This window comes from Echeneis naucrates, chromosome 5, assembly GCF_900963305.1.
Source record: "Echeneis naucrates chromosome 5, fEcheNa1.1, whole genome shotgun sequence".
Taxonomy (NCBI): domain Eukaryota; kingdom Metazoa; phylum Chordata; class Actinopteri; order Carangiformes; family Echeneidae; genus Echeneis; species Echeneis naucrates.
In genome coordinates, this window is record NC_042515.1 from 12,899,348 (window position 1) to 13,019,724 (window position 120,377).

Here is a 120,377-nt window from a genome sequence, read left to right on the forward strand (position 1 = left end):
GTAGTGCAAATTGTCGTTTGGGATGGAGAGGGCAGCAATGCCTCTCCATCCCAGGGTTTTCTCCTATTGGGCAGTACTTACAAAGGTCACAGAAGCTTTTATATGGCCTAATGTATACATGTGTAGATAGATTTTTATACCCTCGTGTTTCAGTGATAAACTCCAACTGGAGTAGTTTTTATTTGGAGAAACATTTCTGACCCCTACTGGTAAAAAGGAGTCAGAGTTGTCTCAATCAATGGGACAAATAGGACATTGAAAAATAATCACTGTGACATTTCAAAGATCTTGAGGAAGAAGTGTTCCTTCTTCCTAATAACATGTCTTGTAATTATGAATGATGAAATCCTGAGAAAGGTGTTAAAGCCTACAGTGTACAGAATACTGTTAGCATTTTAACCATTGTAGTTATACATCAGTCACTGTTGCCAAACATCATTATCTCTGTTTCTTAGCTGGATAATACAGCATGAAGGCATGTGATGGGGAACGGCTGACTAACTATCATTACTAAATACTGATTAAGTACTTACAGTTTACTGGGACAGGATATCTGTGTCATTTGTCTGACGTTTACTTTACTGATCTACACACATAGTTTTAAAGGTCCACAAAGAGAATACCACAATTATACCATCGTTATCCTCAACTGGAAATTTGAGGGAATATTCCATATTGAGTCCGGTGGGTTTTGGTAAATATACATATGTTTAGGACCAAAGTATTGATCCCCCCCCCGCCTTTAAATTATGTGTACAGATGTTTGTATGACTTCTTCAGGGGACAGTTACTTTGTTAATTGTGCCGTTGTCCCTCCTTCAGGGCTGAGAATCACATCATGGCCACGCCTTTCCCAGATGGTGTAATGAGGCTTTCTTGACCTTAATTTATCAAAAATGAAGGAACCAAATTTCAGGACAAGAGTTAGTGTTCATGTGGTGAGGATGTTTCTATTGTTTATGCATAAGTAGGCCTATGCTGTTGGAACAGTGCCAGTTTCACAGTCAACAACTGAGAAAGTACTTGGTGGTACTTTGGAGCTCCTTTCCTTTCATGCCTCTGATGCCAATTTGTGTAAATTTCACTGATCATTCATTAAAAGTCAAACCTTTTAATTTCTTTGCTTTGCTTCTTGGCCTTAAATGACAAGCGAGGGTAGTATCCAGTGAAGACAGTTGTGCATCTTTGACCTTTGGCCTCTGACATTCAGGATAACTCGTGGATCCTGAAGGTGTGTTTGGCCTGTGTGATTTGGCTAAAACGACCCTCTTCTGCTCTGTGTGTGTGTGTGTGTGTGTGTGTGTTTGTGTGTGTGTGTGTTGTGTGTTTGTGTGTTTGTGTGTTTGTGTGTGTGTGTGTGTGTGTGTGTGTGTGTGTGTGTGTGTGTGTGAATCAGCATCGTACTCTGACCCTCAGTGCAGCCGCACCCTTCTTTCTTATAGGCGGGTGTTGGGTCACTACTCATGATTGACAGCCCGCAGAGCCAATCAGCTTCTGCTGAAGCCCCGCGCGGGGCAGGACTTCCTCTACAGTAGAGTAAGTCATCCAACATGGCGGTTCAGTCTCTCGCCTGAGAGTGCAGTTTAAGCCGCGAAGAAGTTCAGATAGTTGAGGGCGGTTTCTCTGGCTGAGAGAACAATAAAATCGAATTACTGAGGGCAGATTTCGGCTTTTGGAAATGAAAGGAAAAGAGCGATCGCCGGTGAAGAAACGCTCGCGGGCGCCGGACGACAGCAGAGACCGAGGAGGGAGCCACCCCAACGGAAAGAGGACCGGAGCTCTGCCGACGGTCGGCAGCAACAACGGCAACGGATCTGTGCCGAGCAGCACCTCCTCCAGGAGAGCTCTACACGGAGACAAAAGGGACATGAGGGACTCGGAAGGACACACTTTGTCCAGTCGGACCGGAAGCAGCTTCGACTACGGAGTCGTTTCGGGGAACAAACCGCACGTTGGCGCTGACATCGCAGCGGAAACGTCCAGGTCCGGCTCACGGAGCGACCCGCGGCCTCAGTCAAACCCCGAAAGTGAGTACAAGACCCTCAAAATCAGCGAGCTGGGCTCCCAGCTCAACGACGAGGAGATCGAGGACGGCCTGTTTCACGAGTTCAGGAAGTTTGGCGAAGTGAGTGTGAAAATAAGTCGAGAAAACGACGAGAGGGTCGCGTTTGTGAACTTCAGGAGGCCCGACGACGCCCGGGCGGCCAAACACGCCCGCGGCAAACTGGTGCTGTACGACCGGCCTCTGAAGATAGAGACGGTGTACATGAGCAGGCGGAGGAGCCGCTCCCCTGTTTTGAAAGACACTTTCCCACCAGGACACCGACATCTTCACTCTCAAAGAGCCTTGTCTCCCACCGCCATGGGCTACAGAGACTACCGGCTGCAGCAGCTGGCCCTGGGCCGTCTCCCCCCTCCTCCCCCGCCGCCTCACCTCAGAGACCTGGAGAGAGAGAGGGAGTTCTCTATATATGAGGCCAGAAACAGGCCGCTGTTCATCCCTGAAAGCTCAATTTACCGCGACGAGGAACTGGTGACCCCTGAAGACGACCAGAGGGCCAACAGGACTTTGTTTCTGGGCAACTTGGATATCAGTGTGACAGAGAGTGACCTGAGGAGGGCGTTTGACAGATTCGGCCTGATAACTGAGGTGGACATAAAGCGGGCGGTGAGAGGCCAGAGCAGCACCTATGGATTCATCAAGTTTGAGAATCTGGACATGGCTCATCGTGCCAAAGTAGCAATGTCAGGGAAAGTGGTGGGCCACAACCCGATTAAAATCGGCTATGGGAAACCCACACCCACGACCAGGCTCTGGGTGGGGGGCCTTGGACCCTGGGTTCCACTTGCTGCACTCGCTAAGGAGTTTGACCGTTTTGGCACAATTAGGACTATAGACTACAGGAAAGGTGAGGTTTGGGCTTACATCCAGTATGAAAGTCTGGATGCTGCTCAGGCTGCATGTTCTCACATGAGAGGCTTCCCTCTGGGTGGCCCTGACAGGAGACTAAGGGTGGACTTTGCAGATACGGAGCACCGCTACCAGCAGCAACAATTCATGCAGCTCCCTCTCCCTCTGCCGCACTATGATCTAGTCGCTGAGCCCTTTGCACACCGTCTTACTGAATCAGTGAGGGTGAGGGAGAGGTCCCCCCCGCTTCCATCTCGTTTCAGAGAGAGGGAACTCTACTCCCCTGCTGAGTGGTCAGGTGTCAGTGTCCACGACAGGATCAGAGGAGCAGGATTTGACCCCATAGATCGTCTGGAGAGACGTTCTCGTGAGACCTGGTTGATAGATCATGAGCGGGAGTTGCAAAGCAGAGATCTAAGTCGCAAAAGGAGACATTTGGATGATGGCTGGCGGCTGGATCGATCCCCTGACAGCAGTGACTATGGCATGCGTCGGCATGGCAGCTCACTAGAGCGCAGTCCTGGGGGAAGCAGCCGAGATGGGGGACGCTATAGTGACCCTGAGCGTCTGCCTCGCTCTGGCAGACCTTCTCCTGTTAGAGAGTGGCAAAATAGCCAGGACACTAGCTTTGGGGACAAGAGAAGGAGAACGCTTAGCCCCACTGAACCAGGCTCATTCTCAGATAAGGACCACAAACGTAAAGCGATTGACTCTTCTAAGAGCCCAGTGAAGAAGGAGGATCGCTCAGAACGTCCTTCATCCTCCTCCTCTTCAAACTCCTGTTCCTCTAAGTCTAACCAGCAGTCCAAGACAGTTACTGGAGGACAGAAGCTGAGTCAGGTCTGGCAGGGAGTCCTCCTGCTAAAGAATAGCAGCTTTCCCACATCACTGCACATGTTGGAGGGTGACATGGATGTGGCGGCCAGTCTTCTGGTGAACGACTCTACAGGAGATCAAGTGGCTCAGCTGAAGATCAGCCAGCGCCTGCGTCTGGACCAGCCCAAGCTAGAAGAAGTTTCCCGCCGCATCAAGGCTGCAGGCTCCGGTGGTTACTCCGTTCTCCTGGCCGTGCCCGGAAAAGATGGCGATCCTGCCCAGGATGCAGGCAGCTCCACTGAGAGACCACTGAAGAACCTGGTGTCCTACCTGACGCAGAAAGAGGCGGCCGGCATTATCAGCCTCCCTGTCGGGGGCAGTCGTGACAAGGACAACGGAGGAGTCCTTCATGCTTTTCCCCCATGTGAGTTCTCACAGCAGTTCTTGGATGCCTCTTCCAAAGCCTTTGCCAAATCAGAGGACGAATACATGGTGATGGTCATTATCAAAGGAGCGTCGTAAAAAAAAAAGTGTTAATTCTAAATATGTCTTTTTATCCCCACGAATTGTTAAACTGTGAGTTATAAAAACAGGGAGAAACAATTGTAACAAAACAAAGTCAGAACAAATGACAGGGTTTTGATTTTGCGTTCCCTGACCTGCATGGTAGCCTGTAACTCATCCTGTTGAAGGTTTATACGAGTGAAAGTTGCATAGAATTAAATACACTCTGCTAAATTGATGGATTTGATTACATAGTACAGGTGACATGTTGCCTTCTGCTACTCAGCTACAGATAAATGTACTTGTACAATGTCAATGTACATTACTTGAAGGGTACTCTACTGAAAAAGTTAATTATTAGTATATGCTGCCTTATCTCATTGGGAAAAAAAAACCCCTCAAACAATTAATTCTCATTTCCCTGCAATGTCAACAAGAAAAAAAGGAACCAAAAACAGAGCCTTTAGTTTACAGGTAATCTGCATTTGGCATCCATTTAATCTTTGAATCTCAACATGTATGTGGTATCTCAGTGCTGCGTGACAAGAGTTAAATCCAATTTATGTACATTCACATTTTTTCCTGAGGCATTTTTAGGGGCATAAATCTATTAGGTTCAAAGGTTTACCCACTGGTCCTAATCAGACTTCCTCCAGATGTGTATCTGTTTTACATTTTGCTGACAACTGCAAATCTTGTGTCCTCAGTACTTCCTAATTCAAAGTTTCATTTTGAGAGCTTTGCAATTTTTGTCAGGTTTGTTCTTTGACCAAAGCTACAGTAAAACCTTTATACTAATAATTCAACTTTTATATTCGATGCCCTACTATCCGGCCTTCAGACTAGTTTGTTTTTAAATACTGTTATCAGCGTGAGGGCATTAAGGTTTAGCATAATAAATAACAGTTATGTCAGTGCCCCTTTTTGAAGTGTGGAGTTTTTGTGAGATAATAAGGTGAAATGGATGCAGTTTCTCTTGTCTTTGTTCTGAATTTTTACAAAGAACTCATATGGGGTGGACACAAGCATCAATTGAGCATTATAATCCAGTTCAATACATTGAATTTACTACAATTTCTGCCTTTGTAAAGCTGAGAGAGATTTTTTTCCCAACTATATTGCTCTCTTACTTCCATGTTTTAGGCTTGTAATATTGGACTGCATTATATTGTCAGATATCATGTAGGATTACATTATCAGTAAAGCCTCCCTTATTTTTTTTCTCTTAATTCATTGTTATTGTCTGTAAAACAGGTGAGATTTAACTTGTTCCCTGAAAATATTTTGCTTAAAATAGATAATCAAAATAATTTATAAATTGGGGGAAAAAAAGAAAAAATTGATTGATTTTCTTCTCAGTCAGCTGAGGAATACTATTTATCATTTCAGTTATTATATTTGTAGCATGGAGTTGAGGAAATTTCTCTTTGCTTTAACAAGACTGAATATCCCAGGCTTTGCTGTTCAAATATGTATTTAAGGCCCTTGTTTTGAATGGTACTACGTTTTACAGGGTTCATTTTTCTTGTGTCCCCCCATAATTGTGGTGTTTTATTAGCATCACATTCAATTTGTTTTAACAGCTAAAAGAAAAGTTAATTCTGTTCCTCCCCTTTTTTCTCAAGTTATAACTCATTAATGAGAAATACTACCCCAACAAAGCATGTACTGTTGAAAAAAAGAGATGATGTAACAGATAATTTAAGAGCTATATGTGGACCGTGCACATTTCTAATAGCTGATAAGGAGTCAGTAAGTAAAAAATACTGCTATACTACCAATGGACTTCTGTGATACACACCTCTGAATCTATCAGAGGAGAAGAGGCCATTCTGCAATGGCCTCACATGCCTTCCTCTCAGAGGACTGCTGATTTGTTCTTCATGCTTTGATTTGACTGTTGTGGTTCAAATGGAAAAAGAAATGATTTGTACTGTGTACTCAGGATATCTGGAGAGAGAAAATGGACAACATCAATGCTCATGGGCCTAAGAAGTATACCTAACTGTCAGAAAAAAAAAATCACAAAGTGCAGCATGCACTTGATAGATTTTGTCTCAATAAATTTACTCTTTCGTGGGAAACACAAGTGCCTTGGAAGACAGCTTTTGTGACCTTTTCTGTTCTTGGAGTTGTCTATCAAACTCTAAAGGCTTTATCACTTTGACAGCAGGAGTCGTCCCAGCAGAAAGGAGAGGAAGTGAGAGAGTCAAGTGAAGACATCCTCTCAGTTCTGTGTTTTCATATTCATTGAGTGACATCTTTGTGAAGAGCTTTTCATGTGAAATTTGGCCATACTAGAATACTTTGTTCAATGCATCTGCAAAGGCATATCTAGAGTCACAGTGTCTCTCCGGAGACGTGGCTTACTCCTCAGTCGCCTCTGGCCTGTGCAGATCTGGAGGTGTGGCTGAGAACCATCAGAGTGCTCGTCCTCCTGTTTTGCCACACTGCGCTTCGCCAAGTTCTGCCACGATCACCACGGTTGTCTCAACCAGACAGCCTCTCGGAGGAAGCACAGCAGGCCCCGGTCATCTTTCTGGCTGGCTCTGGCAGAGTATTGGTTCAGCATCTGCGCCAGCTTGAGGAGCAATGTTCACTTGTTAAGTTGCGTATTGTTCTTGCATTGGAGTTTTGAAGACAATCTCTGTGCTAGGGCCAGACGTCATGTTCGTCTCAGCCTGTGTCGGAGAGGAGGTTGAGACGGTGAGACAGCATCTGCTTTATTTTCCATAAAAAGGAAGTACAGGAAGCACAAGAAGAGAAAACAATTTCCAGACTCCTGTACAGGGAATCCAAATCTTAGCTGATATGTTGATCTGATGTACGTACTGTTTGTTAGAGATTCTGTGCCAAACTGCATATGACGCCAAAGTGAGTTAAAAGCTGCTGCAGGATTTATCTCATCGACACAGTGCTGCTACTCTTCATCACGGCTTTGTCTTCAGACTAAAGGGACCTCGGTAGCTTCACTGCAGCCCCACTCCACACAGTGCCATGGTTAGGATTCAAGGTTTCCTGGAGCTGTGAGGCCCAACAGGTTTGAGTCTCACCCCGACTGAGCTGGCTGATGTTCCACAGGTGAAGTATCAACATGGCCTAAACAACAGACCTAGGTATGTATTTAAATGTTGGAGACCGCTATGAGCATACAGTACTGAGTCCAAGTTGAAATCTGGTAGAAGAATGAACACAGCTCTAGTTAATATGGGTCAGTGGCTGAACATAGGAGTCCATTGTAGATCTGCAGATAACAATCTATTGTCTCTGTCAGTGACAGCTTAGCAGATTTGATTTTCCTAGTTGGTATCGTCATGGATTTTGCAAAATGAAAGATTTTACAGTGTTTGTCCTTATGACATCAGAAGTGTAAGCAGTATCGACTGGATCTCAACAAATAGCTGTGACTAGAGTCAGAGCTCACATTGTGAAAAATACTTTGTTGCAAGTGAGAAAATTGCAGAATTAATGTAACATGATTTTTAACATGTAAGAAAGAACAAGTTTTAGCTGTCTGTTTTATTTCTCACTTGTAAATGTCAACAACATTATTGTACCTTCAACAGTGATCACAGGTTTTCCATGAAAAATTCTAGTGGCTTAACTATTCCTATCAGATAAGGTAGTAGAGTAAAAAAGTAGAATATTATCCTCTAAACTTTATTGGAATATATAATATTCAAAAGCAAATAACATAAAATGAAATTTAGGTAAATTTGGGTGACTTGGCGATCTTAAAATGCCTGTTAATGTCAAAATTATTAGATCTCCAGGTCTCTCCAGCTCAGTATAATGCCATTGACTGGTATTTCCACTTTCAGAAGCTTGTTTCAGCTTTCAATTCTGATCTAATTAAATGTGTTTTAATGGGGATGTGGGCAAGAGGCCTGATGGTCTTCAGTTGGCACTGACACATTGCCAACACTGCAAAATTAATATTAGTATCCAATTCAGGTATCATTTGCATAACATTGGAAACTAAAAGTAACAGTGACAATGTGGGTAGACCTGCAGGCGTTTATTGTGATATTTCTCAGCATCATAAATTGGCCGGTATTCATTTCTAAGTTTTAGCTTATCTAGTTTATATAATTAAATTGATTAAAAAATAAATTAGCTACTAATGCACTGCAGACAGGAAAGGCGCAATGCTCATAGTTTGTCTCAGGGCAGAAAAGATTTATGTGACGAATAAATAATGATCAGTAGCAGCACTGAATAAACAATCGGCAGCGACGCTTCCTCAGAGTTGGCGGTCAGCTGTGCTCTCTCAGATGTGTCCAGTTTAGAACTGCATTGATGCCAATCCAAACAGGATGATCAGAGATGTTCAATAATGGTGCACATAAGTGCTGAGTGAGTTGTTTACCGAATAAAAGGTACGATCTTCACGCAGAACAACCAAAGTGCAGTGTAGTTTAAGGCAAAATGTAAGAATTTACATTATTGTTCACCTCAGGGAAGTTCAGAATGTGCAGCACTTCCATGTAAAAGTTGAAACTAAATTTAATTTATTTTAACCTCCAGTCCAGAATTTTCTTAGTTTGAGAGAGTGCTGCATGTGAGTCTGACAGGAAGTTGTTGAATATTTTTTTATTTATATCAATATTAATATTTGAGAAAAATCCAGATGATTGCAACACCTGCATTTAAGTATTGGTGCACTGAGTACATTTTTTTTAGGGTTTAAGAGGTTTAAAAGTATCATTTGATGTCATGTGATAATCTTATTCATAACAACCAGTTGTTGCAATAGTTAGGAAGTTTGTACAAAAAAAAAAAAAAAAGCTTCTTGTACCAAAGACTGTCAATAATGAAGTCCTACCAGTTGCATGTTTTTGATCATTTGATATTTGTATTATTATTGTTACAATTATATTGAGTTTTTCAGGTCATCTCCTGAACACGGAAATGAGGAAGAAAGAAAACTCGTGTATTGTGTTGAATGACTGAATGACCTTAAATGAATTCTGAAGTGATGAGTACATAGAACAAAGAAAATATGTTGCTCATTCAAGGAATTCATCAGACACGAGATACTTCGGTGAGTACAATTTAAGATTTGCACTGATCATATTTCTACCTGTGATAATTTCTATTGATCTTGTAAATTATATTAAATATGTACTTTAATAAAGGCAGCTGTTGCAGAAATAGCCCCTGTTGCTGTGTTTTTCACTCGGTCTTTATACTCCTGGTCCTGTAGAGGGCAGATTTGGGTGGAATGATGTGGGCTTGCTCAGAGGTAATGTGATGAGCTTATCCACTTGACTTATTTTTGACAGCTGAAAAATCCTTTAGACATTTAACACCAAAGTCAATACGATTAGGCCTGTGACTGAAAGCATTTTATAATTTGACTGTATCAAATAATTAGATCAAAGAGGTTCGTATGTGAATATCACTAAAATTGACGATGTGCTTGAAGTGCTATTTATCACCTTAAATATTTAATTCTTAATTTAAAGCTTGTGAAGAGACAAAGTTAGCAGAGCTGTCATTCATACTGTTAAATTATTAACAAAGTGCTTTTGTTAAAGTATCTCTTAAGTAGTTCCTTATTGATCCAGGTGCAAAGTGTCTCTGTAAACACTGAACCCCTCTACATGAGACTGTCACACCTCACCCACCCCTGTGTGAGAACTGTCTGCAGTCGCTTTGGGGAAAAAGTGAAGTTGGTCTTTGTGTTGCTGGTCTTTCTGACCATTTCACAGGAGGTTGTGAGGTTGTGTGTGTACAACAAACTTGCACCTCATTGGCCTTTGCCGAGGTGGAAATATGCTGTAATACTCTTTTTTCACAAGGTGTCAGTAGTTGGCTGTATTGTGAGATTTATTATACATTCTTCTATAAAGGATTAAATCCTGGTATGTTTAAAAGAACTTAAATGTAAGATTACACGGCAGAACAGTCTATAAACATCTATAAAGACATTGTTCCGCAGTCTGTGAAAAGAAAAGAGGCCTCCCAAACAATGCTGATGCTTTACTGATCCCACAGCACCAAAAACAACTTTTAAAAAATGAAATAAATCAAGCATCAAACATTGTGAAGTCATCAGATATTCGCTCTGGTTTGCCACAGAAGTCTGAACAGGGACTCAGTCAATCTGTGCATGAGCCCAAAAATAAATAAAATTATATTCAAAGCTGATACTAGTGAGGTTTTAATAATATCATCGTTGTTAGTATAGCTCGGGTTTACAACATATTTGCAGTGGAAGGTGTCACATATTTCAGCATAACTTTAAGACTGACACAACTCTGTGTGTGTGTGTTTGTGTGTGTGTGTGTGTGTGTGTGTGTGTGTCTCCAGACGAGACAAAAAAAGTTCTTCACATTGTCTGACTCGGAGCTCTGCCCAGGCTGAAACTCCTTTTTAGGATAAGTTATGAGGTCTGACATATTCTCAGAAATGTTTGTGAGTGTACTGTCTGTTGTTGGATAAACTGAACTGAAATGATGAATGTGAGGTGAGAATTATGTGCTACTAATGGATCCAGTCTGTCTTTACAGGATCCCCTTGATGAGAGGGAATTCAGCCGGGCAGCTGCTGGAGGAGAGAGAGGCCTGCTTTATGATAGCTGATCTGTGTGTTGAGGCATGTGTTTAAATTAGAAAAGGTGTTCTCTTATTTAACCATAAACAGAGACAGACATGTCCTCCAGTATTTGCTTTGTTGTATAAAGGAAGGGGTTGTCCACCTGTTGTGTATTTTGCCTGACAAAAACCCTGCATATCTCCAGTTCTGTAGAAGTCATTGTATTGGTCCTGGAGGAAGAGACCCCTCATCGCACACCAGAAGTATTAACTGAGTCCCACTATTTCATCCCTCTACGTTTTCCAACATCCAAATCCAAAGGTACTCTTATTTTTCCTTTTCTCTCTTGATGGTTATTGTGTGTTGTACCAAATTTCTACTTAATAAGCGACATTATTGGAATATTTGCTATAAGCTAATTCTTATTTTCACAGCTTCTTACTGATGCTTACTTTATAATTTAGCATCACCATTAATGGGAACACGGTTCCATGCTCAGACAGTTGTGGAATAGTTGGCCGGAGCCCTGGAGCCTTCGCAGGTCAGTATGTTGAGGTGAGTGATTTCACATTTTTTTCCAATAGTGAGCTTAACTTCAAATATGCTTAACTGGCTCTTCAAGTTTTAAAATATTAACACGTCTCAACTCTCCAAGGCCGCTCTCAAATGCAGTAGCATGAATCTCTCGCATAACATTGTCTTCAACATGAACTGCTACAGCTTCTGCTTTCCCCCATCAGCATATATCATTAAGATTTGTATTTCAACACAGCGATTTTGACACTGTTTTATATAGTTTATAGTTCTAATTAATGCCTCCATCTATTACTGCTCGTTAATACCATTGTTTTCTTAGTAATAGAAAATTATTAATAGCACAGCATTTGTGTTGTTGGCTTTTAGATATCTATCAATAACTTTTAACTTTGCAATGTTAAAGATAGCAATCTGTGCTCTTATGACATACTAAACAGATAAGTGAATTATAGTCTGGACGTCTGGCAGCTGTTTTCCAGTAAGTGGACGAGGGAGGGGTCATAAGGGTGAGTTAAAGACAGACAAAACATGACTCTTTCAACGAGGATGGGTACTGGCCAGATGGATTTAAAAAAAAAAAAAAAAACCAAAAAAACAACAACCTGGTAACCCAAATGTTATTTTAAAAACATTTCAACAATATATATTTCAATAAAGCTGAGCCTGAGAGTATGTTTAAATAAAGACGTGTACAAGGACTGAGGCCAGTGCTTGTTCAGTGCACCACGCAGAGCATGACACAGGTTAAGACAAACAAACTAAACAAATATAAGCACACTTAAGTATGCAGGACAATTATGTTAATGCACAGACAAGAGCTGGCCCATAATATATTTCATATATTTCAAGAGGGGTTGATACTATGGTATATACCTTCACTTCTCAGTGTAATAGGCAAAATTCAAAGTCCCATGAAGGTTATTTGTCTTCTGCATTTAATCAGGCCTGTAAAGTAGCCTGCGATCTTTAGGAGGTATTGACATAATTTTTGAGTATGTCTCTTAAAATTCAAATGCTTATAAAGTCTTCCGACAATATTTTGTGAGGGCAGCAAAGTGAATCTGATTCAGGCTTTTAGTGGCCACTAGATGGCAGAGGATTCACTAAACTGCACACTCAGTCACTTCGGCATTCAGGTGATTCTCCTGGGAGGAGCCTGGGGAGAGCATGAGTCATCTTACTTAGAATTCAGTCTTTAAAACACAGTCACAGTCAGCCACTCATTCATTCTCAGCGGGTGCTGATTTACATTCATACCATCTGTGTCTGTGATGTTTGGTGATCTGAGATTTTCTTAAGGCTGCTGCATTTGTTCTAATAATAATCTGTGATTTAATATCCAAGGGGATGTGTCATGCAGCTCCCTTCTATTTAAACATGTCCGTCAACACACAGGTCACCTATCATTGACGCTCCCTTACCTCCTACTCGCATTTTAGTCGAGCTATTACTTCTCCATTCCCTAAAAAAAAACAAAAAACTTTTCAATTATGAATTAATTACTATATTATTGTCCTGCTTTGTCCAAGTGCTTGATTCTAGCTACAGACATGTGACTGGTGTTGGGTAAACATGGTAATATGAGCCTGCAGCTACTGAAACGGGGGGAGTGTGGACTGCAGACCTCTTCAATCATTCATCCAGCAGAGGAGTTACAGGACAGCAGGTGAGGTTTCACTGCAGCATCTCCCACAAAGACAGACAAATGACAGCACAACTCATTTAAATAGTGATTCTGGACTAATCCTGCACCGCCCTGTGGTGAAATAAAGTGCACAATGCCTCTCATAATGTTAACAATGTCTCTGCTTTAATATGAAGATACACACACACCCTCTACATACATACAATTAATTACTGCTTCTGAACCGAAATGGCTGTACTTCTAACATCAAGTTATCTGAGACCTAATAATGAGATGACTGACTGCCTGTTCTGAAACATACAGACCCGAGTGCTCACTGTGCTAGGGAGATCCTGTGGTCAGCCATCCAAATAAGGTTGAAAAGCCTGCAACAATGAATGCTACTAGAAGAAAGTAAGTCTGAGGGCAATAAATATGACTCCCTGGATGAACAGTTTCTGCTCCAGCGATCTGTGTGGTCTCCCATTTCACCCCCAAGTGAACCAGATTGTGTCATTAGTGTAAAACAGAAACTGATGCCGGTGGACTTCCACTGAAACCTGATCTTAGCCTAAACTGATGTCAGGATTAGGATTTTCCACGTTTTATCTGGAACACCATAAGGTCAAAGAAATACGCATTTTGGGATAGACCCTTATTTGCTTTCTTGTCAACATCCAGATGCAAGGACTGATTCCAGTCTAAGGTCTGCATAACAGAAATAATAGATAAGAAGTAGCCTAAGTGAGCGCAAAGTATAAATAGCAAATATCACAATGGCAGTAACAGTTACCCTGTCTCTGTCCCTTGGTAATGCACCTACAATCTGTTTTAAAGCTGTTTTATCTGTTTATGGTAAAGCCACATAACAACCAAAGTAGAAAAATAACAATTAATCAATTTTAGAGAGGTGAAGTCCCATCACATTACATTTGGAAACCTTCAAATTACTCTAGTTTTTATTTATTCATTGCTTTGCAAAGATAGTTGTTTCCAGTCTCTACACTAATCTCAGCTAACTGACTGTAGCTTTATATTTAATATAAAGAAACAAGAATCAGACTCTTCAAAAAGTAGTTCTCTTGACCAGTTTCGTCTTGCAGGATATAGTGGACATCAAACATTGTTTTTCATAATTTTGCAGTTTATGAAATGCAGGAACGGCACATGAACAGACAAGATATAAGACAACAAATAATAAAATACAGTAAGTCTATATACAGGATTGCATATATTAAAATCTATGTTTGTAGCTTCACACAGAAATACAGTCAATGACCTTGACACACTAATGGCAATATAACTACTGTAAACACTGAGCATGTATATTAGATAACTGAATCTTTGGCTAGTAGAGTATTATGTACAACATTACCAACAGTAGACACGTACATTCCTTTAAAGAGGGATAATTTAATGTTCTTTACGATGCATCGCTACATGAATATGCCATCACACAACACTTACAATGTTAGGATGATTTTCAGGGTTTGATTTGTGACATTGAATTAAGATTCAGACTTTCCTAAATGATTTTGAAAAAGCACCATGAGAACTGAGAGGATAAAAAAAAAGAAAAAGTTATTTCAAACCAAAAGCACTGTTCATTACTACATCTATTCTCTGACACTGGTGTGTGTTGTTAAATTGCTTCACTGTTATGTTATTATGCATATATATAATCTGTGATGTGCAGCTTGAATTTAAGGAATAAACTTTCACTTACTTGCAAGTTAAAGAATTTTTTCTTGATTTTTTTTTTTTTAATATGTACATAATGAATGGAAAGCGCATTCAACTTATAATGTCAGTCTATGAATTCGACAATTTCAAGGATTTTAACACTGCAACTAAGATTAAGGCAAGTTTGAAACATTTATATTACTATATTTATAATTCAGCTGTGTTAGGCAGGCTGTGTGTGGCTCTGCTACAAGCTGCTATTTCTGACTGCGTTCATGAGACTTCTGGCCGGCTGCTTGGCATTTGTTGATTTGTTCTGGGTTGGGCACTAATGCCCAGAAGCAGTTAGTAGATGGTCCTCGCTCTGATGTTTCCCCTGGGCGATGCTTCCTGGCTACTATTAACTGTCCAATATGGGAGGGGCTGCATCTGTCACTGGTCTAAATCTAACTCTGTGAACATGACATTTGATTTTAACTGCATCATAAGTACCGATCCTTTTTGGAAAATTAGCTCAAAACCAAAAACTCTATGTGTCTTTAAGTGTCATCAAAGCATTTTTCAACACGATGAATCATTTTTCAAGATGTTTCAACTAGAGAGGGTCAGCAAGTGGGTGTTGGGACAAAACCTGCAGCATCTGCACAGACTGAAGGTGGTCATGCGACTTGAGGAATGTTGTTATTATGTTGCATTTGTGTTATTGAAATATGATTTATCTTATTATGATGCTTGTTTGATGCTTTGCAGTTCTGCAGTGCAGCCTGGTCATAAATGTCACAATGATATAACTGGCTCAACTTGAATCAATTTGTCTGTTAATAGTCAAAGATTATATTTATATTGATGTAAACAACTGGATATCAGTTTCAGTGCCAACTAAAGTGTGTGCGTGTGCATGAAAACCTTTAACTTTTCTTGTTGCAGTTTAAAGACTGTTGATGCTTCTGTAATTATAGCGATTTGAAAATGGCTTTTAAGTTAGATCTGCATAAAAGGATTATATATTTTGCATTAAATCACACTCAAATCGAGAATAACTGACAAAGTAATTACAACTGACAAAATTGCATAAGAGTAATCATTACAGTATTGTGTCCTATAACAGCCAACCAAACCAAAGGAATGTTAAATACAGCATAAATATTCCACAGCTTGCATCAGTATTTCAGCGAGCTCTGCATAAAGATTTCTCGTCTTGTCTTTGCAGTGCCAAGATTACCAACGCAAAAAAATAAAAAAATAAAATCACTTTTATTCAACATGCAGCCGCAGGACATTCAGAATAACATCAAAAACCTTTCTGTGCTGTTTGAATTTTGACTGCTGATGGTCAGCAGATTCATTCTTTTGGGGGGAATTTCCATCAAAAATGCTAAATAATATTTCAAATAAGAAAATGTACCTAATCATCTGGCTTTCCCTGATTTCATGCTAGTGAAAATACTAAAAGGAGAAATTAGTGATTTTTGCACCCAAAAATATAGTTATTTTGTGTGTCGCACAAATGCCCCAATCCATTTTAATTTCAGTCCCGTATGAGAGAAATCTGTACACTGGAACTGAGGCTTTAACTTTGTTTGGAACATGCTAATGTTTGAATCTCACTCCCTGTGACTCTCCGTCTTACACCACCATGGGGGTATCAGAGCACACAGAGCTGACAGACTCTGCATCTGACCTCCTCCTCTCCCTGCTGTCCCCCTGCCACCCCTCATCCTCCTCACCTATTGGATTCAACCTCCCGTTCTGCTCCAGCTGCTCCTTGATATCCAGGAAGCCCACGTGTCTGTAGGGGAAGCCTCCGCTCGCCACTCTTTCCTGCCCCATCTCCTCGTGTGCCTGCGAGATGCTGACAGTGGAAGAGTGCAGGCTGTCTTGGGGCTGGCTTTTCTCCAGGTCATGACCTGGACAACAGGGGCAGTGGCAGGGTGTGAAGTAGAGGTAGATGAGAACCATGACGAGACTGACCAGACATGCAACAAGGGTGGTGTAGGCTGTTTTCAGGTTCTCCAGACCACCGTTCATGGTGGAATTAAATACCACCACTGTTACATACAGCGTCTCATTGAAAGAATCACTTGTGGCGTAGCAGGTGTAGACCCCTGAGTCTTCTGCCTTCAGCGGCCCGATCTGGAGCCTGCTGTCAGACCGCATCACCGCGGTGTTGTTTGCTGAAGACAGTGGGATGTTTCCAGGCAGCACCCAACTCTTTATCACATTCTTCTGCCTGGTGTCACAGTCCAGCAGCAGGAACTGCTCCAGAAAGGCTTCTTCATTCGTAATCATGACCTCACTGCAGTTCAGATTCATCTTATTCAGATCCAGTATGGACATTGTCTCTTTCTGTGGCCCTGGCAACACACAAGTGTGGTTCCTCCCGAAGTCAGTGACAGAACTGAGTTCCTTGAGGAGCCAGCGCACCAACATATCATACAGCTCACAGCTACATGGTGGTGCATTGTTGTGGAAGTACAGACCATTCTTGATCCAGGCAGGCAAAGCCTGAAGCTCCTGCAGGGGGAAGACTTTGATTCGGTTGGAGGAAACATCCAGCAAGGTGAGAGTTTCCAGCCGACTACGCTCCTTCACCAACTCCAAAGGGAAGCGGGAGATCTGGTTGTGGCTCAGGTAGAGCTTCTGCAGACTGTTAAGGCCGGAGAAAGCGGAGCGATCTATCTGAGAGATGCAGTTGTTGTAAAGAAGCAGCACCTCCAGGTGCTCCAGCGGCTCAAAGATAAACTCGTCCAGCTGGTGGAGCCGATTGGAGGAAAGGTCCAGGTATTGAAGCCTTGTCACGTGCAAAAATGCCTCAGATGACAGGAAATCAAGGCCGTTGTTGCTGAGCAGCAGACTGCTCAGTTTGCTGAGCCTGACTGGGGTCCACTCAGCACGCAGCCTGGTGATGGAGTTGAAGCTGAGGTCAAGGACAGCCATGTATTTGGGAAGAGCACTGGGAACGTTGGTTAGATTCATCTTGGAGCAGCTGACGATGTTGCTGGCGCACACACACGTCTTGTGACAGTCCAGGGGGGCTCCCATCAGCTGCCCACCCCCCCTCACTGCTGGCAGCAGCAAAGCAAAAGGTAGCACTGTGATGAAGCCCCCTTTTCTGAGGAGCGACCCAGTGGCACGATGGGAGACGCAGAGTGAGCCCCCCATCATGTTGGGTTAGGAGCATAAACCACAGGATCCTGGATGTGTTCACCTCCTCCTGGAGCTGTAAGAGATCAACAAACCAGCTCTGGTTCACTGAAGATCATGTGAGATGATGAAGGTGCAGGATGAATGACATATACGTTCACAGCTCCCGGGGGGGGGGGGGGCTACTGCAGCAGCCGGGTCAGAATTAAAAAGTTCTGCTTGCTCAGCAAAATAAAAAAATAAAAAAAATCTCGATAATGGATTACGGCAATAATCGCGTCATCAAATGAATAAAGAAGCCTCTTCAGTACAGACTAACAGATCAGTAACATCCCTGTCAGATCTGCCCGCAGTCAGACGCGTCTGTCCGGGCAGGCTGAGCCGGACAGCCCGCTGGCTCTTTACCTTCTGTCGCCTTCTGCGGATCCGAAGAGAAAATGCGGAAAAACCAGATGAGTTGTGGTTTGTAGGTTGTAGGTTGTAGGTGAGCAGGTCTCCAACAGTCCGGTCTCAGTCTGATCCGCCTCCTTCATCAGCCGTCCCTCCTGTCCGTCATGGGGACCGATCCAAATGACCGGAAAACACTCTGCAGTCCTCTCCGATCAGGAAACCATGTGATAGATGAGCTGAGGGGCGCCAACAGCGGGGCAGGGGTTGTGTCACCCCCCAACAACAACAGCATAAAAATAATAATAATAATAATAATAATAATAATATTAATAAGAGCTCCTCTCCCTTCAGGAGAAGTTTTTCCTTTGGGATCAACATTAGGTGCGTTCTTGGCGCTGAGCTTGAACTCAGTCTGGATTCAATTGCTTCAGTTTTTTAAACCTTCTCTGCTCTGCTTGCTCTTTCTTTGAGTGTCTGTAATGCTATTTTTCAAATTTAGTGATTCAAGTAAAGTTTAAAGTTTTAAGTTTTGTGTGTTCAGTTAGATTGTTGTTAAAAAAAACATGTGCTTTCCTTTAAAAATCGGAATTTGGATTTTCTCAAAACTTGTATCCAAAGTCCAATTATGACAGAATTGCTGCAGGATGGTGTGGTTGCATTGGAGATTATCACCGTTTGGATCTCTGTCTCCGAGTGTGTGAGGACCACACCTGCTATAAATGGTCCAAATGGTCTGTGAGTCCATTTAAATGTTGGGAAGATGATGTAAGACTTAAACAGCAGTTTCCTTCGTACCGTCCTAATACTCTGTTCTGGGGTCATTCGGTTTTATAGCACACTGGTTGTACTTGCACTTGAATTTTTCACAATCACATACTTTGGAAGCTTATCTATGTTGAAGGAGAAGAATTCAAATGTAAACAATGTTTTTTTTTTTTTTTAATTTCTTGGCACAGTGTTGCTAACTAAAGAAAAGGCATTCGACTACAAATGTAGAAAAATTAAAGAAGACTTGAAAGTGTTTAGATAAAATAATTCAGACCTGGTCAAATACTCACTGAGCTGACAGCAGCAACAATGCAGATGTTTGTCTATGAAGTCAGTATAAAAACCATCTGTCCCCTTTGTTTAGCATGTTGATTGTAATGTAACGGTAAACATCTGGGAAATGATTTGCCTTTGAGAGGAGGACAGGGGTTTAAGGAAGCTGCTTGCCCCGTTTGTCTGTTCTTTTCTAGTTTTTCATAAAACAAAGGATGGGTGAGGGGTGTAGGGGGTGGGCTGTCCTCAGGGATGGTTTCATTTCTCTATCCTTTAAAGGCGCATTAATCAGCTTTGGCGCATTCAGTGCAATGATGTGTTTAATGATGAAGCCCTGGTAAAGGACAGGGCAAATGCTCACTCTGTGTGTGTGTGTGTGTGTGTGTGTGTGTGTTTGAGGGGATCAATACGGAGAGTTGAGAGCATTGCACTCAACATGCATTTAAGATAAACAGCTTGCTATGGATTCTGTCCTGAGCAAAAAAAAAATAAAATGATCGAAGTCATGATTAATCAGGACACTTTGCAGAATTCAGCCTTTAGCTGTGGCACCATGGCGACATCAGCCTAGTAGTTGAGAAAATATATGTGCTGCACTCTAAACCCCTGGTTCCTCCTCACACTGTGCGATGAGAAGACTTTTTTGTGCTGGGATGTTCACAGGCCACAGCTTTGTTGTGTGGTAATCCAATTAAGCACAATCCTTTGGTAAGATGCAACGTAAAAGAACAAAAACATGGTAATGTCTCTGACACTAATGCCCAGAAGCTCAAAGACTTTGTCTCAAGGACTCATACACAGAGCCGGTCTTTGAGACAAAGCATCGGGTCATCACAGTAACATTCACTTAACCTGGAGGGACAAGGTGACTCAAAGTCATCCCTGTGCTATTGGAGGCTCTGCAGTTCAGAGGTCCCATGCAGCTGCCAGCTTTGCGTCGTCGTCCATAATACGCTCATATTCACACCAGCAGCTTTAGGATATCTATAGTGGTAAATTTAGACATAATTCAAAGAATGCACATTAAACCAACTACTCTGGTTACACTCATTGTATTGTTGGCTGCCGTGCATAACTGGCAAGTAAAGACAGACACAGGGCACATCGGGCACTGCTATGGGTTGATTACTTGGAAAATGTTGAGTATTTTAAACGGCGCCAGCTGAAGAGTGAGAATCAAGTGGACAAAACAGGAAACGCAGAAGCTAGCACATAAATAGGTAACATGCGATCCGGCAGTTCAATCAAGAGAAGCCTCATTCTGAGTCAGTAAATACTTTTGTTTCCGAACACAGGAGGACAGATGAGAGGTATGAGTGCTGATGAGACCCCATTGTTATGTCATGGAATGTGAGAAGGGATGGGGATGTGTGAACTATGGGAGTCTACCCAACAGACACTGGTGGTGTTGGTAATGAGGAGAAGACGAAAATGCTGGAGATCTGAATGTGATGAGCGGTGGACTCCACTGACCTCAATCTGGCACTGAACAAGCAGACTATAGGTAGACGGTGCGGAGGAGGGATGCAGCAACATAACGCTTGAGAGTGGCAACATGACTGACTAGTGAAAACTTGAAATTCGACAGATTTCTTAAAACACACAAGTCAGCTCATCAAAACATTTGACGGGACAGAAACACAGAGAGTATCAGGGCTGGAAGAACAACAGGAAGACAAAGAGAGTTTGGCAAACTGGGCAGAGGAAGAACAAACGTAAAGAACGCACCTGTCCTGTAGAGATGACTGAATAGGTCACTTCATTGTGAATATTTTCTAATGACACAGAAGCTTAACACCTTACAAAAATATGACTAAAACAGAGCAGTCCTCCATTTTACTTTTTATAAGTAACATCTGCGATTTTCCAACTGTGACAAGTTGAAATTGGCCTGTGAGTTGGATGAGCGGGCGGGCAAATGTCTAAGGCGATATCCACCAAGACACCTCGAGAGAAGTATGACAGTGTAAAAACTGCCAAAATACACACACACAAACACAAACACACTGGGCCTGTGTTGGGAGTCTGAAGCTGAAGAAGGTGTGAAGGGCAAAGATACAGACGTCAACATGACAAATGATCATCCAGCTAATGTATAGCTGTACATGATGGATCTCGTTATCAACATGCTGGTCAGAAGGTCAGAGCACACTGTAACCTGTACATGAAATGAGATGTGAAGGTGGACTCTTGCACCGACCTCGTTGCTGTGGGCGCCACGTTCAAAAATTAGGCGAGAGTGGAGAAAACAAATAGTGTGAGGAGCATGTGCAGCAGAGAATGTAAGCTAACCGATGAAGGAAACATTTGGAAGGTGAGAGGGATGTTTCAGTTTGTGAACGAAAGACGTCAAATTTATATAATGCACATTTAACAGCAAGAGCAACTTCTTAAGCTGGTACAGGAAGCATAAAATTTTTACTTGTAATGTTTGTTTTTTTTTTTTTTTTTTGGCACATTGGGTGTGAGCACATGATCTCTTTTACCATAAACGATATATACGGACAATCAGGAATCAAATTTGCATCCATATGCTGATTAATAACTGTGGCAAGAGACAGGAAAATAAAACAGAGAGAATTTTGATGTCAGCTGAGGGAAAAGGGTCAGCATGCAGCAGCGGATGCTGCCGTGCGAGGCTTGGATTTAAAGTGTGACAAGAAATCGGGGGAAGGATCGAGTCACATAGTGAGGTCTCACTTACAGAATGATGTTATATTATCCAGATAGTTTACATCCCACACACTTTAAGACAAACAACCCCACTAACCTCATACTGAAAGAAGACCGTATGGTAACACAATTATTCTCTAGTCATGATAAGAATAAAGAAGTAAACGGTTAATGTTCTCAGGATGTGATGAATGTGTCAGGACTTGTATAAAGACAGTTCAATATTATAAATAGAATAAAGCTATTTTTCAGCTGAAGATTGTATTGATTAGTTCACATATTAGTGATATGTGTTGCTGGAACTTGAGAAATATTATCCATGATCATCAGTTCCCATCATGTAGTTAGAGTTGGACATGGCACATTTTTATTTTGAGCATAATAACGTTATCCTAAATGCTACCAAAATGGGTACTTACATAATGTTTGACACAAACATTGTTGTTTGCCTTGTAAGTGTTTACATGTTTGAGCCATTATGTGTATCTCATCATTTAAACAGTCAGAATCCAGTTTTTCTTGTCCTTTTTGAGATTTGAAGTTCTGTAAATTAATGCCAAATGCCAATCTCCCTCTCTGCAGTGTAGAGTTACACATCATTGCCTTTAAAACAACACATCAAATATAACATAAAAAAACTCTCTGAACATTATACTAAGCATTTGACTTCTAAGAGTTTATTTCATTACCTAAACATGACAAAATATGGAGCTACATCATGTTTACTTTTGGCCCAGTGACACATGGAGCCGTGTTGTTGAGACAGAACTGTGTTGGCATAATGCATCTGCAACCTCCACTCTATAATAATCTGACATGGATCACACTTGTCGTAATTACCCACCATTACCAGAGTGTTTTTAGTTTAGAAAGGCACACACACACACACACACACACACACACACACACCAGTACGCTAAACAAATGCACAGTTGATTGAACCCATTAAATAAAGAGCCTGCACAGACAAAGGCCAATATTTCTCGTGCCTCTGTGCCACCTGGGCCCAGTGTTGTGCAGAAACTCACTAGTTCACCAAATAATCCAAATAAATAGACTCAAACATATGCAATATTTTCTCCTGCTTTGGCAGATATGTCCCAAAAAAAAAAAAAAAAAACTCAGCTTATGGCTTAGAGCCATAACACAAACTCTAGCAGATACCAGCCCTGTCCTGTACACCCATTACAATGGTCATCACAAAGCACCAACAAAAGCTAGACGCACGGCAGAAAACTGGTAGATCAGCAACCTCCATCATTACTTTTAATTTACATCCCAGTTCATATACAGGTGCAATATTATATTATTTTGATATGATAAATATAACGATATTGATAGACATCTACTTTATTTATTCTGAGGGAAATTCACTTCAAGCATCACTCACACAACAGACAAACAATAAGACATACAGACATGCTGCCTCACCTTTACACTGCAATGTGCTTTACTTCACAACATGAAGACAAACAGCTCATTTTTGTAGAGATCAGATGATGAAAGGTTTACAGCAGTGGGGAACGATAATGAAATGTATGTTGATACTTGTGGCACATGAGATATTGTGCTAAAACAGCTGGTTAATATCCACACAGCTCCACTTTAGAGGATCACGAAAAGCGGCAGAAAACTGGAGTTTGAATTTTGTTCACGAACGGGTCTTTCTGCCGCATATCCTCTGTGTAGGAATGGCTGATTCGTCTCTCATTCACTTGTCACATGGCCGCCGCATTGCCAGCGTAGGTGCGACTGATTCGTTCACGACTCATAACTGCAGGTCTTCAGTGACCAGGTAGGCTAAAGTGAACAGTCATCATAGAATGAGGATTTTTGAATTTCAGACGGAGCGCTCTCCTACCAGCAAATGAAGTAATCAGTAATTTCAGCCCAAATGCCCAGCAGGCTTTGGCCCAAAAGCGCGCTCAAGAGTTTAACAAAGGCGAGCAAAAGTGTATTATGTGCCAAGTGAAGCAAACCATGTTGCTCTTCAGTGTTTGAAAGCCGTGCTTTTTCAGTCATTACTCAAATGACAGCTACAGCGCCACACTGGTCCCAATGACCAAATGAATTTTACTGAACAAGATTGATAGACCTGAGTCAGTAAAAAGTTCTGAATTTCCCATCACTAGTTTATTGTGCGGTAGTGACTCCAGAGTGAGTCAATGTTTGTCTGCGATGTATCAGATAGCAAGGTTGATTAAAGCAGCAGCCTGGCGGAGGGGCGCCTTGCTCTCCAGAGATTTACAATTCTCCTGTGAATTATAAATGTGCTGCCGCTCTGGAGCAGAGTTAGGGAAGGTTTGGGGAATAACCATCTCTGCCCTGAGCTCTCTATCAGCTAAATTAAACTGCGTCGTCAAAAGAGGTGCGCCGCTTGCTGCTCACAGCTGGAAAAATGAATGGGTTTAAGTGTTTTGCGGGAACTGATACTGAAAACAAGTGAGTGTGTCATGCAGTATGTTGTATATACACAGACAGATAGAAGCATCAAATGGCAGGCCCTGAATAAATATCTGGCTATTGTACAGGTCAGAGTTCAATACAGTGGAGCTTCAGCTTACTTTGCTCTTTGTTAGAAGCAGCAGGTTCAGCAAACATTCCTCAGGCAGTGTCATGCTTGTATTCATTAACCTCACAAGTTAATTTGGAGTGAAAGCACAATACACTCACCATGTACTCCAATTATTATATTTTTCATATGTAATTCATAAACACATGTATGAATTCACCTGTGATTTAAAATTCTTCAGCCACACAGAGGATGTATGAATCATATGTAATGCAACACTCAAAGCCAAAGGCAGGCCAAATCCCAGGGATGAAGTTCTCTCTGCAAAAATGTAACAAGAACAAACACTTTCTTCTTTGAATTTGAGAGGAACACTTCAGTGCTGTTTCATCCTACGCAAACACACAAAACACGATCATGTTACTGATTTAATAACTTGACCATCTCTGCCTCAAAGCCCCAAAAATAAGGATAACTCAGGAATGTGTTCCTGGATTGTCTATGGATTTATCTGTTTGAAGGTGAGTTTAAAACTCCATGAAAAACAAACAGATTCCTTATTTTGGGACATCCCACACATTTGCTTACCACACCTGATACCGTGCAGCTGTCACCAACTCTCATTATAAACCCGATGCTCACTTTAACCGGCCGCTGCTCCACTGCGTGTATATTACAGTGGACACACTGCCACCACCTGGCATACCAGCATGTTCAGTTGCCTGTACGGGGCAAAGGAGGTTCATTTGAGTTCTGTGGATAAATGCTTTTGAGCAAACCTAAGATCTCCGTTAAACTGTGGAGTGATGTGAAATGAAGTGGTTTTCAGATACATTGATAAGCGTGCTTTTTAAACCCACACATCAGCGACTGATAATATTTTCAGTGCACATCTGTTGAATTATTTTATAATATCCTCTTCTTGCATTCATTTCTGCAGTTAAAGAAAAAGAAGCTGTCTCAGATACATTTTGTCCGAAGCACTGGATCACAGCTTACATTTCTGTAGATCATTATTGCAATGCGCTCAAACAGCAGAAGTATTTCAGTCTTTTACTTAAACTACCAATAAGACAATGCAAGTAACGTTTCTGCATGTAAAATCACAGTAGTGTAAAATCACGTCACATATTGTTGGCTGGATGAACTTATAAAATGTGTCACATTCTATCATATGTTAATTTAAGACTTACGTGCTGGCATTACATTTGAAATTCAGTAGAACTGAATTACAAATTAGTAAATATATGGAGACAAAACTTGTCACCATCATCATCATACTAAAGGCATACGTTATTAATTATTATTAAGCAGCGAGAAGTAATTCAGTATTTACTGATTCTCATGGAAACTTGAACTTTTTAGCTTCTTTGTACCTTTTATTAATGGCATAACGATTCAAAGAAAAATTCATCCCAAAGATGAATCACCCGCAACGTCTGAGGATCCGCTAAAACCTTAACGCAAAGCCAACAGTTCATGAATCACTTTGTTTTTGCTGTAGCTCCATCCTCCGAGTATCTGCTGTGATATAAACGTTACTCCCCAAGTGTCTCCAAGGCAACATCCATCACTTTACCCTTGACCTCCGGTAACATCACTCCACACATTTTATGCTTTTTGCTCAAGATACCTGAAAAATGCAATGTGACAGATGCTTGTTAGTACAATATGTTAGATATCTGTAAAGAAGACCTCCTTCAGTCTTGACTGAAGAGCCTCTCTTTATGCCTCAGCTTTGATATTATTACACACAAAAGCTGGTTAATGTTCTCCTAAGTGTGAGTTTGAATGTGAGTTGATTGTTTGTGTAGGTTGCTGTAATTATGTTTTGGTAAATGTAATGGCATGATTTTATTCCTGAGTGCGGCTGATATTTGTGTGTCCATATCTATGGGTGGCTATTATTGGCAGTAGGGGTTAGTGCAGCGTCCTTTGCTATTTCTGAGTGTGAATGTGGAGTCTATTTTCAAGGTTGCCATGGAAACCATTGTATTTGTGGTGGTAGTGATTGGTGCTGCCGGCCGAGCAAGAATTTTCTATTTTTGTCATGAGTCAACACCTGACACACACATTAACTGTCTCTCGCTCACACGCACACACCAGTTGTACATACCTGGTTACAGATGCAAACAGACAGCTGCACTCAAATAACGTGGAAAACCACATCACATTCTTCCATTGCTGAGGAGATGTGTCAGTATGAGTGGAGTGCTTGACAAACAGTATGACTAAGACAAGCAAGCGTATATTTCCCATCTTTCCTTTGTGTTGCCAGACACCTTGATTCACTATTCACCATGACAACAGTAGTAATCGCTGCGCCTTAAATTTCTCTTCCCAACTTCATCATGCTATCTGCTGTCCAGGCATGTTTGGAGGATTGACAAGGAACAGATGAGGTCAGGCTGACAAGATTTTAGGGCATCACATCCTTGTGCAAGATTCAACAAAATCTAATTGCAAAAATTTTGTTTATCAGTGATGCTGATGCATGAATAAAGAAATACAAAAAATATCGTGAGTTTACTCTCACACAAGGTAAAGACACATTTCTCTTTAAAACCTGACAAATATAAACCAATCAATCAAATGATAGTTGTGGCTGGTAAAACGTTAATACGACATATCGTTATGAAACTCACCTATTGTCCAGCAGAAAGTGCCTTTCACTGTTATTTATTTGTAGTGGCATCTGTCAATCCTGATGCAGTTAGCACAGTCAGAAGTGGGCTGAAAGGAACAAACATTATGCTATTTAAATCAGATGATCTGAATCCTCGCAGTTTATCCAATGACATTTATTATAATGATGCCATTACCAAACAAGCTGAATCTATCAATTCATATGAGGTGTTGCAAATTAAAACATGGTTTTGTTTTGCTTTTGTTTTTTTGTTTTTTTTTTTTCAAATTATGTAAGCGGTGGAAAGCATGAAATGCAAATGCTATGTGTATTATCATGGGGGATCTTACAAATGCAAATGAAACACACCTTGGACTAAGCAGCTCCATCATTCAGTGGAGTTGCCTTACTCGTGATAGCCCATATTTCATTGTCCTTCACAGACAGAGCAATGAGATGGACTGTATATGGAAAAGATCACCGTGGCAACAGGAGTCCCAGTTTGAGGAGCTGGGATAGTGGAGGCTGAGGCCCGGCCTAATCAATGCCTCACTGTCTCAGTAAATCTTGTACTGGAGGGCAGTTTTATCCATGAAAATACTACCTGAATCATTTCTGACTGACATATTTAAATAAAATCGCACTAACTTAGAGATCATCTGTTAAGATTAACAATTTAAACCAAACAATAAATAAGATAGCGGCGTGTGCACATCACATTACAGAATAGATGAAACTTCGGAGTTCTTTGATTCTCGTGAAAAGTGGAGACTATGCTGCCAGTGTTATGGCTTAGGAGAGGCCATATTTTTACCTGATTCAAACATTTTAAGGTGTAAAGAATGTATCTTTTCAGCCTTAGTTCTGTAGTGCAAGATTTGGCCTGAACTCAAATCCTATCCTATGATATTCCCACTTAATGAAAATAACTGCAGAGGTGTCAATGATCTGCTGGCCACGTTGTTAACAAATGATTATTGCTGACAGTGACATCTAAATAAAATCCTATATTATTGAATTCAGCAACATGTCAAAACACAAATACTACCACATTATTTGGGACTTCAGGTGCTGATATCAGCAACCAAAATGTAATTCCCAATTTCCTTCCAATTCAATTCCTAATTTGTGAGGATAAAATTTGACTATACGGACGTGGCACTAGGACCCTGCAGAGAGAGAAGATCTGGTCCTATTTCCCACTGCCTCCTGCTCCATCTCTGCAGTCACTGTGTGTGAGTGGTGGGGGGAAGCATAGAGTGAGCTGGTGGCTTTGCAAGAATTTGCATCAGCATCATTTGAGAAAAATCTCTCCTGCCACAGCTGTACTCATCCATGGAGGATGGTGCGCAAGGCAGCTCAAGGGACGAGGAGAGAAACAGGCTCCTACAGTGGCAAGTACCTCAGCAGCATTCGTAAGGTACAGTGACTGATATCAAATGTGTACTTCAGCAGTGGGAGCTCAACCAGGTTTTCATCCTGAGAGACCAAAGCTGCAGACAGCTGTGTGAAGAAATACTCAGATTTAGATTCATTATTCTCTCTGCCTTGTTTCTCTGTTTCTTGCCAGTCATGCTGCCTGATTCTCACCACATTTTCCTACTTATTCTTCTCCTCTTCTTATAATCTGCTGATTACATACTGTTGAGCGCAACCCAAGGATCTAGTTCAATTGTGATCTGATGTATAGAATGCAGGCCTTGATTTAGTGGGTGTAATACATTAATGATGAATATACAAATGAGTAGGCGGCAAGACATGACTAAACCAGGCAGGAGGGTAAAGTGAATTGGGAGTAACCATATGTGTGATTTAGAAACACTGCTCACTGAGGACTATCATTCATAGGTGATGACAGAGGTTAGAGCTCACTTATTATCTTCATTTTCTACAGCTATGAATACAAGCAGGATCCAGAACATCTGGGGCTTTTCAAGCATCTGTGGAGGAGAGCATTCACAGCAGCAAGCAAATGGGCTTTCTTGATCTGACACATATATATAGCAGCAGCCACCCATCTCTGATGTCTGTAATAGCGAGACATGGTTAATATGCAGACAGCCTCTGCAACCTATGAATACCCTCAGGTTTTTCATTTCAAACACTTAGTTCACTCATACTTGGTCAGGACTTCCTCAGAGGCAGATATCCAGTTTTGGTTTATGCTACAAAAGCAAAATCCACACACACTGAACCTGCACCTGCGTACATGGGCTGCACGTTGAAAGAGCCTTCCTGCCATTGATGATTGCTGGAATAAGTAGCCATAGAGAATCAGTTTAGACGCTGGATGTACATAATCAAGAGGTGCCCTCTCAGGTTCAGATGTGATGGTAAAGATTACCTATTCAGTGACAGGTTTGGTTTTAAGGAATTAGCATTGACAGGACGTGTGCTTGAAAAGTATTAACAGCTGTTCTTTGGGAAGGAACAGGTTATAAATAAAACTGTAAAAACAAAAGATCAACTCCTGCAGTTGCTAAAAAGGTGCCAAATGTCCCTTCTTTGCATAATACATACTTAATTGAGTTAATTGGCTCGAGGGCTTGTCCTTGGATTACCTTATCACTCAAATCTTTTTAACAATCCTCTAAACAGATTTTAGAAGGTTTCAGCTGAGCGAACTAATAGTAGCTGGGACAGTAGTCAAACACTGCAGATTGGTAAGATTAGTATCAATAATATGAGTCAGAAGTGCAAATAAGAAAGGCCACCTATGAGAAGAAAAGGCATCTGAGTGAAGCAACAAATACACTTTGGTTTATCTTCCTCTGTCTCTCTCTGCTGTTTTCAGGGCGGGGTGTATCTAATTGACATCCAGATTTTCTAAATGGATAGAAATCATAACCTGAACCTCCTGACAATCACAGCGTCATCCTTGGGACTGTACGGTAGCTTTTGACCTTATTTTCAAACCTTTGTTTTCTGGCCGCACTTCCTGGCTTTGAAGGATGGGTGATGGGCCTGTGACTGATCCTGCCAGCCTGCCTTATTCCACCCTTCAATGGAGCCGATGTGGAACTCCTCCCACCCACCTCCACAGCTCATGTCCAATGTGTCTGCCTCCTCTCTGCCTGAGGGCTGGGCTCTCTCCCAGTCGTTAGCCCTGCTGGCCATGCTGCTCATGGATCTGCTGGCTGTGGTGGGTAATGTAGCTGTCATGGCAGTCATTGCCAAGGCCCCACAGCTCCACAAGTTTGCCTTCGTCTTCCACCTGTGTGTGGTGGACTTGCTGGCAGCCCTGGTGCTGATGCCCCTTGGCATGCTCTCGAGCCGAGCATTCTTCGGGGAGGCCCTGTGCCGGAGCTACCTCTTTCTCAGCGTGTGCCTGGTCAGCGCTGCCATCCTCTCCATCTCTGTCATCAATGTAGAGCGGTATTACTATATCATACACCCTATGCGATATGAAGTGAAGATGACTGTTGGCCTGGTTACGTCAGTGCTCGTGGGGATATGGGTCAAAGCCCTGGCCATGTCTGCTCTGCCACTGCTTGCTTGGTTCCTGCAAGGTGGAAAAACTCCTCTTCTGGAGAGCAGTGGGGTTGGAGGAGGAGGAAGTGGGGCTGTCCCATCTCCCCCTGCTCAGGGTCACCGGCGCTGCTCACTGCATTGGACAGGGGGCGGGTCAAACCGCTTGGCCTTTATGGTCCTCTTTACTCTGGTATATTTCCTGTGTCCACTACTAGTCATTCTTGTTGTGTACTGCAATGTGTTCAAAGTGGCTCGGGTAGCTGCCATGCACCACGGGCCTCTGCCCACCTGGATGGAAACGCCTCGTCGCCAGCGGTCCGAATCGCTCAGCAGCCGTTCCACCATGGTTACCAGCTCTGGGACTGGGACAGGGACAGGAAGAGTGACTCCACATCGGCCCTTTGGCGGAGGAAAGGCTGCGGCAGTGTTAGCAGCAGTAGGGGGGCAATTCCTCTGTTGCTGGCTGCCCTACTTCACTTTCCACCTGTATTCAGCTCTGGCTGCCAGCCCTCCAGCCACACTGGCCACTCTGGAGGAAGTGGTCACCTGGATTGGCTATTTCTGCTTCACCTCCAATCCCTTCTTCTATGGCTGTCTCAACAGACAGATCCGCGAGGAGCTGGGCAAGCATCTGCCGTGTCTATTTCGTCGAGCGGGGGTTGAGGTGGAGGACAGGCTGCCCAGCCGTGAAGGATCCATAGAGGAAAACTTCCTTCAGTTTCTCCAGGGCACCGGCTGCAACTTGGATCCTCAAAACTCTCACAGCACCTCCAGCCCTAAGGGAGAGGCCTGCTGCCCTGTGGCTCAGTGCCAAACAGCTGAGCCAGCACAGCCAATACCCATCGATTTCCGTATTCCTGGACAAATTGCAGAGGAGACTTCGGAGTTTATTGAGACTGAACAGGTGAAAAACAACCACATATATACAGAAAATTAAATTTGTAATGTCTTGATTTCCTTAAAATAACTATACTTTTGGTCATTCAGATATAAACTGTTTCAGGAAAAAAAAAGTTGCTTTATTTCTACTGACTTTAAATTGTATCTTTGAATCATTGCACTTCGCTCATCAAGTTCCATCCTAGTTTTTGGAAATGATCACAGTGATACAGGGAAATGCATTTATTTGAGATGCCTTTCTGTCATTTGCAGTTGACCAGAGAAATTACTGGTAGATTTTTCAAAACTGGCTGAATTTAGGCTTTCCACACAACCGCTGAACTCTGTACAGTAAATGACTAAGTAAATTAATAATAATGTAATATATTGAAGTGAAAATAACATTAAACATTTAGCATTAACATTAAACACATGAATACACATGTATTCAAAGATAAATGTTTCCAGTGTTTCCCTTTTGAGCTTTCATTGATCAATTTGTAGGTCATTTTGTGTTTATTTGGATTAAGTAGGCCAATTTTAAAGTCTCCATGGATAATGATTTCAATGAATACTTGGTGAAATGCACTGTCAATTACAATTAATTACATTAATTACAATTAATGATTTTGTTATTACACACTGATCTTCTGCGATTGCTTTTCAGAAGCAGTTTAAATGGCTCCATATGCCAACAGATCCTGTATTTGTAACTATCAACTGTCAATCATTTTGAGACTTTGGCAAGTTGATTCTTTTTTTTTTTTTATGTAATTACTGTAAGAATAATACTGTAAGTAAGTAATGTCAAAGAAGACAGCAATAAAACACAAAGTTATCTGAGTGGTGCATTAAAGGAAAAGCACTATTTTCACTTTTGATTGGAACGTGAGCTTTCATTATATCACTCTTACCCTTAAACCAATCTGATCATATTAGATTAGGAAGCAGACATAATGTGGCCTAACTCTCAAGGAAATGTGACAAGATTTTTATGGTTATATTTCAGATTTTTTTCTGCTTTCTTTGGTGCTTGTCCACACATTCCTGTTTAATTTCTCTAAAGAGCAAGCCAGATCTGTTGCGACTCAGTTAAAAATGTAGGCTGGCTTATTAACTTATCCCAAGAGTCACCCAGCTTTCTGCCATGTGATGTATTTATCAGCATATTTGGATATAGATCTTGAAAATCAATATTCTATTGATGCATTGCATTAAATTCAAATATGATGACAATTTTTGCATTTGTTAAATGTACTAAATTGTATGTTACGTTGAGTGAAGCTATATAAGTTTGGGTTGTGATGCCACTCAGCACACCTATTATTATTACTGCGTGTACGTATTTGTTAAGAACTTCATTACAAAGAGGTTGATGTATTTTGACATGGATGCAGTAACTGCCTCCTCCAGTTTCTTTCAGCTGTGGAAATTTTTAGCCCAGAAGGAGCATATGTGTGTTGATCTAGGAGGACCCTGCTGATCAGGGTTTTTACAGTACCTCAGATGCAGGAAAAGAAAAAATACAAAACAAAACATAATGAAACAGCCCTGCACAGTTCCATATGAAGCGTGACTCCTTTACACTATTTTAATGTTGTACAGAGCTTAAGGAGGACGTTACTGCTTGGTGAGATTTTATTAGAAATGAGGGTGCAGACTTTGCTAAGTTTTTAAGCTTGAGTTTGATGATAAGATGAAGTGGTATTTTCTAAGAAATAGTTAGCGATTAATATGATGAACTGTATATGAAAATGTATGATTGAAATATGAGATCTTTTCTTAATGTGCAAACAGGGTTTTTAAGATATTTTTTCAGTGACAAAACCAATCCAAAATCAAAAGCTTACAGAGCTCGATCTCTTCTTTTCACTAGTCTAAATATCCCAAACTGTGAATGACATTGAATGTTTGTGTTAGGATTTTCACTTGTTCAGAGTGTTTTTTTAATGCTGTGATTAAAACAAAAAATACTTCCACTTCCACTGTACTGCAATGAAATGAATGTGCTCACAAAAAAAAAAAAAACAACAAAAAACAACCCAAAAAAAAAAACCCCAACATGGCTAAAATTCGAGTGAGAGATGCCGTTGTAATAAAGAGTTTCTATGTTTGTAAAACATTTTTGATTCATTCTCATGATTCTATGAGCAGTTGTTGCGACTGCTTCTGTGGCTCTCGCAAGTATAATTACTCTCTGCTCTGCACTGGGAGTGCGTGTGTGTTGCACATCTCCCTGCTATGCTTTGATATTCTTTTGCAAAAAGTGCAGGTGGGAGGATACAGTTCAAACACTTTGACCTTAAGGTAACATTTAAACCTCAAAGCTTAGAGCCAGTGATATGACCTTTATCAGAGAGAATAAATAGCTGTCTTGATAGATAGCTAGATATACAGATAGATACTAAAACTGTACTCAATCATGCCCATTGAATGTTGTAAGATTTGGTGTGTGACAGGCCTCACACCTCAACGATGGGCATCAGTCAAACCGCCCCCAGCTTTACCAAGCTTTGCCATCCCCATGGCAATTATTACCTAGTGACATTTCTGAGCTGTAGTGGGCGATAGAAGCAGCTTGCTCTGTTGGGAATCCAACAAGACACCCTTATCTGTGACTTCTTAAAATATATATCCAGACTAAACCAGACCTGACACATGTTTAAGTTATTTGATCAAAATCTGGGGACTGCTTGCGTAAACTGTCAGCTGGAATAATTCTTCCTACTCTCATTTAGAAACGTCATGGTAGGACCTGATTCAAAAAGGTATTTTGGGGAAATTCTGAACAGCAGTCCTGAATCTATTCTGCTGCCTAGATTGCAGATGGAGGAATCAGCTGTTTGTTCTGTTGCTATTGTTGTACCGCCCGTATTATTCCCAAACAAACCCAAAAAGTTGTATGGTAGGTGAATTCTTATCTTTTGTTTTTCATAAGCAATGAAGGTTACATGTTAATAAATCTACCACTACTAATATTATGAGATAATAAACCTTTATTAGTTCCTCAGATGGTGAAATTTGCATCTTACAGCAGCAGTGTAACCATCAGACATATAAGAAAACAGAAACACAAAAACGAACAAGATAAAGGAAAAAATGGATGACAGAATATGTGTGTATACATGTATGTTGAAACAAAATTTAACCGACAAATATTTATAAAACAGGCTGTGGAATTGCACATTGTGACATTGTTATTGCACGCTGCTATTGAGCAGAGGGGGTTAGATAGTTGCGTGTGGTGTGGAGAGTACTGGGGGCATTGTGGCTGATGAAATCTCACCAATGAAGGTAGGGAAGACTTGCGATAGCACTTCCTTCACACACTTCAGGTGGAGCAGCCTCTCCCTGAAGGAGCTCCAGGTGCAGTCAGAAGGTCCCGCAGGGAGTGAGCGTTGTTCGTCATCATGGATGACAGCTCAGCTCTCGTGGCCTCATCAGCTTGATTATTTCCCACTGAATCCAGAACTCTACAGTGCTCTACAGCGAAAACTGTTCATTCATACATGCTGTGATGGAAAAACTTACATTCAGATGGTGTTCAGAGAATTAAAAACATTAGTGTGTTTACTAAATGTCTAAATGTTGGTTGCAGGAAAAATAAATGCATTGATAATTACCTGACATGAAGAAAATCTTAAGATGAGAATGATGTAAACTACAATTTCATTTTTTACAGTGTGAGGACACAAGGGCTTCTCAAAGTGACTAGAACACAACAGCGATGAAGAATTTATAGTTGATATTGCACGACATGGAATTGACATGAAAGCTGAGACTTTGCAAATCCCTTTCTTTTGTTATTTTGCCTTATTGATGATCCAAATTTAGCTGCTCGTTCCAAGCCATGAAAAACGAGAGAGAGAGTGAAAAAGAAATGTGGGCCGCAGTAGATCAAAATATTGTTTCAATTACAACAGGACAAAGTGCAAAGTCCAGATCTCAGCAGCCCTGTGATGCTACAGATGCCCTGACCTAAAAATCATGTTTTCCACACATCCATGCATTCATTTACATTAATGAAACTATCCGAACTATTATTTAATCCCCGTGAGAAGTAAACCTGAAGGTGTATGTCTCTATAAAATCCATGAAATACTCAAGACAGGATCTGATTTAGCCTGATCTAACGAGGACAACCCCCGGGCTGCTGTGAGGACATGTGCACTCTGTCTTTGGACTCAGTCCATGGACTTTGTCACCGGTCTCTTTCTGTCTCTGTCTCTAGAACCTGGAACCTGGTCTCTGTCCCTGACCCTGGACACTGTTCCTGTCCCTGTCCCTGTCTCTGGACTCGGTCTCTGTCCCTTGGACCTTGGTCCCTGTCTCTGGACTCTGTCCCTGTCCCTTGGTCTCTGTCCCTGGACTCTGTCCCTTGGACCCTGGACTCTGTCTCTGTCTCTGTCCCAGGACTTGGTCTCTGTCTCTGTCCCTGGACTCTGTCCCAGGACTTGGTCTCTGTCTCTGTCCCTGGACTCTGTCCCTGGACTTGGTCTCTGTCCCTGTCCCTGGACTCTGTCCCTTGGACCCTGGACTCTGTCTCTGTCTCTGTCCCTGGACTCTGTCCCAGGACTTGGTCTCTGTCCCTGTCCCTGGACTCTGTCCCTTGGACCCTGGACTCTGTTTCTGTCCCTGGACTCTGTCCCTGGACTTGGTCTCTGTCTCTGTCCCTGGACTCTGTCCCAGGACTTGGTCTCTGTCTCTGTCCCTGGACTCTGTCCCAGGACTTGGTCTCTGTCTCTGTCCCTAGACTCTGTCCCAGGACTTGGTCTCTGTCCCTGTCCCTGGACTCTGTCCCTTGGACCCTGGACTCTGTTTCTGTCCCTGGACTCTGTCCCAGGACTTGGTCTCAGCCCAAAGAGAGGCGGCGCCTTTACAAACCAAACTTTTCTCTTCGTCTACACAGAGCGGAGCTGGCCGAGCAGAGGAGACAACAGAGACAACAGAGGCTGGACTGTTCTCACATATTTAACAGCGGAAACTGGTCGGTTACAAAAAGTTGAACTAACGTCGTTTAGTTTCACATTTGACAGAGAAAACTCGGCGTAGGGGAAGCTAACGAGGTTAACTTGACGTTAGCTTTGCCGTAACGTCCAAAGAGCTAACTGTGAAACAGACTGTCTGCTGCTCGTAACTAAGAAAGCTAACAACGTTTGTTTGACTTTGTCATCCTGAGCTGTGTTGGACTGGACATTTCTTGTCCCCAGCATGTCCGACGGTAAGTCAGCAGAGACACAAGACAAACATCTGTCCACGGTCTGCTGTCGTTAGTGCTAAATACATTGATCAGCGCTGTTAGATTAGTTTTTACCGCTTTATTTCTTCATCACAGCGTAGTTCTGCAGTCCTCAGTCATTCATGTACACGTCTGATAAACCCTGCTAAAGCCAGAACCGGAGCAGTGTAAGGGAAACCCTCAACAGGCCTCACCTGATCAGCTGGTTCCAGAAAAACATGCTCCCCAACTTTTACTAAGTCAGTTCACCTGCACACTTCTAGTTTTCATGTTGTCATTGTTGTACTTTTGTGCATTTTTTTTGTGTGCAAAGAATCACCACCACTATATAACGTTGACTCAGATAAGGAAATGTTTGTCATTACTTGGAATAACTTTTACATAACATAATGTTTATTAATTAATTCATTTGCAATGGCACAGAAACTGTTAAAGTAGCTGTTGCAGTCACAAGGTCATTATAACGTGACCAAAATGGCAAGCTCATACTTGACTACATGTTTTCAGTTTAGAGATGTAGATGAGCCAAAACTTTGTCAGAAATTAGAGTCAACATGCCACTGGATTAGTTATTTGGATCTGGTGTTAAGAGTGAAGTGTGAGGTCAGTCAGCCTTTCTCCTCATAATGAATTATCCTCTTCCGTCCAAAACAGGCAAACTAACTTAGAAAGAGCTTAATACCGAACTAATTAAAAACTTGATTAATAGGAAATGCAGTGCAAACGGTCTCTTGTGAATCTTTTTTTTTTTTTTTAATACATAAATCTTGCCTTCACATGCAATATGTATATAATTTGATTTAATTCAATTATGTTATGTTCAGCTATTTTCTCTATGAAAACGCTAGGTTTTGTTGTGAAGGAGTGGAAAAAAAAAAAAAAAAAACCCCAAGCAAGCAGTTAGTGATTTTCAGCCAACCTAACCCATTTTTAGCAAAAGGGTGTGCAGACAGAAAGCGTGACTAAGCAGCAGGGGCAAAGACAAAACTAAAGAAGGAATAATAAGATATCAGAGTAAGGTAACTGCGCTCTGTTCTAGCTAAGGTGCTTTGAGAATGTAAGTGATTTAGTTTTAGCAAAATATGCAACATATTTTTGGGGATAGTTTATTTCTTTTTTTCTACCAGGCAAAAGTAGGCCTCTGTTTTTTAGCCTTTGCTGCTGTAGCTTCACCGAGTGAGCTTTCTCAAAAACTGAGTCAGTTCAGAAGAAGCTGAAGACACTCTAAAACGAGATTTTTTTTTTTATTTGTTTTTCTTTTTACTTTGTCAAAGGTAAACTTTGACATCTTCCACTTTTGTGCACTTTAAACCAAATTTATCTTTGGCAAATACTGCAAAACTTATTCATCAGAAAGTTAGAATTTGTGTGATTTGATTGTTGTGTGTGCAAGTTGTCTTTGGGACATAACTTGAATAGATTTGTGCGTATTTAGTTTCATCATGCGTATTTTAACCTAATTTCACAGTAATCCTAACAAAGAATGGCTTTTGTTTTACTTGATCAGTTTAGAGATCAGCATAAGAGATTTGAGTGTTCTTAAGGTCACAGACTGATTACACACTCAAATGTGTTAGATATCTGATTTACATATCAATGCCTGAATCTGGAATAAATTTGCTGTGAGAAGTTAAAATTTTTGTTGAGAGTTAATCACAGCTGCCAGTAAAAACTCAGACATCAGTCTTCTTACGCAATTCTTTAGGTCCAGATGTTGAGTTGTATTGTGAAATGTAGGTAGTGGGTGTTTGTACAGGAAATGGGTGAAGGGTAAGATCCGGAGGAACTCCTTAGTATGGCAGTTTATAGTATAAACGCTGTTTGTACAAAGTGCCTCCCCTCTTATTTTTGCTTTACTGTTGAAGCCCATATTATGTGTAAAAAGGATCACACGTTGCCACACTGTCATTATTCAGAGTGCACTGATTCCCCAGTAATGCAACATTTTGCATTACAGTGTGAGTTCAAATTTTCGTCCTCTATTTAGTCAACAGTGCAATTTTGAGCTTAAGAAAAGACAAGTGTTTCCATTTAACTGCATAATTTTTTTATACCACTAGATGGAGATCTTTACTGGTTTTTATACCTCCATTGCTTTGACGTGTTCTTGATAATCATGGAGTCCAAATGGAATAAAGTTTTACTCAAGACCAATCTGATATGTTCCCCAGACCATTTAATATACAGTAGATGTGATGTATTTTTTATTTTTGGACTGGTACTGTATGCCCAGGCAGTCTGTGTATAAAAAAAAAAGAAAAAAAAAATCTAGTAAAAACTTGCAACTGCTTTGTTGACTTGATCAGTCTCTTGGCTCTTGGTGGTTTGTGAGATTAAGCCTCCTTAAATAAAATGCATAGTGTTTATAATATGCATATTCCTGAACTATATGAACTCCATGAGAGAAAGCTGTGCGCATACTATACATGCTTGTAAGGGCTCCCTTTACTGGCCTCTTGCTGGGCATTGGTTTTGTTCCCTTTAATATAGCACTTCATGTCAGGTGGGCCTGTGCTGTGTTCAGGCTCTCTGTCTCTCAACAGAATTTTCCAGTAAAGAAGATTGGGAGCTCACTAGTCAGTTTCCACACTAACCTCCTGTCTCCGCTTATCCACACTGGTCGCTCTGTAATCTTTGCCTTTTTTGTCACTTGACATTCATCTGGAGCAACACTTTTTTCCCTCGGCTGGCTACACATTCCAGTGAATTAGCTTGCATCTGATTCCTATTTTTAGATGGAAAAAAACTTTCGTCCTTTGCTCACCCTGGCTGCAGCGAGTCTCCAGGCTTGCCTGTTGTCACGCTAGCTACAAACTTTGATCTGCAATGCCCTCCTCAGTGGCTGTTTTCCTCAGCATGGCATACAAGAAACTCATTCCCTGGTTACTAGGGCAACCAAGGAGGATGGCCCCCAGCAGGAGCGGGGGAAGCCTGATGCTGTCTTTCAGCTCGATGCTTTTCAGCGTGCCTGCTGACCTGCTGCTGGGTGGGAGGAGGAGCCATCTCTGCAGAGGAGCTTCTCCCAGCCCTGTATGGGTCCCACCACCCCGCTGCCCTGCCATGAGAGAGAGCTCCAGCGTTAGAGCTAGTGCTCCTCTCTCGCTCTACTGGCCGCTGCGCTGCTCTGACTTGCTCTCTTGTAGTACTAAGAATACAGAAGGCAAGATGTCATCCTCTTCCTCTACCGCTTCCTCCACCACTGATGGACAAGGGAAACCTAAAACCAAATCACCGTTTCACAAGAGGGGGAGTTTGCAGAGCACTACCAGCCCTGGTGAGTGGGTTAGAGGGGGTCCCATAGAAAGAGTGAGGGAGCTGTTTTACATGAATGCTGGGTCAGGAAAATTTTCAGATGCTTTGCAGTGGTGTTTCATAATGGATGCTGCCCCTGAAGGAGCAATAAGACACGGAACAGAGTTTACATCGATACTTCAGCGTGGTTGTTAGTTTTTTTAGACGTTGTTGAGTTTGTCTGATGCATTGACTGATGTATTTTGCTATTTTGCCATTATTTTGCTTTAACATGTTTTAACTAAATTAGTGCTGAACGATTGGCACTATCCTAAATGATCTTGACTCTGTTTAACAAACTAGAGCCACTTAGAGGACAAGGGCCATTTTGACAAACCCTCTTAATCCTCTTCTCCCTTCTATGAAAAGGTATACATTTCCCTGCAAGGCCCAAGCAAATAGGTACCTTTAAATCATTTGTCCCATCTGCCACTAGCTTTTAATGAGCTGTAGGCAAGCTTGTAGGGAATGATGCACCGGTAGAATTGTGATGACTTTGTGTATTTATTGTATTTATTTGTATTTATTCTTTAAGGGTTACTGTTGTTTCTCTATAGGAAGATTTCATTGTGCTTGTATGAGAGATGCAGGAATACTTGTTTTACTTATGTTGCATACCATATTGCCCTTTGGGAAATGTGAAAATTTTCAAAGTTAAAATCAAAGAAACTGAATTAATTTGATGATAATCGCCATTGTCATGTCAGTTGATATGCCAAATATGTCAATATATATTAGATAATATGATCTAAAACACTGCACGTGCTAGACCTAAAGCAGTTGTAAACTCTATTACTGGTGTGGCAAAAATTAAGTAAAATGTTTGCCATTTAATTTATGAAATTTCTCGTATATAGTCAATAACCTGTCAGTGTGATACACACAACTGACATTCAAAGAAAGACATCTATTTTTTAGTAAGATTAAATTTAAACTTCATAAAAACATTTATACTGTAACTTTACTATAATGCAGTCAAACTCAAAACACATGCATAACGACTGCATTTATTTATTTATTTATTTATTGTATTTGTTGTTTAAAAACATCCGTGTGCAAATACAGAAACATTAACTATAGAGAGAAACTTGGTGTAATGATACATTAGTGCTGGTTGATATAAATGCTGTTCTAACCAGTTATCTTTAAATATTCGTATTCCCCTTTTGCATGGTCACTTTTTCTGTTAATCAGTCAATGATAGTTGGATTGTATAGGGTTACTCATCCCCTTAGTGGGCTCATTTTAGGCTCATTTTACCTCCGTCTTGCGTTTGTACCGACAGCAGTTTATCAACAGTTTACTGGCTGTGGGCTTATCAGCTTCAGCTGGACAGAACATTGGGGTGGTGTTATCAATCTTCTTCGCTCACCTTATCTTGACACAAAAGTTCTGCCCATAATGTTTGACTAAAAGTGTAATTCATTTTGTTGAGTAGAATATGCAGTGACTTTGTAAAAACTATCACCATATGAGTTAAACGTGCATGATAGTCTTCCTATTTTGAGTCTTAAAAGCTAGGTACAGTAAAGGTTTTACTGCAGTTTTCAGTCTTTCGGTCTTCTGTTGACATCCCAGAATCGACAACCATACAAAAAACTGAGTCTCTGAGTATATTTTAGTCTGACTTAGTGATTGATCTGTGGACTGCTGTAGAAAGATTTAACATATTACATCGAAGTTCATGTAAATAAACTCTGCTGTAGCAAGAACATATTTATGTGCAAGTGGATACTGATAATAGCCATAACACATTTTAATACGATTAACACTGTGTAATACACACACTAGTTACAGTGATGGAAAAAAGGCCCACTGAACTAAAGTTGATGCAAGTTGAGCTCATCTGGGGACAGAAACTCAAAACGTGAAAAGGCAGTATATCAATCAAGCAATTAAATGTTCTTAATGATTAAATTTGAAGCTGGTTCATCATTGTGCCATCGCACAGCACCGATCTGTAGTGTTAGGAGAGATGCAGCAGTAGAGTGCAAGCAGTAACTTGTCTTGACGCACAATATATTGTATTTGCTGAGGAGGCCTGTCTTTGCTGCAGTAATAAATAACTTAGAGGTCGCTCCATCCATGCAGCCATTTAAGTCCTCTCAATTAGCCGCTTGGCTGAATCCTCTGCACTCCGGGTCTCCCACAACAGCTTCATGTAGCTTGCACACCACAGCACAGTATCTGTCTGACCACATCAGTCTATTAGCATTCTTGACGCCAAATTGCTGCTGTAAAAAAATCTACAGTAGCTTCAGCGTGAGCTGTTTTTTAACCAAGTCATGAATGGCAGGAGGCTTGTACATTTCCCATGTTAGCTCTTGTAGCATTACCAGAAATAACTCTGTGGCAAATTTCTCTTCAAGAACCTCTGATGTTGGATTTTTTTTTTAACCCCCTCTGAAGGCATTGATTACTCAGTCGTTTTTCCTCATCTGCAGGAATCTCTCTCTCTTTCTCACTAGACTCGGATTGCATCACATGAAGCAGAATACGTAATGCCCAAGCTTTTCAGCCGCACATATCTATAATCTGATACAAGCTTCACCTTATTTAACTTACAGGCCACTGACTTGACGCTACCTCTTCTGTTGTTTGGAGTCTGACTTGTCAGATGATTTTGCTGTATTGTCTTGCTTTCAATGAAATTCGCAAAACCCTGTGTACCCTGTTGAGATGTTCACGTTTACTTATTAAAATTGTAAACTAGCAGTAATGACAGAGCTATTAAAGTCACTTTTGGGTATAAGCACAATTACAATGTGTGCCAGTCATGAGTTTTATACCAAGCAGTCCTTAAAATCTTTGCGCAATCAATTATAACAGTGTTTTATCTATTTATTCATCCATGTATTTTCTGATGATGTGCTATTTACAGCGCATTACCAGATCAAGTATAAATCTGTGTTTCTTTATCTCATCACTAGAGGGAGTATTTGGGCCAAAAGTATGGAAAGCACAGAATCATAGTGTAAAGTTAGACCTTGAGGTTTTAATGAAGTGGCTCGTTGTCACTATCTCTGGTCTTTGCCTGCTCTGCCATCAGTCATGACCGAGGCCTAGTTTGTCCTGTGTTTGAGTGGAAAATTCCATCAGTTTCTTCTGCCAGGAAAGCTTACATGTAAAAAGGGAAATGTGTCATCTCCAGAAATGGTGGGACTTGTAACTAAGGCTGCGAAAGCTGTCACACTAACAGGTGTGTCTGTTGTTGCTAGAGTGGGCCAGATAGCCAGCTGTGCTGCCTTATCAGTCCTTTTAATCATCTCAACACTCCCACATGCACATTTACAAGGCAGCTATGTGTGTGAGGTTCAGCATCATGCCACATGGCACACTATGTCTCACTGGGGTGATTCGCAGGCAGAAATGGTTATCAGGGTTGTGTTTCATCACAGTGGCACAGTTAAGTATGTTGCTTTGAGCTGTCTCTGCTCTCATCATCGCTCCCAGGGAAGATCCATTTCCATTTAATCCATCTTATGTTATTGGCGATGAACCAGTGTTGCCGAATGTTTGGTGAATGGCTGTCTTTTTACTGTCCAATGACCCCAGTGACTGAGTGAATTACTCGCCTTCATTCGATAATCTCGCAGCTCATATTTTCCTTTAGAAATACGAGCACACCATAGTTGCAAACACACATACTGTCAACACATGGTACAGCTGACCATGAGAGTGCTTCAACAAACTTTTTGCTTTGAAGAGGGATGAGGTGTGGACTATAAATCAGTAGACAATATTGGTCACTCACCACCTTCTGCATACATTGAATGATGAAGTGCCTCATTGATACATGGGATAGTGCAAAGTGAATCACTAAAAGCTCCTAAGAGTGTATCTCAAGTGTCCAAAGTTTGAAAAAAAGTTTGATCTTTTATGGCATTCTGTCACGGCAGGCCAGTCAAACAAACAAATCACTAAATCAAAGTTAAAAAGCGTCAAAAGAGCTTCCCTTTGTCAAGACAGCACAGATGCACGTGTGAGTGTGTGTTGAAGGTCATAGAAACAACATGTTTTATCAGAAGGGTCCCACACTAACATTTTTTATGACCACCAGCCTTCATTCCTGACACACATTTGGCCACAGGAATTGGATATTAACCCGCTGATGTTCAAGTAGTATTAAGTACAGTGAGTTACATATTGAGTATCAAGTCACTCAGTGCTCCACTTTGCTATATTCAGATATGGTGAGAACTGCACTGACAGAGGTGGCAAGGTGTTTTGTGACCAGAATGGAGTCTGGATAATCGCAGAGGATCGGAGAGGGGGGAAGTGCATATGTGTGTATTTCTGTCTTTTTTTGGAGCGTGTGACTTCCAGTGTGTATATATGCCTTGGTTGTTTGTGTCTACAGATGTGTAGGTACACTATGTTTTTGTGTTTGTTCGTGATCTGCAGATAGGACTTGCTGTTTTGAGAACATTCCCTGGGGACATATTGCATAGAGACACAGCATCAATCTGAATGCTGAGAAACTTGAGTGTTTTGTTGAGCTGTTTTATACACATGGACATTTTTGTGCAGGGTTAGAATTAAGGTTTGCTTGAGGTGGCCTCAACAACACTGTCAGCTCTTGATTTTCTTAGGGAGAAAGGGAGTGTGCAGATCCTCCCTCCTGCTGTTGATTAATCTCTTGGGAAAGAAATGTGTTGAGCCTAACAGATGTGAAAGCAGAATAACACAAAAAGAAACCACACAAAGTAATTTTTAGAAACATGTACACACTCTAAATTCAAATTTGCACTAGAATGTGGTTGGTTTCCGCTGGCAACTTCACAGTTTGCTCTGATTTTAAAGTCAAGAATAATTGCCTACCCAGTATGTTTACCATTTCAGTCGTCAGCATGAAGTCATGGAAAGATACTACCTTCCACTAGCCTTAAGCTACTGGAAGTTCATGGAAATATAGTGAACAAAAACCCCCACAGGTACTGTAGGATATATATATCAGGTCTTATAAATCTTCCACATTTGAAGTTACTGTAACTGATAAAGACACAATAGAAGTGAAACAAGCTAAAAGTCAAGGGGCTCCTCTAAAGGTTTGTTAATAAGTGAATGATATGAAATACCATCCCATAGACGTAGTTTAACACCAATAAATTTGTTGGGTAAACTTTGCTTCTCAGCCGTATTGTTTACTCTCCTCTTGCTTGGGTTTATCTGTTCTCCCAGTGCAAGATTATTTCCAGGGAGACCAAATTTATTGCGACAGATTTTCATGAATTTGACGTTTATGGTTACTGTCCTGCATGGATAACATCATACAGGTAATTGCATGACATTCTATATTTGTGGACTTGGGTGCAGGAGTAGTCTGTGTTGATTGAACTGCTGAAGGGAAGACTACAGCCTCCAAAAACCTACAGCTAAAAAAAAAAAAAAAAAAATTCTCACTGTGTTTGAAATTGCACTAGGTTAATAATTCACTTTCACATGACCAGAATCTCCCAACCACCTTTAATCTTTGCACTGAAAAATCTAAATGCACAACTTAAGCTATTTTACCAATGTTAAGAATAGAGGGGAACATTTTTTTCCTTGTTTGCTTTGGGAGTCTTGAACACCAACGCATTGCGGTATTCATCTCAAATCATATATCTGAATTTGTAAGACTCTGAACTGTATGTCACATAGTTAGTAAAGAACAGTATGCTAGTGTTGATGAAAGTTGTATTTAAATGAAGTCTTTCTTAAAGCAAAAATCTTGAAAGAGATTTTTCATTTGCTCAACTGTTCTTAGACCTCAGCTGGTCTTCAAAAGCCCTGTTCCCTCAGGGTGCAGTGGTAAGGATATCAAAATATCACCGACTACCATATTTTATCCAGCAAACAGACCTTATTTATGCTATCCAGCAGTCAAGTGCGAGAGGAGGGAAAAAGCTTGCAAATGATCTTACTTGCATGTACACAATCATGTATACAAATATAGCGTACTATAGTATGAACTCACAAACAAAATTGGTCCATACTATAGTGAATAACAGGGGTCACACATTTAGTCTTAACATCTGATGACCACAAAAGGTGATTTGAAGCAGAAATTGAAGTTGTAGCATAGAAAAACAAACATCCTTGACTAAAAAAAAAAAAAAAAAAAGCAAAAAATAAAAAAATAAAATAAAATTAATATCCACCTAATGAGAGTTGAACCATAAAAGAACCCAATTTCAGCGTTCAAGACACAAATAAATTAATAATGCTTCAAATTAAGTAATGACATTAAATTTACTCAATGGTAATGTTTTAATCTATTTGCAGCGAAATATGTCTTAAATGGACGTGAAACAACTAATTTAACTCAACATGGTGGTTATAATCATGGATTTCAAGAATAGGAGGTAGGGAGGGGAGAGGAAGTGGGAGTGGCCAGAGATGCAGGGCCTCCTCCATTTTACAGCACAATGGAGTATGAAGTGGTTGACCCCTTGTGCCTCCCCTTTTTCTGCCACGTGGTATGTTCCAACCCAGTATTTAAATCCGGGAGCTTGAGGGCTGTGCTGTTCATGCTCTGAAAAACCGGTGAGATTCTAGGAAGCAGCTGAGACAGAGACAGAGAGAATCAGGGGAAAGAAATAGAAAAGGGGCAAAAAAAAAAACAAACAACCAAACAAACAACAGCAAAAAAAAAAAAAAAAAAAAACCTGCCTCAGCAGCGCACTGGGGATCACGACAGTTACAACAGCAGAAGCAAGAAAAGACAGAGGAGGGGCAGTTGTGTCATCCTAGTGTTAGAGCAGCTTGTGTTTATCCCGTCTCTCTTCTCTCTCTTTGCTGTCATTCTCTGTCTTCCACTGTGCCAGCGGGGGAGGGTACATTGGCTGTCCCAGGCCTAGTTATATGTCCCAGCATCCCGCAGGAGCTCTGACAAGGCCACTGCGACCGTAACGGATATTGTGAAAGCAAGACCAGGCAGGGAGATAGAGGTATTGTAACCGATTAATCACCAATTATTATGTGTAAATTAAACTGGACTTGGCATGACTTATATTTTAGAGCCTGTTTGTGCAATGTTGTTTTACAGGAAGTTTCACTATTTATGTGTTCGGCATGGTACTTATTGCTCCAAAAATACTGCACAAGCAAGCTTATAGTGACAGATGAGGTGCCAGTAAACAGTTGCTGTGCACTGTATAAACCTTACAGCATAGAAAAGACAGTGGGAGAAAAGGTAGAAATGGGTAGAGAAATTTTCTTTATGGGGAAGCAGATGAAAGAGAAAAATGTGTGATGCATGTATGCGAGGTTGGGATGTTGCTATGATGTTGCTATGATGCTGATCTTTGTAAGGCTTAATGTGGTCCACGGTTTATGACAAAGTCTAGCTCTTGCAGTGAGTGAACACTTGGGGCATCAATTCTGTGCTGTTTCCTGAAGTTTAGCCTGATGCAATATATTTTCCCAGTGGATTCATTACAGACATGTTTGCTGACAAACTATATTAAGTAGATGGCAAAGCTTTTTCAGTAGTGTGCAGTCAAGCAGGGATACAGTTGCAGCAGCCTGTCCAATGCCATGCAGGTGCTACTGTAAGTGGAACAAAAATACATAGCATCATCAGGATTACATCTTCATGAAGAGACTGTTGTGTAAACTGCTGGGTTTGAACATGTTGACCTTCTTGTAAAAGGGCAGTATTTTGTGGGAACAGCTGACATCTGGCTGTGTGTTGGAGTATGGGATGTCAGTGGCTTAACTGTCTCCTCTCAAAGGCTGTTTGTTTCCTAAAGCTGTGAACTAGCAGTTTAAGTAAGTTGCTCTTAAGTTTTTTTTTTTTTTTTTCCCTTTCATAGAGCCAGAACAATACGAGTTACAAATACTTTTGAGACACAGCCCCGAAGCAGAGGTTTACTCTCATCTCTGGTTGCTAAGGAACATCTTAACTGTGGGCTATCACTCTCCCTCTTAGGGGCTAAAATTAAAATCTGTTTGGAAAACTATGTCTCAATCCGGAGGTGCCTATAATGCATTACTGCATCTTATATCACATCACCAGCTATACACAATTTTTTCTATATCTTATATGGGTACAAGGTAAAATTTGTCATGGATGAAAGCAATAGATCCCCAGCCACAGTTAGAGATTCTTGTTTTTGTTTTTTCGCTAGTAGATGGGAGGGCTGTGGCCCAGACAGTTAAGCAAGTCCTCCACTAATCAGATGGGGTTCAATCCTGCATGTCTGCATGTCAGAAACAGACTGCTCTGGCTTTGTTTGTGTTGGAGGGACATGCTGCGTGTGTAGTAAACGCTGTAGAAATGTGTGAATGAATGAGAGAATGTGAGTTGTGTAAAGCGATGAGTGCGCTATTTGAATGCAGTCCATTTATCATTTATATTATAAAAACATTAACATAAGCATCTTTTTTTTTTTAATATGGTATTCGTGTACCCAGCACACCTGGAGATGACACGTTGAGATCCAGGCAGATGAGGTAGCGCAAGGCCAGATGTTTTTATCAACACCACAGTTACTTTGGATCCTGTTATTGTGGTGAAAGTAGTTTCCTTGCGTGCTGTGCTGAGAATAGTTGTGTCACAACAAGGTCTGTTTTTAGTATGCTTTCATGCAGTTTGTAATTTGGTGATTGAAACAAGTAAAGGTACTCTAATTACTTTGCAGAAAGATTACTTTACTCATAAGTTAGAGTTAAAGATACAATAAATGTTTAAATCAAACTTGGAGACTACTGGTGTGGGACTAAAAGTTGACGAATGTATATAGATTAGTTCAGTGTATGAAATATTTTCATGGATGCGTTGAAAGATGTTTTTCTTTACTGCGTAAGTACATAAACTTGAATGGCACCCTCAAAACTGATCTACTGTTGCTTTTGGCCCGAGGAACAGGAAAGACAAGACAGACTGGGAGGATCGTTTTGATCCTCAATGGGGCAATTCACAAAGACTACATGACTGTCTCAATGGCAGTGTTAAAAAAATGCAGGACCTGGGGATGTGAAAGTAGATAGATAGATAGATAGATACGTTATTTATCCCAGACTGGGAAATTGCAGTAAGCTGAGATGGAGTGTTTTGTCTATGTTCTTCATAGGTCTAAGGTTGAATCACTTCATTCAAAAATAGATCAGCAACACATTAAGTAATTATCGTGTTTGAGGTGAGGCTGGGGAGTGTGATGTGGTTGCAAGCTGGTGCGTTCTCATGCAACCTGGATCTGCAAAGTGGATTGAAACAAGATAAAAAAAAAAGTACTTTTATTGAAGCTTTATATTTGCTTCAAAGGTTTGAAGTGATTGCTATTGATTGATTAACTTTTTTTTTTTTAAACATATGACTTGTACAGACTAACTTTGACATTCCTTGGTAAATGCTGTTTGGTAAATTTCAGGTATAACAAGTTTGATTGATGGTCCATGATAAATTTTTTCTATGCCCTATTGAAAAATATATTTTAACTTTACAATGAACTGAAAAAAATCATACAAGCTTTTATGAAGGCTGACAACTCTTTGTCAGATAGTCACTGGGTAGGCTCTTGGCTATGTTTTGGTTGTTTTGGCGAAGGATAGTGCATTTCAGAGCCTTACCCAGCAAAAAAAAAAAAAAAAGGTCTGGTTAGTATTTCTGTCGTTGATTTTTCTTTGTTTCTAATTTTGGAGCCTGTGCACCCCACAACAATGATGTCACTGACAGAGTTTAGGGTGCTGGATTAAGAGTCATCTGTGGTGGAAAGGCCAGGGGATTACGTGGATGCTATACTGGGGCAGGCTATGTTTGTGTCTGCAAACTTGAAGTCGTCTGTTTCTCCATTTGAGAACACACTTCCTCCTTATGTCTACACTAGAATGTGCTCTGTATAATACCATGTATATAAAGATAAATGGATACATTTGCAAGGATGATATATAAACCGATATGACCTTTCTGTACATATATCAGCATCAGCGGAGGAACATGTCAGGGCAGAAAGGTTTGTCTGTTTATATAACAATAATATTGTCACAATGTAATTTTTTTTTTTCCGATCGCACCACTCATTTGACATATAATGGCCAATCAAAGACAGCTAATTACGTTGTGTGGAAAAAATATCATGTTGGCTGAGAAATCAGGTTTTAGGGTTTTAGCTGTTAGGATGGCCCATAATTATACACATAAATGTATAATTGCCCTTATATGTTATATGTATATATGATTGTCAGTTCACTGATAGTTACACCTCTTCATGTCTGTGCATTATTAAAATGTTTTACAGCGTGATGACACTATTGTCAGCCTTGGAGCTGGACCAGCAGATGGCAGAGACTACTTGTCATGAGAAAATGCAGCATCAATAATGACACCAATTACAAAGGAGAGTGAGCAAAGCACACTCAAAGATATAGACCTATGAGTGCGTAAATTGCTGTTTTGCATATACTATAGCTACAATGATCTTTAAATTATAGGTGTCTGTAACTTCATTCGTAAAGATTTCCCTAAGTGTAGCATAGTTTTAGGGGACTTTTGTTAGTTCTTGTCTGTTGTATTTGGCGTGGTGTGGAGTGGAGCTTCTGTCATCTGTTTACAGCAGGTCTAGAGTGGGGAAGGCCCCTTTATGTCACTCTCAGGTGTGTTTACGCACCTGCCAACGTGTACATGTGTGTCTAGGTGATTCTTGTCAAGTGTTTTCATGCCAGTCTGTCACTGAAGTATCTGCTGGTTCAGCTGTCCTCTCTTTCTGTTCTTGGACATTCAAAAAGGATTCTCCTGCTCTGTCACAGATTATAGCCACAGGCATTGTTTCCCAAGATTCCCAGATAATCTAAGTTATGCCCCGTTTATTTCGTTTAATTAAATTTTTTGCTGTTATTTGGTCAGACTATGAGTTTACAATCATGAAGGCGCAATCTTCAGTCTGGTCTGTTTCATCTGTATTTACATTTTTCCATCCATCAAGGAAATAAAAGTCTGGTGCATTATTTGATCTATTGAATAGTGCAGGTTAAAATGTAGTTTAATAGTTCTAAATTGACAGTTAATGGGTGGGCGTGCTCTCCACCACACACCTGTAGAAAGCTGCCATCACTGAAATATTGAGGGTGGCCTGCATTAGAAAAATAAAGGTATTGGCCGGCCTTCTTTAAGATGGCAGACATGTTTATGGTCCACCTCAAGTCCCTGTTTATGTTGTTTATGTAGTGTGAGAAGTCAACTGATGATGGCACTTTGTTTGTGAAGGCAGTGGAAGTTAAACTCAGATGACACTCAGAGTTTGTTAAACTTGCTTTCTTTAATAACCCCAGGCTTTACAAGCCCAGCAACTCTTTGCTCTGGCATGCTCAGTACATACTGGCACTGTGTGAAGCAACACCCATTTGATAATACTCCTGTAGTATAGTCTCATACAGTTGTGGACAGACCTCTAGACTTCGTCAAGTACATTTACTTTTCCAAATGTACTAATGATATACAGACATTTAAAAAAGTATAGGAAAAGTCGTCAAGTAAATATAAAATGTGATCTTTACAATGCACCACTAAAAGGATGAGTGATTGAGTTCAAATAGGTTGATTTACTTTATGCACCTTTAAATGCAGAAAAGTAAGCCAGATAACTACTTCTGGCAAAAGGAAATCTACTGAAAATGTAAATTATTAAGACATCACTCTTCAAAGTTCATGAAAAACATTCGGCAGAAGTGTGCCTAAAAGGAGTAAAACTAGTTGAAGTGACACACTATACATGGTTAACCTCTCTCTCAGGCTAGTTTCTGGCTCATTTATGTTTGAATGGTGGCATGTGTGTGGTTGTTGCTGCGATTGAATTCAAAAGGCACATTTTTTTGCAGGTTGTTACATGTTATTTTTAGAGCATTGACTCTGCCTTTGGACAGCCAATGAATGTTAATGTAAACTCTGTAATTTGTCATTTTGATTTTGATATCATGGGGACAACTCTGTGTCTGCTTACAGATCTGTGTGGTGTGTCTGGCTCCAAGCCTCTCAGGCCCCAGCGATCCCTACCAGGGACTCCTGTTTCTTTCTCACACCACCCCATTGACCTGAGAACATCCATGGAAGAAAAGTACAAAGAGATTGCTGAGGTAGGTTCCGAAAAACACTCAGACATTGCTTGTCTTGACACAGCTGGTTGAACTAAACTTAAACCAGGTGGAATATGGTATGTTCATATTATTCAAAAAAAGTCTGTATTAATAGCTTTTTCAGATATTTCAATGATCTGTTCCTGGTAGTAAGTATGCAGAATAGTGTTGGTGTCGTCCATATGCATGGATATATTTACCATTTTATGACACCATAAATGCTGTGACTTGTGTTTACACCAGGAGCTGTTCACACTCAGCATGGCAGAGAGCGAGATGCGAAGTGCTCCTTATGAGTTTCCAGAGGACAGCCCTATCGAACAGCTGGAGGAGCGCCGACACCGTCTAGAGAGGCAAATCAGCCAGGACATTAAGTGAGGAAATGCGAACACATCGCACAAACAATGACGAGCTCATGCAGACACACAGTAGCCCCCCTCTTCTCTTCACTGTTCACACACAGTCTTGCTTTTCCGCATGCACCCATGCTTCCCATGTGCCAGTGTGAGAGCTTACTAACCTTGGAAATCAGCTAACCAGGCTAGCTAGCAGGTAGCATCTGTCTTGATTTTTAGTTCTGTACACAAACTTTTATGAGGAGGAGTTCCTGTCTTGGTTGTCTGGGTCAGTCCTTTCTACACCACTACCCCAATCATTATCTGATGGGTGGTTACTTGACACTTCCTATGCAAACCTGTTTACCAATCAGGTTTTATCCCCATTAACTAATGATATTTTTCTTTTTGTGTCAGTCACCTTGCTCACTTAATAGCTAAGGCTTTAATGTTGATATATTGTTTTTTGGAGTGTGTGCGCGTTCATGTGTATGCTCTTGCATATATTTGGTTTCTCTCCCTTTCTGTGCCTAATTTCTTCTCACTACCTCTGGTGCCCATCTGCCCCCTGCCTTGCCCGCACTATGCTGCGCCGCTACATATCACCCCAAGGCTTGAGCCAGAGATCTTGATCCGCGCCAAACAGGACTTCATGAAAATCGACAGTGTGGCAGACCTAGAGTGAGTGTGCTCTGCCTCAGTCTGTGTGTTTTGTGCAGTGATTTTTTTCTTTGGTTCTTTATTTCCTTGGCATCCATCTACTTTACCTTCCTGTACTTATAGAAACATGTAATTTTATCAGTGCTTAGACTGAAATATTTAGTGACTCAGGACTCATGAGGGCTTTTCTTCTAGTCTACTAACAAAATGATATGGACTACATCTTCCCCCTGCTGGTCATTAAAAAAAAAATAGAATAGGTTTCTTGTTCTTTTGATTTTAACCTTTTCAAAATAAGTGTCTGATATCTGGAATTTTGTGACCGCTATTGAAGTCATTTTTAAATTTTACTTTTCGCCTTAACAAAGATCCAAAAACTGACCAAGTGAAATACTTATTTTTGTAGAGTATTGAGTATTGGGTTGCTTTAATTCACTTCTTTAGAAGATTGGTCAAGGTTCCACAGTATATGTACACATAAATCCAAAATGTCAGCATTAACCTGTTAATCCCAATCAATTAAAAGGTCAGGACCCTTAACTTGCTGTCTAGCTATCAGCTGACCCTGCTTCCTGATGCTGCATACATCATCAAGGTGAATGACTCATTATCAAAAGAGCAATGGCTCTTGATATAGATTTGTCTTACATAAAAATAATAATAAAAAAAATAATAAACCCATATATCCATCTCATATAATTAGTCTTTCTGTTCCTGAAAGAACCTGCAGGATTTGGTAGAAAACTGTTCAGCTTCATGTTAAATGCTGCTGTTTAGAATAATATTTCAAGCTGGAATCACAGCAGTAGTGCTCCTACAATATAGTGTAATGAATAAACACGAAGTGTTGATTGCATAGCTTGATAAGCTATAAGCTTGAATTGGTTTTCCTTCATTTGCTGCCAAACTTCCTCTTACCTCCTATTTTTCTGTGTCTTTGTGACCTTTTTCGCAATGTCTGCCACTTCCATTTCCCTGCGTGAATCTTCTCAGGTCAATGAAGGAGCAGAGTGTGGAGACAGTTGATGATGGCTTTAAGGAGAGGGATATGCCAATGGAGAGAGAGTACCAGCGGGTCTCAATATCTGGAGAGGAAAAGTGCGGGGTGATGAGCATTTATTAAATTGCCTTTACTTGACTTCTGTGTGATCTCACAAGGGGTCAAATCAACATCCTAATAAAGCTCATTCCACTTTCTCCTATTCGAATATTTATTTGTGATAACTCCCCAGGTGCCTTTCACCGACCTGGTAGATGCTGCGAAGTGTGTGGTGAAGGCGTTATTCATCAGGGAGAAGTACATTAACCGATCCATGCAGAGCTTTTGTAAGACCACAGCTCACGCCTTACAGGAACTCGGCATGAAGCCTCTGGATCTCAGAGTCTATGATGACATCCCAGAGACTCCTGTAGATGCTGGTATGTCGGAAGTCAAAGGATATGAAGCCACGTACACTCTGAACACTGGACAATAAAGTGAATAAGAAACTCCTAGTTGTTGTTTTAAAGTATTTTTTTCAATTAAAATTGTCTACTTCATCTGCAGAAGATGAACACGGGGAAAAATTCACACCTATCGTCGCTCACATGAGCAGTTTCTGAATCTTTGTTTTTGTTTTTTTTTTTCCTCCCTGTTTTCCAGATGCCCCGGTCCATCCACCTGTTTCTGAGACACACCCCTATGACAATCAAGACCCCAAGAATATGCCTTTAGACGCAGGATATGGTTGCAAGATGGTGGATGGAGTAGTCCATGTCTATACCAAGAAAAACAACATGGACAAGTATGTGTCAGTAACCAGAGAACGCCGGATTACTTTTTAAGAAGCGAGTCTGTTTTTAAAACTTAAATTTCCTTTTCAGGAGCACAGAACTGGATCTGCCCTATCCTGACCTGAAGGAGTATATTGCAGACATGAATGTTATGATGGCCCTCATTATCAACGGCCCTGTGTGAGTGTTTTTTTAACCACATTGATCCTCATATGTCACATCAGTGTATGTTTAAAATACTTTTTTTTTTTTTTTTCTGCATGTTTTTCATAGGAAGTCTTTCTGCTACCGCCGCCTACAGTACCTAAGCTCTAAATTTCAGATGCACATCCTCCTGAATGAGATGAAGGAGTTAGCAGCTCAGAAGAAGGTTCCTCATAGAGACTTCTACAATATACGAAAGGCAAGATCAAATGAAATAACAGCTTCCACAGCTACAAACATTTTAATTAATTTATTTAACCTATACGTAATGAACTGAATTAGTCATTAAAGTAATAACATCCAATGGTACTGAGCCCACTGACACAGATTTGATTTGGATTAGATACAGGATTATTTTTGACACACACATCTACAAAAATCTTGAGAAGGCTTTTCTACAACGCTGATATGAGTATCTTTGTTGCTCTCTGCCCACTCAAGGTTGACACACACATACATGCATCATCCTGCATGAACCAGAAGCATCTGCTGCGATTCATCAAGAAAGCCATGAAAAAATATCCAGAAGAGATCGTTCACATTGAACATGGCCGGGGTCAGACGCTCAAGGAGGTGTTTGAGAGCATGAACCTGACGGCCTTTGACCTGAGTGTCGACACTCTCGACGTGCATGCGGTGAGAAACAGGAGTTTAAGATATTATGTACAAACAAATTAATGTTCAATAAATGTGGTGCAAGTATTTATATTTAACTATTGTCTCTTGCTTATCAGGACCGTAACACATTTCATCGATTTGACAAGTTCAATTCCAAATACAATCCCATTGGCGAATCTATCCTCAGAGAGATTTTCATCAAGACTGACAACCACATTGAAGGAATATACTTTGCACACATAGTCAAGGTATATAAAAAGATGTCATTTTTTTTTAGTCATCTGTATCATTTTACAAACTGATACATCAGATTCTCCTGTCTTCATTTGTCCAGGAGGTGATGTATGACTTGGAGGAGAGCAAGTACCAGAACTCTGAGTTGCGTCTGTCCATCTATGGCCGTTCCCGAGATGAATGGGAGAAGCTGGCTCAGTGGGCCGTCAAACACAGAGTGTACTCTGACAACGTGCGCTGGCTTGTCCAGGTGCCACGTCTCTTGTAAGTACTCCCTAAACCTGCTTTACACCAGAAGATCCTCGTTCCGGTGTTACTGGTCAGTGTTACTTTTCACTAAATGTTACACACAAAGTTGTACCTACATAATAACCCCAGAGGAATTTGTTAGTTCCATGCAATAAACTAACGAATGATTCAGTGGATCTGTATAAGAAAACCTCTTCCCCGTACCCGATTGCAGGTTATTCAAGAGAATATTTATTTATTGTCTTCTTGAATAAGACAGCTGTATGGTTTTATTGCCCATTGTGTAAGAGGGGGACACTGGCACTAGACAATTCACTATTATTTTGCAACCATTTCTGTTATTGTGTAAATTCATTACTGGTTGTAAGCATCACAACCAGTAATGAGTATAGTATATTAAACATATGTATAAATATATCCTTAAATCAGACAAGTCAGACAAAATATTTACTGAGAAATGGAGGAAAATCTTGAAAACGTATCAAATATCACTGTTTAAAAAAGTGATTTAAAAATGGCCCCATCTCCTGCATATTTGATGAGCTTTGGTTCTTTACGCTTTGCTTAATGCTGCTGGTTGAAAAAACAAATAAAAGGGATGCGCTGTGAAGCCCCCAGTCTCTGCAATGAAATGTACACAAAAAATAAAATACTCCTTTTTAATGGCATTTTTTCAAAACAAATAATTGTTATCGGTAAGATGTTGGCTCATCATCTCCACAGTGATGTGTACCACACAAAGAAGCAGCTGGCTAATTTCCAGGAAATGTTGGAGAATATCTTCTTACCTCTATTTGAAGTCACCATCAATCCCCACAGTCATCCTGAGCTGCATCTCTTCCTGGAACATGTGAGTGTCCTGTCATAGGAAGTCCAGACCATGCTGATGATTAATGATCGTAGAAAGTTGATTGTTCATCTTGTGCGTTTCCTGTGTTAATAGGTTGTGGGTTTTGACAGTGTGGACGATGAGTCTAAACCTGAGCACCACATTTTCAACCTTGACAGTCCGCTGCCAGCCGACTGGACAGAAGAAGACAACCCACCCTACTCCTACTACCTCTACTATACTTATGCCAATATGACCGTACTCAACCATTTGCGAAGGTAAACAGAAACAGCTGGACACTGGACACAATTCATGTTACATCATGTTTGTGACTTCATAAAGAAATTACAAAACACATACATGAGATGTTGTTTGTCCGACACAGGCGGCGAGGCTTCCATACGTTTGTCCTGCGACCTCACTGTGGGGAGGCGGGGCCGATCCACCACCTGGTTTCAGGTTTCATGTTATCAGAGAACATCTCTCATGGGCTGCTGCTCAGAAAGGTAAGGACAGGACACGCCACATTGTTTTTTTTTTTTTTTTATTGAATCTGAAACTGATATGAAGCAACTTTCAAGTCTGTTGATTTTTTTATAAGTCTTGTAGTGTATTCATAACACCTGAATTTTAAATACTGCTATCCGACATCTATAATATTCTTGTTGAGACTTTGTCAAGTAGCAGTTAATTAAATTGCTTGATATGCTTTTTACACTATTAAGCTTTTATTAAGTTAACTCTAGTTTTTAGCAATAATTGAATTTGGTTGGCCTAAATAATTTTATTAGAGAGTGCCTTATTATTGGTCCCCCTAGCTTCACTGGTGAATTTCCTAAGAGGTGAAAAATTCAATTTGTTCATCCAAAAAAATGGTAATGGAAGTTGCAGTGCTCCAGTTCTTATCAACCAGTGCTGGTTACAGACTCACAAATATGAAATAGTACATACATTTTAATACCTACAAAATAATACAAGGGATAAAAACAACATTTCATAATAATACTGTGAAAATAATCTAAACAATAAATAAAAGAAGGCCAAAGTAAACTTTGCAGGTCACAGGCCTGTGTCCTCTCTGGGACAGAAGACCAGAATATGATGAAAATCTTGAAAACATATGAAATATCACTTTTTAAAAAAGTGATTTAAAAATGGCCCCACCTCCTGCATGTTTGATGAGCATTGGTTCTTTAGTCCTTGCTTAATACTGCTGATTGAAAAAACAAATAAAAAGCTGCTGCTGTGAAGAAGTTTGAGATGTTCTTTATTAACATACAGACTATGGCTTGACACCTCTGTCTTTCTCTTCGGTGTTCATTAGGCTCCCGTGCTGCAGTATCTTTACTACCTAGCACAAATTGGCATTGCCATGTCACCACTGAGTAACAACAGCCTGTTCCTCAGTTACCATCGCAACCCACTGCCGGAGTACCTCTCCAGAGGCCTCATGGTCTCTCTGTCCACTGATGATCCTCTTCAGTTCCACTTCACCAAGGTCAGTATTAAGGAGGTTTGTCTAAATGGGCATATGATCTACAGTGAAGGTACAGAATGATGAGGGTGATATTACATTATATCCTGCCCAGGAGCCTCTGATGGAGGAGTACAGCATCGCTGCTCAGGTGTGGAAACTAAGCTCCTGTGACATGTGTGAGCTGGCGAGAAACAGTGTCCTCATGAGTGGGTTTTCACACAAGGTATACCGGTTCATAGCTCTTCTCATTATGTGTCTTTAACCAAATGTAATTTATTTGTGAATGTGTCACATTTTTCCAAGACACTTTACTCAAAATGCAATGACCTATGCAAAAAAATGATCCACTAGTTGTTAGATCCTTCTTTATAGCCTCTATTTTAGTTCCCCACTCATGTAGTTTCCCTGATTCCAGGCCAAAAGTTACTGGTTGGGTCCCAGTTATTCCAAAGAGGGTCCTGAAAGTAATGATATTCGTCGCACCAACGTTCCTGATATCCGCGTGGCGTACCGCAGTGAGACACTCTCTGAGGAGCTTCATCTCATCATTCACGCTGTGCGCACAGAGGACTCTGCTGATGAGGAGGACTCTCTGTCCATGGGCCCTCTGCCAGGCCAACGCTGAAATTCATCCCTTTGCATCCCATAAAACCCAGAACCCCGAGTTCTACCGAGCATGATGCTAAATTAACCAGCTGCACCAGTATCAGAAAGCCAAGGATACAGTGTTGCCTGAAAACCTCCTCTTTCACTTTTTTTAACTCCTCATGCCATTACTGCATTGCGACAATTTCAAATCCATTGTTTTCAAAATGTGTCTGTGTTTCACACATCTGTGACATGTTCAGTATGAGTCAGCATGATGATGGCTAACAGGGATGCACCAGCACCAAGGTTTTCCTCTTTTTTTAGGGGGGGGGGACAGCAGAAACACTCAAAGCCAGTGTTTACCTCAGCAGACACAATGATTATTCCTCAGTCCAAGAGCTGGACTGTCCATCCTGTCCTGCTACAGCCATCATATTTTCCCTGCAGCATCTTGTGGCACTCACTGCAATGTTTTTATCGCAGATATTACAGCATCTCTGTTGTATTTACAGAAACACGAGCTACCAGCACGATTAAACTTTCCTAACAGAATGTTGCTTATCTTCCACTTTACAGTCATGCCCCTTCAATAACCTTGATGTGTCCTTCATGTTCAATATACAAATTTAGAATCAATACAGATTAAGTTTCACTGGAATAATTCTGAGTTTGTTGGTGAACATGGAACAACCCGAAACAACAAACCATGACAGGCAGCTTAACGCTTGATGACACTAAACAAGGGGATCGCTTCAGTCTAATGGCTGCAGTGATGAATATCAGCCATGCATGATCCTTGGCATGACTTCAAATAACTTATTTGCCAAATTGCACACACAGAATCGTTCTTCCATGATTTAAATCAGCTCCTACATTAAGTTAGATGAGAGAGATACCATATTGATCGTGTTAAGAGAGAAGCAGATCTTCTGTGGTTGACCACAGACATTCCACGAAGCAAATAATACTTCTAAACAAATGTAGGAAATCATTTTATATAGTGTTTATATTGCAAATATAAAGAGGAAAAATGTCTTGTAGATTTTACACAGAGCACAAGTAGCCACCTGATAACGCCCTCAGCTTTACCTCACTGTGGTCATGGAGACTTGGACCCTCTGTGCCTCTGAGGGTCCTGCTCATTCCTCCCTCAGTAAATGAAAAAGAAAGTCGATCCGCCTCACCCTTTGCATGAAGTGCACTGTACATATGCACTAAGCCAGGATTCACAGTGCCTTTTCATTTTTAGCTTTGGGCACCGCATGCCCATGTTTCTCCAAACTGTTTACATGTATAAAGGGTTTCTCTTTATCACGTAAGTACGACATATGTTATTTCCTCTGTGCTGTTGTGATATTTACATCGATGGAAATGAAACCACCTAGCTGCATGCCTGGTGTAAAATTGATTTTGCCTTGGCCACCGTTTGAGGAGGAAAGCTGGGTTGTTTCTAGCTTTCTGCTCATGAGTGTTTTTTTTTTTTTTTGCATGTCTGCATGAATAATGGACAACAGGAGACGAATGAATCGTTTGTAGCAACTTTATTCATTCAGGGTTGCCCATTAGCTTCCAAATCAGAACATGTGCTGAATCTTGCAGCAAACTGATTTTAACTCAGCGTTGTTCACTGTGTAGACATGAACAAACCGTGCTGGGACATGGTTTAAACTGTCGCTTAGTCCTTGTAGCAGTTTTTTTTTTTTTTTTTTTTTTTTTTTTTCTCCAATCCTTCCCCCGAATCTGATTAAAGCTGGGACACATCTGATTTTTGTATGATACACTCATCAGACAAATCTACCTGCCACTGGACACTGTCCAACCTCCCATCAAACTGTGAGCATTCTTCTTAAACCTCAATGCTACTGTTGAGTAACGTGACGCCAAGATTAGAAAATAAAGAACCATAAAATATTTGACTTTATTTTAGTAGCGGAGTGTAATGTTTTAGGATATATTCCAGTTGCCCTGTAGGTGATTAGGAAGATGAATACAGTAGCCTGTAAGTGTTACAGGGATGCACTTGAGTTGTAATCTGAACATGGTGGAATATGTGTGATTCTTGGATTTCATGTATAAAGTGTATTTTTTAAAGGCAATATGAGGATAAGAAATTTTATATTTGCAATATATTAATGTCAAAGTTCAACAGTTTTGTTGCAGTTGATAATTATGGGTCAGTACTATGTCATGGCAACAGAGATTTACTATCAGCCTTTTCATTTTGTTAAGGTGACTGGATCCAATTTTTCATTTGAGGCTCAGTAATATCACTTGGGTATTACAGTGTCTGTCTCCCCTCATGTTTTATTATTTTATTCCTGTTGGTTGTTTTTTAGTTCTCCTTTAATATTCATGATGATTGGTACCTGATTTCAGTGCTGGCACAAACACACAACAACAACAAAGACACATTCAATCTTATGTTACATCAGTATAGTTGAGTTTTTCTGTTTTCTTTTCAATGCAAAGGCTCATTTCCATCATGACTTCGTGAGAACTTTAGTTTTTGTCCTTTGGGCTGAACTTCTGAGGGACTTTAAGCTCCCCTGACTTCTGATAAATCCGACCAGTTGAAGCACATGATAGATTTAAATACATGCTGCTTTTCCTAGTTCCGTTACTAAACAATATTGTTGACTACATCATAATATTTTAAGTAGGCTAATTAGAAAGATGCTTTTTTTTTACCTTAAGTTATCCTGTTGAGTTATAGTATCACTTAGATACTAAATTTATCTGACCCAGCCAGTTTCCATCCACTTCATGGTTGACACTCAGCCATCTACCCACAGTAGAGTGCACCCTACCTCACACGTTAGTCTCTGATTAGAATTGCAAGTGCAACTCATTATTTTTTACATTGAACATATCCGTTGATAATAGTAGCGATCAATTGGCCGGTTTATGAATAGGAAAATAATCCTGATGGAAAGTTTCCATCATAACTTCCAGTTCTGCGAGGTGATACAATCAAGTTGTTTTGTCCAACCAACAAACAATAAAATCTGGTTTGCCATCATAGAAAATAAAACTAGACCAGTATTTCTTTACATTTGAGAGGCTTGAACCTGGCAGTTCTTTAAAAAAAGAAACAATTTATTAATATTTTTCTCTTATTGCAAATAAAAAGAAAAGCAGATACCATTGTAAGAATCAGCAATTATTCTGATGCCCCCCCACCCGGAAAGAAAAAAGCGCCACCTATTCAAAAATATTCACTGATTAATAGTTTACTATCTATATAAAGATGTTCCATTATGATATCCACCATGTTTTATTTGTGTAATATCCACATAGCATATTAATTACAAATAATCTGCTGCTCACACTAAAGTTGCATTTGTGTTATGCTGATGTTTTCGCTAGTATCCTTGTCACTTTTTTGACATTTGACTATATTTTGTGTTCATACATGTGTAGCCATATTATTGTCCTGAATTGATTGCCAGTGTTTTACAGATTCAGATGCTTCTGATAAGGTTCATGTGTAATGTCTGAACAACGAAATAAAGCATGTTTATTTAGAGACTGCAATAATGACCACATGAATTAGGCTCCACTTTTTGTTACAGAATTCCCACAGTTAGCTCAGCACGACTGAATCAATTACATTGTTGACATTTCTGAATAATTCCAGACATCTTTACGACTGCATTTCAAAGTTATTTGAAATGATTGAAGCATATATTGTGAATGTGACAAAAGATTTTAGAGGATTCTATATATCTAACATGTTATAAACCTGATCAGATTTTGGTTGTGTAATATATTGAAGGTTTACAATATCTAACGACTTGTCATGATTCCTCCCCCTCCTGTTACATCTGTTTGTTGGTCTCACTTCATGTGCTACAGTATTGAAACACAAAACAAAGTCCCGTTATTTTCACCAGCATATATCATTAGGATAATAAGAAACCTCTAGACAGACTGTAGAGACAAACATTATGTTGTGTAACTTACAACCCAGCGGACTTGACTGCTTGTAACTGTAGGAAGACTCTCCCTCCTTCCTCTGGACACACCATCTTCAGTTCCTCCCTGCTCATCCCCAGGAGACTGGAGCCCTTCAGCACACCCAGACAGCGTACCGTGCTGAAAGACATTTTTTTTTTTTTACTTCAGTGATCTCGATGATAATATTTCATTCAATCAATACTGAGGTTTAGTCGAGCAGAAAACAGGTACTACTGCCTTTTTCACTCAAAAAGGAGAAACAAGACATAATGTTTGTGAAAATCACATTATGCATCTTTCAAACATGATCTGAGTATTTTAGTTTCCAAACCGAGTCGTTGATCTGCATGTATCTTTACAGGCTGAGGGATGTCTATAAGACAATGAAATATATTTTTTCCGAGATCTAACTCTGATCTTTAGCCAACCACTGCCAATGTCCATGTGTTTGGTACAACATGTATTTAGTTAGTGTGTACTTACATTTTACTGAAGCCCTTGTCTTCCAGCCAAGCTTTGACTTCTACAGGAGTTGACATCCTTGTTAGGACTGGGGAACCTCCAGGCTGCTGAGGAAGTGGTATGAGAATGATAACATCAATAAACCATTTCTATGATACAATAGTAGAGATCCTGCTTTTAGCTTGCAATGATGGAGTTCAATTAGATAAAATGATAAACGAGTCAGTTACAGTTTACATTTATAATCCCTGTAGTCATAGTCAGGGCCAGCTCTGCGATGGCAAACAAATCCACACTGACTGACTGACTTTGTGATCTTGTCAGACGACAGCAGCATGTTAGAGTTATTTGGGGGATGTAGATTTGAAGGGCCATGTTTCAGTCCCTATTCTGCACCTGTTCTGCCTCCTGACTACAGACAAAAGAAAAAAACATGTAAACATGAAGCTTTTTGGGGAATCCAGTCCTCCTGAATGTCGGCTTTCGATGACTTCCTCTATTGACTATCTGAAGTCCAGCTGTGTAGGCCTACTGGCTTTTTTACTAATGTGTTGTCTTTTCTACCAAAGTTTACCCAGTTACGTTTTAGCCAAAGGTTTAAAATCACTGAGAAGTGACACATAATTACACAGAAGCGTAAAAAGTAACCGCTGATTTACTGAGGTGCAGCCTGAAATAGCAGATTTGTCTTCAGCATTCGAAGAACTTAATGTTTATTGTAAACCTAAACCTCCTTTTGACTCTTTGTGGTGAGTACCTCAGGTTGTTCCTCAGGAGAACTAAAGACATTATTGGGCACGTAGCCCTCCTCCCCACTGCTGTTCCTCACTTTCCACCACTGCTTCGTCGTGTCCAGCAGCTGCAAATAAACAAAGCACAGACCAGCTATGGTAAGGAGGACTGATGGGACTTTCCTCCTGGGTACCACTGGTTATTTAAAAAAAATAAATTAATAAAGTAGTATGATGATGCCACTAAAACGCACTTGAACTGTTTCTCCTTTACTGATGCTGAGCTCTCTGGGGTTTCTTGAAGTGAAGTCAGACTTAGCACACATGCGGCGTTGTTCTGCCTCATCCGAGCTTGGGGAAAAAAAAAAAAACCTTTAGGTTTAAAATGGCCTGATGACAGTGAATCATCCTTTGAATGACTGGGCATACCGTGGTTTTTTTAGGTGACGTGGTGGTCCCCAGTTGGATGAAGGCTACACAGAAAAAGTAAAAGATAAAGAGTCTTGTCAATTTTTCTGTTCTATTGACTGGGAGAACTGCTCACAGATTGCTTGCGTGTCTGAGCTGGTGCCAGTGAATTTTTTGATGCGATGGTTTACCTGAGGGGATGCAGGCTGTGGACTCTCCCGCCTGCTCACAGGTTCACTATGAGCAGGTTCTGCAGAGACCTCGTCGGGCTTCCAGCCGTCAGAAAACACCAGAGTGTATATTGGGATATCCTTGCCTGGCCAGCTGGTGCTGGAAATATTGCCAACAGCATATCTGTAAATATCTGATAAATTATGTAAATTAGGATCAATAATTTATGATGTCCCACCTGGGGATGCTCCAGGCATCTCCTAAAGTCTGCCACAGCTGATCCTCGTCTGTGGATGCCTCTTCACTCAGGAGGTGGATACACTGAGGCGTCAGCAGCGGAGCCACAATGGTCGGCGGCAGATGCCCAGGACAGTGATGTATCACCTGGAGAGGAGAATAATAATCAGTGTCCTCTCAGCAGCAAGAGCCTTCTGACAGCTGTGTGCACATCCAGCCCTATAAGGGAGAGGGGCAATGTGGCCAGGAAGCACACAGAATTACAGCTACTGTAACACAGATTCACACAAATATGCAGTCAATATAAAGAAAAACACCATGAAAAGCATGAAAAAATATAATAAAATTGAAAATATACACCAGAGGGAAGATTTAAATCACACAGGATAAGCTGAGCAACATATTCTGTAAACCAGACAGGATTTTGAAAATGATGATTTCACTCAAATAGAAAGAAAGCACCAACTTACGAATGCTAATATGTTGAAGAGAGAGTGAAGGATTTCAGAAGCACCGGGGTTATTGATCTTGCCGTTGAGCTCCCCCTGTCACACCACAGAGCAGCACCACAGTTACAGACGCTGGACATCACAGTGAGAACAGTGTGTAAATGTGATTAAAGGTACAAACCAGAAGGTTGAAACTGCATTTGATCTTACTGAGACATTCTGCAAACTCTTCTGTGGGAGGCATGCCAGGTATAACTAAAAAAAAAAACAAAAAAACAAAAAAAACAAACCCCAGAACACACACACAAAATAAAAATGTATTTATGTTTGGAAGCCTTCAAAGGTGATAATATATCTGCCTTGAATTACCTTTTCCTTTTTTCTTTTTCTTTGTATTTTTAGCTTCTACTGCAGCCACTTTTCCCATGAACTTTTCAATGTCACTTAGAATATGATTCAAGATATCCTGTGAAAGAAAGAAAGATGGAAGAAAAAAAGAAATTCATATTTTTCTCCTCATAAATGCATTCAAACCCATTTTCTGTATAAAAAGATAGAAACATGTCAAAGGTCATTGCAAGAAATACAACTTTTATGTGTGATGATGATGTGAAGGAAACGAACCACATCCCTGTCCAGCTGTGTGTAGCGGCGTGTAGGAGGCTGTGCTGATGACATCTGATCTCTGAAAGGTGACGTCTCTCTGTCCTCCTCCTCTTCCTGCTGAGAGATGAGCAGCTCACGCAAATGGATGTCATCCTCTTCTACACAGAAACAAAATAAAGACCGTGAGTAATAATGAGAGCGGTGGCTGTACAGCGGGTGTCCTGTTACAGTTTTACCGTAGGCGTAGTTCCACTGGGGGGAGGGGCTCTGCTCTCTGGGCTCAGGGGTCCTTACAGAACCGAAAATGGTGAAAGGCAAAAAAATATATATAAATTGTCCGGCACACAGGAGCTCTGTGCTCAGTGACTTCACAGCAGCTTCCTACCTGAAGCTTGGATCCTCCCTACTGTGCGACAATGCCCTTGAGAGTTCTCTCTGAACATAATCAGCCTATAAAGAACGAAAACAAACACTTCTTTTTAATGATCTGTCATATTAAGAGCCGTTTATCCCTTCCTGTGGGTGTGACCTCACCCCGACATCCTCACACTGGAACATGAAGACTGTGGTGGTGGACTTTTTTCTCCCCAGCTTTACTGACAGAATGAGCAGGGACTTAAACGCTCCAGCGCCCAGCACAGATTTGATCTCCAGGATGTCACTGAGCGCCATCTTCTCCAGCTCCTCCTAAAAAAACGAAACAAAACAAAACAACACCACAGAGGAGCAGAAGCTTTGGGTCTGCTGAGCCAACGCTCTCAGTTAGTGAAGCATTCAGGAAGCTTCATGTCGACTGGATGAGCTCTCGGCTGCCCTCCTGATTACCTTGGTCTCAGTGTCCAACAGAAGCAGGTTAAGGCCGCGCACCTCCAGCAGCATGTTCTGACCCCACACATCGCCCATCCCATCCAGCAGCTTCAGACGGTCCACGCAGTCCTCTAAGCTTCTCAAATCATTCCCATCCAGATCACATGTAAACAGGTGCTGTAAAACAGTTGCATGAACAAATCAAAAACATTATCCACAGTGTGATTGAGAGCTGGATAAAGATGAGGCTCCGTGTGATACCTCCACTCTGTACTGAGGTTTGCTCATCTTCTTGTTGACAGACTTGGCATACTCCCTCCTTTGCACTGCGCAGACAACAATGGCAGCTTGTTATTATTGATGAAAATAAACCAAACAGGTGCATTCTCTTGTTCAGCCGAGTAACTCACAGTAGATTGACTTCCCGCTGGGCCTCGACAGAACTGAGACCTGTGATGATCCGTCATCTGTCGTGGAATATCCACTGCTGTGAATGAAATAAGGAAATGAATTAAAAGAATGAGACAAACAGCTGATCGACTGAGCAATCAATCACATGAAAGCATGGATACATACTGAAGTGATGCTGCATAGCTGCTGCTGGTGCTGCCGTACGGACTGGACCTGAACATCCTCAGGGCTCAGCTGACACAGCTGCAGGATCACATGCATGATTTTAATGTCAGGAACATGAGTTCAGTCGGCAACTTCCATCAGAACTAAATTTGGGAATAATTTATTGTACAATTTTTTTTATTCCAAGTTCCAAAACTGAGATCGTAAAAACTAGTCTAAAATAAGAAACACACCATTTACATATTAGAATTTCAATAAGGTTCACCAATGAATCATTTGTAACAACAAATCACAACTCCTTTGTTTACCTATGCGGTTTCCATGTTAAATAAGACCATTTCATATTGATTTGAATGGAAATACAAACAAACTAGTTTATAATCATGCTGCAACACAGCATGTGAACATCCTAACAGCATCTTTATAATAATTCAATCACCGGCACAGAAGACATTTTTCATATTTTGACAGCAAATGGCACAAGTGATTTGTGACAGTACAAGAAGGCGACAGAGCTCAAACACTTTACATGACTGTTCAAGAACACTTTAAGTTGTTGTGCTTTAAAACTGTCTTAGAGATATATTTAGAGTAAAGATTGCGTGGTTATCATTAAAACAGTCTGAGGATCACCTCCCTGTTAGCCTCTACCTTAGATGAGTAAGAAAGACATATGATCTTCATTTGATTTTTGATTTGAAGTTCTTACCTATGATGTCTGGCTGTTGAGTGTGGCTGTTATGTGCTGTATAATTTAGGTTTAGTTCAAGTTTAACTGATATTTTAATGCAGCTCCTTGGTCAGCGGCATTATGTAGCCAAGGCTTCCTCATATAAGGAAGGACGAAGTCCACTGTCAGCAGTGATCTCTGCGCCACTGAGCCGACGCAGTCGAGTGAGGTCTTCAGTGTGGCATCCCATTGGTCAGACTAGTGCGGACTGGTAGACCAACAAACATGAACCGATGAGGCGAAACGTCTTCAAACGTCTTCATAGACAAATACAAGTCCAGTTGCCTAGGAATCAATTTTGAGACAGAGAACATTGGACCAAAGGTTAACAGATGTGGGGGAAATCACTTTGCCCCATAAAACTTTAAGCCTTCCATAAATAAACTTCATAATCCTTGCAGCATTATGTCATTTTTTCCATACATGACTATTAAGTCACAATATCCTCAGTCAGCTTAAAAAGCTTTAAAAACTGTTCCACCACAGATAATTGCTAATAACACGTCAGATATACTTCATGGTGAAAGACAAGAGACAAAGCTATTTGTTTTATTTGTAGTCCTGTCGTGACGTGAGCCATGTCTTCGCTATATGTGAAGTACTAAAGTGAGGTGGATCTCTATTTAATTATTGTTTAACTTAATCCCTCCGTTACATTACGACTCGTTATCAGGAAACAAACAGCCTCATTTCTACATTCCAAAGTGTTTTACTGCACTCATATATGGTGACTGATTAGGTTACTGAAATCCAGTGACATCCAGTGTCAGATGACTTTTGATTTGCATATGACGTGGTGCATTATCTTGCATCTGATAGTGGATTAGGATACACTGTGGCCATAAAGGGGAAACACACAGTCAGCAAAAAACTCTGATTGGTCGGGGCATTAAAGGGTAACCATTCCCTACATTATCAACACCACCGTAACACGTGTTGGGTTGGGTTGGGATTCATGCTGTTGAAGGTTAATTCTGACAGAACCATCTGCTGAAATCCTGATTCACCAGACAGCCACTGTGGAAATACTGCAGACTGATGGCGAGTTTCAGAAAACACCAAAATCCCATTTTCACCCATTCAGAAGTTTGATGTGAAGACTAAGTAATGCTCCTGACGTGTAGCAGGATGATTTTATCTGCTACTCTGCCACTGGAGGATTAGCTGATTTGATAACTGCATCAATAAAAGCAGGTGCTCCTGATAAAATGCTTGGTGATTGGTGTACACTGGGGTGATATTCAAAAAGTTCCTCTGATGCAATTAATGAGACATTGATGCATTTAAAAGACTATCATTAAATAAGTGTTGACTCAGTTGTTTCACCCTAATTCATATCCAAATTATCCAACATCAGAAATGGGGCCAAAATGACTAAATAAATCACAGCGATCCTGCTGGTTAAGTAGTTGAAAGCCCTGAGTAGACTGTAATTAACGCACTTTAACATTTGAATATTATAATATTGTTACTTTTGCACAACTGCATTAGCATTTTGGGGGATAAATAGCATTTATGTAATGTACCGGATTGAAGATGATGATCACTTGTGTGATGTTATTCAACACCACTAGAGGCTAGCCATGCTGCATTCACATTCAGAAAGCACCACTGTGGATACTGAATACTCCGCCATCCCGCTGCATCTCCACAGTGAGCAGGAGGAAACCTGCCGAGTGTAAAAGGGAGAAAAAGTTAGAGGAAAAAAAATTGTGTTGCACTGAGGGAAGTGCAATTGAATAAATACAAGCCAAAGGCTGCTTTGGTGATTTTATTGATAAAATAAAAATACATCACAGGATACATGCACATACATTCAACAAGCCATAAAACATAATTCAGCACCCCAAAGTGCAGTGGAATTCATATTAAAACAGACCCATGTAGCTGAATGTTGTTTGGATGCTTTGAAAAGTGGCTTAAACTCAGATATTAATACAAAACAACTTAAACTATAAATGCAAAAATAAAACTACTTAAAAACAAAAGTGTAGGGAAGACATTCTGTCAGTCACTTGACAACATATGGAAAGACCAAACAAACTGGATGGACACAGTAAAATGGGATTCACTGGGCTGATTAATTCATATTGGCCTATAATATTTAAAAATATATAAATGCCCTGATATGAATGTTGCCTGAAAATGTATGAAGTTCAAAAGCTAAAAAGGCATTTTAACAAAGAGAGCTTGGTAGTCACTGGCTCGTTTTAGATAAATAAGACACAGGGCCAGTTCTGTTACTAATTAACTATGCCAGATATTCCCTCACAGTGAGCAGGACTTTGACCCATGCAGGCTGCACATCTCTCTGTGGCTCCTGTATGCACCATGCAGAATAATTCAGGCCTCTGAGCCCAGAAAAGTATTGTCACAGTTATACCAAAAAAAAAAAAAAAAAAAATAGCTAAACAGCAGTTGAATCCTACATTATATGGTGCACACATCTAAATAAGATTACTAATAAGTACTTCTTTGCTACCAGTGGCGAACTCCCAGTAGAAGTGTTAAACAAACAGAGACTAGTGTTTGTAGAGTGGGCTGCTTCATTGTGCCTGAAGGGCCTGGACGATGTTCAGACCTGACCCCGGGGGCAGCGTCCAGCCCTCCTGGCCCTGGTGGGTCTGTAGCAGGCAGTACAGCTGCTTAAGGTGGGTCACTATGTTGTCTTTAATATCTGGGATTGAAATTTGCAAACGAACACTGCCGCTGTCAAAGGAGCGTGTGTTGTCACCAGAAAACATCTCGCTTATCATACGAGCTACCACTGGAATGACCTGGGGGGAGGAAGAAGCACATGTATCAATGAGAGACTGAAGAAGCAACAACAGATGTGAAATATTCAGATTTGTGAAAATGCAACTTGTTGATTTATTGCTGGAAGGAAATGTTAAAGAACTTTCTGTACTTTTCTAATGTAGCAAAAAAATGTTTCTTTTGGAGTTTACAGATAAAAAGTCAGTAAAATTTTTAGCAGATAAACAGAAATTCTTTCTGCAACAATTATAAAAGCTCCTTTGTAATTAAGGTTAGAGAAATTGCAGCTCTGTAAAGTGAATCTCTAGTTCTGTTTTTCTTTATCCAGCCAGCTCCTTTAAATATCAGTCAAAGAGTTTGAGCCCCAGTTTACACGCTTGTTTTGACCTTTGATGACCACAAATAATCTTCTTACATTATGTGCCTTTATTTCTCACCTGAACCATGATAAGCTTCCTCTCCCTTGGCCTCCCATCAGGCCACTCTTCTCCAAAACACAGATTGATTTCAAACTGAGGGGGGTTTGGTGTCTGGCCACGTTGGTGGGCAATAACACCTGCACAACAGGTAAAGAAATTTCATTAGAATGAATTTGAACATTTTCCAACAAGTGGAGGGCAATGTTTAACTACAATCTTAGTAGGTCATCCAGGTTCATTCAGCCACTTATGAGTGAAAGACCAGGACAGTGATTTTCCGCTTACCACTGAGAAAAGACTCCAAGCAGAAGAGTTTGACCCTCCTCTGTCTCTCTATAAGATTCGGTGCAGCTTGATTTGGAGCACAGGGACCGGACCAGTACACCTTACACTGACAGAGGCGGACTGCATAGATATCGTGGCCACTGACCTCTAGGATCAGACCCCTGTCCATCACATCCAACAGGCGGTTAGTAAAGACCCTCTGCTTGTCATTGGTAATGTGTTCTGTGGTTGGGAAGCGTAACTGCTCCAGGTTGACCGGCCCGAACAGCTCTTCCTGGTTTACCATGGGCCCGAGGTCTCCATAGAAGAGCCTGCAGCCCTGGGGGTTACTGACCGTCACTGTGGGACACATTTCCTTCCCTCTGTACTGAAACTGAACCTCCAGGTCTGTCACTGGGAAACAGGCAAGTGTTGACATACATGACTGAAGTGTTAATGTTGGGTCAGCTCATCCAAAAAAAAAAAAAAAAAAGAAAAATGAAAAACAAAACACAAGCTTAAAAATTTCACTGAACATGAAGAGACATTAGACAAAGATCAAGTTAAATTTGAAATAAAAAGAGACGTTGTGAGTTAACTGTGTTCGCCCCATAATGTTTGCTAAAAACTGTTTGAGCAAACAATGAAACCACATATTTGTGGTTTTGGAGAGCTGCGTCCTCAGTGTGCTTGGTGCCACAACCACAGACAGGTTATGGAAGTCAAAATATTGAGAGAGAGCCCAACACATAAATGGCTGTGTTTTTCTCATCGGTTTTGCTATTCATAACAAATGTCTATAATAGTTTGACTTTATCCTTTAAGAAAGAAAGAAAAACAGTAGCAGTGTACGTGCTTTTCCGCCTCCTAGTTGAAGTGTTAAACAAACACAGACAAGGAGGAAAGAAAAATAGAGCAACATGCTACAGCAGGTGCCTGCACCTTGACCTGAAACACTAGCTCTGTGTAAGGTAATGACTACACTTACAAAGAATACAAAAAATGACATTGCTGGGTTTGTGTGAACCTGTTTTATGATCCTTGGGGTTCTACATTTTTCAAAAGCACTGGAACAAGCCTGTACTTACTCGGGAGGGAACTAATCCACATTTCTGGAGAAGCAAACAAGGCTTCGGTTAGAGGAGGAGGCTGCATGATGGGATCGGGCAGAGAAGCAGGTTGTATGTTAGCCAGAGGTGTGGGTTGCATCTCCACATCCACAGGTTCTTCTTTGGGCCAGTTTTTGACAGGTTCCTCTTTGGGCCAGGTCTCGTTTGAAGGCGGACAACTTGGAGGCTGCATGGATGAGTCTGAGCCCATGGGAGACCACATGATCAGGGGGGACGGACTGGTGCCTACAGGAGAGAACAATGAAACCACCCTTATTTTTGTTTTAACATGAAAAATATAGGTAAATATAAGTAAAAGGAGAAGATATTCACCATTGGATGGGTACGGAGGAAGAGACTCTGGTGTATTTGGAACATCTTCCTCTCCACCATCATCTTCATGTGGAGTCCAAGAACCAGCATCGGATGAAGCTGTGGGTTGAAGAGCAGATGGTTAATCTTGTGATGTGAAAGTGAAGTTGAGGAGAATAAGCAAGGGCACTCAGAAAGTCTGATTTCCACCTTGGCTACTGAGGGGCTGTGGGATGTCGCAGACGTCATATATCTTCAGAGGATTCATGGGGACTTCTTTGGTACCGTCATAGATGAGATTAAATTCTCTGCTTTTGTTCAGGGCACATCGGAGCTGAGCTTTCCACTTCGCAGGATCAGGTTCATCAACTCCCTCCTGGAACTTCCCCGTCTCGACAGCCCACGCCTGGAGGAACATTAACGCGGAGCAGAGGTATCAAAGATCACATCCTTGTAGATCCATTCAGTTTCATGGTATGTGGGCTACCTGCCCCAGATTATGAAGATTGGGGCAGATCTAAAACATTTGAGAGGCATGTCACTCCTAAAGACCTCATCTGCAGTGAAGCATGTGCAAAATAGCATTTTATAAAATCTTGTTTAGTAAATGCTGCAAAAGTGTCTCTTTTCTCAGAGTCACCAGGCGTACGAAAAGCAGCACCTAACCATAGAGGCCCTTGTGTAAGAGGGTTGCTTCAGAGATCTTTTTTTTTTTTTTTTTTTAAGTAAAATGTAAGCTGAACAAATGACGCAGACTAAAAGCAGGTGGGGGTCACACGTCCTGTCTGAGCCAGAGCTGCGTGTTTACATCGGCTGATTCAGAGTTAGACACCTCTACAGGTTTGTTGTTGATGGTTTGGGGTCCTGACCTTAAATATGGTGTCCTCGTCCTCGTGCTGGGGCGTGTGTCTTGTCGCGTGTTTCCACGGGATCCTGAAGCGCATGGCCTCCCGGTCGATCCACACCAGCCCCGGGTATCGGCCGCTGTCCACCTGCGCCACCAGCCAGGGCTTCAGGCGGACACGTCGGGGGGTGACGGACATCCTGCCGGGGGAAGACACGGAGCGGTCAGTCTGCAGCCGGATCGGGGCCCACTGAGAGTCAAACAAACCCGGCAGCCGTCAGATAAAGCCTGCCAGTCCGGATTTTCCGAACATTTTAAAGGTGCCTGGCTTCACCCTGTCAGCTTAAACTTTGATTTGGCCCGTTTTCTCCCCACGTTAAAGGTCATTTTTATAAAGATATAAACACGAAAACAACTGTGGGATCAGTCAGAAATGAACACAACGCCACAAACAGAAACAGCCTACCTGTGGAGAACCAGGAAGTTGGTTTCTTCACGGCCTGCGAACCGACAGCTGAAAATAAAAAAAGAAAAGCAAACAACACCTGCTTTCTCTGCAGAGCTCACACCTGGACGGAGTCAGTCCAAACAACGACCTCCTTGGCTCACCAGGCCGGAGCTGCTCGACCACAACAGCCGGGAGGTCCTGATGTTTTCCACTCGGTCCTCTTCCCTCACCGAAACTCAGGTACGGCGTGACGTCACGGCAGGGACACACCTTTGCCGAGCAGCTGGGCCGGCTCTTACCAAGCGCGTGCACGTGATACCTTATTTTTCCCAGGAACACGTGAGCATTTACAGCAGAAAGTAATCCCATTTTAGAGGAACGGTCATTTATAAAAAAAAAAAAAAAAAAAAGATGGGAAAACTGATAATCACGTAAAATATTGTCTCCTCGTCAGTACGATCCGACCCGTTCATGCTGGCTGTTTGAAGCGTTGAGCTGACAGCATGGACAATATTTACATGTCTCTTTTCTGCAGCCATAACACACATAAAACAAAAACACACAAACAAACAAAAAGGCAAAAACAAAAAGCATTTTATTAATATAAGAAAACGAAAGCTCTGATTCGCACTTTGTTGTTTTTCTCTCGTTTTCACACCCGCTTATATTTATTCCATATTGTGTTGAGTGAGGATGACAGCCATGGGATTGGCATTTGCGTTTGTCTAGACTCGGTAATCCCGAGCTGGCCTCTAAACAAAAGTGTTTATATGTGATGGGGCATGACGGTTTGTGAAGGTCCCGCAGCCAAACAGCCACTCCCTGAAACCAGCGTGTGTCCGCCGTCCGGGTGCGCGTCGCATCCTTTCCTGGTTTCGGTATGATGTGCATACTAAGTGCTTGTGTCATGTGAGTCTCTGAGTTGCTAATTGCGCCACTTGTTTGTAATAGTGCAGGCAGAAGTGTTGGTAGGATGTGTTTATAGCGGTGGAGTTTGGGGACATGCTTACCCAGACCTGTTCTGCAAATCCCAAACTCAGGAGGGAGATCCCGTTATAAACGTCATGAATGAATGAATTCTAACTGTAGTGTAACGAGATCAAGGTTTAGTTAGAGCGACTTCACGTGAAGAATCATAAGATAATAAAGTGATGAAGCATTAATGCCCATTTGAGCAACAAAGTTACCAAAAGCTATAATACATTTCTCCATGTCTTGCTTGAAAAATGTTTCCAGGCATTACCATGTGTCTATGAACATTTTTAGATGACCCACAAACCTGCAGACACACTGGCCTCAACACTACAGGTTTTGTCCAAGTCCGTTTGTGAGTCATCCTGAACTCATATCTTCACTCATCCAGCTGTGGCACGGTTAAAAATGTGTAAACATTGAAACACTAGGATTTGGAGTTTATCTCTCCTTGAATTTTTTGGACAATGTGTGTGAGGTCCAAACTCTCTGTTAATGTCTTCAGGAGCATTTCATCATTTTGAACCCCCTCCATGAACTCCTCATAGGACAGCTCACCTGGAAAATAGAAAAATACAAACACTGAGCAGCTCCGCGGATGGCAGAAAGGCATTTTTGGTGAATGATAATGTAGTCATGTACCAACATACACTTTATTTTACTACCATTGAGACAACTGGTTTCTAATGTGTTTTAAAAAAAAATATAATTTTTAACTATGTGCAGGACATATTGACATCACCAACTAGGATTCAGTCATTTTTCTGGTGCTATTTGAAGCAGTTCAGGGGTCTTACCATCTCCATTTATGTCAATCTTGTCAAACACCATATTGGCAAAGTCTTCTGCTGACATCTCCTGAGGGACTCCATTAATTGCACGGATAGACTAATAGGCATGATGGAGAGAGAGAGAGAGAGAGAATAAATCCTGTTAAAAAAAAAAAAAGTCACACTGGTGCACAACTGTTTCATTTTTCAGCCAGTAGGTGTCAGTTTAATGTCAGCTATCTGTGTCTTCACCACCCATAACTCCCCAGTATGTGTCACACTCCACTAAGCTTGTGCTGAGATTTCCACAACCGTTTTCTCAGGACACCACTTGGGATTTTCTTATGTCAGCCACTAAGCCATTCAACAAGCTTCAAAATGACACGAGGGGCTCATGCTAACCTTAATTATCAAAAGCAGCTCTTCACGGTCGATGCAGCCACTTCCATCAATATCATACAGTTTAAAGTACCAGCGGAGCTTCTGCTGCACTCCTGCTTTTAACACCAGGCTCAGAGCAGCCACATACTCCATGAAATCAATGAAACCATCCTGCAAAAGAAAAGGACAAACAAATAAAGCAGCACACATTCAAGCTATGCTACTGTCACAAATCCACGATAAGGTCAAAGGCCAAAAGGCTAAATAGTTCCACTGTATTATCAGACACAACATGAGCACTTTTCTTTAATGAAGTCACAAGCAGACATATGTAAAAATATATTGAGCTGAACGGAAAGCATCTTATGTTCTCACACACATCTGCTGATCAAAGTTTCAACCAGTTCATAGACATGAAATAGATATGAGTGTTGGAAAACCACTTTACATAATCTGTGGGATTTAGTGATGAGAATGAGAACAATGAAAATAATTCTACTATAACTGGTTTAATCATCTGTATTATTGATATGCCATTTGTATAATGCGGACTATTCATATTGGCTTAACTTTTACAGGCTTTCTAAGGAAAATAAATTCACTTAATTGAACTTCAGCCTGACTTAGTGTTTAGCTGTAAAACACCTCAAAGTTAACATCAATGAAAAGCAACTCGTGATCAACACAAAGCTGGCTCATGTAGAACATTTATATAACAAAATAAATATATTACCCGATTAAAACATCATAAATAATCTTACATCATTCATATCAAACGTTGCAAACATGGTCTCAATGTAGGCATTTGATGTCTCCGACAGGTTCTTCAGGCCGAAGAATTTCTTGAACTCATAGAAAGTGAGCAGTCCAGATGGACACTCAGTCATGAATTTCCTGTACCACTGATGACTCTCACAAGCTTGTAGTTCCTCCACAGTCGTGCCGTTGCAGTTTCCCATGTCTGTTTTTCAAAATATAGATGCACAAGATCCCATAAAAACCATGGCCACAACATACGGCATCCAACAAGCATTTGTACATGGCAATGATGCGGATGCGCACTGTGGGTGTGTGTTAGCCAATCATCTCTCAGTGCGTCTGTGTGAAAAGCTCAGAAGTTGTAATCCACTTTACTTGACAGCAAAGACTTAACTTATTAAAGAAACCTAAGAGAAGAAACAAATACTTGACTACCAGAAAACACCAGCTGGCCAAAGCCTATTGTTTCCGATTTCCAATTTTTTTCTTTTCTTTTTTTGTGTTAGAAATTACTTTAATTAAATTTATCAGCTGGATCACTTTATTCCATTTCTGTGTTGGCTTTGTTTTGCTGATGAAAATGTTTTCACCTAATCAATGTATGTAAAATATTCACCTCATTATACAATCAGTAACTTTCTGTCATAGTTAGCTTCCTGTTTATCTAATCCCCTTTTCAGTGTGATCGTAGAAGTTACAACTATTGCTTATTTATAAATATTATTCAAGTATCTATGGAACAACCGTCCCTCCTCAGCAATTTGGTGAAAGTTGCCTGAGATTATCTTGATCTTGATACTTGAATGCTTGATCTAGCTATTCAAGATACATTTTTCTCACTGTGAATGTATTTCAGCGCTCCTCCCCCTTGTCTGTCTGCGTGTAAGATCTGCAGCAGATAGAATAGTAATCCTTCCAGTAACTGAAATACTTACGTCTAGTCTGATGAGGTTGTATAGCAGACAAACATTACCCTATAGAGCTATGCAACCAGCAAGGCAGAAAAATAAAAACAAATTTATGAAGCATGTAGCATAACATGTGACTCCTACTGATCATCATCTAGTTTATTGTTAGGTGTTAGTGTGATAGTGCTTTTTGTAAACGTTTTGTAATCCTTGTAACAGTGGAGAGAGATGGGCCTCAGCTGGAGTTCAGTAAGTTAGTTCAGAGGCCATGCAGACAGCAAATCAAACAATACTGTGAATGTGTAGCTGTTCTGTTACTGAACACACTGACATGATCTCAACCTCAGCAGCCACCAGGTCAGTGACATCTATGGGGAAAAAAATAAACCCAGAAGCTGAGAGCCAACTTTAACCTTTTCAACTGTGGGTTGATAAAGTGTTTGACTAACAACCATTTGTTTTTAAAATACAGTTTCACATTTCTTTGCTTGAAAATAGCTTGGAAATATCAGACCATATTCATAAATCTTCTTTCCCTAAGTGTTCTCCCAGCTTACCCTAGTTTTACTTAAGTAATGACAGCCACTAGTCTATTTTGACCCTCTTAATGCTGCTCCATCTGCTGTCAGACATACCACAGTGGGCTGCTGGTTTGATGGACAAGGACAGCAAAAGGCCTCCAGTGTGAACATGCCTTGCTCCTGAAAGACTTCATGGCCCTGACAACAATTAGACAAAAGGGTAATTAATTTTGATACAGCAGGATTTACAGCATGGTAAAAGGTCAGAGCGAATTTACAGTAATTAAATAAATAAATCAATCAATAAATAAATGAATGAATGAATAAGCATACCCTTCCCCAGCACTACTAATCTTGTCCCTCTGAATAGTTCTGCTTTCAATATTGGAAGTGAAGAAGGCAAGAGGGACAGTGCAAGTTAACAAAGTGAGTGAGTCATAGGTATTTTGTTCATCTATCGTGCAGTGTAGGAAACAGTCACCCTAAAAAGAATAGAAAGTTTAAAATTGTTGAAATAGCTGAGCAACAATATCAATGGTGTTTTTGTCTTGTTCTGAACAGAATAAGATAATTTATGGCCCTTTGCCCTGAGTGGAGCTGATCTGTATGTTCAGCATTCACCAAAAGCAGGTACAGCACTGACAGCTCTTGCCAGCACATTCTTTACATTTCAGACAGCATCAACATGCATCATGAATTTCCACAAGGACAGAGGAACTGGATGGACCAGTCTAGTTTGTCTTCAAGACAGCTGAAATGTAGATGTGATAGACAGACTTGACAGGAACACAGTGATTGTAGCCAGGAGGGAAAGAAACATTTTACTAAAAAATCTGCTATTATGTCAGTGAAAGCATTAGGCAAAAACTGCTCCCACTCAGATTCAACATAATGAAAAATCTATAGATCTATTGTTATAACTATTGCGATATAAAAATTCAATGACACATTAATTGTCATTTTTCATTTAGCTACTCCTACATCAGAGGTAAGGTAACAAGTCATTGCTCTACAAACCAGTGGTGGGAAAGGCATGTAGATCCTCATTTAAGAGGAAGTGCTGATTGCACAAAGTCAATAAAAAGAAAAAAGCAAATAAAATAAATGTGAAAAATGTTTTTTCATGTAAAGACAAACAAATATTTTTTTCAGGCATTAAAAGTGTTTAAGGTGCAGTACTTCCTCGAGGTCAAAGAACTTCATAGCAGATAGCTTCAGCTACTTCTGCATGGAGTCCTGAGTCATTATAAAAAGATTAGTTTTAACTCGTAAAAGGTTTCCATGGCACTGGGGAATGAAAAAGGATGATAAGAAGAATAAGAAAAGGTAGAAACATAACAGGGTGCTTTTTCAGTCTGGTACTTAGCCTCCAATGTTTGATGTATTGGCTACTGCATTGTATAGGTATTTCATGCTTTAAGAAACAGTATAATTTTTAAAACAAGAGTAGAGCAATTAAATAAATGTAATGGTAGGAGGATGGAGAGTGAACAAGAAGAGAAGATGCCATGGAAAATACAAGCAGAACATACAGAAATCATACAGTGATTGCAACCTGGTACTTCTAAATGTGCAGGAGGAAATATTAGCAGTGAGGAGAGGAAGAGGTTCCAATGGGAAATGAGTAGGAGTGTGTCATGATGACTAAAGGTAAGCAGCAGGTACTGAGCAGGAACATGGAGCAGAGATGATTCAGCATCTGTAGGACAGGGACAGGAGGGACAAAACACAGACTACGGCTAGAGACGAAGTTAGAGACTTGTAAGGTTGTAATGTACATGCATGGGGGGGAGAGAGAGATAGAGCCACAGAGAGAGGGAGAGAGTGGTGTGCTCAGTGCAACCCTCAGCAGTCTAGGCCTATAGCAACACAACTAAAAGAAACAGAGTAATTAAACCTTAACTTTTTAACTGTAGGCTTGGTCATAAATGAAGGATTTAAGCCTGATCTGGAAAGCTGTGAGTCCGCCCCCAGGCCGAGGGGAGTTGGTCCCATAGAAGAGGAGCCTGTTAGCTGAAAGCTCTGCCTCTTCATTTACTCTTGGAGACTCAAGGATCCACAAGTAAACCTACATCCAGAGAGCAAAGTGACTTCCTGAGACAGTAAAGAACTCTGAGCTCTCTGAGATATAATGGAGCTTGGTCATTAACACGCTTTGCGCGTTAGGAGAAGGATTTTGAATTCTATTCTGTATTTTACTGGGAGCCAATGAAGAGAAGCCAGCACAGGAGGAGTGTGATCTTTTTTTACTAGATCCTGTTAATATTTGTGCATCAGTGTTCTGAATCACCTGAAAGCTTTTCAGAGACTTGTTGGGACATCCTGTTAGTAATGACATACAGTAGTCTAGTGTAGAGGTATCAAATGCACAGACTAGTTTTTCTGGGTCCTGTTGAGACAGGATATTTCTGATCTTTGTTATATTGCGTAGGTGAAAGAAGGCTGTCCTAGAGACTTGTTTTATATGAATGACAAAGGAAAAATGATTTCAAGATTTCCTGACAGTGGAACTGGAGGCCAAAGTAATGCCATCCAGAGGAGTGGCATTTATCTAAGGTGCTTAGAGCAATTACTTCAGTTTTGTCTGAGTTTAGACGTAAAAAGTTGCAGGACATTCAGGTCTTTATGTCTGGAAGACATGCCTGAAATCTGATTAGCTGATTAGTTTCATTGGGGTTCATTGACAAGTATAACTCAGTGTCATCTGCATAACAGTGAAAATTGATGCTGTCCTTCTGGATAGTATTGCCTAAGGAAAGCATATATAGGGCGACAAGGATTGGTCCAAGGACTGAACCGTTGGAACTCCATGATGATGAACTGCGTGAGGAAGAGCCACCATTAACATGAACAAAGTGATGATGAAAGTATGATTTAAACCAGCTTGGTGTGGCTCTTTTGATCCCAATTTTATGTTTCAGCCTTTCAAATAGCATATTATGGTCAATGGTGTCAAAAACAGCACTAAAAACTAACAGGACAAGTATGGAGGCCAATCTGTTATCTGAAGCTGTTAGAATGTCTACCAGTGCTGTTTCTGTGCTATGATGTACTCTAAAACCTGACTGAGACTCTTCAAACAAACCATGTTCACATAATCGGCATCCAACTGCTTTCTAAAGAATCTTGGAAATGAAATGGAGGTTATATGTACATCTATAATCAGCCAAAACATGTGGATCAAGATTAGGTTGTTTAAAGAGAGGTTTAAAAACAGCATTCTTGAAAGGCCTCGGTACATAAGCAAGAGATAAGCTCACATTGATCAGATCCAGAATATTAATTAGTGTGAAAACATCTTTAAACAGCCTGGAAAATATCGGGTCTAAAAGACAGGTAGATGGTTTAGATGATGAAACTATAGAAACTAGCTGTGAGAGATTTTAAAGGTGGAAAAGATTCCAATCACAAAGCTGGTGTTACAGTCGCTTGAGAAGCTGCTGCATTTGATGGCGGACTACTGCCAATTGTAGATAAAAGCTGTTGAATTTTGGCTCTGATTGTTACGATTTTATTAGTGAAAAAGTTCCACTGAGCTACGACTCTGTCAGCCTAGCTACAGTACTGACGAGAAACCTGGGATTGCTCTTGTTTTCTTCTATCAACGTGGAATATTAGGAGCCACTTCCTTTCGCGTGAATTTGAGGGCTATACCTAGACCCCAGCCTCCTCTGTTTCATTACTTTCTTTTTCAGAGGGGCCACGCAATCAGGATTTGAACCCAGTGAGGCCTTAGTGCTATTCGCAAGGTCATCAACCTGTGTAGGGCAGAAGTCCTCAATCTCAGTTTAGCAAATGATGTCACAATATTCTCTTTTTTTTTTTTTTCAGATAAACATGAAGTAATCTCTAATTGCGTGCATGTACAAAGTACAATAAAATGGAAATGTTCATGTTCAGATTGATCACAGTCATATTTAAGTTGCAGTAAATGTTCCATCTGTGGATCGTTTTAAAATTCAGGTTTGAAATGTAAAAGCTTCAAATAGGCCTATGTCAAAACACCCCCTTATCTGTGATCAGAGTAACAGTTTCGTTACACATTTTTAACCACAGCCAGCTCATTTACCAACAACATGTCTTGTTGCAGGACACAACACTGGTGACCCATATCTGTGGTGACCCAGATAAAAGGCGCTGTCACCTTCCTGGACGTGTCTATTGTGTCCGTGTGCCAAAGTTATCCGCAAAGTCAAGATGACAGACTCGCGGGCGGCCGATCAGAGCTGGACCCCTGTGGATGGATCACCTGTGCGCAGGTGCAGGGAGGAGATCTGTGCGCTGGAATGCGCTCTGAGAAAACAGAGCCTCGCCTCACCTGCCGGGTGGGCGGGGCCAGCTGCATTTTCTCCGTCACTGCAGAAAACACTGCGCCAAAACCGCCGGAGTCGGTTTTACCTGAAACGCCACCGGGCACCCGTCGATGCGACTCACCTGCGCTTCGCCTCGGACTTTACCTGCAGATCACAATGCGACAATAGTCCCTCCTGAGCCGATCGGTCATATTTACTGAGCAGGAACCATGAAGAAGGGACGGCACTTTCTGGGTCGGAAGAACCAGTCTCTGTTCGACACCAACATAAAAATCAGAGATCTGGGTGAGTACCAGGGCCTGAACTGACAGCGGAGGAGGATCAGGAATAACACGACCTTTGGACCTGGTGTTGACATGGACCAAAGCCTGTTATAGACAAAGTGACTAAAGCAGACTTTTGTAGATGTATACCAGTAAAATTAAACTAGAATTTCAAATGACGAGAGACAGCAAGGGACCATCATTTATAAATAAAAAGTCAGTCTTCTCTGCCTTCATCTGGATGATTGTAACTCTTCACACTGACCTGTCCTCTGTTTTTGGTTTCCCTTAATGGTGCTAACAAAACAATACATTGAGGAAATAAGCGATGAAGGTGCAGCAGCTGACAGGCTGCTCCAGCTGGGGGAAGGTTGTATAACTGAATATCTGTGAGATTCAATGATGGGATATCATAAGTGTGTTTATAAAGCTGCTTTCGGTGTCTTTACATGGCTGATCGTTACAGTTATGGCTTGTTTGCAGATAATTTGAATGTAGTTTATGTGGCTATAAGTGAGGTATAAGCTCATATACTGATATAAAATACCCAGTTTAAGGGATTAGAGCCCAGGTATTTATCAATGCTGTAAGAAGTATGACAATATATAATAGGACACATACTGTGTGTATTGTGACAAGCGAGCAGACGCCATCCTATGAGAAAGACAGTGAGATGTGGGTGAGAACTTTAAATGGATACCTGGTTCAGATTTATGTTATTTTTTTTTTTGTTGTTGTTTTTTTTATGGTCACACCATAGTGATTGCACTAGAAAGCTTCCCCAGTAATGTGAGCGATTTCCCAGAATGAACTCACCATGAACCAAAGTTGCATCACTTAAGCATTCCTGTAGACAGAAAATTCAAAAACCACATCATGTCAGCATTGAAACTCTACTCTCACATGGTATGCGCTGATTAACTGCCCAGATCAGATGTTGGAGAGTAGGAAAAGACAGCGCTTATTATGCAAAGCTGCAACGTGAGAGAGAGACCATTTGCCCATGTAAATCAGACACAGGCAATTTGGTTAGACTAGCTTTACTTTTTCTTCTTTTTCTTTTTTTTTTTTTGGAACGACGCCTTCATATCTCTACTCCAAAGTAAGTGAACGTCATATAGGTACAACATGTTTGTTTAACTTCTTGACTGAAGAAAAAATGTAGGGAAAATACTTAGCTTTCCCCCATGTTTAAAATGTCAAGCCCTTTGGCTGGCCTTTCTTTAGCCCTGATGAAAAATAGCTTTACACTGCTGATGTAAGTGTCCGCCAGTGTCAAATGTCTCTCATCAGCCGCTCATGAACAAACAGTGTTATTTAAACTGGATTAAACAGGAAGAGGAATGTGTGACATCCAAATGTCTTTTTCCCGACCAACCATAGCGACTTTGATATTATCAGTAACCAGATAGTTTAGCAAAATGGGATTCCATCTTGTTTACACCCCCACATCCATCTAAGACACTCTAAAATCAATGAAAAACCAATGTTTGGCTGCCATGATGCCATTTATTTGGCATTTAAGTTTAGTTGCCACATGTTTTAACTGTTGAAATGTAAAAATTGCTGCACTCATCTGTTCAGCTGTGCAGAGCTATTTAGTTGTCAACAACAAATCTATTGTATAGTAGATAATCAGCTAGGCTGATCCCTTCAAAGGAACAATAGACAATCGCACCACTCTTTAGTGTTTTGTGTTCATCATTTGCCCTTCATTTGTCCATTCTGGCCAATTTATTCATGAAGATCTGTGGCCAAAGTTTTGCATCACAACGTGTTTGGTTGTAAGAGGATAATAATTTGCTGGTTTTTAATTTCCTCAGACAATGTGGAGTTGGTGCTGGATTCACCAGCGATCCCTGAGTCGGGGACAGCCAGTGTGCGGGCCAGACCCACTGTCAAACATCATGCTGTGAGTATGTCAGGACAGTTAAGTGGCATGCATATGGTAGATATTCAAATTTATCACACAGCCATGCAAGAGTTTAGAGATGTTTATCTGTTCACTCAAACACAAAAGTAGAACAGCTGGAACACTGTCCTTTCTACTACCCATAATATATTTCTTGAACTCTAATACATTATGGTAGCGAGAGGTTTGGGTCATAATGATACTAATAATTTGACCATCATATTAGTTATTAAAATGATTATATTGAATTTAATGAATGAATGAATTTTCTTGGATTGGCATATTTTATATTTAAACAAGTAAAATATCCCAACCCTTCATCCGACACTCTGTAGTGCAAGTTTATTGCCGTTTTGTTCACCTGCTGCTAAAAGTTGTGATTTTCAAATAATTTGGAGAGACTCATATTTACTCAGCATTACAGATCTCCACGTCCGTTTGAGAGTCAGGCCTTCCATTATGTCATTAGATGGCAGATATAAACAAAGACCTCATCACTCTGAACTTACACACCTCAGAGTTTGGGAGTGTCCTATGAATGCCTCTGTGGCATGTTTTGGATGTGGCACACCCAGCAGCACATGGGTAGGTTCAGGCTCAGACTGCGGTGACCGATGAAAGTGAGTCACGACACAGGGAAAGAACAGATGAAATCAAACTGGATCCTACGCCATCTTTAGTGACACACCCTCAGCCTCTGGAGCCGTGTTCATACTTTTCCAGGAAGGCCCAGAAGTTACACTTATGTAGAGTGTAGAGAGCGTGATACCAAACAGATGGCAAACTGATTTTCATTCTTAGATAAACAACTTAATTGGTCAAGGTTTTGAGTAGTTTTATTACATTCATGCAAACATGCATTTTAAAGTGCTGCAAAACTGTATCTCACCAACTTTTAGACCTGATTCATCACTGGCTTTTTAAATAGAAGGTTTTTAAAGCAAAATTGGTGTGAGCTTTTGTGAACAGATACCTCGAAGGGCCTGCTGCATTAACAGTTAGAGCAGTAGGAAAGCTTGTTATGTGTTTCCAGCCCTGTTGAAGGGCATGTGCCTTGCTAAATCTCATACAATTGTATTGTGTCAACACAGTCGATGTTTATTTTTGCTTGTGTTTTGGGCAGGAAGAGAACATCAAATCTTTTCGTCTCTTTTTTTCCCCTATCTCTCACACCGACACACAAACTTCACCTATACAAACACAGGTATCTAAGTGACAGCCTGCAATTTTCTCAGCCAGGCCCACAATAAGGATCACACAATGTGAAGAGTAATAGGTGTATCTGCTGATTCACCAAGTACTGCTCATAAGTGAAGTATGTGAAAGTATGTTGGATTAAAAAAAAAATTCCCATAGCAACATATCACGTACAGTTTCATTGTGACCAACCAAAAGGATTAAACTCAAAATGGAAACAAGAATATTAAATGAACCCAATTTTAAATGTATTGAAAGTGTCAGTCAAACACTGAGGTACAATTTATTTAGGAATACATTTAACTGTATTCTTTTCCAATGCTTTTTTTACAGGTTCAACTTTCATGCATGTTCTCTTTATAACGTAAAGATCTTAGATTAAATAAAATAGTTTGAAAGCTACTTTTGCTCTGTTGATAAGAATAAGTGTAACAAGTATTTGAAATGCTGATCAGCTTTCAATGAAAGGCTAATCGCTGCAATTACTGAGAACTGGTTTGTTCACTCCAGAAGTAAATCATTGCCTAAACGAAAAACTCCTTTTCAGGGATTCCAGAAAGGATGTAGGATTTACTTTAATGTTACTTCTGTTCTTGAACCTCACTTTATTTCATATGCTTCAGAAATATCAAAATTTTTGATATGACTCTTTTCCTCACAGTCATCTGATAGTTTTCAAGGGTTTGCTGTCCCAACACCAAAAGTGCCCCTGCTTCCCCTCGCCAATGGTCCAAAGGTCAACGGTTCAGGTGAGCACCAAGCTACCTCTGATATGTTCTTTAGGTTTAGCATTGTGAGGGCTAGAAATCTTTTATTTACATTGTGAAGGATGAAGATCTTTGCTGTTCCTTTAGTCTGACCCAGGTGACAGGTGACAGGAATCAGAATGGCTCCGTAAGAGGTTGAATATGTACAACAGGTAAATGTTTGCCCAGGAGATTGCTCAATCACCACTCTGATTGTGTCCAAACTGCCTTTCAAGTTGGCAAGGCCATTTACTAAATGGGAGTGTTTGCATCGGTAGGATTTAAGGTCATGTTATTCTCATGTGCGACCATTTCTGAATTTGAGAAAAATTCTTGTTTTACTGATATGAGTTTTTCATTTCATTTAGTCAGTTGGACTTTGCTGACACTCTGAAATAAATGTTCAGTTTTAAGATATTCTGATTCTATTGTCATTTCCAGGCACACATACATTGTTTTTTTGTTTTGTTTTTTTTTTTACTACATCATTGTTAAAGTGTGGAGCAGCATCTATTGTTAATCCTTATTGTTAAGTACTCTTCCTCTACAGTGAAGTAAACTTTACTCATTCCTTCTATTCTCTTCTTTCACAGTTGGTGAAGAAAAGCTATGGAACGGATCACTTATATCTGGGCTTGACCAAGAGGAAGAAATATTTGTTCCTCCTCCACCCTCTATGGCACCTCCGCCCCCTCCAGGGACTTTTGTCCCTCCTCCACCAGACTTCTCAGTTGACCTAAACAGCCCAGAACTGGCAATGCTTCAGTCTCCTTCCATGCCTGCTCCAAAACCCCCTCGACAGGCACTATCCATGGAGAAGGATCTAGGATGCTTAAAACCACCGCCAATGGCTCCACCACAGCCTCCTTCTTCTGGCTCTGTATCATCCACACCCATTTTTAGTCCGCCAATATACAATGTTCCTGAGCATCCCAAATTTGCTCCCCCACCTCCCCCGACTGAAAAGAAACACAAGACACCACCTCCAAAGCCCATTCGACTGTCCTCTATGTCGAACATTGACTCCCCACCAGCGACTCCTGCCCCGCCTCCTCCTAGGCAAACACCAACACCCTCCAGCTTTAATCCTCAAAACACAGCAAAACTTTACAATGTTCCCAAAACCTCCCCTCTAAGGGACTACCAGAATCAGGACACAAGACCCAAGCAGATGTTACTCCTTGAAGATTCGAAGTCTGTCAACTCTTCACCAGTGCTTGTCCATGTGGAAGGGAAAGTGCCTCAAGTGGCGCCACCGTCCACACCTGTTTCAAAAGCACAGGAGCTGAAGGAAGACTTTCAAATAAGACAACCCTCTCAAGAACCCCTGTCTAAGCCGATCAAGGAGGCGAAAACAGCGACCATTTCAGCACAGCCAGAAATTAGCGAAGTGCCTTTTACACCTCCTCAGAAGCCGCCACAGGTACCCATCAGTTCTCCGGTGACTTCAGAGTCCAGCAAGGGCAAACTTGAACCATCTCCAAGTGACAGACCCAAATTCAGTCCGCTATTAGATCGTAAACTACGCAAAATGAAGGCCAGTGAAGCCAGTGGGTCCCGAGAGGGGCATGCAGCTTCTCCTTTTGCTCTTTTAATGGCAGCCAAAGAAAGAGAGAAACAGCGATCAACTCACTCTCTGTCACGTGAAAACAGTACCAAGAAGGATGAGCAGCCAAAAGCAAGCATTCACGCAAGTGACTCAAGTTCCAATTCCTTTGTTGTCATTCCAAGGCCAAACGCGTCTCAAGAAAGAATCGTGGAGAGTTCAAACTCTGACAGTCATGTGAAACATATGCAAACAATTCAGACTTCAGAAGAACCCAGCAGTCCTGCACTAGTACCAACACCAAATTTCAATATAATTAAAGCAGCTACATCCCCAAGTGCAACCAACCTGGTTCAGCAAAAATACAATTCAGAGCAAAGCCCCCCAAAGACTCAAACGTCACAAGAGGATATCAGCATGCCATTACTCCCTCCTCCTCCAGAGTTTGACGATTTAGAAGAGGTTGTGGAAAGCCCTCCCTCCATCTGTCCACCTGACCCTCCTGTGAAAAAGACACCAACACCATCTGTGATCCTGCCTCCTCCAGTTAAGTCCCCCCCTCTAAAAGCCCCAGCAGCTCCTCCTCCAGTTAAGTCCCCCCCTCTAAAAGCCCCAGCAGCTCCTCCTCCAGTTAAGTCCCCCCCTCAAAAAGCCCCACCAGCTCCTCCTCTAGTTAAGTCCCCCCCTCAAAAAGCCCCACCAGCTCCTCCTCCAGTTAAGTCCCCCCCTCCAAAACTCCCAACTCCTCACATCAGTGTCAAACCAAAGCCTCAAGTCCAGGCAAAAACCAAAACAGCCCCCACCCAGCTATCCTCCAATCTTTCACCGAGTCAGGCCACGCTACTTAGCATCTTACAAAAGAAGATGTTGGAAATGGACCAAAAAATGGCCCCGGTGAAGGAAGCAGAGTCTTCTAATGATGATTGGGAGGTGCCCTTACCTACTGAGAACAATAACATCCCAGTTGTCTCCAGTACCACACCACAGAGCAAGAAATCCCCCACTGTCAACAAATTAGCAACTCTGAACATGCAGGAATTGGAGGGGAAAGTGGCCAAAAGATATCAAGAGACACCTCCTCCCCCCAGGTAAGACCATCACTGTCCAGACATTACCCAGTCACCTTTCAGATCAACCAGCCCAGTGTTTGGGTAAAGTATTCACTGAATGTGCTCTTCTTCTCCAGCAACGGGCCGTCAAAACATCAGTACGGTATGACCTTTACAGTGCGGCCTGGAACCAAACAGCCTATTACCCCTGTTACCAGATCGGAATCGTAAAACGTCTTGGAATTCAGACACCTCAAATTACATGTGATGCCACTGTACAGTAGCAGGAATTTGTGCAACTAGGGAAAGCACTTTGAACAAACGAGTTACAGAAATATGTTTGGTAAGTTGAGTTGGCATGAAAAAAATGTCTCAGAACAATGTTATTTGTAGTCATGATTTGCCTGAATGCAATGCTCAACTTTAGACATGCTGTCGCTGTCACATAAACAGATAACACACATAAACACATAAAAAGTTCAGTGCCACTTGGGTAATATTCACATTACAACGTAAATCTTCTCATAAAATGCTTTTTGCGCAAGTTATTTATAGCTTTATACTGGAAAGGAGGGGAATCTATTTTTAGTGCTTGTATTCAGATGCTTTAAAATAATGTACAGTTTGTTTCTTTTTATGTTTGTGTTTCTTACAAAGAGTTAAGTAGAAGATGAACTCAAAATCATAATCTTACTTTTGATTGGTACAAAAGAGCAAAAGCCTCACTGAAAAGTGGGGAACAACAAAAAGTCACAAAAGGACAAAAAGGCGCAGCGAACATTGCATAAGAGAGTTTTCTCTGAAATGACTTGGCAGTTGCGCTGCTCTTGATATTTAAGTCAACCATTGCCATAATTTTGTTGTAGCCTTTATTTGCCATGATTTATATGTGTCAAGACTCAGAAGCTTTCTGAGTTCAATATAAATGTTAAAATTCAATTATGAATTGAACAATATCCATTCATAGTCTATAATTTGATTCATATACACCTTTTGTATAGCATTGTACAAAGGAGTTCATTAAGTTGTAGGCAAGGATCTCTTAAGAGAAGGTTAAATATATGAAAAATGTGCCTCAGAATTAAGGAGCAAATGCACTTATCCATTGTAAAATAACTGGAAAGGTGATTGCTGTGGAATATTTATATTATTATACTAGTGACAGAGTGAAATACATTTTATAATGAAAATTTCAGATGCAACTCTCTTTAAGATGATGGCAAGGAAATAAATTGCTGCTATATCTTTGAATTGTGAGGTTATGGTGATTTTTAAGACACATGTACATGGAATAACACACCCTGATGGTGGATCTCACTGTTAAGCCAGTACTGTTTGTGCCATTACGTATCATCGGTCATAAATTATTATGATACATCATTAATCACACAACACATTGTGCTGGTGCAATTTGAAAATAATTTACACTTGTCTATGCCAAACCATGCATGAGCAGAAACCTTAACTGTCACTGACAAACCACAAATGTAATCTTGTTAACTTGTTATCCACTTGCCGACACTGGTCACACATGAACATCTAACCCTGTTTGACCCAGCAGACAGTATATGAAAACGGTTGGTATGGCCTCAGCGTTAACCCCAAAAGCACAATGTACAATTCTCATCCCCTGTATGTTCAAACTCCAGTTTCCTTGTATCGGAGTGCAATTTTAAACATGCAGTAAAATACATGAAGAAATGCCAAAATGCTATTGCTATCACAACATTAACCTTTAATGTAAAATGAATTATGCAAAACCAACAGGCTGCCACAAATATGACACATGAATGGAAATGCTATACAGAAGTAGTGAGGCAGAGATAATATTGCAGAGCAGAGTAGTAATGCACTAAGGCCAAAAGAGGAGAGAAAATGCCCAAATATTGTGCACATACCTGGAGTACAGAATTACAATGAAACACTTCAATCCATATCTGCTCACTGAAATGTTAGCTCAACTTTTTAGTTACACCCCTCAAAAATAGGGGAGAGTTTAGCCAGTTTAAATCTTGCTCTTTCAAGGTGTGTGACCATCTGTTGAGTCTAAGAGGAGGAGTTGCGTGCTCCCGCAGCTTGACCCACTGTGTGGTGAAGTACAAGATGGTCCCAGCCTACAGTCGTCAGGGTATTAGAGTCGCCATGAACCCAGCTCACACCTTTGACAAAGTCTTGGTGTTGTCGATCTCTAAGTCTACAGGAGAAGAATATATATATATTTTTTTTTCCTTTAAAAAAAAAAAAAAAAAAAAAGTACAAAAGTACTTGGTCTGACTAGATTTTCAGGTTTGAAGGGCAAATACTCACATTTCACGCAGTTCAGAGTCCATAACAGCAAGGGAACAATCATCACTTACAGCAGCTAGCAAAGGGGCACTGGAATGGAAAAAATATTTTCAGTTTGCAAATAAAGACACTATAAGAGGTTAGTAGAGACAAGGAAGAATTAAGATTTACTTATGTGTGGAGAAGGCCAGTCCATTCACTCTGCGGCTGTGGACGTTCTCAACCCGAACTGGCTCTGTTCCCAGGAAATCCTTTACCGTCACTCGACCCAACTCATCACCTGAGGCACAAAGAACACACCTAAATCTACAGGGACCACCAATTTAATTACTCAGTCAATCAACAATCTGCTGGTGGGCCTTACCGAAAGCAATTGTGCTTCTGTGATGGGGATGCCAAGCTACAGTAGTAGGTGAGCAGATTGGGGCCTCTACAGCTGAGACAAGAAGAACAAAGGCAATATGAATATATGTTGATGGGATGTAACATGATGAAATCATCTACACAGGTTCATAGATGTTGAGATCAACAGTTCCAAGGTTGGTTAAATGAGCCAGACAAACCACCACAGAGTAGACTGTAGATCTGTCACAGGTGCCAGTTTCCATCAAAGAAAAATGAATTGTGGTGCTGTCACCAACCTGGGCAAAATGTCTGCCTGGTTGTTGAGATGGGGCAAGCTGCTCACCTATTCTTGATGCTGGTTTGTTTGGCTTCCTCCTGTCCCACATCAGCACACGGCCATCCTGAGGGGTGAAGGAGACAATAAGTCCTAAAGTTCTGTCTCTGTTTCTAGGCAGCTTATTACTTCTGGACTATCCGGAGATACACACTCTTTAATGTAACTTTTTAGTGGTAATGCGAAACAAATCAGTGCCTCTTTATCAATATTCACAGTTGCAAAATATAGGTTTAATAAGATTTATAAGATGATTATCTTACTTGACCACATGATATGAAGAGAGACTCATCTGTGGGACTGCAAGCAACGCATCTGACTGGTTGTGTGTGCACTGAGGAAGAAATTAATTGAGAGAGTATAGTTCAGGGCTGCACAATACATATATTACACATTGCCATTTTGATGTCAGCAATAGTCAGATTGTTGGACATGCAGTGTTGTACGTCTTACCATTGTAGGTAGTGACAACTGTCTCCTGATTAAGATCCCACACTTTAATTCTGTAGTGACCAAAAGGGGAAAAAGTGCTATTAAAACCAATATAAAACTATAATCATATAAAATCTAATCATAAAATAACTGCTCACAATAGGAACAAACGACAACAAACAGTTTGACTCAGAAGTGACACTTGATGCAACTGTGGACATAAAATGCTATCTCACCTGCAGTCCATGCTGCCAGTGATAGCACAGCTCTCTCCAGTTACGGGGCTCACTGTAGTAACAATGTTGTCGTGCTCATGTTTGGTGAAGCTATTGACGAGAAGGCGTTCATCCTCTGCCAACTCCCACAGCTCCAAGGCACCTGTGCAGCCAATTAAGTCTCGGAGTTTGAGCCACATTGATATTCATTCATATCATTCAGTAAATGTCTCAAAAGGGTTTCTTACCTGAGTCTGAAGCAACAACAACACCCTTTTCTGAGACCCATTTGACATCTGTGACACCAGCCTCAGTCTGCACGCCAGCTTTACAGAAGCCTTCATTGGGGGCCTGCTCAGGGTCATTGTAGATCCACACGGATCCCTGCCAGCTCCTGCCAGTGAGGCTGGAGGCACCAAGAAGCAGAGTGCCATCTGAAATGAAGAAATCAGAGAACACACACGCACATCAGCAAAGCAACTACATCTCAATGTTGCAGCTGCTGTTTTGACGGTGACCCCACAGAGAAGCTCACGCTTAAGATGCACCTCAGTAAATACAAATCCCAGACGGAGTCGGACTAAAGAAACCAACTGGTGGCACCACGTGTCTACCAAAGAGTAACCCTCAGCTAGCCTGGATGGCTGCCTACCTGCCCTGTACTGCGCAGAGCACAGATGCTTCTCCATGCAAGCTGGAGCATTTGGGGGGATGTTCCATCGGTTTTCCTTGATCATGCTCGTGTCCAATGCACTTTTCATTCAGCTGTCGCACTTGACTTCCTGTAATTTTAAAAAGCACTTCAGCGCGAATTTTGCGTTCGCTAGCTAGCTTGCCTTGACACAACCGTTTACGTCTCTGGTTTAATTTGGGGGAGATTGTAATTTATCGCCTTTTAAAACACAATAATATCGCTGCGCCGTGTGAACACCACAACGTGTATTGTTGTTTGAAGTTGTCGTAGCGGGAATGAATGAAGTAGTGGACGGCCACACATGGGGCCGAAGAACATACACTTCCTGCTCCGGGTCTTCTTTGCTGAGAAACGCGCTGCTTCCGGGTCTCTTCTTCTTCTGCTGCTGCTTCAAGGTTAGCGGAAGATGGTGTTACTGCCATCCTCGGGAAATGAACTATTTTTTAAGTTGATGATGCGAAAGAACTTGAGCAACAGAAAACAGAAACAGAAAAAAAACTGTATGTGGCATATTAATTTTCTGCATCTTTGTCAGACTGAGCTGCTGGTAGATGTATTTTGTATATTTGTGCCATATCATTAATTGGCCTTACTGTATCCATTGACTTGATGGCATGAGGAAGTCAATTCTTTTGCCTGTTTATTGTATTGTTGCAACAGTTGGTCATTAATTAGGCTACATACTAGGCCATGTTTTTTTGTTTAGCTGCTAAACATTTCGCCACATCTCAGAAATGTGGTATAACCTGCCAAAGATTAGGAGGAGGAGGAGAAATTATGACTCAAAAGAATGGAGGGAATTCTCCCGTTTATTCTTGTTCATTTTTATTCCCGGCATAAAGAGGTGGCCATCTCTATTAAAATTCTATTTCTCTTTGATGCCTCTTCAAAAAAAAAAACAAAAAAAAAACAACAACTTTCCTCTCACTTGCCCGCACTCATTAATATTTTAGTACAGCTGGCACAGATTATTTCAATGTCCATCACTTTCTAGTTGTCCACCTGTAACCCAGTTAGATGAGTTCTGGCCCGCACTTTGGGTTTGGGAGCCATTACTGCAGATATCCAGCCTACAATAAACGATACAATAAATGATGTTCGTTTCATCGCGGTTTTGTCAGATTTCGATTGTTATTTTTTACATGTATTGTGTGCATTAACATGGGTCAGGATGCTATTACTCCAGCAAAAGTGGAACAAGTAAACTTAAAATGGTCTTAATTTTATTATGAAGGCGCTACAAATACCAATTATTTTGATTACAACCTGAATTTTGACTACCCTCAGTGCTTTTATTTGATGTTATTTTCAAGATGCTGGTCACAGTAAATGAAACTCCAACAAAGAACAGACATAATTGGATGTGCAATCTGTACACAATTTAGATTGTCATCCACGTCGATCTGAAATTAAACTGCGAGACAAACTAAATAGCCAACTGTTGATATGATTTGATCCAAACAGGAATTCTTGTCTGTGAAAATTGCTGCTTGACATCGATAATGGTGCATTGTAAGATCAGAGAGCTTTCTGTTTTCTGTTTTCTGTTCAGCTGGAAAAAAGGTTTAATGGGAAGAGAGAAATATGTGTAAAGTAAAATTTAACTAACAGGAAGCACGCAGCAAGTTTTATTAGCAAGGCTGTGGCATTATTTCACAACCGTGCCACTGATGTGGCTATTACACACTAAAGATGTCACCATTATGCGACTTGAGTATCAAAAAAATCCCACACAGGGGTGACAAGAGGGCAGATATTCATTACAGCTAATGAAAACGCACTTCTACATGAAGAATTAAAACGCACTTCTATATGAAGTGCGTTTTAATTAATTCTATATTAAACCGTTTTCTGCTTTTATTGTGAAGGCAAAAAGTCGGAAGTCAGAGTTGAATTGCTGCTAACTTGATACTTATATCGTGCTGTGTAAAATCGATAAGTGATTGGTTTTCTTGATGGTAAAGATTTTGTGGATCAAGTAACCAGCAGACAGGTAAAGACACGAACTCTGTCACGGTACTAAAGCGAAATAATCATTTTCCGTGAGGCTGATCGGTGTCGGCCCACCGCCGGTCGGCTCCGTTAGCAGTTGTCACAGTGACGCCTTTGTTCCGGCTGAACGTTAACTGATGCTGCGGGCTAACTGGGAGCTGTAGCTAACGTTAGCCGGACTCCGGCGTCTAGCACATCGGCTCGGAGTGACAACACCCCCCGGTGGCCGGCTGTTGCTGCTCCGGACCTCTGCCTCCAGCCGCGAGTGTGTGTGTGTGTCCGTGTCCGTGTTGGTCGGCGACATTTGTTGGTCGCAGCTCCAGCCGGCCACTGCTCCAGACATTCCGGCAGTCCTGCCCACCGTGTGTGGGCAGAGATGTCACCCCGGGTGGTGGTGTCACCATCAGAGGCTGAAAAAAGGGGGCTTACGTTTCAGTAAAAATGTAGTGCTTGCCCAGTGGTCTGCAAGTTCATACTCAGGGATTCAAGCTGTGATTATATTATTTCATTTTTTTTGCGCTCCAGTTGGCCCTCCTTCCAGCGGACATAATATTCAGTCATTTGAGGTACTCGATTAATTTATGGGAAAAGAATAAACTACGAGTTTCCAATTTCCCTCTTTATTTACATTAATGAGTTGTGAATTATTTCTGACCACTCAGGTGATTCCAGCTCTAAATATGGTTTTAAGGTGGACCTTATCTGTAGTCACTTTTTACAACAAAAATTATGTTGTGAAATAGGTGAGAATTCTTCTGTATCATGTGGCACACAGTGCAATGCTACCTGCTGGCATACATTTCCTTATAATGGTCTACAGTTGATGCACTCTTTAAATTCTGGTTGAAATATTCGAACACATGGTATGCATTGTCTGACTATGATCTCAGCCATTTCCCATATAGAGATAGGTGTTACTTCATTGGAATTTGTCTTTTATCTAAAGGTTCATCATGGCCTTGAAAAGGAGACGGGCGACATCCCCTTCTAGCAGTGTGAGTGGAGGAGATTTTGACGATAGCCAAACTTCATCGTTAGTGTCTTCAATTGGGAGAAAGAGGAGAAGGACCTCAAACATACCAACTGTGGATCCTGTAATTTTACAGATATTAGTTACTGTTTTTTAAACCATACTGTCAGAATTAAAGCACCACATAGACTGATGAAGTAGTGAAAATGGGAAAGGATGTGGATATTTTTCTGTTTTATCCATGATTTGTAGATTGCTGTATGCCATGAACTGTACAATACAATCAGAGATTACAAGGATGACCAAGGGAGGATGTTGTGTGAACTGTTCATCAGAGCCCCCAAGCGACGGTGAGCAGAGTAATAAATGAACATTAGAAATTTGCAAAGAATTATCCTGAAATTAATTTTTATCAGTCAAGTAATGTAACACATTAACGGAACAATAGACAGAAAATTTCATCTGTTTGTTACAGGAATCAACCAGACTACTACCATGTGGTATCTCAGCCTATTGACATGATGAAAATACAGCAGAAATTAAAGATGGAGGAATATGATGATGTTGAACAACTCACTAGTGACTTTCAGCTATTATTTAACAATGCAAAGACATATTACAAGGTAAAAAAAAAAGTCTATATATTTGTTGAAAGGAAATAAAAACATATGTGCGTATGGCTCAGTCTATACACCTAAAATGGATATGTCTTGCTTGTTTGTAGTCTGACAGTCCTGAGTACAGGGCAGCCTGTAAACTGTGGGACCTTTACCTGCGGACCAAGAATGAGTTTGTTCAGCGAGGGGAGTATGAGGAGGATGATGATGATGGGTATGAAGCACAAGACAACCCTGGAGGGTCCACTGAAGATGAGGTGACACTTTTTATTTTTGGCTTTTTATTCAATCAATCATCAGGTTACAATCAGTGAACATAGTATCTTGCAGTTTTAGTTCGAACTCCACTGTGGGCCACGACATGCAAGACATCGTGTTAACATGGCTGGCTTTAGTTTGTGTTCCTTTGAATAGCATAATTACATAGATGGTAGGAGGACAAATAGATAGTTATGCACCAGGCCGTGTTGTTGTGCATAATAATGTAATAGGTTGTTTCTTTATTGAGTGGGTCATTAAAGCTTAATGTGTTCAAATCATTTTCATATTGATGGCGCCTATGTGTCCCGTGTAGTCCAATACAAATGTGAATTTAAATGATCTCCATTTGTTAGTCTTTGTTGTAATACACTTGGTTGATTTTTTTATGGGGTCAATATGCAACTCAAGTGTCTCTTACTTCCAAATATTGTCAGTTGTATCTAGAATATCCTTAAGCAAAACCATGCCCCCCCCCCCTTTCCCCTGTCCCCCGTCCCCCATTTAGACTCCGTGGTTTTAAGGAAAACAGTAACTTAATAAATCCTTTTTTTTGTAGTTGTGTGAATACATATTGTATACAGTACGAGGAATGGCATTGTGTGACCTATGTAACTACTTGTACATGACAGAGCGCACCTAGCTGCTTGAAAGAGATGCTTGAGCAGCTGCTTGATGCTGTGGTGTCTCACACTGAGCCTACAGGACGTCTGGTCAGTGAACTGTTTCAGAAGCTTCCCTCCAAAATGGTACGAACATCTTCAGAATGACATGAGACCCTTTCATCGAAATTATTGACTTGGTCATAATGTGAAGTTTGCCTTTTGTATTCAGCAATATCCAGATTATTATGCCATCATTAAGGAACCAATTGATCTGAAAATCATCGCTCAAAAGATTCAGGTGTGTGGTCACACATCTTACAAAAAACAGAAATAATTCACAATTTTCATAATTTAAACGATGCTTTATAAAAAATGTATGATAAATGTGTTGTCTTTTAGTTGGGCCACTACAGGAGTGTTAGTGCCATGGCCAAAGACATAGATTTGCTGGTCAAGAATGCCAAAACATATAATGAGCCTGGATCTCAGGTGTTTAGGGTGAGTGCAGAACGAGAACATGATACAGTGCACATTATACATTTGACATGGATAGCACTCACATTGTCTTTTATTCCAGGATGCAAACACCATTAAAAAGATTTTTTCACAAAAGAAGTCTGAGATGGAACACGGAGAACCAATTAAGTCCAGCATCCGTATCAGGTAAACAGCAACCAGCAGTGGGAGTAAAGTGGAAGGAGGTGATGTTTAATTTTTAATGCTGTTGCTCCTCCTCTTACTCTGTCTGTCCTGATTAGGAATAGAAGGTCTGCACAGGGAGACCGTCTCTCAGCTATTACCATGGCTCTTCAGTATGAAAGTGATGAGGAAGGCATACTGTCAGGTAGATATTCCCATCGATCACAGACATTGTTCATCCACTTGACATTTGTTAAGATACTCTGTCTGATGAGTTATTGCAGGAATGTGATGGACATGATATACTTCCTGTATGTTTTTTAGGGTCTGTTCATTATGATGAGGGGGAATCTGAGGCAGAGAGTATGACCTCTAATATGGAAATGAGTAACCCCATCTTCCAGCTGTATGAAGCTGTGCGAGGTGCCAGGAACAGCCAGGGCCAGCTGATCTCTGAACCTTTCCTGCAGCTGCCCTCCAGGAAGGACTACCCTGACTACTACCACCAGATTAGTCAACCCATCTGTCTCCATCAGATCAAGTATGGCATGAAAAGAGCTGGCCTGTCTTTATGTGTGCATTTGTCTTCTTTGTTATCCATAAAAAGAAGAAATTTTTAATATTCACAATGCTTGCCATCCAGTTCTGTGATTTCAGAAATTACAACATCGGCAGTTCAATTTCAAATACTTTTCAAAAGATAAATGGCCATGTTAACTCAGTGTGAAAAAACTTAAGATTGTATTGAGTAATTGATTGAGTGATTTATTGTAAATATTGAGATTATAGATCTAGGTTAATGTCCTCAAAAATAAAAGGAGAAGCATTTAATTAGTTTGAAATGTGTTATCAATGCGATGAAATTACTAAAGTGATATGGCAGATAACACATCTACCAGAAACATTAAAGATGTCTTATATCAAATTGTTTGTTGCGCATAGCTATTGAAACTAGAGAAGAAATTAGTAGAATTTGTTCACACTTTTATTATTGATTGCTCATTTCTATTATTTTCCTTCACCAACATTTTCTCTTTTTATTTTCTACCCCTATGGCGTCACACACATTCACTGTACAGTACAGTTTTTCTGTGCCCTCCTTCCCAAATGTGAGAGCCCATAATTCCCCACAGGAACAAGATGAAGAGCAATGAATATGAGAGTGTTGAGCATATTGACTCTGATGTGACACTGATGTTTGAGAATGCCAAACGCTACAATGTTCCTCACTCCTCCATCTATAAGCGTGCACTCAAGCTCCAACACATTCAGCAGGTGAGTCCCTAATTCCACTTGTCATTGTTGTGAATCTATGTTTTTTCTATTTTTGCTGAGAAGGTTTTGTTGTGTGTATGTTTCTTCAAAATCACAGATATGAATTGAAAAAGTCTTAAGTTCTATTTAGATAACTGGCGTTTTTAAGAGTTAAGAACAGTGGGAATATGAGCTATATCTTCTGTTGTCTGTCCAGATGAAGAAAAAAGAGCTTTTACAGAGAGATGATGATGATGGAGACAGCATGCTGTCTTCTGCTACATCTGACACCAGTAGTACAAAAAGAAAAAGGTGCGCTGTTATATATTATTTACTACAGGTACTTGGTTTTGTTAGTTGTGTGTGGAAGCAAAGTGACTCTTGACTTGCATTTTTGTTTTCAGTCATAAGAAGAATACAAAGAAAAACAGAATGAAAGCTCTGTTAGCTTCAGTCACTGATGCACGAGAAGCTGGCAGTGGTCGGAGACTGTGTGACCTCTTCATGATCAAGCCTTCAAAGAAGGACTACCCGGACTACTACAAGGTCATCCTGGAACCAATGGACCTCAGGACCATTGAGCATAACATCCGCACAGACAAGTACATGACTGAAGATTCAATGGTTGAAGATATGAAGCTGATGTTTCGCAATGCACGGCACTACAATGAGGAAGGCTCCCAGGTCAGGTCTAATTTATCAACCCCTAACATTTTTGAGTGAATGGCATTTACTGAAGATGGAAATATGAATGTTGAAAAGGTTAGAATCAATGAGTCACTGATTGCCTGCACAATGTTGGAACAAAACTCAGTGTCTCTTCATGATAAAACCTCTGTTGTTTTTAAGGTCTACAATGACGCTGACATCTTAGAGAAAATCATGGAAGACAGACGTAGGGATCTTGGACCAGCAACTGATGAGGATGATGTGATTTCCCCAAAGTTGAAAATAAGTATGTCACTTATTCAGGCAGTTTTAACTTCGTGGTTTTATTTGTGAGTTTGTTACCAATGAAATAGCTGAACGATTCATTACCAATAAGACTTTATTTGATTGCAGGAAAGAACAGTATTACTCTTAAAAAGTCCAAGTATCTCACACCATTACAACAAAAGCTGAATGAGCTTTATGAAGCTGTCAAGAACTATACAGATAAGAGAGGCCGTCGTCTCAGCACAATCTTCCTACGGTTGCCATCTCGTGCGGAACTGCCTGATTACTACATCGCTATCAAGAAACCTGTGGACATGGAAAAGATCAAGAGCCACATGCTGGCTAATAAGTACCAAGATGTAGATGCACTGGTGGAGGACTTGGTGCTCATGTTCAACAACGCTTGTACTTACAACGAACCCGAGTCTCTGATTTACCGTGACGCTCTGGTGCTGCACAGGGTGTTGTTAGAGACACGGCGTGACCTTGAAGGAGGGGAAGATGCTCACGTACCTGATGTGCCCCGCCTCATCCAGGAACTTATTCGCAGCCTCTTTGTTTCCGTCCTCAGCCATCAAGATGACGAGGGCCGTTGCTACAGTGATTCACTCGCTGAGATTCCTGCCCTCGATCCTGCAAATCCGGAGAAGCCACCACTCAATTTTGAGATCATCAGGACTAATGTAGACCAAGTGCGTTATAAAAGATTGGATGTATTTCAGGATCACATGTTTGAAGTGCTAGAAAAGGCCAGACGATTAAATAGGTGAAGTATCAGCCATCAAATTTTCTTGCAGCATTGATATTGCAGGATTATTGTATTACAAGGAAACTACAATTATTATGACATCCTATGTTCACTGTAGGACTGACTCGGAGATCTTTGAAGATGCTGTGGAGCTGCAGCAGTTCCTCATCCGAATCAGAGATGAACTCTGTAAGAATGGAGAAATCTTGATGTCTCCTGCTCTTAGCTATACGGCCAAACATCTACATAGTGATGTGGAAAAGGAAAAGAAAGAGAAGTTACCCAAGGAGTTTGAGGAGGACAAAATCAAGAGGGAAGAGGAGAAAAGGGGTATATTCACAATAAATGACGATTCCATCCTATTATGCATTGTCTCAGTATATACTGGAATTGTTTCACTGAGTACCTGTTGAATTAACAGAAGCTGAGAAGAGGGAGGACTCTGTTGGGGGCTCATGGCAGTCTAACTTGCAGCGTACATACAGTCAGGACTGCAGTTTCAAGGACAGTATGTACCATGTGGGGGACTATGTGTATGTGGAGCCTGCAGAGCCCAACCTCCAGCCGCATATCATCTACATCGAGCGCCTCTGGCAAGATGATACAGGTCAGTTCTTAAGACTGACAACAAAATAATCTGTTCTCATAAGAAATAAAGTATTAATATTTCATACTGTATTTGCAATCAATTTTCTTTTCTGAATTTTTATTGAGGTCCGATGTAATCCAGCTTGTTATTTCCATACATTACAGGTGAGAAGTGGCTGTATGGCTGCTGGTTCTACAGGCCAAATGAAACATTTCATCTTGCCACGAGAAAGTTTTTGGAGAAGGAAGTCTTTAAGAGCGACTATTACAACAAAGCTCCTGTCAGCAAGATTCTGGGCAAATGTGTGGTTATGTTTGTGAAGGTAAATGCTCCATTTTCCATCTGTGTTATTGAGCTGTGGCCATTCAGAGTGTGGAGAGTGCTGAATAAATATTTTGTGTTGTATGGTGTTTAAGGAGTACTTCAAACTTCACCCCGAAGGCTTCAGAGCAGAAGATGTGTTTGTCTGTGAGTCACGCTACTCTGCCAAATCCAAGTCCTTCAAGAAGATCAAGATGTGGACCATGCCCCTCAGCTCTGTTCGGTTTGTTCCCAGAGAAGTACCCCTACCTGTTGTCCGTGTAGCATCTATGTTTGCTCCCAAACAAGAGGAAAAACCACCGGAGATTGCTGACGAAAGCAAAATATCAGAGGGTATTGTGGAGAAGGTAAATGACAGTTATTTATTTGTTGCTATAAAATGAAATGAATACACATAAAATTATTGTTAGAAGACCGTGTTGTGCCAGCAGGAAAAGGAGGACGTTCCAATGGATATGACCAATGGGGAGCCAGGATGCCAGTATTATGAGCAGCTCTGCTACAACAATCTGTGGCTTAAAGTGGGAGACTGTGTCTACATTGGTTCTCATGGACTAGTGCGCCACCGAGTGGGCAGGTAGAGTTAATGTTTGTTTGTTGTGAACAATATTAGGATGCAAATGAATGTAATGAATTCAAAACACCATGAGAAACACCTCTCGCCCCTCAAACATGAATCCGTGAGCTTTATTTCAGCAATTGCATGACAATGTATGTGTGTGTTTAGGGAAAGAAAGGTCATCTAACTTCCATTGTGTCCAGTGCAGCTTAATTTTTGTATATATTAAACAGGATTGAGAAAATGTGGATGCGAGATGGAGCAGGGTACTTCTTTGGTCCAATTTTCATTCATCCTGAAGAAACAGAACATGAGCCCACCAAGATGTTCTACAAGAAGGAAGTGTTCCTTAGCAACCTGGAGGAGACTTGTCCCATGACCTGCATCATAGGTATCTTCCTTACAGTCCAATGGGCTGAAATGAATTCCAGAAATATCTATCACTACTATTTAAGGTTCCTACTTGGTACATTGAAAATTTGTATTGTGTTCATTGAATAGATATTGTAATTCACAGGAAAGTGTATAGTCTCATCCTTCAAAGACTACCTTTCATGTCGGCCAACTGAGGTACCTGAAGAGAATGTGCTGCTTTGTGAGAGCCGCTACATCGAGAGTGAGAAGCAGATGAAAAAGTTCAAGGGGCTTAAGCGTTTTTCACTCTCTGGAAAGGTGGTGGAGGATGAAATCTACTATTTTAGGTGAACAACTTATAAATTGAGTGTTTCTGTCAACTTTGATTGATGGAAAGGAATGACAAGCAACTCAGTTAGAGGACTGTTACATCAAAAACAACTTGTCCCAAACTAAACTCAAAGAGGGATTTACGTAAATCCTGGTTGTTCCATCTTATTTTGGGACCATCTATGCAAATTTTTCAGAATAATGAAAGAATGTGGCAGGCAACCAATTCTGCCAAAATGTGTTTGCAAAAATTGGGAGAAATGCACAATTTATTTTCCTAATTATCTTATACAGAAAGCTCATTGTACCCCAGAAGGAGCCATCACCGCTGCTGGATAGGAAAATTGAGGAACTGGAGGCTAAGTTTGCTGACATGACAGATGAGGAGCTAGAGGATCTTGGGGATGATGATGGAGAATTAGGGGATCAGTCTCTTCCTCAGATGCAATCTTCCATGTCTAGTGACATTGATATCATGCCTTACACTCCTCCACAGGTCAGAGCAGAAGTATTTTTGTAACTTAAACTGTTAAGTTTTGCCTGTAAGTAACAAATTAGCAGTTCAATTTAAATACCTCCTGTGTTTGTTTACAGTCCACACCAAAATCCATAAAAGGTTTGTCAAAGAAGGAAGGCTCAAAACGAAAGATCAACATGAGTGGCTATATCCTGTTCAGCAGTGAGATGCGAGCTGTCATCAAAGCCCAGCACCCAGACTTTTCTTTTGGGGAGCTGAGCCGCCTTGTTGGCACAGAGTGGAGGAACCTGGAAAGTTCCAGGAAAGCGGAGTATGAAGGTGAGAAGAACCTTCATTCTTTAGTAAGAGCCAGAGTGATAGCTTCAAGTAATGGTCCAGTTGTTTGCAGTGCAAAACTGAGATACTATATTTCCTTTTTTTTTTTCTTTTTTTTTCCAGAGCGAGCAGCCAAAGTGGCCGAACAGCAGGAGCGTGACAGAGCCCATCATCAGACGTCCCCTAGAGCAGGTACCCCAGTAGGGGCACTGATGGGGGTGGTGCCTCCCCCAACCCCCATGGGGATGCTAAATCCCAGCATGACGCCTGTGTCAGGTAACCCCTCATAGATGCAGATGGATCCCCAGTGTACACTAGAAGGCTGGAATAAGAAGCTGAACTGCTAGATTTATTCACCCCATTAAGTTGCCTAATCATCACTAAGTCAGCATGTTCATATTGTGCAGCATTGTGATTTAAGTTTAAGTTGTCTAACATCATTTAAGGTAATTGATAAGCAAAAATGTAGATTTTTTTTTTTTAGATCACCGTTTATTCCTTAACCTTCTTTAACTTCACAGTCCCTTTCACGTATTAATATTTGAATCCAGAACATTAAGTAGGTTGCTGTGCATAATTCAGAATGACGAAATGAATGAATGTTGAGTAGTGCATGTGAATCGAATAATTCTGAGTGTGCATTTTTCATCTTTGTGTTCTTAATTCACATTCTTCTGCAGCATAATTACATGGTGATTAAATCGAAGCATAAACAATAACCTATTAATGCATGCCTGGTGGTGAAGTAGTTGATGCATGTTTGACTGATGCATGTTGCTGTTTGTGTTACTACTGTCCCTTCCTAAGAAAGAATGATGGGTGCATATAGGTCAACTATGAGGCCCCCACAGGGCCATGTTGAAGGCATGGTTAGTATGACTGGCATACCACTACATCACATGGGGATGCCTGCTTTTCCCCAACATCTCCTGCCTGTTATGCCTGGGTTCCCTGGAATGCCATTCTTTGGTAAGAGTGCTGCCATAGCCACCCCACCTGCCATGCAGTTGCTTCCTGTCTACCAATCTGACTTACTGGAGGGGATACCTGCACCAATAGGCTCAGGACTTTTAGCTGATTACTACTCACTTGAGAGTATATAATCTCAACTGGGGTTTGGTTAATTTTCCTGGTTGTTATAAGCCTTTTGGCAGTTTGTTCTTGAGAGAAATTCATTGTCTCCAATGACAAACTAAACCCGATATGTAAAACAAGGCATTCATAACTGTCACTCCTAACTAATGTAGATTAATGACACCGGATCATTTTATTAATGGCATTTGAATATATTATTTTTGATCTAAAACAGTATCAAGTGGCCTGCTGCACTTTTTGACAGTGTCCTGATGTTGAATATCTCTACAGGCCTCAATGGTATGGGAGGTGGACCTGGAGTAGGAAACATTCATGGATCCCAGGTAATTGGTTTTGTAAAACCAAGAGGTTGATTAGATATTTAATTGAAGGGTAGCTCTATCTATTCCAAAACCTTTCTAGAGAGGAGGGTGAACATATAGTGTAATTTTTTCATTTCCTTCCAAGTCTTTCCAATTTGGAGTTTTTGCTTAAAACCTTAAGCCACAGGCCATGCACAAACACTCTGTGACACAGTTGTAGATTGAGGTCAAGATCAAGATATTGATGAAGATTTAATGCACTATAATCTTCAATCTGAATGAGAAATAATAGAGCTCTCATTGTGTTCTTATCATTAGATGGGTTTGATTGGCCAAGGGCAGCAAGCTCCTCCACCATATCCAGGACAAGGCCAGATGGGACAACCTGCGCTCCAGCAGCCAACCACCCCAGTGTTTGTTTCTCCCCCAGCCAAGTCTCAGCGGCTGCTCCACTCTGAAGCATATCTCAGATACATAGAGGGCCTTACTGCAGAGTCCCCTACCATTAGTAAGTGGGACCAAGCCCTCTCAGGTTAGTTTTGCACTTTTTTGGGGTGACTAAATCTGTATTAACAGTGACAAAGCTGCAGATGTGGATCAAGCTTGTTCAACTTTTCGTCTATAATATTTGATTGTGCCTGTATTTATCATCCACAGACTCTTTTCTTTTTACATCAGGGTTTTCTCAGCCGTATTGTGTATATTGTTGGTTTTCTTACATTTTTATGTCTTTGTGTTTGTATACATTTCAATGCATGTCTCAGTTTATATATTTTTATATGGTTTTAGTCTACTGCACTGTGGATGTGAGAGAAACACAATGTCGATCCTTTGTATGTCTTGTGCATATGTCTTCAGGGCAAGGTACATAATATACATTACACTGAACTACTCCTTTTTTGTGCGCCTAATTAAGGCCTTAAAAACAATGTCAGTATTCACTTCACATGTTTGATGATACGTTTTATTTTGTTTGTTTTTTCAAATGCTGAAATTCAAAAATTTATTTCATATTTGTACTTTCTCAGTTCAAAAACAAGATGTCCGCCTTACGAAAGAACAAGAGAGCAGACTTCCATCCCACTGGTTGAAGAGTAAGGGGGCCCACAAAACAATGGCAGATGCTCTTTGGCGGCTCCGTGACCTGATGCTGCGAGACACCCTCAACATCCGTCAGATGCATCATCTGTAGCATGCCTATATTTTGAGCCTCTGTTCCCAGACCTGTGAGACAGGAAGAAGGATACGCTCAGTAAAAACATTCTCTATGTGTTGTCATATAAAATTGCGTTTGTTCCATAACAGCTGCTTTCTGTGTTGAAGCTACTTTTTGTTTTACATTTTAGATATACTGTTCTAAGTACATTATTGTTAAAACTTTCATTCTGTGATGGATGCCTTCATGCTTTCACGATTAAAATGTGAACTGTTCAGTTTGGCTCTATTAATTTACTTAAACATATCTACTGTTTGTGGATGTTTGAGATGCATCACTTGAATAATAATAATAATATATTGCCTGTCCAAAATAATCACCCGTCTTAAACTTTTAATTCAAGTGTCTGCTCCTCCCAGGAGTGAAAACGTTTTACTCACCATATTTAGTGAATGGGAATAATCTTTATTGATGGTTATTGAATGTCTATGAACGCTTTGGGCTCTTGCTTGTATTTCTCCTGATACTGACACAGTAAGGGGCGTGTCTTCACGCGTCTGCCTGACATCTGCGCCTGCGCAGTTGGCTGACCGCGCAGTTCCTTTTGCTCCAGACATTTGAAAGCTGGCACAGAGAGCGCGTCTGCTCGGCTGTAGTGCTGCACCATCCCACCCTGACAGAAACATACGGTAACGGTAGGACTTCCCATCGCTTTATCAGCCGATATATCCTGAAATGCGAGATTCAGTGCGATAAATATTTTTATTTGCCCTTCAGTCGGTGGTAAACGTGCGTTGTTCGGGTAATGGCTAACTTTGTGGTTAGCGCAGAACACATTAGCAAGCTAGCGCTAACATTAGCAGCCTGACTTAGAGGAGACCGGCTACTGGATCAGACTATTCACTGGAGATGGGTTTTTACTTTCCATGTAGCTTTGGATAGCAGTCTGTTGGGGACAAATGAGTTACGGACATCTTCCGTCAGATATAACATTGTCTACGGCTCAGTGTTGGTGACATCCCGACTGCCATGTGCTTATATTTGAACTTACGGAAGACTTGACCATCCTTACCCTGTTAGCTGAAACAGAAGAGCGCATAAACAGATCTGCAGTCAGCGCGGCCATTGGAGCTGATGCCAGATTGTAGCCAGTCTAGCTAGGTTAGCTGCTAGCAGGCTAACATAAACGGTGGACTTAATGCATGGACGACTCCAACTAGCAGAGGATCTGTAAACTTAGTGTCAAAATTAGCTTTGAAGTGGTGAGCGCTGCTTCACCAAAGGGTTTGAATGAAAAAAGGGGATGTTTCAAACATCAAACTTGGCTCATACGGAACTTTAAAGCATGTGATCTTGAAGGAACCTATACCCACGTTTTAAAAAGGTATTACTTACATTTGAACACAAGGGTTACTCAGCATTTAGATGACGTCCAACCACTCGTAGGGAGTCTTGTCAGTCTCATGACCAAATAAATGCCCGTACATTATGAGGTTTTCCTGTCCTCAGATTTGAGCATGGAACTGAATGATGCTAACCTACAAACCCTCACGGAGTTCCTGAGGAAAACACTGGATCCAGATCCAACAGTCAGACGTCCAGGTAAAACCATATCAACCATATCAAACAAGGACCATTAATGCAGCTAAGATGGAATGTTGTTCTTCTTGACCTAATTTTGTTAAACATTCATTCAACTGTGTAATCTCTTTACTGCAACACCTGTTTTTTAACTTAGCCCATTTCTTTTCTAGCTGAAAAGTTTCTTGAATCTGTTGAGGGAAACCAGAACTATCCGTTATTACTACTCACTTTGCTGGAGAAGTCCCAGGACAACGTCATTCGTGTCTGTGCAGCTGTTACATTCAAGAACTACATCAAAAGAAACTGGCGCCTTGTGAGTGGCCCAAAATAACAATAAAATAACAATAACATCATCAGTGTATACAGTGCCTTGTTGATGGATTGTTTTCACAGGTCTAATAGAAATAAATTATGTTCATATCTGTCACTTCTTCCATTAGATTTCTTATTATTGTTTGTATTTTTCTCTTTATGACAAGGAACTACTTGTTAGTAATCTGCCATGTAGATGACCCTACTACAGCAATAGTTGAAAAGTGTTTCATCTGGGGATCACTTGTTTTGCATTGGCATATCAACAGCTTTTGGCTTCTGTCTTACATATCAGACACAATATTATAAACATTTATGCACTGCATAAGCCCTGCACAAAGATTGAACAAACATATAGCAAATATTTATTGATCTGTGTAGTTACTGTATTGTCCAATGCTTGTATTTTGGATTCCCAAAGGTTGAAGATGAACCAAACAAAATCTCTGATGCAGACCGAACAGCCATCAAAGCAAACATTGTAAATTTGATGCTAAGTAGTCCAGAGCAGATCCAAAAACAGGTACATCCTAACATGACACAGAGCCTTAAAGAATCTAGGTTGAAAGTGCCAAAGAAAATGCTCAACCAACCCCTTATTCTGTTTATGGTTTTTTTTTCTGCAGTTGAGTGATGCCATCAGTATCATAGGGCGAGAAGATTTCCCTCAGAAATGGCCTGACCTGCTAACTGAGATGGTGACCCGCTTCCGAAGCGGAGATTTCCACATCATCAATGGAGTTCTTCGTACTGCACACTCTCTCTTTAAGAGGTACAGACACTAGTTGTGGGTGGGAAAAAAAAAAAAAAAAACAACAAAAAAAAAACATCGATTTCAAATTTCCAATACCTCCTTTTATCCTTTTTTTCAAGGTATCGTCATGAGTTCAAATCAAATGAGCTTTGGTCAGAGATAAAACTAGTTTTGGACACATTTGCTCTCCCTCTGACTGAGCTGTTCAAGGTTTGTAATAAATTTCTGTCCAATTATTACTTGCAAATAAACTAGTTGTAATAGAAATATAATTGTTTGAATTCATGAATAAATAAAATGTATGATAAAGTTAGCTAACATTATGACATGAGGAACTGCTGATAAATAATTTTTTGTTTTCTCTAGGCAACAATTGAGTTGTGTCAGACTCATGCTACAGATGTCAATGCTTTGAAGGTCCTCTTCTCTTCCCTCACTCTCATTTCAAAGCTTTTCTACAGTCTTAACTTCCAGGTCCGTTCAATTTGTATTGTCAATTTGATCAGTTTGTACTTTTTCTGCTTTAGACATCTTTTTTTTTTCTCTCTCCATTGGCTAAACATGTTTTATGTTATTTTTATTTATTTATTTATTTATTTATTTATTCCTCTCCCAAAAAATTTTGCACCCTAAAACTAAACAGTAGAAGTGATAAGTTTGAGAGAAAGTTTTAGAAAAATACTGCAGTTGCAGCCATTGGTCAAATTAGTTTTACATAGAGGTTAGATGAGTTACTTCTGGAATTAAATAAATCTACATTTCAATGATGGATGTGAAAGTTTGATTTATGAGCATACTTTGGATTATTAAATAGGATCTTCCAGAGTTTTTTGAAGACAACATGGAAACATGGATGACCAATTTCCACGGCCTACTGACTTTGGATAATAAACTATTACAAACAGATGTGAGTTATATTTCATCTCTACTCAGGCAATTCAGTTTAAAGTGTCTGTGCTTTCAAGTGATTCTTAATGACCTTGTTGTGAACACTCTGCACAGGATGAGGAAGAGGCAGGTCTCCTGGAGCTGCTGAAGTCTCAGATCTGTGATAATGCTGCTCTTTACGCTCAGAAGTATGATGAAGAATTTCAACCATATCTTCCCCGATTTGTTACTGCTATCTGGAACCTTTTAGTTTCTACTGGCCAGGAAGTCAAATATGACCTGGTAAGACTGATACATGTCCATTTCTGTTTTTGTTCTTTTTTTTTTTTTTTTTTTTCACTTTTCCTTTACCAACAATACACTCCACTTTGTTGCAGCTTGTAAGCAATGCTATCCAGTTCTTGGCTTCAGTCTGTGAAAGGCCACACTACAAGCATCTATTTGAGGACCAGAATACACTCACTAGTATTTGTGAGAAGGTCATTGTGCCCAACATGGAGTTCAGAAGTAAGAAAATGCTTTGTTTTCCAAGTCATTGTGCTTTTCACCAGAATGTTACCACCAGAAGACAGCAGGCTCTGCTTGTTAGCACAAAAACATGAACATTGATACTGACCAGGATACTTGTAATGTCAAATCAGGCGCAGATGAAGAGGCCTTTGAAGATAACTCTGAGGAATACATCCGCAGGGACCTTGAAGGATCTGGTAAAGATTTCGATTCCTTACTGCCCATATAATGAACTTCTTTGTGATAATAACACATGATGTTATTTCTCATCAAATCAGATATTTGATTTATGTCTGCAATTCTAGCAACGTGGTGGTTTATAGAATGAGTCAAAGTAGATATGAATAATAAATAAGACTAACGGTTGTTTAGAATATTTACACAAAAAACTTCGTTTCTACTTGCAGCCTGGTCAGTTAAGTTAATCCGTGCAAATCATAAACTTTCTCATCCTTCCTCAGACATTGACACTCGTCGTAGGGCAGCATGTGATTTGGTGAGAGGGCTTTGCAAGTTTTTTGAGGGCCCAGTCACTGCAATATTCTCTGGCTACGTGAACTCGATGCTGGCAGAGTATGCAAAGAACCCTGGGGAGAACTGGAAGCACAAAGATGCTGCCATCTATTTGGTCACATCACTGGCATCAAAAGCTCAGACACAGAAGGTGTGGTTGAGATAAATATTTTATTTGTAACTGAATCATAAACTGAGTTTGACTGTATATTAATATTATTTTTCAGCGCTGAAGTTTTGTCCTTTTTTCCTCCTAGCATGGAATAACACAAGCCAATGAGTTGGTGAATCTAAATGAATTCTTCGTCAATCACATTCTCCCTGACTTAAAATCTCCCAATGGTAAGAACTGCTAATATTTATTTATTTATTTATTTTTTAATAAGTTGCCGAGCAGTTGGGGGGAAAAAAAACAAACCTTGAAACCTTGGATGATTTTCAAATAAGTTTTTTGTTTGTGCAGTTATTTTTGCAATTTTGGTTATATTGCACATCCATATTTATTTAGGAATACATAAACTAACATCATGCGCTCCTGTTTTCACTGTAGTTAATGAATTCCCAGTGCTGAAGGCAGATGCCATCAAGTATGTCATGATCTTCAGAAGCCAGGTATAAATTGTTGCATTCTTTATAACTTGTATGATAAATAAAACAAAATGCATTTATTAAAGAGGGCCTCTCTCTGTCCCTCAGCTTCCTAAGGAGCAGCTGTTGCAGGCAGTTCCTTTACTGATTACACACCTACAGGCAGAGAGCACAGTGGAGCACACTTATGCTGCCCATGCTCTGGAGAGGCTGTTTACTATGAGAGGACCCAACAACACCACACTGTGAGTATCAGGTTTATATAATGGCACTTGTAAAACAGATGGCTCAAATCAAGCGATCTGATTGGCTTTATTATAGTAGTTGTATTATGAGCATATACAATATTTATGACGTAGTTACTTTTCACTGACCTGTATCACCCCGTGACCTACAATTTCATTAAAAAAAATCTAACCTGCAAATTACACTGTAATGGTAATAACTGGGAAGTTCTACATCAAGACCACATTGTAATTTCTATTTATATTAAGTAATTACTCATACCTAGTAATGGCAATAGTGTTTTATCCTGATCACCGTGATCCTGTTAATTTCATTTGTCATATAATTTGTCTTATATGGACAACAGAAATGAAACAATATGCCTGTGTGAAAAGTCAGCCCCAGCCTATTTGCATCTATCAATATAGCTACCTTTTATTTACATTAGCTTATTATCTTCTCTTATGGTTTTAGTATCACCCCTGCAGAGATGGCACCTTTTACTGAACAGTTGCTCAACAACTTATTCAAGGCACTGGCTGTTCCAGGTTCTGTAGAAAATGAATATATCATGAAAGGTAAACCTGACTTTCTTTGTGATCTAAATGCGCCGCATCCATAGTCAGTATCAGACCAACTACAGAGCCAATTTTATCGTCTCATCGTGTCTTTTTTTTTTTTTTTTTTTTTAAGCCATCATGCGCAGCTTCTCACTGCTGCAGGAGGCCATTGTTCCCTACATTCCCACTCTGATTGGTCAACTCACTCATAAGCTTCTATTAGTCAGCAAGGTAATCTGCAATTCATTTATGGAAACAGGTGCATTTTACCCAGATGTCCACCTAGAGGACACTCATGTCAACGAGTCTAATGTCTGTTGCCTATTTACAGAATCCCAGTAAGCCTCACTTTAACCACTACCTGTTCGAGTCCCTGTGCCTCTCTGTCCGCATCACCTGCAAGGCCAACCCCACAACTGTTGGCAGCTTCGAGGAGGCTCTATTCCCAGTCTTCACTGAAATCCTTCAGAATGACGTGCAGGGTGTGCTATTTACATATGAAATAGATTATTTTCATTAAGAAGATACTTTGATTAAACTCAGCTGGAGACCACTCAGAGATAGACCAACTCACTTGCTGTGTCCGCTGTCCATGTCCTCTAGAGTTTCTTCCATACGTGTTCCAGGTGATGTCTCTCCTCTTGGAGATCCACTCCAACTCTATTCCCCCTTCCTATATGGCTTTATTCCCTCACCTGCTGCAGCCTGTGCTTTGGGAGAGAACAGGGAACATCCCCCCTCTTGTGCGCCTACTTCAGGCTTACCTGGAGAAGGGAGGTGCCACTATTGCCAGTTCTGCTGCAGATAAAATAGTAAGTGAGCAAACTAGACAGTGTCATAAGGTTTTACTCCTTTGTAGCTGTCAGCACCATACATACATAAAAGGTAGCTTTTCTTCTGTGTAACGAGTGTACTGATGCAGCAATCTGCTTTCTTCCTCAGCCTGGCTTGCTTGGAGTTTTCCAAAAGCTTAATGCCTCTAAGGCCAACGACCACCAAGGATTTTACCTTCTCAACAGCATCATAGAGCACATGCCCCCGTAAGTTGATTGCAGTACATTAATAATGAAGTGTAGCATCTGTTGAAATTGATTTGGCTTTCAGTGTGACATGCTTAAGTGACTAGTTATGCTTTTTTTCTTTGCCAGAGAATCAATCACTCAATACAGGAAACAGATCTTCATTTTGCTCTTCCAGAGGCTACAAAGCTCCAAAACCACCAAGTTCATCAAGAGTCAGTATCATCTCACTGTTCTTTTTATTAATGTGTTGAACACTTAAATTAACAAGACACTTGCTTTAAATTGTAAGAACTGACAATAACAGCCATTGTAGTGTCAAGTGTTCAAGTTTTTGCTGGTTTTCTACTTCTTCTTCATAGGTTTCTTGGTGTTTGTCAACTTGTATTGTGTCAAATATGGCGCTATTGCACTTCAGGAGATTTTTGACAGCATCCAGCCAAAGTAAGGGCATTTTCAATATAAACCACAAAATGTTGACAGAAATCACACTGACCTCATTGATTGTGTGAAAAGTGGTGATTGTACAAAAGTTCTCGATCGTTAGGTCTTCCATGTGTTTCTGTGTTTGTAAAAGCTGGTGGCAAAATTCATTTGATGTTCTTTATTTGTATTGCAGGATGTTTGGTATGGTGTTGGAAAAAATAATTATTCCAGAGGTTCAGAAGGTCTCTGGAGCAGTTGAGAAGAAGATCTGTGCAGTCGGCATTACAAAAATCCTGACTGAATGTCCTGCAATGATGGACACAGAGTACACTAAAATCTGGTAATGAAGTGGCTCAGTGAAAACACAACCATTGCTTTTGTATCTTTCTATGTTTGCGCAAAGCCATTACACACTCACAGTCTCTGTGCTTTTAATACCAGATCAATCCTGTGTTATATCCATCTGCACTGTTTTGCATTTTTCCAAAAAATTAATAGCCATCTATTAAAGTTGAATTCATAAATGCTCAGCCACAAAAGTTAATAGATTAGTTTTTGGCACTATTATTCAATATTTTTATTTTCTTTGGTTTCGTGAGCATTTACTGTTGTTGAATAAAAATATTTTGTTACCCTTCTTAAAAGTGGGTTGATAAAAGTTAAAAAACTATGAAGTTATTTTATATTTTGATGGTAGCACTGATTCTGAGATTTTTTTTTTTTTTTTGACCGATTCTCATTTAATACAACATTTAGAATATTTTGTCAAAGTGTAAACATGCGTTTGTTATGATTTCTCCAAGAATTCATCAGGCTTTATGTGTTGGCACTTTTCTAATGAAATTTCCATTTTTATTTATTTTTTTTTCCCCCAATTGCCTGCAAATTATAGAAAATAATTTGTTATGCTTTGGGTGGTTTTGTAAAACTAAAAGTCATCTATTAGCAGTAATAATCGTGCCTTTGTGTCTGTTCAGGACTCCACTTCTCCAGGCCCTCATTGGTCTGTTTGAGTTACCAGAAGATGACAGCATCCCAGATGACGAGCACTTCATTGACATTGAGGACACCCCAGGATATCAGACTGCATTCTCACAGCTGGCCTTTGCTGGGAAGAAGGAGCACGACCCGATTGGCGATGCCGTCGGCAATCCCAAGATCCTGCTGGCACAGTCACTTCACAAACTTTCTACTGCTTTTCCAGGGAGGGTATGTTTGGCCACAGAGGAGATGTTCTTTAGAGCTGATGTGACTTTCTTTAACAAAATGTAATGCTTTTGGATTAGTTTTGTAGAGTAAACTACAGTTGTCTCCTTCTGTGTTGTTTGCAGGTTCCTTCGATGCTGAGTACCAGTCTGAATGCAGAAGCCCTTCAGTTCCTGCAGGGATACTTGCAGGCAGCCAGTGTGCAGTTGGTTTGAAACACTCGTGATGCTGTTCATGTAAGAGGGAGACCACAGCACAGGTCTCACCACAGACCTGTTACAGCTCAACTCGAGTCTTTCAGATTTGGTTTGACTTGACAATTATATGATGGATTTGCCAGAGGAAATAATCATTTTGCCTGAGTTTGGGTGTATTCTCTGAAGCAAGTTTTTTTTTTTTTTTTTTTTTTTTTAAAGGGTTTTTAAAGACATGACCAAAAGCCAATTACTGTTTTGTGTCTGGACCTTTTGTGAGCTGTGTTTCAGAGACTAACAACAACTTTGAAGTGCTGATACAATTGGCTGTTTATTTCAACAACAGCAACATCAGCAGAGATACATTTCAACAATATTGTGGAAGGCTGGTCAAGTCTGTCATATGGGAGGGATATCTTTCGCGCTTTTTTTTTTTTGTTTTTTTTGTATGTTTGAATTCCTTTTTACGGTTATGGAGACTGTAGACGGTGGCTCAAACACAAAGCTTCATATGATTCTGCTGCATGTTTCCTGTAGATTTATTTAGTCTTTGTTTCTGCATTGTTTAATGTGAATAAAAAGAGGCACTTGTATAGATCTGCTACTATTGCATTCTGTTTTTGTTTTTTATATATATATATATATATATATATATATATATATAATTTTTTATTTTTTTATTTTTTTTTTTTATAATTTTTTTTTCCCTTTGATTTACTGTCTGTGTATTTTAGTGACCAATTGCAGAGGTTAATATTTTTTCTTTAATTTCCTTAATGAGCAATCCTGGTTATTTATTACAGGAAATAACCTGTCGTTTATGAAAAATCAGTCTTTAATGTTGATGTGAATGAAGTTACAATGGTGTCAATAAGAAGGTATTGGGCTCTCCCTTCTGATAACGAAATCATGCATTATGATATGGAGAATGAGGCTTTGGTGTCTGCATTTGACCATTATTTAACAAGACAGCAAATTTTCATGAGGATTTCATGTTGCCATTAGAGGACTTCATTTCAACGTTCTTGATGAAGGGCAGCATGCATTTGTCACCTCCCATGAAACGATATGTTGCCACATTTGCCTCCCAAGGTAGCAGTCTGGAGGTTGAAAGCAAAAGTTACACATTTATTTTGCCCAAGTTGCCAACAATTTATACTGTACGTGTGCCAGAAATACTCTCATCAGTACTTACGCTCGTGAGAGGAAAGGGATGTACATAAGGCGAGGAATGCATATCATTTGCTGTTCAGCTAAAATGGCTTTCATGGACTGCTGTACGGTGTAGAGGGGCTGCAGAGGTGGAATCAGACTCTTGAGTTCTTTCCTGGATGATGCCAAACAAGGAAGAGGGTTATATGGTATCAGTTTTTCTCTATTAAACACCCAGAAAAGTACCAATGGCTGATGGAGTCTCACCTAATCTCACACCCTGCAAACATCCCTGTGTCTACAATGTAAGGGCAGACTAAAGTAGTTTTGATGCCATCCAGGTCTTCTGCCAGCAATTCGTGTGTCAGCGACTCGTGGAAACCAACGGCTCCAAATTTACTTGCACAGTAATCCTGGAGGTTAAAGCACATAGCAGAGTGAAGTCGTATGCTGTTGTGTACCTTTAAATGTACTACTATAGGGCTTGTCTGTTCAGCCTGTGCTTTAAGGAGTCATTGATCATCAAACATCTGACCTCTACACATGCAGTGCTGAAAAGTCCAAGAGCACTGGCAATGGTTACGATGTGACCATGGTTCTTAGCTTTCATCTGAGGCAGGAAAGCCTTAGTCATCTGTGGAAAAAGATTATCATCGTACATTCAACAACATTAGAGCTGTTAAACACATAGGACCAGTCAAGTCAAACTGAAAATCAATATTGTTCAGTGTTCACTGCACATTTATATGCAAAGGGCTGCTGGACACAGCAGCAGGCTCCCCTGCGACCAAATGAATACATTCAAACAGCATGATCTAAGGCCACCTCAAAAGGCCCAGTTTGACTCTTTCTTGGTGGGAATTGTTCTGAGGTAACAAAATACACAACAACAAGCACAAACCTCAGAACAGGGTGAGTCCTTTATCAGTGAAATAAATCCTGTTTGGACGGAACCTATCAGGTCCATCAGAGTATGGAAACCCGGACCACTGTAGTCTGTCCCTGATGTCCTTTATATTTGGTGCTAATGAGCTCATACCATTTTATTGTATGAGCACGAGACTCAGACTGTAAGAGGATCAAATGCGGGATCACATGCACACACACACACACACACACACACTAACACCTGCCCCCCTGAGCTGTGGCACAGGCCGATCCCTTCACACATCAGTGCTCTGAGTCCATGTTATGTAATTCATGGCCCCATCATGTCTGTCCTGGGCGGACCGGGTCTCACCCAGAAGAGCGCGTGGCAGTTGACCAGCAGGGTCCTCTCCAGCAGCTCGTCCGGACAGTCCAGCAGCCTCCGGCCGGCCACCACGCCGGCGTTGTTCACCAGAATGGACACGTCCCCGACCTCCGCCCGGACTCTGTCCGCCGCCTGGTAGATGCTCCGGCGCTCGGACAGGTCCACCGTGTAGGCGTGCGCCTCGACGCCCAACTCCCGCACCAGCTCGGCGGTCCGCTCGTTGGCGGTCGCGTTGCAGTCCCACAGCACCAGGCGCGCTCCCTCTTTGGCGAACTCCAGGGCGAACAGGCGGCCCAGCGCGCCCCCGGCCCCCGTTATCAGACACAGCTCCCCGTCGATGCACTTGAGCCTCGGCCGGAGGAAAGTCTGGATGACGGCCGTCAGGATGGAGAAGGTCAGGTCGATGAGCATCAGCAGCAGGTCCACCAGAACAATCATGGTGCCCGGAGAGCAGCACAGGCGGACTGCCGAGCTGTGGTCAGTGTGACGGACTGGATGGTGACTTTATATAACTTGTGTGGCGGATTAAGAGGCTGACTGATGGTTGCCGCCAATAGAAGGGCTTTTTGTCTGATGACCGAGGGGCACATTAACAGCTGAACATCCACAAACAGTGGCTGAGTAAAACCGAGGCACGCAGCAAGATCCCAAACACAAGTAACACCATGTGAGGCTGAGAGAGACAGACAGACCAGGAGAGGTTATCTTCCGTCGTGTGTCTTTACAAGAGCAGCTTTACATTTCTGAAGTTGCTCGGTAGTTTGTTAGTGATGTGTCAGGAAAAAACAAATTGCCCCCCTCTGACTGATGTCTTCCTTCATACAGCACAGCTCTGCTTGAGCGACTGATTTAAATTTCTTTTTCTGTGAGACATCCTTAAACAAACAAACACATTTTCATTATTTGGTTTCCACTGTCTTCAATGTGGAGTTTGGTGTCAAAGAGGTCAAAAGGTGAAGCCAAAATGTGACTTGTTTTCACTTCACCTCTTTGTGCTTTACTTGTCTTCCTCTTGTTTTACTTGCTCCCAAACAGCTAATTTGTCAACAGTAACTACAGCAGTATATAGTGAATTTAAGAGCTTTACCTCTGCTTCATCCAACCACAGTAAACTACTTTACAAGTATTACAATTCTGAATATTTTAACAATGACTGATCACTTATTACATTGACATTCCTTTCATTTGTTATTGAGAGATATTCCTGATCCACGATGTGAGGTGGATTATCCACCTCTGAGTAAAATGTTAAGGTGATAAACTGCTTACCAAGTGTGTACAAATCCCTAATATTTGGAATTAAACTCTAAATTTAAGTAAATTAGTCCTTTTCCCCTTTTAAATCAAATGTTGTTTTCAGCTTCATCTTACAGTAACTTTGACTCTGGCTTTATTCATGTTTTGTGGAGGTGTTTGCTGCAGAGGGACTCCATCTCTGCAGCAACTTAAGTTGTAAGATGTTTTTTATCTTGGTTAAAGCCTCAAGTTGTGACTGGAATTGACTGTAATGTAATCCGCTTCTAAACTGTAGCTGTGACGTCAAAATGGGACTCTTTTGGCTGCCTTGGGAGAGAATCAGGCTGATAGCGAACATTATAGTCCTTTTCATATTAGGGGCAAAAATACAGGTAATTTATATGTTCTCTTTAATTTACAGGAATCCATAAAAGGATACAGGCTACAGAGAAGTCATCAGAGAAGTTCAGAGGTCAAAGCCACAATGGTCAGGACATTTAATGATGATGTCGAAGTTAAGAGAACCAGGATACATCATCGTAAGAGGTAATCTTTAGTATTTACACCAGCAGTTTTTATATGGGGGCAGCACAGCAGCATGGTGGTTA

At 40.8% G+C, this 120,377-nt stretch overlaps 11 protein-coding genes and 1 pseudogene across 21 annotated transcripts; 6 read left to right on the plus strand and 6 right to left on the minus strand.

The window, feature by feature from the left end:
• Positions 1-1,552: 1,552 nt before the first annotated feature.
• LOC115043250 (RNA-binding protein 15 pseudogene) lies at positions 1,553-11,937 on the plus strand (annotated as a pseudogene).
• Positions 11,938-13,914: 1,977 nt separating this feature from the next.
• Positions 13,915-17,777, minus strand: LOC115043251 (amphoterin-induced protein 1-like). Its single transcript, XM_029501545.1, has one exon. It carries the CDS (start codon positions 17,775-17,777, stop codon positions 16,242-16,244), a length of 1,536 nt encoding a protein of 511 aa, XP_029357405.1. The 3' UTR covers positions 13,915-16,241.
• A 12,228-nt stretch (positions 17,778-30,005) lies between these two features.
• Positions 30,006-31,409, plus strand: LOC115044087 (G-protein coupled receptor 61-like). The gene has a single exon (XM_029502930.1). It carries the CDS (start codon positions 30,006-30,008, stop codon positions 31,407-31,409), a length of 1,404 nt encoding a protein of 467 aa, XP_029358790.1.
• A 4,858-nt stretch (positions 31,410-36,267) lies between these two features.
• Positions 36,268-62,734, plus strand: ampd2a (adenosine monophosphate deaminase 2a). Of its 7 annotated transcripts, none has more exons than XM_029501520.1 (18): positions 36,268-36,572; positions 51,805-51,935; positions 52,179-52,309; positions 52,883-52,951; positions 53,924-54,035; positions 54,163-54,349; positions 54,573-54,714; positions 54,794-54,883; positions 54,977-55,106; positions 55,349-55,543; positions 55,642-55,773; positions 55,860-56,023; positions 56,732-56,858; positions 56,952-57,115; positions 57,223-57,343; positions 58,162-58,335; positions 58,427-58,537; positions 58,730-62,734. In XM_029501520.1, exons 1-18 carry the CDS (start codon positions 36,563-36,565, stop codon positions 58,937-58,939), a joined length of 2,400 nt encoding a protein of 799 aa, XP_029357380.1. In that variant the 5' UTR covers positions 36,268-36,562; the 3' UTR covers positions 58,940-62,734. The 7 variants fall into 7 exon arrangements, with proteins under 7 accessions (XP_029357380.1, XP_029357381.1, XP_029357379.1 ...); XM_029501519.1 differs by lacking the exon at positions 36,268-36,572 and adding an exon at positions 39,651-39,864 and having other exon boundaries at positions 54,797-54,883; XM_029501522.1 differs by lacking the exon at positions 36,268-36,572 and adding an exon at positions 44,619-46,813.
• LOC115044140 (epidermal growth factor receptor kinase substrate 8-like protein 3) lies at positions 62,547-67,362 on the minus strand. The gene is given in 18 exon segments (XM_075353364.1): positions 62,547-62,751; positions 62,866-62,997; positions 63,343-63,428; positions 64,079-64,180; positions 64,307-64,403; positions 64,482-64,525; positions 64,652-64,784; positions 64,870-65,015; positions 65,339-65,413; positions 65,499-65,572; positions 65,687-65,783; positions 65,942-66,081; positions 66,160-66,373; positions 66,458-66,610; positions 66,749-66,907; positions 66,992-67,056; positions 67,141-67,217; positions 67,307-67,362. Coding segments are annotated over 18 exon segments (1,857 nt in total). The 3' UTR covers positions 62,547-62,744.
• A 2,429-nt stretch (positions 67,363-69,791) lies between these two features.
• Positions 69,792-74,442, minus strand: irf6 (interferon regulatory factor 6). 4 transcript variants are annotated; one of them, XM_029501918.1, is made up of 8 exons: positions 74,311-74,442; positions 73,767-73,941; positions 73,108-73,303; positions 72,919-73,017; positions 72,565-72,831; positions 71,498-71,890; positions 71,231-71,349; positions 69,792-70,813 (listed from the first exon to the last, which is right to left on the minus strand). In XM_029501918.1, exons 2-8 carry the CDS (start codon positions 73,938-73,940, stop codon positions 70,583-70,585), a joined length of 1,479 nt encoding a protein of 492 aa, XP_029357778.1. In that variant the 5' UTR covers position 73,941; positions 74,311-74,442; the 3' UTR covers positions 69,792-70,582. The 4 variants fall into 4 exon arrangements, with proteins under 4 accessions (XP_029357778.1, XP_029357776.1, XP_029357777.1 ...); XM_029501916.1 differs by having other exon boundaries at positions 74,208-74,435; XM_029501917.1 differs by having other exon boundaries at positions 73,767-73,991; positions 74,208-74,435.
• Positions 74,443-75,588: 1,146 nt separating this feature from the next.
• Positions 75,589-78,739, minus strand: LOC115044144 (guanylyl cyclase-activating protein 1-like). The gene is made up of 5 exons (XM_029503002.1): positions 78,615-78,739; positions 77,074-77,273; positions 76,334-76,483; positions 75,959-76,049; positions 75,589-75,719 (listed from the first exon to the last, which is right to left on the minus strand). Exons 2-5 carry the CDS (start codon positions 77,269-77,271, stop codon positions 75,589-75,591), a joined length of 570 nt encoding a protein of 189 aa, XP_029358862.1. The 5' UTR covers positions 77,272-77,273; positions 78,615-78,739.
• A 4,119-nt stretch (positions 78,740-82,858) lies between these two features.
• On the plus strand, positions 82,859-91,811 carry LOC115043576 (proline-rich extensin-like protein EPR1). Its single transcript, XM_029502164.1, has 5 exons — positions 82,859-83,098; positions 84,900-84,988; positions 86,847-86,934; positions 87,525-89,565; positions 89,664-91,811. Exons 1-5 carry the CDS (start codon positions 83,023-83,025, stop codon positions 89,755-89,757), a joined length of 2,388 nt encoding a protein of 795 aa, XP_029358024.1. The 5' UTR covers positions 82,859-83,022; the 3' UTR covers positions 89,758-91,811.
• wdr77 (WD repeat domain 77) lies at positions 90,588-94,171 on the minus strand. The gene is made up of 10 exons (XM_029502166.1): positions 93,791-94,171; positions 93,387-93,572; positions 93,160-93,301; positions 92,945-92,994; positions 92,755-92,825; positions 92,501-92,558; positions 92,177-92,248; positions 91,984-92,092; positions 91,834-91,902; positions 90,588-91,720 (listed from the first exon to the last, which is right to left on the minus strand). The coding sequence occupies exons 1-10, from the start codon at positions 93,897-93,899 to the stop codon at positions 91,573-91,575; spliced, it is 1,014 nt and encodes a 337-aa protein (XP_029358026.1). The 5' UTR covers positions 93,900-94,171; the 3' UTR covers positions 90,588-91,572.
• Positions 94,172-95,762: 1,591 nt separating this feature from the next.
• On the plus strand, positions 95,763-107,627 carry LOC115043127 (protein polybromo-1-like). Its single transcript, XM_029501313.1, has 29 exons — positions 95,763-95,825; positions 96,771-96,918; positions 97,047-97,144; positions 97,270-97,417; positions 97,519-97,668; positions 98,302-98,418; positions 98,504-98,572; positions 98,674-98,772; positions 98,852-98,937; positions 99,033-99,118; positions 99,238-99,454; positions 100,047-100,188; positions 100,385-100,530; positions 100,572-100,851; positions 101,017-101,122; positions 101,230-101,869; positions 101,970-102,181; positions 102,273-102,458; positions 102,605-102,762; positions 102,857-103,108; positions 103,193-103,338; positions 103,554-103,711; positions 103,838-104,021; positions 104,299-104,500; positions 104,599-104,800; positions 104,921-105,073; positions 106,163-106,215; positions 106,513-106,726; positions 107,223-107,627. The coding sequence occupies exons 2-29, from the start codon at positions 96,778-96,780 to the stop codon at positions 107,384-107,386; spliced, it is 4,809 nt and encodes a 1,602-aa protein (XP_029357173.1). The 5' UTR covers positions 95,763-95,825; positions 96,771-96,777; the 3' UTR covers positions 107,387-107,627.
• A 324-nt stretch (positions 107,628-107,951) lies between these two features.
• On the plus strand, positions 107,952-116,720 carry cse1l (CSE1 chromosome segregation 1-like (yeast)). Of its 2 annotated transcripts, none has more exons than XM_029502050.1 (25): positions 107,952-108,045; positions 108,860-108,952; positions 109,105-109,247; positions 109,668-109,769; positions 109,873-110,018; positions 110,120-110,210; positions 110,367-110,474; positions 110,815-110,907; positions 111,003-111,170; positions 111,266-111,395; positions 111,530-111,595; positions 111,860-112,062; positions 112,169-112,253; positions 112,462-112,523; positions 112,608-112,744; positions 113,199-113,302; positions 113,418-113,515; positions 113,616-113,766; positions 113,888-114,096; positions 114,227-114,324; positions 114,433-114,518; positions 114,666-114,747; positions 114,923-115,069; positions 115,707-115,938; positions 116,061-116,720. In XM_029502050.1, exons 2-25 carry the CDS (start codon positions 108,868-108,870, stop codon positions 116,148-116,150), a joined length of 2,916 nt encoding a protein of 971 aa, XP_029357910.1. In that variant the 5' UTR covers positions 107,952-108,045; positions 108,860-108,867; the 3' UTR covers positions 116,151-116,720. The 2 variants fall into 2 exon arrangements, with proteins under 2 accessions (XP_029357910.1, XP_029357911.1); XM_029502051.1 differs by having other exon boundaries at positions 107,976-108,039.
• Positions 116,721-117,075: 355 nt separating this feature from the next.
• On the minus strand, positions 117,076-118,971 carry LOC115043857 (retinol dehydrogenase 10-B-like). The gene is made up of 5 exons (XM_029502606.1): positions 118,522-118,971; positions 117,817-117,915; positions 117,549-117,694; positions 117,325-117,456; positions 117,076-117,229 (listed from the first exon to the last, which is right to left on the minus strand). Exons 1-5 carry the CDS (start codon positions 118,969-118,971, stop codon positions 117,109-117,111), a joined length of 948 nt encoding a protein of 315 aa, XP_029358466.1. The 3' UTR covers positions 117,076-117,108.
• Positions 118,972-120,377: the final 1,406 nt, after the last annotated feature.

What these genes read in the sequence shown, in the direction of transcription:
- ampd2a (XM_029501519.1), top strand. Translation starts at nt 39,651, where the DNA reads ATGAGAGAGAGCTCCAGCGTTAGAGCTAGTGCTCCTCTCTCGCTCTAC. An exon ending in AAGAAAAACAACATGGACAA is followed by an intron (nt 54,715 to 54,796) that starts GTATGTGTCAGT and finishes CCTTTTCAGGAG; the next exon opens with CACAGAACTGGATCTGCCCT. An exon ending in ATGGGCTGCTGCTCAGAAAG is followed by an intron (nt 57,344 to 58,161) that starts GTAAGGACAGGA and finishes GGTGTTCATTAG; the next exon opens with GCTCCCGTGCTGCAGTATCT.
- LOC115044144 (XM_029503002.1), bottom strand. Translation starts at nt 77,271, where the DNA reads ATGGGAAACTGCAACGGCACGACTGTGGAGGAACTACAAGCTTGTGAG. An exon ending in CAACGTTTGATATGAATGAT is followed by an intron (nt 76,484 to 77,073) that starts GTAAGATTATTT and finishes TTTCTTTTGCAG; the next exon opens with GATGGTTTCATTGATTTCAT. An exon ending in AGCTGCTTTTGATAATTAAG is followed by an intron (nt 76,050 to 76,333) that starts GTTAGCATGAGC and finishes CATGCCTATTAG; the next exon opens with TCTATCCGTGCAATTAATGG.
- wdr77 (XM_029502166.1), bottom strand. Translation starts at nt 93,899, where the DNA reads ATGAAAAGTGCATTGGACACGAGCATGATCAAGGAAAACCGATGGAAC. An exon ending in CTCTGCGCAGTACAGGGCAG is followed by an intron (nt 93,573 to 93,790) that starts GTAGGCAGCCAT and finishes TCTTCATTTCAG; the next exon opens with ATGGCACTCTGCTTCTTGGT. An exon ending in GACTCTGAACTGCGTGAAAT is followed by an intron (nt 91,721 to 91,833) that starts GTGAGTATTTGC and finishes CTTCTCCTGTAG; the next exon opens with ACTTAGAGATCGACAACACC.
- cse1l (XM_029502050.1), top strand. Translation starts at nt 108,868, where the DNA reads ATGGAACTGAATGATGCTAACCTACAAACCCTCACGGAGTTCCTGAGG. An exon ending in GCACACTCTCTCTTTAAGAG is followed by an intron (nt 110,019 to 110,119) that starts GTACAGACACTA and finishes CTTTTTTTCAAG; the next exon opens with GTATCGTCATGAGTTCAAAT. An exon ending in GTTCTGCTGCAGATAAAATA is followed by an intron (nt 114,097 to 114,226) that starts GTAAGTGAGCAA and finishes TTTCTTCCTCAG; the next exon opens with CCTGGCTTGCTTGGAGTTTT.
- LOC115043857 (XM_029502606.1), bottom strand. Translation starts at nt 118,971, where the DNA reads ATGATTGTTCTGGTGGACCTGCTGCTGATGCTCATCGACCTGACCTTC. An exon ending in TTTGCAGGGTGTGAGATTAG is followed by an intron (nt 117,457 to 117,548) that starts GTGAGACTCCAT and finishes GGCATCATCCAG; the next exon opens with GAAAGAACTCAAGAGTCTGA. An exon ending in ATCCCTTTCCTCTCACGAGC is followed by an intron (nt 117,230 to 117,324) that starts GTAAGTACTGAT and finishes TTCAACCTCCAG; the next exon opens with ACTGCTACCTTGGGAGGCAA.
- LOC115044087 (XM_029502930.1), top strand. Translation starts at nt 30,006, where the DNA reads ATGGAGCCGATGTGGAACTCCTCCCACCCACCTCCACAGCTCATGTCC.
- irf6 (XM_029501918.1), bottom strand. Translation starts at nt 73,940, where the DNA reads ATGTCCGTCACCCCCCGACGTGTCCGCCTGAAGCCCTGGCTGGTGGCG. An exon ending in GTGGATTAGTTCCCTCCCGA is followed by an intron (nt 71,891 to 72,564) that starts GTAAGTACAGGC and finishes CCTGTTTCCCAG; the next exon opens with TGACAGACCTGGAGGTTCAG. An exon ending in CTTGGAGTCTTTTCTCAGTG is followed by an intron (nt 71,350 to 71,497) that starts GTAAGCGGAAAA and finishes CCTGTTGTGCAG; the next exon opens with GTGTTATTGCCCACCAACGT.
- LOC115043251 (XM_029501545.1), bottom strand. Translation starts at nt 17,777, where the DNA reads ATGGGGGGCTCACTCTGCGTCTCCCATCGTGCCACTGGGTCGCTCCTC.
- LOC115043576 (XM_029502164.1), top strand. Translation starts at nt 83,023, where the DNA reads ATGAAGAAGGGACGGCACTTTCTGGGTCGGAAGAACCAGTCTCTGTTC. An exon ending in CATAAAAATCAGAGATCTGG is followed by an intron (nt 83,099 to 84,899) that starts GTGAGTACCAGG and finishes TAATTTCCTCAG; the next exon opens with ACAATGTGGAGTTGGTGCTG. An exon ending in TCCAAAGGTCAACGGTTCAG is followed by an intron (nt 86,935 to 87,524) that starts GTGAGCACCAAG and finishes CTTCTTTCACAG; the next exon opens with TTGGTGAAGAAAAGCTATGG.
- LOC115043127 (XM_029501313.1), top strand. Translation starts at nt 96,778, where the DNA reads ATGGCCTTGAAAAGGAGACGGGCGACATCCCCTTCTAGCAGTGTGAGT. An exon ending in CAGAGGGTATTGTGGAGAAG is followed by an intron (nt 103,109 to 103,192) that starts GTAAATGACAGT and finishes TTGTGCCAGCAG; the next exon opens with GAAAAGGAGGACGTTCCAAT. An exon ending in CAGGAAAGCGGAGTATGAAG is followed by an intron (nt 104,801 to 104,920) that starts GTGAGAAGAACC and finishes TTTTTTTTCCAG; the next exon opens with AGCGAGCAGCCAAAGTGGCC.